General features: G+C 32.8%; 4 protein-coding genes across 6 annotated transcripts; 3 read left to right on the forward strand and 1 right to left on the reverse strand.

Moving 5' to 3' along the window:
- The first annotated feature begins 1,141 nt into the window (after positions 1 to 1,141).
- On the forward strand, positions 1,142 to 11,253 carry LOC127717912 (uncharacterized). The gene is made up of 2 exons (XM_052223780.1): positions 1,142 to 1,497; positions 9,553 to 11,253. The coding sequence occupies exon 2, from the start codon at positions 9,561 to 9,563 to the stop codon at positions 10,398 to 10,400; it is 840 nt and encodes a 279-aa protein (XP_052079740.1). The 5' UTR covers positions 1,142 to 1,497; positions 9,553 to 9,560; the 3' UTR covers positions 10,401 to 11,253.
- Positions 11,254 to 21,912: 10,659 nt separating this feature from the next.
- On the reverse strand, positions 21,913 to 32,583 carry LOC127717913 (transmembrane protein 41A-A-like). The gene is made up of 6 exons (XM_052223781.1): positions 32,483 to 32,583; positions 29,549 to 29,666; positions 28,382 to 28,532; positions 27,220 to 27,381; positions 25,920 to 26,058; positions 21,913 to 24,202 (listed from the first exon to the last, which is right to left on the reverse strand). The coding sequence occupies exons 2-6, from the start codon at positions 29,656 to 29,658 to the stop codon at positions 24,024 to 24,026; spliced, it is 741 nt and encodes a 246-aa protein (XP_052079741.1). The 5' UTR covers positions 29,659 to 29,666; positions 32,483 to 32,583; the 3' UTR covers positions 21,913 to 24,023.
- Positions 32,584 to 37,077: 4,494 nt separating this feature from the next.
- LOC127717911 (uncharacterized) lies at positions 37,078 to 57,139 on the forward strand. Its single transcript, XM_052223779.1, has 6 exons — positions 37,078 to 37,159; positions 43,609 to 44,078; positions 46,233 to 46,370; positions 52,763 to 52,941; positions 54,230 to 54,311; positions 56,225 to 57,139. The coding sequence occupies exons 2-6, from the start codon at positions 43,640 to 43,642 to the stop codon at positions 56,413 to 56,415; spliced, it is 1,029 nt and encodes a 342-aa protein (XP_052079739.1). The 5' UTR covers positions 37,078 to 37,159; positions 43,609 to 43,639; the 3' UTR covers positions 56,416 to 57,139.
- A 17,629-nt stretch (positions 57,140 to 74,768) lies between these two features.
- Positions 74,769 to 118,961, forward strand: LOC127717909 (uncharacterized). Of its 3 annotated transcripts, XM_052223776.1 has the most exons (6): positions 74,769 to 74,849; positions 103,409 to 103,460; positions 111,026 to 112,846; positions 114,070 to 114,254; positions 115,487 to 115,865; positions 118,709 to 118,961. In XM_052223776.1, the coding sequence occupies exons 3-6, from the start codon at positions 111,037 to 111,039 to the stop codon at positions 118,912 to 118,914; spliced, it is 2,580 nt and encodes an 859-aa protein (XP_052079736.1). In that variant the 5' UTR covers positions 74,769 to 74,849; positions 103,409 to 103,460; positions 111,026 to 111,036; the 3' UTR covers positions 118,915 to 118,961. The 3 variants fall into 3 exon arrangements, with proteins under 3 accessions (XP_052079736.1, XP_052079735.1, XP_052079737.1); XM_052223775.1 differs by lacking the exon at positions 74,769 to 74,849 and having other exon boundaries at positions 103,341 to 103,460; XM_052223777.1 differs by lacking the exon at positions 74,769 to 74,849 and having other exon boundaries at positions 103,343 to 103,460; positions 115,786 to 115,865.
- Positions 118,962 to 144,179: the final 25,218 nt, after the last annotated feature.

A 144,179-nucleotide genomic window follows, 5' to 3' on the forward strand; every position in this document is an offset into this window, starting at 1 on the left:
AAAAAACCCGCGCGAGCGCGGCTTGAAGACTACTTGAAATGTTTATGGTAATACACCTCGACTACACCTTTTTCGGATATTTTTTTTTTTTTGTACCCTTTGCGCATGCATAAAACAGATACAAAACCATTTTCGCCTGCTAACAAAACGTAGACGGTAATTAATTAAGCTACGCCAATTAAAGCAATTACTATATGTTATAAAGTACATTACATACCCCCCAATTAAAGCAATTACTATATGTTATAAAGTACATTACATACACTAACTATTTATCATTATATAATATTTCAGACGATCGTCGGCTCGGAGACAAACCGGCTAAAAAATTTAGGTCTACAAATTTAATAGTATAGAAATGAAAAACAATAGATATGTGTAATACTTGTATATGTCAATAAGACAGCAACCCAACATAAATAACTTATAGTCATATGGATATCAACATACAGTCTTCATCAATATAGACCCAGGAGATGTTTGTAATTAAATTATTATTTTTAATGGGTAACAATGTTGTTCATGTCTAAATATTTACGTCAAGACCCCTGTTGAAAATACTTATATGCAACAAGTTTGAAGACATAAGGCAACACTTATAAATACAAGACAAAATTTGAAGAAAAGATTTTTGAGATCTGATGGACTAAGGTGTGAATAATCGGCATGCTAGACGAATACCATTTGATAGATTATAATACTTTTTATTAATTTTTGAATTCGTTGAGGGGGACGTAAGCCCTTAAGGCTCGTCATTCCTCTTTTTATAGGTTTTATAATTTTTACGTTTTTACCATAAAGGTAAAACAAATCAATGGCAATTGGTCGAGATCATCATTTTAAATCGCCAACCCTTCTTTGAAAATAACATTTTGTAATTTCAATCAAGACAATTTATCAAGTCCTTTATTTTCCATTTATTTTAAAAGTCCTTTTGTACCAAACCAAGATCAACTTTCATAATAACAAAAAATGACAAAACTTTAACTATATAACAAATACTTTAATTACATTAAGACTGCAATGATCCTGAAACTCGTTTGGTCATAATTTAACCAAATCAATACGGGCACTTAAAAGTCAATCTCCCATGAACAAACATTTCACTGCTTGACTGGAGCTAGGACTTTAAATATTGAATACACGGAAAGTAAAAATTAGGTTTAAATATACACTGTTTATAATTCTTCCCTTTTGACACGCGTAATGCGATCGCTAGTAGCAACATGCTTAGCAAAACAATTTTGAACTGATTTAAAAAGTTAGTATTTAATATGAAATTGAACCGTATTAGTATAGCTTTCAACGGATTAGACCCGTGATTACGTCTGGTATATTTTAAATCTTAAGTTCATTTTAACGTCAGAGGAATTTGGAGATGGGAAAATTATCGTCGAACCTAAAATCGTGACACAATCTCAGTTATTGATTCAATTGATGTTCTGATAAAGTGTCATTAAAGGATTCATCAGAACAGGTGAAATAGGTGTAAAACAGGTTAGTCTCAAAAATTAATATCATTTTAAGGGTTTTGGGGAAGCTTTCTTATTACGGGGGAGTCGGTGGCAAAGAGGAAGCATTTAAAAAGTTGTGAACTTCACTATGTTTTTGTTCCCAAACTCGTTTACAAAATTATTGAACTATTCATGATAAAAAATGAAAATGAAAGAGGACACTGACTAAATGCCCCCCCCCCCCCCCCTAAAAACAAAAAAACAAACAAACACGCACACTATTTAGCCTACTCCTACACAGAACAGGTTAAAAAAATAGGTATTAAATAGGTAAGTTTTAAGATTTTTTTAACGGAATGGTGGAAATTTTCTTAAGCTTATTTCTTTCATATATGTATATACATTTTAGCCCGCCTCCGGGTGCGGGATTTTCTCGCTGTGTTGAAGACCATTTGGTGGCCTTGGGCTGTGTTCTGCTCTTTGGTCGGGTTGTTGTCTCTTTGACACATTCCCCATTTCCATTCTCAACTTTAGGATAACACAAACAAAAATAAATAAAATCGGACAGGACAACGGACCACCCCAACAACCAGCAACGAACCCCGAGAACATCGTTCCGCAAACAAATCCAAAAGCATATACAAAAGTAAGAAAATGCCAGGGGTGACAATAAAACATAATTTAAGTAAAAGACAGACAACACTATAAAAGATTAAAAATCAAACAGTTGTTCACACAACAATACACAGAAACTCATAACTGACAAATCATACATCCCCTATCTATTTCATCTGTGATGGAAAACGTTTATTTTGTTTTCTGTTTTCTAAATAAGTTTTGGCAGTTTGAAAAAGAATCTTCAAACAAAGAAATGACAAATCACCAAGTATTTGTCCTCTTGTCTGTGAGTTGACCTAACATTCTTATAACACCTTTAGAGATTGAAAGGGTAAATACTCACAGTGATATTTGTCCGTCATAATTCTCGGATGTCAACTGAAGTACCGCAGTGACTAACTTCTTGAAAATTTCAGAAAAATCTTCTACTAAATGAAATAATTTCAATTGCGGCATGATCTCACATTTACCCGATCAAACCCGATGATATGGGAAAATGGATTTTTTTTTATTAATTTTTATGACTGGGTGAGAGGGTGATTACCTTTACGATAATAAGTTACAGTAAGTCTTCAAAAATGTGTCCAGTGTGCACATGCACGTCACACATTTTTTTTTACAGTTGAATATAGAGTAATCTTACATGATTTTTCTATTAGTTGGTATTGGCTTTGAACTAGCTGTCAGTATAAATGCGAGTACTCTCAGATCTGTACTTTGTGTCTTTTATGTTGTTAGGGATGTACAAATACTCTCTCGCGTCCAGTCTGTATTTCTTTTTTAAGATCAACTATATTTGGTGTATGGAAATATTTTATGATGTACATGTCAGTCTGTCAGGTTTTATTTGACATTGACTTCATTTTCATGGTTCATTGCTTATGTTAAGTTTTTGTGTTTTGGTCTGTTTTTCTTAAACTTTAAGCAATAGGTCAACTATATTTGTTGTATGGAATGATTGTAAGGTGTATATGTCTGTCTGGCAGGTATCATCTGACCTTCACCTCATTTTCATGGTTGATTGGTCAATGTTCAGTTTTCTTGGTTAACTTTGGTTTTTAGATACTTTAAGCTATAGGTCAACTATATTTGATGCATGGAATGATTTTAAGGTGTACATGTATGTCTGGCAGGGTTCATCTGAACTTGACTTCATTTTCATGGTTCATTGGTCAGTATAGAATTTCCATGGTTTGGTCTGTTTCTTTTATACTATAAGCAATAGGTCATCTATATTCTGTGTATGGAATGATTGTATTAAAGGTGTACATGTATTTCCGGCTTTGTTTATCTGACCTTGACCTCATTTTCTTGGATCATAAATGTTAATGTGATACTTGTAGTAAAACTTTATATGTAGGACTATCAACATAAAATCAATGGTCAGTATAGTCGGCGAGACATTTTAACGTGTGCACTCTTGTTATAGCTTGTTCTTATATTGTGCTGTAACACCACTGTTCCAGGTTAGGGGAAGGTTGAGCGCTCACAAACATTTTAACCCCGCCACATTCGTTATATGCCTGTCCCAAGCCAGGAGTCGACTATACGTTATGGGGTTTTTCTCATTGTTGAAGGCCGTATGGATTGTCTATAATTGCTCACACCCACTTCATTTTGATAGTTGTCTCATTGGTTACCATACCACATCTCCTTATTTTATATAAACAATGAAATGGAAAGAGAACATGAAGAGACTATACATTATACATTATTGGCATTATTTATGTTTCCAGAATTGTTTGCGTTTTGTTATGATTGTTTAAAATTAGATCTGGTGAATGTTTACTTTACAAATGAATATTAAATACCTACCAACGCATGTGCAAAATATTGCACATAAAACTGATTTATTGTAGTTTTAAATACGTACATGTACACGTAGAGTATAGGAAAATGACATTTTAAATGCACAATTTCATTTCATTACCTATAGCCTACCCCCAGGTGTGTAATTTTTGTTATAAGATTTAAGTATTAATCTTTTCAACAACGACAAAAAAGATTTAACATATTTTAAATGCGGTCGTTTTCTCACCCTGTATAGATCGATCTTCACAAGGTCTCTGCACTGTTTGTAGTATTTCTGTCATGTGTCATATTTGTCATTACTAAATTAATGATCTACCAACGATGTTTCGTGTTTCATTTAAAAGTATGTGACCACCCTCGAACACCAATCTTTATTAGGTTTCTTTATCATTAATTTGTGTGCTGTCGTTTGCTTTTTTAACGTTATTTAGGACATGATGCAGACTCGCCATGCTCTGTCTAAATCCTTTCTTTGTATGCTACTTGTATAAACATTCTACAATTAATTGTAGCAATTCAGCAAGGAGTGTTGATTATCATGTGCGCGTTTTTATTTGCAATTTCCCATTTCTATATTGATTTCGAGAATAAATTATAGTAATAAAATCACAATAAACATTATATGACAAAATAAACGTCCAATGTTCTTATAGATTCGTATATGAACATTAAATTTCTGGATTATACACTATTTCATTGAAAAAACTTAGATCAAACATAGACGTCCATATCGTGTATTTACTGACGCATGCCGGAGGGTCTGGATGGAGATCCTCTATTTTTGTATTCTTTAAAAAAAAAGTCATTTTCCTTTCAATTGTTGCACATCATTCTCTATTCTGTATATTTTTGCACCTCATTATTCTTTTTCACCCTATTTTTCGCTATTCTTTATTGTTTTGAGTTGCTTTTTCTGTACATTTGGCCCTTTTTCTCTATTCTGTAATCCCACCCAGACCCTCATAAGGGTATAATCATAGAACTGCAGAAAACGAAAGGTGCACAACACGTGTAAATAATCTTCATTAACTTGAAGAAGCAACAGATAAAAATATTAAGATGCGAAATAAATAAGACTTTAAGATGCATAAAAACCAAACGGACATAAGAAGGTCAACCAAGAGCGTCTAAGTATGAATAAAAGGTGATGTAGCCTGGTTTACGTCAATGAGACAGCAATCCATCGACACTACAATTCAATAAAAAAACACGAACAAGGCAACATACAGTCTCAAACAACATTCGGGTTTTAACAATAGTCCTAGTTTTAAATCGTCCCGAGTCTACAATACTAGTGAAAAATAATCTAACAAAAAAATCTGCTACAACATATATTCTTTGTTTGAAAGAAGTGCAAACTTAGAATGCTACTCAACAAGATGGTTAGCTGATGTTTGTTACTTTAACTAGTTTTGACATCGCTTATTAGTTTGGGTATTGTCTTGAGAGAGCACTCTGCAATCCCTTGTCAACGTATATTTGTCCCGCCTAACAGAAGTTCCACTGGAAACTTTGTTATAAACAATGGCATAATATCTGTTCCTGTTGGAACATATATTCTATACCATTTATTCCGTTAGGAACATTTACTGTAATATTTATTCCAGTGGAAATAATATTCCAGAATATTGTTTCCATTTGGAACTTATATTATGAAGGAACTTCTATTCCGTGACACCTGCACACGAATACAAAGAAGATATAGGGAAAACTTTATTAAACAGCAGCCCAACACTGAACAGCAAATACATATCCATTTGTCTGGTCGTCATCAACAATAGACAAATGTCTGTATCAATGTTAAGCTCTTAAACCCCAGACAGCATGGGAACATGATTTAAAGGATTAGTGCCATTTTTGTTTTATATATGAGATATGTTTGATCCTTTACAAGTTGGCTCTTTGCAAAACTCAATTACTACATTTTGTTTATTTATAAAAAATGTTAATACTTTTGCTTGTCCTCCTGGCTAGTGACTTCTGTAACCTCTCTCCTTGTTTTGTATATATTGTAAATAGTTATTGTTGTTATCTCTGTACTGATGTAATGCATTGGCTTTATGAGAATAAAAGAGACAGAAAGAGATACTTTTACCCTCAAATATACAGTCTATACTTGTACGTACATGTAGACTAATTAAAAGTTTTTAATTGTTTGATAGTGAGATAGATCTATACAATGTCCTTCACTTTTTATTTGTTATAGATACATAACTAAACAATTTAGTCATTTCTACCTAATTCGATATTGATATCAGAGAATGTGGGGGTAATCAATGTCTTGTGAGATAAAAACTCAATTGATGTTTAAATATAGAACTTTTATGATACAATAAAAGGAGAACGATTTGAAATCAATGATTTCATCGAAACAATACTAATGGCATTATTGTATTACATACAAAAAAGTTCAATTTAGAAACAAACAATCGACAATTTATTCAAACGGTTTTTCAAATCATAAAATTTTTACTGACTTGAACTTAGAAAAAATTGAAACAAACTTCAATAGAGCGATCACACAATGGATACATGAAGATGTTGATAATGTTAGATCAAATGAGGCAGCAACCAAAGAAAAAAACAAAACAAAACAAAACAAAATTGACCCCTAAGGTTCAGAACACTTATAATATTTTCGAAAATTTTACGGACGCCATCACGAGTTGGTTGCCCGCAATGGAATATCTGTTTCACAGATGACGACAGATATGTTTCAATTGTAGTAACCACAATCCCGTCTTCCTTTTTCCCGAATGTGACCTACATAATTAGACTTATCACCAGGTTTGTACTTACATGAGCAACAAGACGGGTGCTGCATGTGGAACACGATCTGCTTACCCTTCTAGAGCATCTGAGATCACCACCGGTTTTTGTTGGGGTTCGTGTTGCTTCGTCTTTAGTTATCTATGCTGTGTTTTGTATACTATTATTTGTCTTTTGGTCTTTTGTTTTGCCATGGTGTTGTCAGTTTATTTCCTACTTATGAGTTTGAATGTCCCTTTGGTATCTTTCGCCTCTCTTATAACAACTGGAAATACAGATCCCGAGTACCCAATACTATATAATCTACCAATATAGCTTCCTGGGCATCCTTTTTTTTTACCGTCCAGTAGTTCGGTTTGGTATCTAGTATGTTTCACTGACAACGAGTTGAACTCCAAAATCAAATATTAATTTAATAAACGTCACATTACAGACATTATAGATATAAGAACATGTGGTACGATTGCTACTGAGACAACTATCCACCGACGGAAGTTCAAATGAAGTGGAAGCAATTATAGGCAACCGTACGGTCTTCAACAATGAGAAAAACCCATACCATATAGTCGTTTTACAAGATATAGAAGTTTACGGTGCATAATTAACTACGACAGTAAACCCATTGACCTTTAAACAATAAAGATATCACTAAAACACAGACACTATTATGTCAGTCATAGACAGGGGGATTATTGATCTATGTCCGTACCGGTACAGATCAACTCTTGTTTGCCTTTAATTAAAAGTTTTACCCTTTAATAGTTTAATAACGGGCCGCCGCCAGGCTTCAATGTTTAATTACAAAACTCACACCAAGACTTCTTACGGACAATCTTTTGATCAATATGTATGTATTACTTTTTAAATACTGGACTTACGCATTAAAAGTAATAATATATTAAACCTTACGATTTGATTTCATAATGATTTACATTTAAAGAATCTAAATAATGACCATATTCTGTACCGGACATATTGGAGCACTCCTACTTGGGATAAGAACATGGTGACAATCATGACGTCGCTAATTACAGTTATAAGGGAAACACAGGTTTGAAAAAGGAAATAAAACATGCTTCGTTACGTTATGGAAGTTACATTAATTGACATTTATAATAACGGCTTATTTACAGGACGTACCAACATATGTATATATCTACATCAAATATGGCATGTAGAGGGGAACTAGGTTCACTCCCTACACTTTTTTTTTATGTAATTATGAATATGATAAAATATTGGATTCATCTTATGAAAGAAATTGAACCTTCAAATATTATCCTATTGGAGGCCATAAATCTATCCCATTCTATGAATAAATCTAACCATGAATCTTGGATAGGAAACATTATAAACTATATTTGAATTCCTATATTTAGACTATTTATTTGTAAACCTGTCAAACTTGAAACAAAACCATATATAAAAAAAGTAAAATATTCTCTTACAAGAAAATTTAAAGAAATTTAGCTAGTTTAGAAAGCAATTCTGGGAAGAGTACCAATATACAGTCAGGCAATATTTTTATGTTTTAACCATATTTAACAATAAATTAAAAAATAAAAGACAACAAAATAATTACAAGATTTAGAACTAGCTGTCATGACCTTGAAATTGAAAGAGGGAGGTATATTTGTATAAAAGCTGAAGACATAAAGTGTAAGCTATGCAAGAACGCAGTTGAAGATGAACTACATTTTCTTTTAAAATGTCCTGTTATAAAAGATACAAGATCTCAACATCTGTCTTAATTAAATTCTAAATTCAAAAAAATTTCAAAGTTATCTGATGAAATGAAATTTGTTTGGATTGTTTCATCTTAAGATTTGTTTGTTACTTCAAAATTATCTTAATTATTGCAATCCTTTTTTGAAGAACGAAAGAAACTTCTAAAAAATGTCAATGTAGTTTGAACAAGAGGCTGTCAGACACATCAAACAAATGGGTAACAACTGTCATATTCGGATTTTTTAACATTTATTTGTGTCCTGGCATTTTTCAATATCACAAGGACCATAACTCCTGAACGGTCAAAGTGACAATCATCAATACTGAACTTGACCTCCATTTTGGCATCAGTAGCAGCATATTAAAATTGAAAAGCTTTGGTTGAACGGTTCATGGGTTTAAGCATGGACACGACTGTAAAGACCATTTTTCAATCTTTCAAGAACCATAACTCCTGAACCGTGAAAGTGAAAACCGTCAATATTGAACTTGACCTCCATTTTGTCATCAGTAACAACATATCAAAATTTGAAAAGCTTTAGTTGACCGTTTCATGAGTAAATGCACGGACACTGTTTGGCAGCCGCCCGGATGCCCGCCCGCCCGCCGTACATCCCAAAATCAATAACCGATTTTTCCTTCGAAAATCCGGTTAAAAATGGAAACATAAAAACGTCTATCAGGATCCGGGGTTGTCTCCCATAGGCCTAGGTCTATAAGTTGATTAAGAAACGTATTTTCTCCAGGTCACATGTACAGTGGCTTCCAGAAATTAATAACCGACTAATGTTTTGTCAGTGACATTGTTTGTAATTATGTTACTTTGTTTAAATGTGTATACATGTTTTTGTTTCAATGTACTGTAATCACTCTAATTATTCTTATCATTTACTGTGCTTTATTTTGTAATTCATTTGTTTGTATATAGCTCAAATTGTGGGCACCATGATTGGTTAATATCTTGTATCTTATATTTACAAGTATTACATTTCACAAAAGCTTGCTTGACCTTGGCATTAAATTTGACAAACCGTTGACCTAAGGAAAGTAATGTAAATGGCCATTGGGAATGTACCATTTTGTCTGATATACCTAATGTTGAAAAATGATATCGAGTCTATAGACTTTTTGTTCGATGATATTACACCCCATTATTATTTTCTATTTTCAGTTTATACAATGAGTGGAATGTACTACAAACGTGAGGTGATGCCGCCACCGCCAATCACTTATGGATACCGAAAAATTGCTTCTAGACAAGAGGAACATGACATCACAAACAGACTGATCAGATCAACTTACGAACGTAAAATATGGTCTGAAGAATCCAAGCAAGTGTCAAATTATCAGTATTTAATTGAAACCGGAAACAGACGGCGTCCTCCTTCGTCGTGTACAAGAACGCCGACGCCTTCAAATACTAAACGATACGACTCGAAACGCCTATCAGAACGGGATATGATTCGAATGCTCCGCAGACTACTTAAGCCGACGGAGAGTATGTATAATGCTCAGATCACTGCAAAGAAGGAGGAGGAACAAGAATTGAAAGAAGGACGAATTTGTCGATCAAAAACTCCGAGTGAAGCCGAAGAGAAGATACTCCGAAGAGTGCAACGTCCTACAACCGCATCTCGTGCGAAAAAGATAAACGACTGTCATCTTTGTTATGAGCATGAAAACAAAAAAGAAAATTCACCTCCCGATGCATTTGATTATGAATATGGTGAGGATGGTAAAAAACTTAAACAAGACGATGTGAATGAACTAGTGAGACGTGTACGCACGCCAACATATTCTTCGGTTGACAAACGGAGATGTGGTGATGAACGAAAATGTCCGAAAACGCCCGTGCAAATAGACGAAGTGAAAATACGAGCGCAGCTACCATTAGTAAGTGGACTTACTCGGACAAAGAATGTGGAGGATATTGTTAATAGATTATATCCTAAACCTAAATATAGAATTGTTCCATCAGCTACCCCATATACAACTTATACTTCGGAACCTATAGAATGATAACGAGACAGTTAGATACTAATCCAATAGAATGTCACCTCAAACGTGCTCATAGACATGGTGCAAATGATGTACTTTAAAAAATATATATTGCCTTTCTGAATAATAGAAGTTTTAATGTTGTTAAACACTAGACGCTAAATGCATTTAATTTTTTAAGACTTTAACATGTTTATGTTATTTCAGGCTTAAGGTTAACTCATAAAGTTCAGAGTCTGTTAAAAGTACCTATCTTAAGGATTAATCGTAGAATTCCGAATATTAGTTATCACTCAAATGTTTGGCTTTTTTTTAATTGTTTTTAAAAATCTAACCAACGCTTGCTTTGTGATCTTAAAGAATTGTGGTTAGTTATGTCATGTGGTTGCTGTCTCATTGAAGTAATCCACAATATCTATCTGTTTTCATATATAGAAGTTTTAACAACGATATTAAACATACATGTATGTTGTATTTAATTATAGAATACGTAGTTAGTATCAATGACACTTCGTATACCATGGAGATTAAAGAATGCAAATTAAACTAAATGGTACAAAGACATTAATATAATTTTGTGCGTCTAGATGTGGTTTACAGAATAGATAATAAAAGGCAAAGTATAAATATAGAAAAATCCCCACCTCTTAAAATAGTGATTGGTTGCTAAAATATAAAAAAATAGAGAATAATGGGCGACAAAAAAAAATGGAAGATTGGGAAATTGCATAGAAAAGTAAAGGTAACTAAAAGAAGACACTCATCCAGACCCTCTGTTTTAACAGTGTTCTTTTTATACTATTAAATTGTTGTCTTCTGATACAGTTGTGTCTGCACCTACTTTAGGATAATTAAAATAAAGGAATGAAAAGATTATTATTATTTTGTTAAGAATTTAGGCTAAAAAATAGAAAGCTATAATTCGTGTAGAAATACTTATCAATTATATAGCATTAACAGGGGGAATAACCCAAAAAAAGGTGAGCTTATCGGTCGAAGAAAGACATTTAAAACCTTGGACCAAAAAAAAAACGATAAAGCTGTCAAAAAAACAGCAAATTAAAGATTGAGGTAAACGAACCATTCCAAAAAATCAGGGATGTTTTTAGAGGCTCCTCCTAAAGAGTCAGCAACTCCTGATAGATTGGTGGCACACGTCGCGCGACGTTACAATCAGGAAAGGGGGCGAAAGATACCAATGGGGCATTCAAACACATAAGTAAAAAATAAACTGACAAAGCCATGGCTGAAAAAGAAAAAGACCAACAGGCAAACAGACAAACAACAGTACACAAAACACAACATAGAAAACTAAAGACTGAGCAACACGAACCCCACCAAAAACTCGGGATTATATCAGGTGCTCCGGAAGGGTAAGCAGATCCTGCTCCACATGTGACACCCATCGTGTTGCTCATGTTAGTACAAACCCGGTAATAGGTCTAATTCGAAAGTGATTGTCTGTATTAAAGCTTCATACCTTATTGGATCGGTTTATGAAACTTCAAGTTGAACATTGCTCTTAAACAACACGCACCTTCCAAATATACATATCTGCAGCATTGTCAGTATATTTTTTATATACATGCAATGCGATAGCCGGTTGAAAATGTGTTCCGATTACTAGTTTTATCGTTTACAATTTTACGTGCCATTTCAGAAACACTATAGTTATAATAACAGCAATGGCTATTTGATCTAGATTTCAATGAAAACACATTTCGTTTTCTAGCTGTTTTAACTTTTGTACTATTACTGTCTCCACCTCCATTCGGTACCGACCAAAAGCACTAGACTTTTCCCGCGTTTGTCAGTAGAACCCAGGTTGAGGTGGTGTCAGTATGGCCGTTCGGAATGTATAAAAACAAGTCAAAATTCGATAGGAATGGAAACACTTAATCAAATCCCACCAATCAATATGACTTTTTCTTTGTATTTCATACAATGCAAGTCAATCAATTCACACTGGAAAAGAAAGAAAGACATTATATTAAAGTCCGTGATCGTTCTGAATGTTCACGAAATATTTACCACTGGACGTTCAGCAAGCAACCACCAATCTATTTATGAGGCGATATTCTTCAGTTCAGCGGTTTCTCTATATAGATTTATCCTTTGTTTGTCTTTTCTTGCTGTACCCTTTTATACCACTGCTCAGTTTGACAAAGGACTGTTCAATAACCATGATAATACTCACAAAACAAACTTTACCCCCTCCACGTGTGAAAGTAAAAATACCAGACCCAGTTCAATAAACCTGCTTCATGCGAAAGTGAAAGTGCTAGACCCAGTTCAGAAACCATTGATACATGTTATGGTGAAATGCCTGAACCAGTAAGGTAACTCCCTTTACATGTGAAAGTGAGTGTCTGACCCAGTTATACAACCGCCGTCACAAGTCAAAGTCAAAGTGCGACTATAAAGTCCAGTAACCGCCGTCACAGGTAAAAGTTCCTGGCCCAGTTCAGTATACCCCGTCATGTGTTAAATTGAAAGTGCAGACTTAGTTTAGTAACCCCTTCCACCAGATGTTTAAATAAAAGTGCCTGATCGAGTTCAGTAAACCCTTTCCACTTGTGAAGATAACACACTGGGCGGGGGGGGGGGGGGGGGGGGGGGGGTCAAGTTTTTTTCTGTAAGTGGAAAAGGGGGGGTTCAAATGTTTTTATAAATTCAAAGTGGGGGGATCAATTTTATCTCTAATGAAACATTTTTGAACTTTTGAATCTTCTAGTATATCCTACATATCATGTGTGTCAAAGATGAATGTTTTGCATGTTAAAATTTTGGCATGTTTAATAGAGGGGGGTCACTTTTTTTATAAATATTTTCAAGAGGGATAAAGTGAAATATTATGGGGGATCAAGAAAATTTTATATGTTTGATTTCAAAATGACCAGCCCCATCCCCCTTCCCAGGTAAAAAATGACAAGTCCCTTTAGTAACCGGTGCCACATGTGAAAGTACTTGACCCAGTCCAGTAACCGACACCTTATGTGAAAGTTAAAATGCCCGACCCAGTCCAGTAACCGAATCCACATATGAATGTGCCTGAGCCAGTTCAGAAATCTCTTCAGTGTTTCCGGACATCTTTGTCTACCTATAACTTGTTAATAACTTGGACGTTATTTGGTAAAACTGATAGAGAGTTATCTTCTAATAAATTTAATTATTTCAAAGAAGATGTTTTGTTAAGTATTAATTGGATCTTGTCTGAATGACTACCATATCTTTTTCTATTGATGAAAAATCGTATGGCTAAATTATGGTATGCCCACCCGTACCAAATCGTTAACCTCATTTGGAGCAGAATCTGCTAACCCTTCCGGGGAAACTGGTATCATCCCTGATTTCGGTGGGATTCGTGTTGACCAGTCTTTATGTATCTATAAAGTGTGTTGTGGATTTATCCGTGTTGTTCAGTTTTTAATTGTCTATAAAGTGTGTTGTGGATTGATCCGTGTTGTTCAGTCTTTAGTTGGCTATAAAGTGTGTGGTGGATTTACCCGTGTTGTTCCATCTTTCGAAATCGCTGTCTATAAAGTGTGTTGTGGATTTACCCGTGTTGTTCAGTCTTTCGTTGTCTATAAAGTGTGTTGTGGATTTATCCGTGTTGTTCAGTTTTTAGTTGTCTATAAAGTGTGTTGTGGATTGATCCGTGTTATTCAGACTTTAGTTGTCTATAAAGTGTGTTGTGGATTTACCCGGTTGTTCAGTCTTTAGTTCTCTATAAAGTGTGTTGTGGATTTATCCGTGTTGTTCAGTCTTTAGGTGTCTATAAAGTGTTGTGTTGATTTACCCGGTTGTTTAGTCTTTAGTTGTTTATAAAGTGTTCCCGTGTTGTTCAGTCTTTATTTGTCTATAAAGTGTGTTGTTGATTTATCCGTGTTGTTCAGTCTTTAGTTGGCTATAAAGTGTGTTGTGGATTTACCCGTGTTGTTCAGTCTTTCGTTGTTTATAAAGTGTGTTGTGGATTTATCCGTGTTGTTCAGATTTTAGTTGTCTATAAAGTGTGTTGTGGATTGATCCGTGTTATTCAGACTTTAGTTGTCTATAAAGTGTGTTGTGGATTTACCCGGTTGTTCAGTCTTTAGTTCTCTATAAAGTGTGTTGTGGATTTATCCGTGTTGTTCAGTCTTTAGTTGTCTATAAAGTGTTGTGTTGATTTACCCGGTTGTTTAGTCTTTAGTTGTTTATAAAGTGTTCCCGTGTTGTTCAGTCTTTATTTGTCTTTAAAGTGTGTTGTGGATTTATCCGTGTTGTTCAGTCTTTAGTTGGCTATAAAGTGTGTTGTGGATTTATCCGTGTTGTTCAGTCTTTAGTTTTCTATAAAGTGTGTTGTGGATTTACCCGGTTGTCTAGTCATCAGTTGTCTATAAAGTGTGTTGTGGATTTATCCGTGTTGTTCAGTCTTTATTTGTCTATAAAGTGTGTTGTGGATTTATCCGTGTTGTTCAGTCTTTAGTTGTCTATAAAGTGTGTTGTGGATTTATCCGTGTTGTTCAGTCATTAGTTGTCTATAAAGTGTGTTGTGGATTTATCCGTGTTGTTCAGTCATTAGTTGTCTATAAAGTGTTGTGTGGATTTACCCGGTTGTTTAGTCTTTAGTTGTTTATAAAGTGTTCCCGTGTTGTTCAGTCTTTAGTTGTCTATAAAGTGTGTTGTGGATTTATCCGTGTTGTTCAGTCATTAGTTGTCTATAAAGTGTGTTGTGGATTTACCTCGTTGTTCAGTCTTTAGTTGTCTATAAAGTGTAATGTGGATTTGTCCGTGTTGTTCAGTCTATAGTTTTCTATAAAGTTTGTTGTGGATTTATCCGTGTTGTTCAGTCATTAGTTGTCTATAAAGTGTAATGTGGATTTGTCCGTGTTGTTCAGTCTATAGTTTTCTATAAAGTTTGTTGTGGATTTATCCGTGTTGTTCAGTCATTAGTTGTCTATAAAGTGTGTTGTGGATTTATCCGTGTTGTTCAGTCTTTAGTTGTCTATAAAGTGTGTTGTGGATTTATCCGTGTTGTTCAGTCTTTAGTTCTTTATAAAGTGTTTTGTGGATTTACCCGGTTGTTCAGTCTTTAGTTGGCTATAAAGTGTGTTGTGGATTTATCCGTGTTGTTCAGTCTTTAGTTGTCTATGCAGTGATTTGTGGATTTATCCGTGTTGTTCAGTCTTTAGTTGTCTATGCAGTGTTTTGTGGATTAATCCGTGTTGCCCAGTCTTTAGTTATCTATGCAGTGTTTTGTTGATTTATCTGTGTTGTTTAGTCTTCAGTTGTCTATGCAGTGTTTTGTTGATTTATCCGTGTTGTTCGGTATTCAGTTGTCTATGCAGTGTTTTGTTGATTTATCCGTGTTGTTCTGTCTTCAGTTGTCTAAGCAGTGTTTTGTGGATTTATCCATGTTGTTCAGTCTTTAGTTGTCTATGCAGTGTTTTGTGGATTTATCTGTGTTGTTCAGTATCTATTGTATATTTATTGTTATGTGGACTTATTCATGTTATTGGTCGTTTAGTTGTCTTAATATCGTTTTTGTCATTGCGTTGTCATTTGCTTTACGACTTATGAATTTGAATGCTACTTGGTATCTTAGGCTTCTTTTTTTTAACAAAAATTCTTAAAATGTTTAATTCTATGTTGTTACTTTTTTCTTGATACATATTTTTTTCGGATGCAGTGTTCAAAAGATACCGGGTTCCTCTTATGTTTTGAGATGACAAAAACATGTTGATTTGACTTTTCATTTAACTTAATAATTGTGAACTATGGACGACCTTCAAATTCGTGCATGTTCCCGTACATTTCCTATGGCATAATACTTATGTTCAATGAAGTCATTTACGCCGCTGATTGTAACTCCGGTCAATCAGTGTAACTCATTCATAAACAAAAATCAACTCGATATTGATGTATTTATTTCGATACAAACAAAAACTAATGAAAAAACAACTAATAGTATGCATGTAAAAATTGTGATGTTGGCTATCACTTAGTCTATATTGTAATATTGTTTTACCAGAAGGCCCTTACACATGTGTTATTGAACAGGCTGTTCTCGATTGTATTTTGCATTTTAACTATTGTATAGTCATGACAGTACTGCTTAAACATGAGGGTCTGGATGAGGTCAACATAATAGAAAATAAAAGGGGGGATAGACAAAAATACAAAAAAAAGAGAATAACGGGGTGATAAAACTTAAGAAAAATAGAAAAATAAACAAAAGAAAAATAGGCCCCTTAAACTGAAAGATTAGAGAATAACGGGTGCTTCAATGTAAGAGGGACGGGATGGGGACGGAGTGTGGGGTTCTTCATTTCTATATATTCTTTAATCTATTAGGCCATTTTTCTCCTTTCTTTATAAATTTGGCCTGTAATTATCTGTTCTTGATATGTTAGCACCCCATTATTTGCTATTTTGTAGGGTTTTTTTTTGCTTACTTTTATATATATATATCTATATATTCTTTGTATTGTTTGCCCTTTATTCTGCACATTTTGTGTATTATTCTCTATTCTGTAATCCCCATCCACACACTTGTGTAAAGAATAGAGAATAATGCGTGCTACAATGTAAAGAATGAGAATGATGGACAAAAAAAATATGAAAATACAGTTAAAAATGACAGAAAAATAAAGACCCCCCCCTCCGCCCCTCCAGACTCTTATACATGTACAACATTTATTATATTGACGTTTAGATTTCGGCAATTCCAATATTTTAATATAGCAGATTGAGCCCCCAGTCATAGTTCTTACATGGTATATCAGACTATATATATTAAACTTATATACTGATATACTTTTGACCTTATATCAGAACGAGTTGAGAAGCCGTTACAACAATAATGTGGAAGTTAATGATAACTGTTGTATTTCTGTTAGTACTCCATGCAGGTATGTGAATACATATATTTTAGACATTTCTGAAGTCAAAATACATGACTATACTAATTATAAAATAAGGAGAGGTGGTATAATTGCTAGTGACACAACTAACCAAAAGAGTCCGAATAACGTGGGTTTAAGCAATCATAGGTCATCGAACGGCCTTCAACAATGAGCAAAACCCATACCGCTATAAAAAGTCTGACATGACAAAGTTGAAACAATTTAAATGAATATATTAAAGACCTGATTTATAACAAAACAATAAAGGAAAAGCAGAATAAACAAACAGCTACCAAAGACAATCATGCACTGATTTACAGGTTTCTAGCTGTTAAGTTAATTATTTCGAGGTTTTGGTCACGGAATCATTTGATTTTTTTCTGTATAAATTGGAATGTGCACATACATGTTTTTGTGCTAAGTTATTTCGAGGTTTTAGTGAATGGTTAGCAGCTTTTTCTGTGTAACAAGTTAACAAAATTTCTTTGCTATTTCGATTTGCTGTACAATATCTGATGTGTACCTTAATCGTAGGCAAGGGGTTAAGACGACTGCCCAATCTGAACACAAAAAGCAAAATAATTGTTGTCATTGTTCTAGCAAGAATTGCATATCATTACATGACAATTCTAATGTCGGCCCTGGTTTCATCCCGAGACTTTAGTAACGGATCCAGGCCTTTTGCCCGAGGTCACGATAAAGGTCTAGAGATGATACCAGGGCAATACAAAACTTCTGTGTAATGATCTATTAAATAATTAATCCTATGACATTAGATATAGGAATGTAGACTAGTGGTGTGATTGCTGATGAGACAACTCACCTCCAGAAACCAAAATGATGTAGAAGTAAGCACCGTACAGCATTCAACAATGAGCAAAACCAATACTGCATAGCAAGCTATAAAAGGGCCCGAAATAACAAATGTAAAACAATTCAAACAAGAAGACTAACTGCTTGATTTATGTACAAAACAATAAACGAAAAACAAATATGATCTAAAGCAACAAACAAAGACCTCTGAATTGCAAAAATCACGACATAAGAACAAACTATCAAATTTAGTTGAAAATGGCTGAACTCTTCAGATCGATACAAATCACAAAAAAAAAAATGAAACACACAAATTTGAATAAGTTTTTTGTCTTTAACTTTGTGTTTTTTCTTCGTTGCTTTTTAGGAAATGCTATGCCCTTTAATTTTTCAGTTGTTCCAATTAATTTCTTGCCTTTAGTTGTTTATTTTTAACTTACATGTTTGTATATTTCTAATTTGTAGAAACCTGTGCATCCCAAGATTGCAGTGACTGTGTCGATAGTATGCAGCATAAGTGTTTTGCTAGTCCTTGTCTTGGAGTCGAATGCCCAAGTGGCAAGAAATGCTGGTTAGTATATATACATATGTCAATATGATGTATACATGTAACAGTTGTTGTAATATGTTTAACCCCTCCGCATGTTTGGCCTGTCCCAAGTCAGGAGCCTCTGGCCTTTTTTAGTCTTGTATGGTTTTTTTTTTAATTTTAATTCATTTATATGTTTCGGAGTTAAGTGTGACGTCCATTTTCACTGTACTAGTACAAATTTGTTTAGGGGCCAGCTGAAGCCCGCCTCCAGGTGCGGGATTTTCTCGCTGTGTTGAAGTCCGAATGGTGGCCTGAGCTGTTTTCTGCTCTTTGGTCGGGTTGTTGTCTCTTTGACACATTCCCCATTTCCATTCTCAGTTTTATGTAACAGTTGTTGTAAAATGCCGAATGACATACGAATCCCCACCAATCAACAGCTAGATTCCGAGCCCACGCTTAACTTAATTATATGGATTTGACGCTCCATTCTACTTTCTGTTCTGGTAATTTTTTATTTACATCAGTCAATGAAATTTCGGCCTTCACATTCTTGAAGATGTGTACCAGAGGATTCCAAAAGTCTTTCAAACAGAAAGTAGAATGGAGCGTTGTCATATCCATATCTTTTTACGTAAGAAAAATTTTCAAAATGTTCAAGAGACAGTATGCTTATTTTAAAATAAGGAGATGTGGCATGATTGCCAATGAGACAACTATCCCCCCAAAGTTATGCTCAGTTTTTGTTTGTAAGGGAGCTATAAATTTGTTTGAGATAAAATTATCGAAATATGCCTTATTAAGCTGAGAACAACCCAAACTTTAAAAATTTTAGGTGGGGGGGGGGGGGGGGACGCCTGTCATGCCCCAGCCTGAATCCGCCCCTGTGAGGTATATACATGTTCTTGATATATGTGAATGAGACAGTAATCCAACAACAGAAATTGAACTTAAAAAAACAAACTGTTTATCTTAATGTGTTTAATGTGTATCATTTCTTCTTTTTTCAGCACAGACTACTGTGGGGGATGTAATTATCACTGTGTATAAATCTATGAGAGCTGGTTGTAGGTTAAGAGTGGCTGTTTGAAAATAAATGGTTATTGAAGGTTTTCATTTATCTCTTATTATTTTTCAATATCCAGTATACTATTAAATTTCAAACATGCAAAAGTTTTAAATGTCGGACCAAATTTGAAAATAAAAATAAAATCTTAACAAGTTTGCACAAGAGGCTATCAAAATAACAACAAACTGTATTGTATAACATCTATTAGTGTCATTGTTAAATCAATGAAATAACTCCTGAAGGGCAAAAGTGAAAATTGTTAAAATCAAACTTGATCTTTATTTTTTGTCACCAGTGACAATATATGAGGGTCTGGATAAGGGTCCTACATTTTAAGAAATCTTAATTTTTTAAGCCATTTTTCTCTATTCTTTATACTTTTTGCCCATAGTTCTCTATTCTTTATATTTTAACACCTCATTATTCTCTATTCTTTATATCTTAACACCTCAATATTCTCTATTCTTTATTTTTTTGGTCCATTTTTCTCCATTCTTTATATTTTTTACCCTTTATTCTCTATTCTTACACTGTCACCTGTCTGCTGTATAACCACAAATCAATAACTATATTCCCATCTGAAAACCAGGCTAAAAATTACAGACGCACCATGGTTGCATAAGCCAAGTTGCAATTTGTATAGATTAACTGATGTATACATCCTTGACCTTTGATCAAAATCAAAAGGTGTGTTTATCATCTCACCTTACATATGCATTACCAACTAAAATTTGATAAAAGTTGAACATATGATTAAAAAAAAAACACCTAGTCACAAACATTATGCCAAATTTTGGTCTAAGAATAACTGCTGTCACCATGACATTTGACCCCTTATTCGAAAGCTCCAAATAAATTTACCCCATTCTGTAGGGCATTATCAAACCAAAATTTGGTAAAAGTTGGACACATGGTCCAAATGTTAACATCAAGAAACCTTATCATTTTTCCAAAATTTCAGTTAATTAATAGCTGTTGTGAAATTGACTTTTGATTTCAAAATACTTAGGGGTCTTCATCTTCCAACTCTTATTTTTAAAGATAATCAAAATCATAATGACTCAAAAGGTTTTATCCAGATATAGCAAGGTTTACACTGGAAGACATTCATTATATTTTGACTTCTTATCAACCCAGATAATATTAAAATAATAATGTTGATGGATCAAGCTTTTTATTTGTTTTTTTTTTTATTTTAGCCATCCATCACAACACATCAAAACAAAACGAAGAGGATGCATCAATTCTATTTTATTTTGAAGAATTTTGATCAGTGCATCTGATAGTTTTCCATTGTACCCCAGTTCACCATTCCTAGATAGATTTCCAAAGTAACTCAGTTCACCTTTCCTCTATAGTTCTCCAAGGTACCCCAGTTACCCTTTCCAATTTGTATCAAAATGGTAGTGGATGGAAACTTCAAAATCATTGCTACAAAAGCCTGAAGTAGTCAAAAGTTGCATTTTGTAACAAAGGAGTAGTGGATAATTTAAGTCTTATCTTTGATATGAAAGCAGAGGCCTGGGGGCCGAATGGTCTAAGTAGTTCAACTACTGAATTACTAGCCTGTCAACACTGAGGTTGTGAGTTCAAACCCTGCATGTGGCAGGTGCGCTCGACTCCCATCTCAATTGACAAGGAATGTCAGTTTGCCTGCCAAAGGTCCATGGTTCTCTTGGGACACTCCTGGCTTCTTCCACCAATAAAAACTGACTGCCAAAAAAAAGCCAATACTGAAAATAGCATAACACACCAATAAATCAATCACTTGATTATATGAAGGCTAGATCTATCTAATACTATTGGAAGCCCCATATTGTTAAACTCAAAATATATAACACATGTAACATGAGGTGAACAATTTCTTATTAAAAATCTTTTGGATAGAACAAGGAATGAACTGTAAAATTGACAGAAAACTGTTTTTTTTTTTGTATTTTGAAAAGTGAAAATTGTCAATATTAAACTTGACCTCCATTTGTTCATCAGTAACAACATATTAAAATTTTTAAAGCATTGGTCAAGTAATTCATAAGAAACTGCATTAAAAAAAAAAATGCCATTTTCCAATAGATCAAGGACCATAACTCCTGAATGGTAAAAGTGAAAATCCTTAATAGTGAACATGACTTCCATTTTGTCATCTGTAACATTTCAAAACCATTGCAATTGGTAGAAGGGTTCATAAGTTATGAACAGAAATGACAAAAAGTGCCATTTTCCTATACATGAAGTCAATGTGATTTTTTGTTTTATTTCAAAAGGAATTCAACATATTAGAAACAATTAACAACCAAATAAAATATATATGGTATTACACTATAATAGTATATTAAAAAAAAAACACACACAGTGTACATGCAAACAGTCATACTTTTGGTAACTGATTGTTGCCTAATGTCTAACTTTCAATGCAGACAAAATTATTTATGAGACTTAAAAACAATTTCTAGACAAGTTGAAGTTGCGTAAAACTATAATGTATTATTTATATTGAAGAGAAACTTCCTAGAAATTTCAATTTATGCAAATTTTGTATCAACTGAAAGCTGAAAATTTACAGATATTCTTAAAGTTGTAATGAATAATTTGCATAATTATGTTACACAGTAAATAAGTAAGTTATCAGTAGAGTGTGAGCATAAGAAATTCCTAAGGGAAGTTCCTGTTTCAACAAGTTTTGACTTCTTGGAACAAGTTTTCTCTTATATGCAATTCAATGCTGATTTCTGTTGAGCATACATTTAGCAAAGATACAGTCGAAAGATCATATAGGAATCAAAGGGGCAATGAATTAGTGTTTTATCCTGCAGTATAAAAACAGTTGTGACACCATGATTTATTCATTAACAATCATAGAATGTTTAATATATTGCTAATAAAGATTACAAATTTTAAAGTATTACAATTTATATTATATGGGTAGATTTAGGTATTAGTGTAAACACCTACATCATTGAACAAAATAATAAATAAAGCAAATTGCTCGTCCACAAATCAACATAGTGTCAAAATATAATGTCAATCCCCCTGAAGTAAATATATGTCATGCCCCTTGAAGTAAATGCAATGTCACACCCTTTGTAGTAAATTTAATAATGTCACGCCCTGAAGTAAATGAAATGTCACGCCCTGAAGTAAATGAAATGTCACGCCCCTTGAAGTAAATGTAATGTCATGCCCCTTGAAGCAAAAATTCTAAATTGGGCCAAAGCCTGAATTAGATCAATGACATTCAATAACATTGGAAAAATTACAAATAAAAAATAAACAAGCAAACAATAGATACTTCAATCTTAAATATTGCACGATAAAAATAACATTGATCACAGGCTGTCAATAGATTGGTTTCTACTGACACAATTTGAACAAGAGTTACTTCCCTTTTATCAACATGTTGGAGGTCTAAATGCGAAAATTTCTTCATAAATTAGCCAAATTTAACTTGTTATACTGATTACTAGACTTTAGAAACAGGTTTTTTTTAACCATTTTGATATAGCTTTGCTTAATTCATCCCTACGATCAAGTTAGGTCTCTTATCAGACTTGTGTGTATTGCATGTTTCAATTTGGTAAGTCAAATCAAATAACTATTGAAATAAGATAATAAACCGTTAATCCCTCCAAAATGACAGCCAAGGGAAATAAAGCAACTCAAATTACGTCATTCGAAACCTATAGCTATATATAATTAAAAATTACCATGAACAAAAACTCTTTTTTATTAAAAAAAACAATACTGTAAATTCAAAAACATATGCCCTGATTTATCATGGCAACAAGTGTGACTATACGTTTAAAAAAAACTTGAATCCTTACTTTTGATAGAATTATTTAAATGCAGCATTTCTTTAATACATTATACCGGTAGTCTAATTAGTAGTTTTTGCCCATTGTTCAAAATCTCACTAATAAGTGCACACAATAATTTCTGAATTTACTTTCTCTTTTTAAACATAATGTTTGTGATGTCTGAAGAATTTTTTCAAAACCTGTCAAAGAAAGTCAGTTATTATTAATGATTATCATAACAACTCATTCTACATGTAAATTATCATAACACAATGTTTCAGTGAAACTCATAACTTTTGTAATGCTTTACCCTCGAGGTACAGCTGTTGAAATTCCAAACCAATTTCCATTTGAAGTCTTCCGGGTTTATTTCAATGAGATCCATGGATAATGAGATGTACCAAGTGTTTATTGAGTTTAGAATGTAACAAAGTACATGAATAATGGAAATAGCCCCCAGTCCATTGTATCATTAACAAAGGCTTAAAACAAATACTGACATAAACATGATCAAATAACAATCAAAATAAAAACGAAATATAATATTTCTATTAATCATACAGATTTAAGTTTCTTGTCTTTCAGTTTCTTCACTATCATACCTGGAACTAACGCCACAACTGCTATAGCACCTAATTTCAATAATGTCCCTGAGGTAAATATATCATTTGTAGATTTGATCTCTGATAACATTCCACCAGTTTGCACACATATAAAGTTAAATGGCATCAAACCTACAAAAAAAGCAAACATATTTGGTATTCACTGGCATATTTACATTGACATGACAGGTGACACATGCAGATTTCACATTGACATGACAGGTGACACTTGCATATTTACACTGACATAACAGATGACACTTGCATATTTCACATTGACATGACAGGTGACACTCATATTTAAATTGCCATGACAGGTGAAACTTGTTGATTTCAGATTGACATGACAGGTGACACATGCAGATTTCACATTGACATGACAGGTGGCATCTGCATATTTACATTGACAAGACAGGTGACACATGCAGATGCCACGTACACGACATGTGGCATCTGCATATTTACATTGACATGACAGTTGACACTTTTATATTTACTGACATGACAGGTGACACTTTCATATTTACATTGACATGACAGGTTACACTTTTATATTTACACTGACATGACAGGTGACACTTTTATATTTACACTGACATGACAGGTGACACTTTTATATTTACACTGACATGACAGTTGACACTTTTATATTTACACTGACATGACAGGTGACACTTTTATATTTACACTGACATGACAGGTGACACTTTCATATTTACATTGACATGACAGGTGATGCATGCATAGCCAGAGACACTTACCCTGTAGAAGCAACCGGTTTGATTAGTACATTTTTTTTTCTTTTTCTTCATGTTTGTATGGAGTCCTATAGTGTATTCAAACAGATAAAAAAGGTCAGCTGAGCTGAAATGGTGAGCACTTGAATAACAATAACTAATTTTGGAATGATCTTAAAAAACATTAATGACATAAGATTAGAATAAAATGTTTAACTTTTTCTTGAGGATCCATTAAGATTTTTCCAGTATTGAAGAATGTGTCTATGGGACACAGTTGCCCCTGCTTGTAAATATGCTAGAGTCAATATACTACTAATTCAACATTTTTTTCATTTATAAAGGGACATAACTCAAGAAAGGTGGAAGTGACACCACCTTAATATGGACTTGATCTGTGTTTGGTGGTAATAAGCATTTTGTATAAGTTTTGTAACATTTGGTTGTGGCAAAGTAAAGTGAGAGTGCATAAACTACAAATTCAGCATTTTTTCCATTTATAAAGGGACATAACTCCAGCATGGTGAAAGTGAAGCCACCCAAATTCAAAATTAGATCCTATTTGGAGGTAATTAAATTGTATATAAGTTTCATAACATTTGGTTGAGGCAAACTGAAGCTTGAGAACGGAAACCAATTGCGGGACAAACGTACAGACAGATGTACTGACTGACAAGGGTAAACCTTAATGTCCAATTGCCTGGCAGCTGGGATGGGGCATAAAAAATATTCTTTGATTCATGATTTTTTTATTAGTTGTTATTGGCTCTTTGGCTCTGCTATTGGATTTTCTCATTTGAATTGTTTTACATTTGTCATTTCAGGGCCATTTATAGCTTGCTGTGCTGTTTGGGTTTTGCTCATTGTTGAAGGCCATTTAGTAACTATAGTTGCTAGCTTTTACATTGTTTGGTCTCTGGTGGAGAGTTGTCTCATTGGCAATCATATCACATCTTCTTTGTTCTATTAAGAGAAAAAAAAGTCTGATGCACTAGAATGAATGCAATTGGTTAGACAAATGACATTGTTCAATACTAATCAACTTCTGAGACTGCTTCCCTACTCTAAATGTTAATAATCAGAAATATGTTTTGTTCTTTTGTTAGACTTACCTATTAATACTGATAGGAAGAACATATGAATTGGTACATTCACTATAGGTGATGCCATATTTAGAAACCAATTAGGTGTCATAGGAAAAAATCGTAAAAATAACAAGAAAAACATTAAACTGTCTCTGTTTTCTTCTACCTGGAAAAAATGTATGACAAAATAAAGTGATAGAACATTATTTCATAGTTGTCATCCTTCAAAACCTCCAAACAGAGAGAACTCACCCTCAACAAAAATGTTTTGGCGGAGATTTACCGTAGCCCCATTTCATATTTCATAAGCTACTTTCTTTTATTTGTAGTAACAACAAAAATGCAAGTAAAATATTTTATTTTGACATTTAATATTTTGTTAGATTTTTTGTTGTTGAGATCAGGTGAATTGACACATATATATGTTGTGGTTACCTATAGTTGCTTACATCAATATTATTTGGTTTCTGGTGGAGAGTTGTCTCAATGGCTATATCATACCACATCTGGCACGTCTTATTTTATATATAAGAGCTGTTCCAAAATGATGGGTGGTTTGGGTTAATTTTCAAACAGCCCTTAGTTGATTTGCCTATAGTCATGAACCAATACAGCTCTAGAAATGTATTACACATATTTGCATATAATCATGATCTGATACCAATTCCATAGGTCATGTAGGTCATAAAGATATGTTGATTTCTGTTTTCAATATGTAATATTTACAGTAGGTGTTCAACTTCTACCTACAACTGCTGATCTTTTATTAGATTAAAGACAAATCATTTGATTCCATCATATTTTTTCAATTTGTATGAAAACCACCCAGGGTTACAGAATTATGACCTCTGACCACATAACAAATCATCACTATCGTTTTGCATTGTTTGTGTACTTCCTGCAAACTGTCAAACTTGAAAAAACAACATAAAAAATATGGAGGAGCTTGTAGTTCAGTGGTTGTCGTTGGTTCATGTCTGTCATATTTGTTTTTTTGTAAACTGTTTTGTTATAAATTAGGCCTTTAGTTTTCTCAATTGAATTGAATTGTTTCATATTTTTCATGTCAGGGCCTTTTATAGCCGACCATACGGTATGGGTTTTTCTCATTGTTGAAGGCCGTATGGTTGCCTATAATTGCTTACATCCACTTCATTTGAACTTTGGTAGATAGTTGTCTCATTGGCAATCATACCACTTCTCCTTATCTTTATTTAATAGATGTAGATACAAATATATAAATTATTTGATGATAGATTGTGTCCTTTTGTCAACAATTTTTGGAATTCTTTAAAACTGCAATTCATAACTGACAAAAAATACAAACCTTTCCTTGTAGAAAGTGAACTTTATCTGGAAAGAATCTTTCAATGTGCTGCTTGCCAAAATATTTAGACAAAAGATAGCAACATGAGGCCCCAGTGGCTGATAAAACACACACTAGAGGAAACGATGTCCATACACCAAATAATGCTCCACCTAATAAATTCTGTAACAAAAAATAACATACAGATCAACAATTGCAGGTGTTAATACAAAAATAAAGTTATTTCGGATAAATTCTGCAATCAATTAATTTAGAAATCATTGTGGTGTTTTTATTGATACATGAAGAAGTGTTTTAAATACTGTAAATTCAGAAATTATTGCGAGGTTTTTATTAATGCGAATAATGCGACTGGGTGAGTATCATAATAATAAGAACTCACATTCTGATAACTGAAATATAGACCTGTATGCACTTTTTTTTTTCGAAATTGCAATAATAATAATTTTTGTCCATTCTTGAAAAATCGCAATAATAAAAGACGCAATTATTTCTGAATTTACTGTACATTGTTCAATGCAATTTAATGAAATGGTCTGCTGTCCCACATAGCATAGGATGCAGGGTTTGTCTAGCAAACTCCTTCTTTAGATTTCAGAATGCTGACTTTTCATTTTCATGGGAAATTAGACATTCATCCAGCTGACACCTCATACAGTTTTCAATCTAAAACATTTAATTATGCAGGATGTCAGTACATTAAAGATACTAAATGTTATAAGAATATGCATATTGTGAGGACTGGGTAGGACAAACATCAATTAAAGTTAAACAATGTTTTAATTTTAAGAATCAATAGACCACTTTCGAGTTTGTTGCATTTCCGTCAAAAACTTTGGTTTTAGTGAACATTATTTGTGCATTTAGAGGCATCGTCACTTCCTTCCTATGTTGAGCAAGCGGTTGAAAAAATATGATGGTATATTGCATGAATTATTCGGCAAATTAAATTTTTATAATTGATAATCAGCACTGCTGTCATTAGGGAATTGTGATTAAGTACCTACAGAACAAACATTATTTCTATTTTATCCTGAATAATGACGATCATGAAGACGCTTGAAGAACTTTAATAGTACAGGGATACAGGCGATCCCCTCTATCTGGTAAATGACGTCAGAAAGGTGCGCATAATATATATACTTACTATATGTGTACTTACCAGGAATACAGAGCCAGGAATAGCAAATGTTTGTTTATATACGTAGGCACTACAGAATAACAGTAAAACATAGAGTGAATGTTCTGTTTTATAAAGCTGCAGTGTGGAGGCTAATGATGTCAACTCTTCTAAATTGGATGGAAATGTTAATCTGGAAAACATCAATATGTTTGCATTGCAATTAAACTTAATAATAAGGTGTTATTAAATTCCAGTATTGTTTATAGGCCCATGTATAAGATTCCAGGTTAGCTGTATTACTCTCCCCAAGAGCCATAATTGATGATACTGGAAAATGGTAGCATCTGTATTAAGGTTTATTATACACATTTTCAGGCCTTTTATAGGTTTCTATATGGTATGGGTTTTGCTCATTGCCGTACAATCACCTTTTGTTGTTTAGATCTACCTCATTTATATGGTGGATAGTTGTCCCATTGACAATTCTTACTTTTATATATGTCACATGTAAGGATTTTGTTGCTGTGTTGAACATGTTGAAGACACATTGGTGTCCTCAGGCCGTTTTCTGCTCTTTGGTCGGTTTGTTGTCTCTTTGACATATTCCCCGTTTCCATTCTCTTTTCTATAAACACACAAATGGTTTGTTCTTTTTCAGTTCAGGTCAAACATAACTTAAATGGCATGTTTATGTTCTTTTAGTTGACCAAGCATAACAAACCTGACATAACAAACCTGACATAACAAACCTGACATAACAAACCAAACATAACAAACCTGACATTTGTTTTATGTTCTCTTCCCTTCAGTTCAGGACAAACATATCTAATTTGTTTTGGTTTTTTGTATATTTTCCGCCTTTTAATTCAGAATTAAGAATGTAGTCATTTCAGGTTTCAGAATTTTTGTTAGATATTTGGACTCCTTGAGTTTTTTCCTACGATACAGAGTAAAATATTCCTTACAATTTGAGACCCAAATTATGCCTGAGCTAAATATAAGGTAAAAGCCCGAGTCAGCCTTTTCCCGCCATCTTTTAAAATCAAATATCTCTAAAAGGAGTTCCATACCCTATCAAATTTTTAGCTTATTTTGTTCCTTAATTAACCAAATTGAATGCTCTTCTGATTTATAGTATCAATTTTAAATTCCAGACTTTTTTAATTTCACCTGACTACATCCTTAATTAACATAAACCATGCTAACCTTGCATTTTTATCTTCTTCACCCTTTAGTTCCGGGACATTTGTGGATAGAATGTATAAATAAGCAGTAAATAGTCCCAGGACAGTTGGTATCCATAAAACAGATCCCATTATGCATACTGCAATAAAAAATAATGTAATTATAATGTACATGATATATACAAAATATTTATAGTCTTTTCAAAGATGAAAGGCAGCAATAATTTAAATTTGGACAACCACTGAATAAAATGTATAAATTTGGATAGGGGCAGAAATTATTTGTTTGTAAATCTCCTTTTTTTCTATTCAACAACAATATTGTTCATGTCGTAACAATTAATCCACTGACACAGCTATCTTAGTGAAGGTTACGTTTCATTAGTACCAGAAGTAGGTAGATAAAATGCATGTTGTTAGTCATTTACACAAATATTATAACATTAATAAATAAACATGATGAATAATATCATTAAGTCATATGTAACTTCAAATTTTAAAAAAAAGTTGAAAATGTTGTATATATTTGAAAGGCTATACTACAATGTACTATAAAATAAGTATGTGTGATCTTTCTTTAAAAAAAAATCCTTTATATGATGAAAATCTTCATAAATGTATACATACTGCTATTGAATTATTGTCTTCCCATATTCTAATTTGCCAATAATTTCCCATATGCAGTGACCTTAACTACAAGACCTCTGATTAAAACTTCGACCACCTCACAGCACAAGTTCGAGGGAAAAACCATGATGAAAGAGAGTAAAGAATAAGCACTGGAAGGTAAATATTAATAACTAATTGGAGTTCTTGCTCTTCGTCTATCATGTCTATTGTTGACATGTTGCAAGTTAAAATTCTGCCTGGGTTTGTTTGGTCATGTTGGTCATAGAGTCTGTTTGCCCTACTTTTATAGAAAAATATGAATATTAATGGTATTACAGTTTTATAAACTTATATAAATGTGTCTATGGTAAATATTAAAGAAAATATATATTTCTCAAAATTCTTGAAAAAACATGAAAATATTAAAAAAATTAATGACTATAGCTAGTTTTTTTGAGTAATTGGCGTCATGGTTACATTTGTTTTTATTTTGAATTACTTTAAATGACTATCATGATGGTTGATTGTAACTTAGAAAGCTGATTTAATAGGTACGAGTGCGAATGGACCAAGATTCGGTTATTATGAGCCATTTGGGTGATTGCCTCAAGCGGAAGCAAGTCAACTTGTACCATTGAAAACTTGTACCAAGTCAACTCGTACCAATTTTAACTCATACCACTGCGAAGTCGTACCATTGCAAACTCGTACCATTAAAAATATATGCAATGTTTTTGAAAATCTTTATAAAATATTAATTGATTTTCCTGAATTTTATACAATATATGTATATACAGATGTTTTATGAATTGTTTTTGCAAATCTTTATAAAACAAAATTTAATTTCTTATTTACCATTCTATCACAGGCACTTGTCTCTGAAAAAAAATTCCTATATACCTTGGTGAGAGTAAATCCAGAAAGCATTTATAAAGGGTTGTTTTCAATTTTTATAAATGTTGCTTGATAGACAGAGAAGCAGCAAATACCAATTTTAAAGCATTTTGTTGCTTTCTTTCATCTTTTTCTCGTGCGGTAACTATATCTTTGCGGCAGAATTTTGAATTTTGTTATATTTTTACGAAGATTTAATATTTGGCACGTGGATGTATGGCCCAATAGGGTCAGAAGTGGTCTATTGCATAGCAACATAAGGATTTCATAAAAAACTCAATAACCATCTCAGATCTCCCCGTTTGTTAGATGTCTAGAAAATGATGAAATTATTAATTTGATTACCCAGTTTAATTGTTGTTTTCATTATTACTATTTACCAGCTCGTATATTGTTGTTGTGAACTCGTATAGTTAAAGCAGATTCCTTACGGCACATTGACAAAATATTTACTGCAGTTAAGAGTTTGATAGTACTCGTTTTTTATTCACGTAGGACATGTAGGACAACGAGGTCCGCATCTCAATCATTCTATATGCTGTATTGGTGAATATATCCCAATATTTTAACAAGTACATGTCTACCAACCTATACCTCGATAACTTGGATCAGTCGATGGACAAGGCGTTCGTATCTAAACACAGTTGTAAAATCAAATAAACATGTCATTAGTCTTTCTAAAATAAAAATATATCAACTATTGTTCAATTATTCGGTGTCAGACTATTGGGGTGTCTGACCAATGGGGTGTCGGACCAATGGGGTGTCGGACCATGGGGTGTCGGACTAATGGGGTGTCGGACATAGGGGGTGTCAGACTAATGGGGGTGTAGGCATATCGGGGCTTCCCCCTTGGGGGAAAAGACAAACCGAAGAGATATTAGAAGGTTGATCTCTATGTCAAAGTAGGCGGCAACTTTCATCTACAGAGACCCCCAAAATACCCATTCGTTGGAAACTCCAGTCTGTGTACCAGAGATGTGTGTGGGCGGGTGAAAATCACCCTTCTGATGTACTGAAATTTCCTGTGCCCCTGATCAGAATCGACCTCAGCACTGTAGCCATTGGTCTTATTAACCACTAGACCATCAGCCCAAATTGTTATACCCTGAGACTACTATAACACATAGTAGTCTCAGTTATACCTTCATTTATTAATTGAGATAGAATACACTATTTGATGGACATTCGCGACAGGTTCTGCCTCAGTACCAACTTCAAGTGTGTATGTCAAAGTGGGCAGTAAGAAACTAAAGAATAAAGTATAAAGATTAATGAGATGAAAACGCAGAATTAGGATACAAGTGGGGGAAAAGCTTACGGGTCCTGTCAGGTTTTTGGGGGGTTTCTTGACAAAATGCGGCATTGATTAAACATCACTAAGTGGTCATCAAAGCTTGGTATGGTATATGTTAAAAGATGGGATAGCTGATTTGGACTAAATGCAAAATACCTATTATTTCGTAAAACAAAATGCAGATGACAAAGTTCTAAATTTGTTATTGTCTGATAAGTACACGTCAAGTTGTTTACATTTCACCGGGTACTTCAAACGCACCAGAGAGTCTGTCGAGGAAGAAAATATCTTATTATCGGCCCATAAAACCTATCGGCCTTCTTTTTTTTTAAATGAACAGAATGAACAGAGAAGCAAAAGTTACAAAAATTCACCTTATTGCAAAAAAAGATTTTTTTTTTATGTTTGCGACAATTTTTATTTTTCTAAATATTTGAATTTCAGGGAAAGGTGAAAATATTGAAATATAAAAAAGAATAATCTAAATAATACCAAAAACTATAAAATTGACAAGCGTCGGCGGTTAATGTACCCGATTCAACTGAGTCTAGTAGATATTTATATTTTTTTGCCATCAAAATTTCAAATAAAATTTGCTAAATAACTTGTTGGTGTAAATAAAGCTGCAGTTAACACAGCAGTTTTAGCAGAAATAGGTCTGTCCCTTTTGCTATTGATGCTTTACATATAGACTTCTGTAGACATTTTGGTGCCATTTGATAAATGCAAAATGAGTAGAAAGTTGTGCTTCAAATGCCTATAAATGTAGTTTATTTGCATAATAGTTTTGTAGCCAAATTGAAAAATGCTCTAGAGTCTTTCAAAAATAGGGTTCTTCTCAGTTCTTCTTCCACATTTGTTCCAAATACTGCCCACATTCAACATGATGAATATTCTGGCAAGTATTGGAAATCGAAATACATTCAGCTAAACAAGATATGCCTGGTTAATGCTATAGGAAAAAAATATTTTAAAGATATATATAGATTTCTGAAAAAAAAACCCAGTCTTTTTAATGACCAAGATAAGTCTAAACAAACTAAGAAAATTACACAGAAAATTAAAAAGTGATAACAAATAAGAATTTTTTTATCAACAGATTTAGACAGTTACATGATATCTAATTTTATTAAGATAAGATTAAGTAATAGTAATCTAGTTATTGAACAGAGAAGACACCGTAAATTACCCCTTGAAAAAAGATCATGTCCCCTCTGTAAAAAAAAGGTTGAAAATGAATATCATGTTGCTTTAAAATGTCAAATTTTCAAGAAAAACGTACGTAGGAAAATATTTTTTCAGGAAGTAGAGATTATAGTCCCATCTTTCGACAAAATGTCTGATGAGGAAAAATTTACATTTATGTTTACATTTAATGAGTACGACAGAACTAGAATTATTATTAAGGGTGTTAATGCATGCATGATTTATATGAGGGTCTGGATGGGGTCCTTCATTTCTGTATTCTGTATTTTTTTTGCCCATTATTCTCTTTATATTTAAGCACCTAATTATTCTCTATCTTGTAAACCCCCATCCACACCCTCTTATATCGGTACTAAGAAATAGCCTAGCTGACCAGAAAAACTAGAGTTATCAAGGTAATACAAATTTGTGAATATTTTCTATTTTCTTTTTCATTACATATATATTTGTTTTGTTATCCTGTCGATATTATGTACTTATATTTTGGTTGTAGAAGATCATGCTTCTCTTAGGTTGTCTATGCCGTCTCTGAATAAATTAGTTGGATTCGTATCTGATTGATACTTTAGTCTGGGAGAACATAGTTTATGCAGAACATGTAAATAAGTGTTTATTTTCTCTATATAAGTATTTCTCATTACGACATACTAGTAGCATAAATACAGACTAAGAAGAAATAGTATTTCTGTGTAGATCACAAGGTTTTTTTGCTAATTGTCTTTTATATAACACTCGGATAAACTCACTATGGACCAATTTTTCATTCAGAAAGACCTAGATGGAGTACCCCATAAGTTTTGAAATTTAAAAGTAATTTTCAACAACCTCAAAATGTTTTACAGGTGTTACAAAAGCAGTGCCTTGCTTTTGGTACATTTTTAAGTCTTGCATAAGAAAGATGCTGCCAATGCATAGATGAACCTTCGGCTGTTCTGTTATTTGGTCGGGTTGTTGTCTCTTTGACACATTCCCCATTTTCTCAATTTTATGAACTACACATAGCACTTGTTTATTATTCGTATGCATCACTTTTGCAAAAAATGTAGATATATACATTACATTCAACTTTGAAAGAATAAATACTGTCAATCGATAGCCATACATGCATCGTCTGTGCAATTTTTTGTTCCCCCGGGGTGGTACCAAGTTTTTCAGGTCTTATCTCTCTCTCGAAACTGTGCAGCACATGAAACAACCATAATCGGAGATTAGCATCAAACATCCATGGCCTTTCCCAATATACATTCCGTTCGGACATTTTCCCCAAGAAGAATTATGTTTTTGAATAGTTCTATATAAAACGTACGACAGCAAATCTTCACCCTCTTCAGTTAACAGAAACAACTTATTAAAGTTTTTGTTTGGTGCTCTAGCTTTCATAAATTTTATAGTCCTTGAATCACGTTTCCACAGTTGAATATAGATGTCCTTCTCAAAGTGCGCCAAATCCTGCTTAAGTTCTTCAAATCAGTCGAACTTAGCGTTTAGTTCACTGAAGTTTTTTTTGACAACGAAGTAATTGTTGTTTCTATTTTCGAATGTCAACGTTCAACAGAAATTTACGTATTCTAATAATGCTGTATGTACATGTAATTTCAAGAATTATGTCCACCAAAAATGAATTAAAACAATCTGAAATAAGACCGACAAAATAGCAAAACTCTATATACCTGATCGGAGTCGACAAAATTGCCACTGCAAAAAAAAAAAAAAAAAAAAAAATTAAAAATACGACTAACGGTTCGTATGAAATGGCTATAGGCCACAGGCACGTGAAAACACATTTACATAGAATAGAATAAAATAGAATAGAAAATTTTGTTTTAAGTCGGGGTTACATGCATGAACATTACAAACATAAGCTCTGTAGAGCTTTTTGTCGACATTAATAACAATAACAACACATACAATATTAAGACATATAGGCCATATAAAACATATATATTAGACATACAAAGTAAGACAGTTGTATTGCATAAGCCAATAATGTTCATCATATAAAAGCAAGCACAAACAAGTAATTAAAGCACTAAACTAGATTATAAGCACATACAAAGCAGACGAAATAAATAAAGCAAAACTAGTTCCAAAAGTTGCATGGAAAACATAAAATCAAAAGCTTGAGTTGTCATTCCAGTTGTTGATCATACTTTTAAACTGGTTCAGATTCGCGTCAGGCAGCTCATTCCAGAGTGTAGTTCCAGCATACCTTAATGAATGAAGTCCAAATTGTGTTGTTCTCATCTGTGGTACTTCAACAATCTGTTGCTTTCTAAAGATAAGGTACCTTTTTAAAAATTAATAATATCAATTCATAGAGATAAACCGGTGACTCTTTGCCCAGTGTAATATTTTAAAAACTTCTATTGCCATCATTCGTAGAAGTCTTATTTTTAAAGAAGAAAACCAGATTTTAACAAAAGAGTTTCATAGTCACTACTAACATGCATCTTCATAGATGAACCTCAAGGCACGTTCTTGTATTTTTTTCCATTTTTTCTAGTGTTAACCTCCCGGCACAAATATGCCAAACTATATATATATAGGACAAATGTTGAAATTAGACAGTAATATATGAGTGATGAATAGTTAACCTTCCCAATTCAGATAGATGTTTCCCAGTTCTTTTTAGTACATTTAACTGCCTTGATGCTTTTTTACAAATTTCAGAAATATGTGTCACGTTTAAACTTAAGTTGACAATCTATTGTCACTCCCAGGAGCTTTACCTCAGTGTCACATAAAATTTCATTCCCATCCAAATTGAATTTAATATCCCCACTTTTAGATTTATTGCATGCCAATGGCAATAGCCTGAAATTTATCCGGATTAGCTTTCATTTTGTTATTAGCGAACCAATCTATTAAAACTGCACTTTCCTTTTCCAAAGATTTAACTAATCCGTTAAGATCTGGTCCTGAGTGTGACAATTTATCTATATGATATGCCTTAACATAACATAAAGCTAGGACTAATATATAACATAGTCCAGCCCTAGCCTCAGTGACTTATTTTCAATTTTTATTTTTTTGTTGTTGTCACCAGAGACATATAATATTATATGTCTCTGTTGTCACTGTGACAAAAAAAAAAAAAATGAAAATAAGTCATGCACTGAGGCCAGGGCTGGACTAATATATAACCGTAATAGTCCCAGCATTAAGACAGGGCTGCCAAGTCTCACGTAGCATGAGACTCGCGCATTTTCATGCTTATTTGGCGGCATTTTCCCTTTGATCTATTGTTTTTTTCTCTTTGATCTTTACGATTTTGGCCGGCAAATCTCACGCATTTGCATCATTAAAAGTTGGCAGAACTGTTAAGATAGAAAGGTTAGTTTTGTCAGAGACAATTAAGTGCTTGTTACTTTCAGGATCAGTTACTATAAGGACACTTATCCTGGAAATTTTTTCAATATCAAGAGTCTTAGATCATTACCAGATACAGAAAGGCGTTATTTTCTTATTTCCGATATTTAGCGCGGGATTGTTATAGGGCGAGTACACCAGTATTATATTTGAACATATTTACCTGGATACGCTCCCCTAGACAATAGCGTCTCTATGTAAAATTGAAAAAAAGAAGGTTCTTCACGAGTTTTTAATTTCAAGACTTCTGGATTTCAAGTATGTCTTCTTTAAATTTTATAACTGCAAAGATCCATCTTCATATATAGATGTTCAGTTTTTAGCTTAATATTCATGATATTTGTGTACTCTCATGTTCCTAGAAAATCTTTTGGCCTTCATAAATTTGTATTTTTTCCTAGCTAGGGGAAAGTTAGTCCAAATAATTATGACGTCTTGCAAGGCTATTTAAATTTTTTTCTGTGACGCCTTCGTACGACAGCGTCACAGAAAAAAATTGAAATAGCCTTGCATGACGTAATATTAATAATTATTTGGACTAGGGGAAGGTCTATTAACCAGTTAGGGGACTTACTTAAATGAGTGATTTTCTAAATCACTGATTCAAGTAACATTTAATAATAATAATGTCCATAAAGGTTGGAAGTAAGAGTTGTCTTTCTTTAATAATCACCTACATGTATTTAAGTAGTACAAATTAATCACTAGACTAAGTGATCTGATTTTATTTTAGCTTTAAATATAGAATACTAATGATCCAGGGACTAATTATGTTGCTCAAATTATCAGAACCAACATCTGTGTTGATAGAATGATCGAGTCATGTCAGGTGATGACCTTGTACTTAATCTAGGATAATGACATAAAATTTTTCAAATTCAAAAATATTATCTGGCACAGAATGAACAAGAATATTTTTTTTATTTAAAGTTTGCAATTTAAGCTTTATCAGTGTTAGAATCATCAAAGTGAATATATTTTAGAAAACATATTTATTTGTGAGTTCATTCAAAATTTTATTTACTTATTTTGTTATGTTGATTAATTTTATCTGTTTTCAGTTCATCAAAATTAGCAGACGGTCATGGAAAGGGCACAGGCTTCTATTTTATTAATCAAAAACATTTCATACACATACATATATTTAAATAATATACAATACAATCATGACAATAAAATAACAAAATGTTAAAAACAACAAAACTAATCTTATTATTATATATAAGAAGCAAAATTTTAACAAATTAAGCCAGGTAAATTATGTTTTGACAGTAATAAAAGCTTCACAGTTAGGGAGCTACCATTTGATTTTTATGGGGGGGCTAGGATGAAAAATTTTGTCCTGCTTTTTTTTTTAGTTGTAATCTCTGTCCTGCCTTTTTACTTTTTACTCTATTCCGTCCTGCCTTTTTTTTTACTAGTTTATCCTGAATTTTTTTACACAAATTGTCATCCTGCCTTTTTTTTTTACCAAGTTGCTCATCCTGCCTTTTTTTTTTCTCAAAACTCCTGTCCTGCCTATTTTTTTCAAATTTCATCCTAGCCCCCCATAAAAATCAAATGGTAGCTCCCTTACTAATTTCCAAATGTTGCATTTCTTACTCCTTTCTGACATTCACACCCTACCATGTCTTCTACTGAATCACATTTGCCACACTCACAATTACATTCCACCACACCAGTTTTATAATATGGTTTACCTTTCATGCTTATTGTTTTCTGTGTTCCGAAAAAATCAGGAGATGTTCTCTCTCAAAAAGTTCAGTGTCAAATTCTATATATATACCCCACCTAAAAAACTTGTAAAACAAAATTCTAAAGCATTAGCATTTGCAAACAACCCACAGTCTATTATGCTGTTTTTTTCAATTTTATTCTGAATAAATAATGAGGAGTTAAAACAATAAATATCTTCTCATTATAAGTATTCATTACCACACACTCCGTTTACGGATGACATAACAGAATACACAAATGCACAGATAAAAAGACTTGCCGTAAAGTTTCGCACGTGCCAACCAAATATTTAGCAATAGGATGACTATTCTGGCAGATTTCTGAGGAATTAATTTATTATCAAATGAAAATTTAAAAATTTTCTTATAATTTATTGTTCAAACTTTACTATTAATACCAATAAACATGATAAAAAATAAAGATAACTTTAAAATCTAAACGTAAATCTACTGTACTGACAGATTTATATAGAAATACATAGACTGATTTTCATATTTCCGAATATACATTTGTAGAACTGAAAACTTTAAAAAGAAATAACAATTTCATTCCAGACAATCATGACAATAATTTTAAATAAGAAACTCAACTTTGTTTTTTGATTCGAAACAAATTTCTTCACGTCAAGACATAATAAGCTACTGCCCTGGCAGATTTGTTCAAGTTTTACTTTAAAAGAGAAAATTATTCAAATTCTTGATTTTTTGTCGAACCTGCGACTTTTGTCGCAGAAAGCTCAACATAGGGATAGTGATCCGGTGGCGGTGTTAGCTAACTTCTTAAAAGCCTAATATTTCAGAAGGTAGAATACCTGGATCCTTCATACTTTGTATACATAGATGCATTATAAGATGAAGTTTCCGTCTGTCATATGTCCATCGACCTTGACCTCATTTTCATGGTTCAGTGACTACTTGAAAAAAAGTTAAGATTTTTAGTATTCTTAATTTCTCTGTTAATAATAGCACAAACATTTTATGCCAGACAGTTGTTTTGGAGAAATTATTTCAAGGGTCCGTTCGCCTTTATACTTGTTTGTACAGGGTCCCTTCCTCCTAATTGTTATTTTGCTTTGTTGTCTACAGTCTTTAATATTGTATAATGGTATAATTAAGAAATAATTCATGGCAGCTGCAAAGACTTCTTTTCATTTAGACATGTTAGACGAAAAATGAAAACAAATCCACCATGTCTACAGCTGCCATGAATTATTTTGATTCTTACATAGGACAAATACGGTAATTTTGTCAACCATGAAAGTATACACATGATCATGATGATACTGTTTGGCTTTTCTGTTTTACCCCATTATACACGATATAAGAATATTAATTTTATTATATATATTATCCAATGTCAAATGATGAATAAAAAACTCTTATTTTTCATTCTTTTTTCTTATCTAATTTTATTACATTATGAGGCGTACAAGAAGCCTGAAAATGACCAGTGTTCACATTTGACGCTGGAAGCAAACATATGATGTCACATTGTTCAGTTACCATTTAGACTATCACATCATTTTGCGGAATTTTCGTTTTATGAATTTTTAGGCCAAAATAATAACTGAAATGGACTGATTTGTTTATTTTGCATTAAAATAGAGATGATTGTATTTTATTTGAAGCTTGGCCTACATAAAATGTGGGTTTTACTGTTGCAGACTCAGTTTACCTGGTCGTTTAAATAAGATGGGCGTAATGCAGAACAGCCAATTTTGTGTATTAAGGCGTTTGCACTAAAAAGTAGAAATACTGTGATTATACTGGTTGACGATGTATAGGTCATCATATTAAAATATATATTATATGAATATGTTCATAAGTGTTTCTCATTTCTCGTTTTTTATATAGATTAGACTGTTGGTTTTCCCGTTTGAATGGTCATGATGGTTTTACACTAGTAATTTTTGGGGCCCTTAATAGCTGGCTGTTCGGTGTGAGCCAAGGCTCTGTGTTGAAGGCTGTACTTTGACCTATAATGGTTTACTTTTATAAATTGTGACTTGGATGGAGAGTTGTCTAATTGGCACTCATACCACATCTTCTTATATCTATACATGCTATATATGATAGAGTATGTTAAAGTGTGATGAAAATTTTGAATATTTATGTTGTATTGCCATCATTGCTGCTACATAAAACAGCTGAAAACCATTTAGTTATATGTACAAAAATGTATGTACATGTATTTATCTTTGAAGAGATTTATTATAAGTCCTTGACCGGTATCACGGGTAATTGTGCCAATTTGTGGACAGGATACACTTTGGGTGCCCTTCAGCATGTTCAGTGAGAGTACCCCACATGACTCCCCATGTTTAATTCTGATTTAATTTTTATTTGATATTTAACATGTTTACTTAAATTGTTTTTATTTGGAATACTGTAAATTCAGAAATTATTGCGTGCATTTATTATCGCGATTTTGTCATTTTAGACTAAAATGAGATTTTAATTTTTGCGATATTCAGAAAAATCCTATTTGGATACATATAACAAATTTCAAAATGCGAGTTTTAATTATTGCGATTATAACCCTGTCGCATTTTTCGCAATAATAAAAACATCGCAATAATTTGTGAATTTATAGTATAATACATTGTAAAAGTCATTCAAAACAATCATAAACAACTATAACAAGACATTACTCTTAACAAAGCCATTTAAGACACATCATGCATAATTTATTTTCCTAACTGTGAACACCATTGAACACTGTTATTTTAAACAGTAATGAAATATTTTTAAAAAAATACTGAAATAAAAAACACAATTATTCAACTTCCACATATATATATATATATATATATATATATATATATATATATATATATATATACAATAAATAACAAATTTGTAAAAACATCAACACAGTTGAGATCAAAGGAGCCAAGCTGTGAAATAAATTCCCTTTCATGTCTTACAATTCATACATGCAATGATTTTATTCATTCCAAGCTGACTAGTTTACTTAAAAAAATAATTTTGAAAGGATCATGTTCACTGATTTGATTCAAATATTTATATTTGACTTATAACAATCTTAAACACATATTCAAATTATAAAAAGTCTAAAAAAAACAATTCACGATGCATAGACTCGATAGTATGTATCAGCATTTCGTGTGTATTTTAGTCTAATTAGATGCCATCTAATTAACCATCCAGGTGACCTCCGAAGACTGCTGACGGTCATATAACCTGATATAAACATAAAAATAGATATAAATAGATTGTGAACTCGTGCAACTGGATTTTTCTAGGTCTGTTTGATTTCATATATAGGTTAAGAAAATATGTTAATAATCGTTTTTACCTGTATACATGTATAAGAATGAGTTTTTCTAGATCGAATCAGTCAACCAAATGGTTTACCCTTGTTTTAACTTCCAATGTTTACATTTTTTTCCATTTGGTAACTGAACACGCCTAGTTCATGAGTAACCCATCTCTAGCTATAGGAACCAATTAAAGTTCACATGAATACGGATTCAATAAGGTCAAATTATTCACTTGCAAATTAAAAGTGAATTATTATTTCACTATTTCACTTAGCTTTCATTAATGATTTAACAAAAAAAATAATCATATTATATTTTTTTTATATCTATAGTAGCTAACAAACTGGCTAATGCCCCTTTAATAATAACAAATGTAACATTGAAGCCAATCATTGTTCAAAAACAAGCAACTTATTATCTTGTTATACAGTACATGCAGTACCAATTACACAGTGTTAAAATAGTTTCAAATTTAAAGGAGACAATCTTAGTTTATAGTTTGATGCCTATGAGACTAAGACCAACATACATGACATAGAAAAAAAGTATCAAGGATTTAATCACTGCCAGAGGTTTTCAAGTTGCATGCGTTTGTGATCATTTCTTAGATACTTCCTCAACAATTATCAATTAATTGACTTTTATTTAACTTTGCAAAGACAGAAATTACAAGATATGTGAAAAAGAAATAAGGAGCCTCCCATTTTGGTAATTGAATACAAGTAATATTATTCATCAGTTAGGTTTTTGTGACATTTAGTTACAGTCTCGTGAAAGTACAATATACATGTATGTCTGAAAGCTTTGTTTATTTGTCCATGATATTAGTGGCTATGGTTCCAATATATGATTATATCAAACACACTTTTCTTAGGACAAAACAAATATTCCTCAATTTGAGCTTATAGATCTAATACCTGTTTATTACCAGCATGACTAGGGGCGGATCCCTGATTTGTGAAAGGGGGGCCTAATTCCTGATAATTAAATAATTTACAATGTATACTGCCAGGCAGAGCTGAGTGAAGTAGAAAATAAATTGATGATTTTAACTAGAAATTTATATATATCGTAAAAAAAATAATTTTGAGATCTACTCCCCCCATCTAGCATGTCTAGATCTTCCACCTTTATATCATGGTCTCATAATCATATAGAAAGAAATAATAAAATGAAATCTTTTTTTCCGCAATCTGTGAAAATGTGTATTGTATGTCAGTAAAAATCATGTTTTCTTTGTAAACTGTATAAACACCTAGTAGTCCATTATGCATTCAACTCATTCACTGAATTGGTTAATGACCCAGGGAAAGATAATGTACCCTACCTATATTGGTTGGGTTCCCTTAAGTAAATGAAGGCCATCTTTTACATAATTTTTGTGAATTAACAATATTATGAATATATCCCTGTTTTATGACATGTATGAGCCACCCTCCACTGATGGGCACATGTTTTTTCTTAAAGTATTACCAGAACGACAAATACCCTTGTGACAACCATGCGTCTTCTTTGTACCAATTTCTTTAAAATCCTACCAAAAATCACATCACAATAATTTTTGAAAAAATCCTGATTTATATGAAATATAGAGCGGAAGACGCAGGTGGTGAACATGGTGAACACTTATTGTATTATTCTGTAGCTGTTTTTTTTGTTATCTAATTGAGTTTTATTATCTTTGTAGGAAACTCTTCATGTAAAGAAGTTAAAGAACAATGGATAAAGTGCTGATTTCATCTTGTAACAGCTATTGTAGATACATGGTTTTTAAGAAACTGTTAAAGCCTTTGAGACAAAGTCAGTACTTTCTGTCTACCTTGACTTGTCAGAAAAATATTTGTTTGTCTTCCCAGCCAAGCAAAATTAGTTCACAAACTGGAGAACAAACTTCAAAACTGTTTCATTGTGGTGGAAGAAACAATTCATTTTGTGTTCAAGTGTGCCATTTTCATGGAAGCAATTATTACAGTTCAAGAAGGAAAATGAATAAAAGGTCTTCAAATGAAGAAGAAAGAATTCTTGAAAATTGGAATTGGAACATTAACTCTGATCCAGGTCTTGGTTCATTGTATGATGAAATGAACAAAGAATTGTCAACCATTGAATGTAAAACTGAGAAGAAGGAGTCACAAGAAAATGATTATGGTATTTCAGGTAAACAACAAATCATATAATGTATACATGTATATAGCACTTTTATTGCTGTTCTTCATCTCAAAGTCACAGTGAGGCCTTCAACACAGAGAATAAAACTCTCACCTCACTGCAAGTTTAAGATTGCCCCTAGCACCAGTTTGTTTTTGTTTTTTTTCCTTGAGCAGCAGAATATATACTTGATATATTCAGTGATTTTTTTCTTATTTCATTCTTGTCCTTTAATGCATGAAATATTTGCCACTGTATGGAAAGAACACAATAATCAAACAATTCAAAAGCTTTATGAAACCCTAATCCGTATACAGTCATGTCACTTAAAAAACATCTTCTTGAGGTATTATTATATATTGTGTATACATGCATGTAGTATGACTTTTTCAATATCACACACCGTACCTTGCCGTATGATAGTTAACCAATAAAGTCCAGGGCTCGACAATAACGCTTGTCCGATTGTCCGGTACCAGAGGAAAAAAACGTCGGACAAGTAAAAGCCATATCAAGCTTGTCCGACGGGACAAGTAAAATCATTCTGTAGAAAATAAATAAAATCCAACTTTGATGATCAAAGTAATAAACAAAAAAAACAAGAAAAGAAGATAAAAACAAATTTTAATTTGACGTGTTTACTTGCGATCGATAATTTAAAACTGGTTCTTTGTCAGATACTTTATAATAGATAAAAGGCATACTATTCTCAGAAACCAGTCTTACCAATCGGAATCAACGGTGCGCTTTGTATATAAGGTAACAAGACAGTTCGGCACCGGCACGGAAACGAATCGGCTCCATGTTTAATAAACAGTTCGGCACTGTTGGAGACATTTCGGGACCAAGACAAACCAGTACATCGTTTCCCTACGTTTTGCTGTTGCTTTATAATAAATATATGAAAATATTTTAAAAATAAAAATGAAGAAATAATTGACCATAAAATTCAGAAAATCATATTTGATCATATTTAAACAAACAATATTTTATTGTGTTTGAATAAACATTTTAATATATTAAGGTTCATGTGGACCCTTTGGCTAAAATGGCTGCGTTTTCACCTCAAAATTTACTCTGAGTACAGACAAACCTGTGCATCTGGAAAAGTTTTAAGGCATAGCATGCCCTAGATAAATAAATTTCAAATGCATTGTATGTTTTAGAAAATTTTATACTTAACTGGATTTTGCAGTGCACTTTTTTTCGTCCCTGCAGAAGATGATAAAATTAACAAACAGATGAGTTTTACTTGATATGGTCCACTCAGGTACACAGTTTAAATCACCAATTATTGTCAGGTATCTATTGTCCATCTATTGTCCATGTCAATCAATACAGTTCACTTCAATTATTACCTGTGGGGAAGTTCTCAAACCTCTTTCACAACTTTGTTTATTTTGGCACCTTCTAGAGAAATGAAAAAAAGTGCACTGCAAAATCCTGTTAAGTTTTTAATTTTCTAAAACATAAAATATATGTGAATTTTATTTATCTAGGGCATGCTATGCCTTAAAACTTTTCCAGATACACAGGTTTGTCTGTACTCAGAGTAAATTTTGAGGTGAAAATGTAGCCATTTTAGCCAAAGGGTCCACATGAACCTTAAAAACAAAGCTGATTGTAGTAAGGCATTAATCATAATAATCAATATTTTATCAACATAAAGGACCAGGATACAAACCAAATGAGTGTAGACTGACAGGCCTACAAGACTGTACCTGATGTGTAGAGTCTGATGAGACTTTGGCATTGATGAAAACTAAAACCTAAGTCCTGTGACAAGACATGACTAGATTCAGTTGTTCTCGGCTCATATTTTTGAAAAGGATATCAAGAGATATAAATCAAATTCTGTTCTATTGTTTTTATTCATGTTGTTCATTGAATCAACCTAAAATGCAAAAAAGGTTAATACAAAGGTTTTTTCTTGGATAAGTTACAATTCCATTCGGACAAGTAAGTTTTGGTATGTACTTGTCCTATTGGGCAAGTTGAAAAAAAAGTTATTGTAGAGGCCTGAAGTCACTCGAGCAGAGTTCTTAATTTGGGATTATATTTAATGTCTCAAGTTGATCATGTTGATATGGTTGTGATATTGAAAGAAACCAATAGCTGCCATACGACATGTATAAATAAATCTTTTTTTTATTTATTTTCTAGGAAATCTGACAGATGAGAGAATAGAAGAATTAACCAAGTCCTTTAATCAGACCAGTACAACTATAGAAGTGGAAGATTTATCTTTGGAAGAAGTCGACGATGTCCAGCCGAAGTGGGTCCCTCCTGTTGAATTGAAAAGTAAGTACATTTTGTACTGTAAAAAGGAATATATTTGGGCTGTTGTAAAATTTTAATTATTTGGCACCTAAGTTGAAGGTGCTAAATCAGTCCATTCTTTTATTTGAAATTAAAAGTTTTTTGGTACAGGGATCAATCCTTTCCAAAAATGTTTGAGCCACAAACTTTCCTTTGCTTTTTATACGACCGCAAAAAAATTTTGTGGTCGTATATTGGTATGACGTTGGCGTCGTCGTCGTCGTCGTCCGGCGTCGTCGTCCGAAGACACATTGGTTTTCGCACTCTAACTTTAGTTTAAGTGAATGGATCTTTTTGAAATTTGACCATAAGGTTAAATACCACAAAAGGAAGGTTGGGATTGATTTTGGGGGTTATGGTACCAACAGTTAAGGAATTAGGGGCCAAAAAGGGGCCAAAAATAAGCATTTTCTAGTTTCCAGACAATAAATGTGGAACGGTGTATGGATCTCTCTGAAATTATACTACAAGTTTCCATACCACAAAGGGATGGTTAGGATTTGCTTTGGGGGGTTATGGCTCAAACCGTTTAGGAATTAGGGGCAAAAAAGGGGGAAAAACAAGGTTGTCCTGGTTAATGGACAAATACTTTAGTACAAAACATAATTTAAAGCAGTGTAAGGGAGATAAATCAAATACATCATTGAAATTATCTCCCTTACACTGCTTTTAAATTATGTATAAAGTAATGGTTAATGAACAATAAAGATAATTTAAAACAGTGTAAGGGAGGTAATCCAAATACAACGTTTTGGTTACTTCCCTTACACTGCTTTTAAATTATGTTTAAAGAAATACATATTTATAAAGGAAGACCAGTAAAAATATCTGCAAATGTTGCATCTTTTTTTTTTACAAAAAAATCCATATGAAAGATTTGACACTATATTTTTAATTCTATTATAAAATAGATTAAGTTAGCACTATGGTAAATTTAAATGGGTAATTATGGTTGCCAACTCCAAGTTAAAAAAACATGGTTCTGATGATTTTTTCACTTCAAACCTCTACCACTACCTTTTTATACGACCACAAAAAATTTTTCCAGTCGTATATTGGTATGATGGTGGCGTCGTCATCGTTATCGTCTTAGTCCGAAGACACATTGGTTTTCGCACAATAACTTTAGTTTAAGTGAATGGATCTCTATGAAATTTTACCATAAGGTTCAATACCATAAAAGAAAGGTTTGGATTGATTTTGGGGGTTATGGTACCAGCAGTTAAGGAATTAGGGGCCAAAAAGGGGCAAACAATAAGCATTTTTCTAGTTTCCAGACAATAACTTGTGGAACGGTGTATGGATCTCTCTGAAATTATACCACAAGTTTCTATACCACAAAGGGATGGTAAGGATTTGATTTTGGGGGTTATGGCTCAAACCGTTTAGGAATTAGGGACAAAAAAGGGGAAAAACAAGGGTGTCCTGGTTAATGGACAAATACTTTAGTACAAAACATCATTTAAAGCAGTGTAAGGGAGGTAACTCAAATACATCATTTGAATTACCTCCCTTGCACTGCTTTTAAATTATGTATAAAGTAATAGGTTAATGAACAATTAAGACAATTTAAAAGCAGTGTAAGGGAGGTAATCCAAATACAACGTTTTGATTACCTCCCTTACACTGCTTTTAAATTATGTTTAAAGAAATGCATATTTATAAAGGAAGACCAGTAAAAATATCTGCAAATGTTGCATCTTTTTTTTTTTACAAAGCAATCCATATGAAAGATTTGACACCATATTTTAAATTCTATTATAAAATAGATTAAGTTAGCACTAAGGTAAATTTAAATGGGTAATTATGGTAGCAAAAACCATTGGAAATTTGAATTGCGATTATGACCATATCTTAAGCATGTTAAGGGAAAGAATTTTTTGGGGAAAAATGGGGGGGGGGGGGGTGAATATAAATTGTGGTGTGACAATATTTTCTCATTTCATTGGGTGGGGGGTTAATACGCTACAGCATAGTGCATTACACAAAAGCAAAAAAAAAAGGGGGGGGGGGGGGGGGGGGGGTAATTTTTTAATTTTTTTTGTGGGTGGAGGAGGGGGGGGATTAGGTTAATTCGCAACAGAAAAGTGTATTGCACAAAAGCAAAAAATTGAATATAAATTCAAATCATATAACCAATTCTAAGTTCTTTGACTACAGTTATTCTGTGTCAGAAACCTTTTATGTGTCAAATTTTTAATTACAATCCAAATTCAGACCTAGCCTGTATCAAGTGTGAATATTGCATCCATTTTTGCCCCAACTGTTCAGGGTTGGACCTCTGTGGTCATATCCAGCTGCGCTAGGCGAAGCAATTTATTGAATTTATCATCAAATCTTCTTCGACTTCGACTTCTACTTTGAATATATTAAACTTACATGTGCAGTGGTACAATCATGGTTTTTCAAATGATTATAACTTGAGAACAGTTAGTGATAGACACATGGGTTCTTCAGTAATGATCATGGGAACATACTGAAAGGTCAATGGTCAATTATGACCTTGACCTTTGATCTTGAACTTTTTTTTCAATTTATTCTATAGGGAGAGGAGTTTATACTTCATGTACTTATGGAGGTTTGTTTGGGAGACTTGGTAACAGCATCCTGTTACAATCATTTCTTGTTTAATAAAATTGAGAATGGAAATGGGGAATGTGTCAAAGAGACAACAACCCGACCATAGAACAGACAACAGCAGAAGGTCACCAACAGGTCTTCAATGCAGCGAGAAATTCCCGCACCCGGAGGCGTCCTTCAGCTGGCCCCTAAACAAATATATATACTAGTTCAGTGATAATGAACGCCATACTAAACTCCAAATTGTACACAAGAAACTAAAATTAAAAATAATACAAGACTAACAAAGGCTAGAGGCTCCTGACTTGGGACAGGCGCAAAAATGCGGCGGGGTTAAACATGTTTATGAGATCTCAACCCTCCCCCTATACCTCTAGCCAATGTAGAAAAGTAAACGCATAACAATACGCACATTAAAATTCAGTTCAAGAGAAGTCCGAGTCTGATGTCAGAAGATGTAACCAAAGAAAATAAACAAAATGACAATAATACATAAATAACAACAGACTACTAGCAGTTAACTGACATGCCAGCTCCAGACTTCAATTAAACTGATTGAAAGATTATGTCTTCATCATATGAATATCAGGCACAATCCTTCCCGTTAGGGGTTTAGTATCATCAGTCAGGGGACTTATTGAAATAAGTGATTTTCAAATCACTTATTTAAGTAGCAAATTCGAAGTTTTGTCACAAATTGTGATTTTGTAGTTTTACCAAAATTTTAAACACATAGCGTTTAGATAATATCTTTTCATTAGTAAAATTGAAAAAAATGAATTTTTTGCTTCTTTTAAGCCGCAAGGTTTATGCCTTTGATGCAATAATTTAGCTGCAAATTCTATTTTAGTTGAACAAATGCTATAAAAATGGCTTTACATAATGAACTGATACTTTCTTAACAGATTTTTCCCAGCAGTGGGAGTATTTTTCCTGTAAAGTTCAAGGTTTCATCTTATAGATTATGTAATAAAATTCTACTGTTCGCGATAAAAATTTCACTGTTCGGGGGGTGTTGAAATTAGTGGGGGTTATTAAAATAATGATACTTAAAGAAGTGATTTTTTGGAAGGAAATTGAGGTATGATACTTAAACAAGTGATTTTTATGTCATTATCCTAGATTTAGTACAAGGTCATCACCTGACATGACCTGGTCATCCTATCAACACAGATGTTGGTTCTGAAAATTTAAGCAACATAATTAGTCCCTGGATCATTAGTATTCTATATTTAAAGCTACAATAAAATTAAATCACTAAGTCTAGTGATTAATTTGTACTACTTAAATAGGTGATTATTAAAGAAAGACAACTCTTACTTCCAACCTTTATGGACATAATGTTACTTGAATCAGTGATTTAGAAAATCACTCATTTAAGTAAGTCCCCTGACTGATCATACCATCATAACATATATGAGAAGAACATAACCCGTGTCATGCCAACAACTGGTTTTAATGCATATTTCTGATAGACTAAATATATTTACTAAATCAATTAGATGCAAACCAGTGAGAAAATAACTTTAATTACACCGATGAATGTCTGGTACAAAATAGTTCACTGTCTGAACATGTAAATGTCATCTGTCAGACATCTAATTAGTATACTAAATAAAACCAGTAGACTTGTATACTATACTACAATTGTTTTCTAATTCATTTGATTTGTTCTAAAGACGTGGACTTTCAGAATTGTCTATTTGCTATACATGTTATAATTGTTTTCCTAAGGGCTTCAATCTGAGGGAAAAAAATTTTGAAAACTCTTGGTTTCCATTTACCTTAGATGACTGTAATTTTTGATACCCCTGCTTTAGAAAAGGTGGGGTATACTGTTTTACCTCTGTCCATCTGTCCATCCAACCGTCCATCTGTCAGTCCGTCCGTCTGTCCCATGAATATTTTTCGTCGCATCTTTCTCAGGAACTACATTACAAGGATTTCTGAAATTTGATTTCAGTGTTTATATGAGTCAGCTATACTGTGTGATGCGTTTTCAGATTCATCACTTAACAACTTCCTGTTTACTGAACACTTATATCATTTTACACATGACATCCAAGTTGAAAATTTTCGTCACATTTTTCTCAGGAACATTACATTTCAAGGATTTCTGAAATTTGGTTTCAGTGTTTATATAAGTCAGCTATACCATGTAATGAGTTTTCAGATTCATCACTCTACAACTTCCTGTTTACCACCAAGTATTTGGGCTGGGGGTATCATCAGTGAGCAGTAGCTCGCAGTTTCACTTGTTTATTCATCCATTCAAACCATGGATAGAATAATAGAAAAATCAAGGAATGTGTGCAACGATCAGAATTCTGTAATATAACAAAATTTGATAAAGGGACAAACAACCAAATGCAATTTAATGACATATATATTTAACATTTCATGCATGGGTAATGGAATTAATTTTTTCCATGATATTGATTTAACAACATCATACATGTATATTTTTGAGGGGAGGGGTAAATTCAACGACTAAACAATCTGTAACTAAGGGAGGCAGCCATTTTGAATTCTGGAATTTATTGGTATGTAGCCATGGTTTCTTCAAGAATAACAAAATAAGCAGATGTCTCACCTTAATTTAGTCTCTGCAACGACGTTTGGAGACTTCTTCTTATTCTTCCACTGCTTTTTTAAATGAACTTGTCCGCAGCAGTTCTTCAAAACTGCTTGTCAGATTTACTTAAGGTTCCATAATATATTAAACTTACATGTGCAGTGGTGCAATCATGGTTTTGTTTGTGCATTGGGGTCTAAAAAGGGGTACTTTGAGGAGCCAAAAGAAGGGAGGGGGCTACTATAGAACCCTATGGGATTTTAAGATTTTTTATTTTCAAATGATTATAACTTGAGAACAATTAGTGATAGACACATGGGGTCTTCAGTAATGACAAGGGGAAGATATGGCCTACTGAAAGGTCAAAAGGTCAATGGTCAATTATGACCTTGACTTTTGACCTTGATCTTCTTTTTTCAATTTATTCAATAGAGAGTCCTTAGGGGTTAATAATTATGGGGATTTGTTTAGAAGACTTTATAACAGCATCCTGTTACAATCATTTTTTGCTTTATCCGTTTTTTGCAAAAAATTTTTTTTGACCTGAAGCTTATACAAAAAGTCTAAAATTGTCTGATGATTACTTTTGATGCCAGAATAGTATCCATGGTGTCATACTGGTAAGGTTTTCAAGACAATAACAGTCATATGACGATGTTGTGTGAGATTTTCGATTTACAGATTTTACACTCAAATTTTTTTTCAAACTGAATACTGTAAACCAACTAATTTTAGCGACTTTCGTGAGAAGAAAAATAACGTGCATTTAAATTAACACAAATATGTAAAACGTAGATCTTTCCTTATTTAACTACATCAAGTAAATTTGAAAATCAGGAAATTAAATTGCTGCGAATTGGGCCAGAAAGGGCTAAACGCGTAATAAAGTATCAGCGAAAATAAGTTGGTTTACAGTTTCTGTTAAGTTTTCACTAGAATAGAGATTTTGAACTCTATTGTATTTTAAGCTTGGCCTAAGTAAAACTTTGTTTTGCTGTCGCACATATCAGTGTACCTAGCCCATTTTGTTTTTACACCTGATAGTTATAGTTTTTTTTTTTTAAATACTGTTCAAATGAAACATTACTGGCAACTTTGAAATTTACATCCAACATTTGCGAGATCATTTCTAATTTGTTTTTGATGTTTCAATTTCAAGCATAAAATATAAGATGTTCCATTTAATAATTTGCTTTTAAACATATTTTTATTATTGCAGGAGGGAGACAGGGAGTATTTGATGTGGAAGAAATTGTAACAGTGCTAAGATCCTCGAATGCCCGAGACATTTGTGTGATTAAGATGCCTGATACTTTACAGATATCTGATTATATGGTGATAGCCACAGGAATATCATATAGACATTGTCGGTCAATGACAAAAGATATCCAATTCATTGTAAGTTGTTGCCATAGTTACGTTTATAGATATAGGAAGATGTGGTATGAGTGCCAATGAGACAACTCTCCATCCAAGTTACAATTTATAAAAGTAAACCCTTATAGGTCAAGGTACAGCCTTCAACACGGAGCATTGGTTTACCAATTAAATTCAGTGTGACTAAGGGCAATGACCAAAGACATTCATTCATTGTAATGTGTTGCCATGGTAATGATTATGATTTAGACATTGTAATGCAATAATGATAAGTGACACACAATTCATCATAAGTTGTTGTCCTAGTTATGAATACAATTGAAACATCAAATGGCAATGACAAAAAAACTTCAAATTATCATTTAGACATTTTTATGAACATGATAAATATAGAAATGATAAATGAACTTAATTTTTGACAGTCAATATTACACTTTACACTGACAGCAGCACTTGTGTGCAAAATACAGTGTTCAGTGGAACCATTTACAATTTTTGTCCTGCTTGTGACAAAGTCACTGAAGGCAAAACAAAGGTGTTGTTTTTACAGCCTCAGGGATGGTGTTGGTGGCGGCAACAATTGACAAGATTTCTGCTTAAGTCAGTTTGATAGGAACTACTTGTCATAGATCAATGATTTTTTTCTGTAAAGTTGCATTACTATCAGTACATTTTGATGCAGTGCCCTCTATGTCATTGTCCAGTAACTTTGAATTAATTAGCAATGTTGCTGCCCATCAGATTGTCTTTTTCTGAACTTTCTGTGGACGGGCGAGACATATCACTACATGTCAATTTTTTTTATACATATATTATAAAAAGAAAGTTGATGGAACATTTAATGAATATGATAGTTATAAAACTTTGATTCAATTCTGTCCATCTATTTTGGGGTTAAAATTTGTAATCAAAGTGCCAGTGTGTCACTTGAAATGATTGGTTGTTTGAAAAGTCGTCTAAAATTATGTGACCTTATGACATCTTTTGTTCTTGCAAATACTGTACACATTATCTTTTTTCTATATAAAAATGTTCGCAGCAAGGATCCATGCTATTTATTATAGGTTAACCAGAACATGGTTTTGGTTCATCATGTTAATCATGTTAATAGTACTTAATTAGAAAAGAAATTAAAATTGACAATCAGACAGTCCAGATGACAAGGAGGTGAATGATCTCAACCATCACCATGATCTCAAGCAAGACTAATGACAGGAACTACTCCAAATTATTCTATTATTGGTAATTCTTTACATTTCTGCACTTTTTCAAATTTTGTTTTACTTTGTCAATATTTTCTATTTTGTAGCACAAGAGGAAAAGATCTAATAAAGATTCTTCTTTGAAAGTTGAAGGTCTAGATTCAGAGAATTGGCTGGCTTTTGATTTAGGTATGCATTTGACTGCTTAAGAAGATATTTCATTTTCTTATTTGTCTGCTGATGTTCTTTACATACAGTATGCAGAACATTTAACCTTTATAATTACCCCCAGTGGTCAAGTGGTCCAAGTAGTTTGTCTACAGTGATTGTTAGCCTGTCAGTGCTAAGATTGTGAGTTCAAATCCCTGCTGGTGGTGAGGTGAGTTCTTTATTACAAGGCTTCTTCGCAGATATCTGAACTGTAAGTTAACAAATTTGTCTTGGTGATGTTTGTGGACCATATTTTGATAAAATTATACAATTAACACTATTATTGGAATTGATAAAAGGAATCTCCCTTTTGATTTTGAAAATTTTCTGGTTGTGGTTCCAGATTTAAGGGACTTTAACCATGTTAACTGTCCAATTGAACTTGTACCATAAGATGAGTATGCTATGATTGATTTAACGGAAACTTTACATAATTGTTGGCATTGGTGAAAGTAAAATAAATTCTAATTTTGAAAATGTTCTGCTTGTCATTCCAGAGAAATTGTACAAATTGTACTTTGATTGTCAGATTAATAAAATACAGTTTATTACATGTCATGCATTAGTCCTAGTATGATTTGATCTATTTACCACAAACTTTACAAATTTGTTGGGATTGGTGAATTTAAACTCACTTTTTATTTAAAAATTTTCTGGTTTGTCTTTCCAGAGTTATGGAACTTTTAACATTCATATTTGACCCAATGTTTATATACCTAAAGATATCTTGGTACATGTTTTCTAGAGTATATTTGGATCAAGTTACTTAATGTTTTCCAATACTTTATACTAGAGTTGTAGGACTTAAACTTACAGATTTGAGGCTGTATTTATTAAATGTTCCTTTATACCTCTGGGATGAGTGCATAGGATTGGTAAAAGTAAGCTGCCTTTTATCCGGTAATTTTGATAATTTTTCGGATTTGTAATATTTTAGTTATCAGACTTTATAAATCATCAGATTTCAGGCATTATGTTCACATGCTGCACACTACCTCAAGTATTCTTGGAACAATTTTCTTTAAACTTTATACTGTTGATTGGGTTAGTGGAAAAAAATCATCAAATTATCTCCCTTTCAATTTTGTATTTTTTTTTTCTATTTGCCTTTCAAGAGTTATATGTGGCTGTTACTGACAAATGTAAGGCGTAAATTATCATTCAGTGGTATTAAAATAATAGATTTTCACTGTTCCCACTCAATTTGCTTTCAGAATTAGATGCATTCTGGGTAATATTTTCAGTGACATAATACAAAACGTGGAGACTGGCATACAATGTCTCAGACATTTAGAAATTCAACCAATGACTTTGGTGTAAAAATATTAAAATTACCTTTAGTCCTTTAGGTTCTGAAAAGGTGAACTGTCAATCTCATTTTATTCATATTCAGACCTAAGGGAGCTACCATTTGATTTTTATGGGGGGGCTAGGATGAAAAATTTTGTCCTGCATTTTTTTTTTAGTTGTAATCTCTGTCCTGCCTTTTTATTTTTCACTTTATTCGGTCCTGCCTTTTTTTTTAAAGTTTATCCTGACTTTTTTTTACCTAAATTGTCATCCTGCCTTTTTTTTTACTCAAAACTCCAGTCCTGCCTATTTTTTTCAAATTTCATCCTAGCCCCCCCATAAAAATCAAATGGTAGCTCCCTAACTTTATTAGATTGACATTTACTGAATACAAATTCAGGAATAGATTACGTCAGCTGTATTTAGAAAAACCTTTCGACATTTTTGGTCCTCAATGCTATTCTTCTTTATCTACCCTTTTTTAACATTTTTGATTCAAGTGTCACTGATTAGTCTTTTGTAGACAAAGCACACTTTTGGCGCACAACATTTGAATCCTGGTATCTATAATGAGTTTATTCACAAATATAATTGTTTTATAGGTAACATAATTCTGCATCTGTTTACACCTGAGACTAGAGAATTATATGATTTAGAGAGTTTATGGACGGTAGGAGAGAAGTATGACGACAAATGTCAGGAAATTGAAGACGAATTCGGTCTACAACAAACAGACTTGGATTGGCTCAAGCAACTGGATTTAGAATTGACATCGGACAGAAACACTTCTTAATACGACAAACAGACTTGGATTGGCTCAAGAAACTAGATTTAGAATTGACATCTGTCAGAAAAACTTCTTAATACAACAAACAGACTTGGATTGGCTCAAGAAACTGGATTTAGAATTGACTACGGACAGAAACACTTCTTAAGACAACAAACAGACTTGCATAATTAAAATCTCTGATTTAAATTTGACATCTTCAGGAAAAACTTAATTTTCAAAACTGAGCTTTTGAGGCAATTATATTCAAATATTTGACATCAGTCAACTTTTGTAAACATGAATTTTGTTAAACAAAAAAGTAGTTAAACGGGGAAAAAATGTATTGTAATCATGGTAATAAAGGCATACTGACAGATTAACTCATTAAGTCTTTTTCGTGGCATTGACAAAGTCACAGAGGAAAGACGGCATGCTTGATAAAGTTTAAGGACTATTAACATATCAGTTTTATTTGGTATGCAGTTGTTAAAAAGGTCTAAATACCCAGCTAATGATTTTGATATTCAATAACCGGCCCTTCTGTCGGTTAAACAGTTAAGCAATTAATCGTTCACAACACTAATTATTAAATAATGCATCAAGCTTTATCTGGTTATTCCTTGTTTTCAGTTCCTGCAATGTCCTACTCTCTGTTTCTGAAAACTTCAAAGGGGTGGAATAATTAACAAGCTTCAGCTCACAGTAAATCTTAGATTTTTTAGATCTCAATGATGATATTATTATGATAAAATTGTATAAATAATAAAATTTTATTGCAAAAATAGGAACAAGTACTGTTGTAAATATAAAATAAGAATATAAATTATTATTGCCGATAGCACAACTATGCAAAGAGACAAAATGAAGCTGATCTTAGCAACTACAGGTAACTGTAACAGAGACCAAAACCAATACTGTATGGTCAGCTGTAAAAGGCCCTAAAATGACAAAATATGAAACAATTCAAATGATAAAAACAAGTCAGTCAGTCTTCTTAGCGCTCTCATGTGTACAATTCTTGCCAGATTTTTATGAAACTTATATTATAGGTTTATATCAGCAATATCTTAGATGAGTTTGAAAATCAGCGTGGATCAATTATTTTTAAGCAAGTAATGCCCTTGGGAACGTTAATTATATGGAAAATTGCATCATTAGTGCTTTCATTTTTGTCGAGCCTCCACAAATATTCACTCTGTGGTTAAAGTTTTTGAAATTTTAATAACTTTCTTAAACTATCCTGGATTTCTACCAAACTTGGACAGAAGCTTGTTTATGATCATAAGATAGTATCCAGAAGTAAATTTTGTAAAAATAAAATTCCATTTTTTCCGTATTTTACTTATAAATGGACTTAGTTTTTCTGCCGGGAAATATTACATTCACTCTGTGGTTAAAGTTTTTAAAATTTAAATAACTTTCTTAAACTATCCTGGGTTTCTACCAAACTTGGACAGAAGCTTGTTTATGATCATAAGATAGTATCCAGAAGTAAATTTTGTAAAAAAAAAAATCCATATTTTCCGTATTTTACTTTTAAATGGACTTAGATTTTCTGCCAGGAAACAACACATTCACTCTGTGGTTTAAGTTTTTAAAATTTTAATAACTTTCTTATACTATTTTGGATTTGTACCAAACTTGGACAGAAGCTTGTTTATGAACAAAAGCTAGTATCTAGAAGGAAATTTTGTAAAAAAATAAATCCATTTTTTCCGTATTTTACTTTTAAATGGACTTAGATTTTCTGCCAGGAAACAAAACATTCACTCTGTCGTTAAAGTTTTAAAAATTTTAATAACTTTCTTATAATATTTTGGATTTGTACCAAACTTGGACAGAAGCTTGTTTATGATCAAATGCTAGTATCTAGAAGGAAATTTTGTTTTCTTCCAGTTAACATTACATTCAGTCTGCAGTTAAAGTTTTTAAACATTTATTAGATTCATAAACTATCCTGGATTTTTACCAAACTAGGACAGAAGCTTCTTACAATCAAAAGATATTATCAAGAGGAATATTTTTATTGATTTACTTCCTCATTTTTGTTGAGCCTGCGATTAACAGAAAAAGTAGGCGAGACACTGGGTTCCGCGGAACCCTTACGAATTTTTACAATTCTTGCCAGATTTTTATGACACTTATATCATAGGTTTATATCAGCAATGTTTTTAACGAGTTGAAAAATCAGTGCCGATCAATTATTTTTAAAAAAGTTATGCCCATTGGAAATTTTAAATATGAATATTGCCTTGTGAGAGCCCTTATGTGTACAATTCTTGCCAGTTTTTTATGAAACTGATATATATATAGAGGTTTATATCAGTAATGTCTTGGACGAATTCGAAAATCAGTGCTGATCAATTATTTTTAAAAGAGTTATGCCCTTGGAAACATTAATTATATGGAAAATTGCATCGTTTGCACTCTCATTTATACAATTCTTTAATTTTTATGAAACTTATATCATAGTCCGTCCGTCCGTCTGTCTGTCCGGCGTAAACATGTCGCACCGTAACTTGAGAATGACTTATCCAAATTTCATGAAACTTAATATAGTTGTTTCTTATGATGGTCAAAGGATCTTTATACTTTTTGGTGAAAATAAAATTAAAACTTTTTGAGTTACGGGACTTAGTAACTAAAACAGGTGTGTGTTTTTTTTCACATGTCGTGCTGTATCTCAAAAACAATTTATGATTATTGCTTAAAACTTTACACACTTCTTAGTTATATTAATCTTAAGATCTGTATACTTTTTGGTGATGATTCAAAATTATTTTAGAGATATTGAGTATTTTGTTAAAAAAGGGGGAGGGGTTTTTCACATGTCGCGCCGTATCTCAAAAACAGTTTTTGATTATTGCTTAAAACTTTACACACTTCTTAGTTATATTAACCTTAAGATCTGTATACTTTTTGGTGATGATTCAAAATTTTATTTTTGAGTTATTGAGTATTTTGTAAAAAAAGGGGGAGGGGTTTTTCACATGTCGCGCCGTATCTCAAAAACGATTTATGATTATTGCTTAAAATTTTACACACTTCTTAGTTACATTAATCTGAAGATCTGTATACTTTTTGGTTTTGATTCAAAATTTTATTTTTGAGATATTGATTTTTTTTTTTAAAAAGGGGGTTTTCATATGTCGCACCGTATCTCAAAAACGATTTATGATTATTGCTTAAAATTTTACACACTTCTTAGTTATATTAATCTAAAGATCTGTATACTTTTTGGTTTTGATTCAAAATTTTATTTTAGAGATATTGAGTTTTTTGTAAAAAAAAAAGGGGGTTTTCGCATGTCACGCTGTATGTCAGAAACTATTTATGCTTATTGCATAAAAATTCACACACAAGACGACGGGCGTATCATGCGCTCATGGCGCAGCTGTTTATTTATGAAACTTATATAGGTTTATATCAGTTATGTCTTGGACAACTTCAAAAATCAGTGCTGATCAATTATTTATAAAAGAGTTATGCCCCTTGGAAACATTAATTATATGGAAAATTGCATCTTTAGTACTCTCATTTGTACAATTCTTTCCAGATTTTTATGGAACTTATATGATAGGTTTATATCAGCAATGTCTTGGACGAGTTCGAAAATCAGTGCAGATTAATTATTTTTAAAAGAGTAATGCCCCTTGGAAATATTAATTATATGGAAAATTGCATCGTCAATGCTCTCATTTGTACAATTCTTGGCAGATTTTTATTAAACTTATATCATAGGTTTATATCAGCAATGTCTTGGACGAGTTTGAAAATGAATGCAGATCAATCATTTTAAAAAGAGTTATGTCCCTTGGAAATTTTAATTATATGGAAAATTGCCTTCTGAGCGCTCTAATTTGTACAATTCTTGCCAGATTTTCTAGAAACTTATATTATAGGTTTATATCAGCAATGATTTGGACAAGTTTGAAAATCAGTACCTATCAATCATTTTTTTCAAGTCTGCGACTTTTGTCGCAAAAGCGAGACATAGTGATCCTACATTCCGTCTTTGGCATCTTCGTTGTCGGCGACGGCGGCGTCCACAAATATTTACTCTGTGGTTAAAGTTTTTGAAATTTTAATAACTTTCTTAAACTATCCTGGATTTCTACCAAACTTGGACAGAAGCTTGTTTATTATCATAAGATAGTATCCAGAAGTAAATTTTGTAAAAAAAAATCCTGTTTATCCGTATTTTACTTATAAATGGACTTAGTTTTTCTGCCAGTTAACATTACATTCACTCTGTGGTTAAAGTTTTTAAAATTCTAATAACTTTCTTAAACTATCCTGGATTTCTACCAAACTTGGACAGAAGCTAGTTTATGATCAAAAGCTAGTATCTAGAAGGAAATTTATATCATAGGTTTATATCAGCAATGTCTTGGATGAGTTTGAAAACTAGAGGCTCTCAAGAGCCTGTGTCGCTCACCTGTATTTACTGATGCTTTGAAAATCATGTAAAATAAGGTTAAAATCATAATTAATAGTATTAGATATTAAATATTATAATGATATCTAAGATAATAACAAAAAACTGCAAAATATTTGTAAAATTACAAACTCAGGGGCAGCAACCCAACAACGGGTTGTCAGATTCGTCTGAAAATTCCAGGGCAGATAAATCTAAATCTGATGAACATTTTTGCCACCTGTCAGATTTCCTCTAAATGCTTGAGTTTCAGAGATATAAACCAAAAACTGCATTTTACCCATATGTTCTATTTTTAACCAAGTCGGCCATGATGGTTGGAAGGCGGGGTCATCGGACAAATTTTTTAAACTAGATACCCTAATAATGATTATGGCCAAGTATGGTTAAATTTGTATCAGTAGTATCAGAGAAGAAGATTTTTGTAAAAGATTACAAAAATTTACGAAAAATTGTTAAAAATTGACTCTTAAGGGCAATAACTCCTAAAGGGGTCAACTGACAATTTTGGTCATGTCAACTTATTTGTAGATCTTACTTTGCTGAACATTATTGCTGTTTACAGTTTATCTCTATCTATAATAATATTCAAGATAATAACCAAAAACTGCAAAATTTCCTTAAAATTACCAATTCAGGGGCAGCAGCCCAACAACAGGTTGTCAGATTTGTCTGAAAACTTCAGGGCAGATAGATCTTGACCTGATAATCAGTTTTACCCTTTGTCAGATTTACTCTAAATGCTTTGGTTTCAGAGATATAAGCCAAAATCTACATTTACCCCTATGTTCTATTTTTAGCCATGACGGCCATCTTGGTTGGTTGGCGGGGTCATCGGACACATTTTTCAAACTAGATACCCTAATGATGATTGTGGCCAAGTTTGGTTAAATTTGGCCCAGTGGTTTCAGAGGAGAAGATTTTTGTAAAAGCTAACGACGACGGACGACGGACACCAAGTGATGAGAAAAGCTCACTTGGCCCTTCGGGCCAGGTGAGCTAATAAGTTCTGATCAAATACTTTTAACGAATTATGCCCCTTGGAAATATTAATTATAGCGGAAATCACATTACATTTGCTCTGAAGCCTTCATTTCTCTAAGATATTTATAAAAAGTGTTTTTTTGTTGTTATTGCCCTTGTACCTGGGAAAGAATATGTGCAACGTTGGGGACATTGGAACTCTTGTTCTTTTATTAATTGTTTTTTTTTTTTCTCCTTAAATGTATTATAATATAATGTTTGCAATATTCCAATCTTTTTTATAATCATGACATATTCGTTCATTTTGATTATAATAATTAGACGAACAATATTATTTCTAAATATTTTTGGGGGTGAAGGTGACATGTCTTCCTGCTGACTGTTACCTTGTGAACTAGCACGTTAAAAATCCGGTTCAGCGTGTTGATCCCCCTAATCACTGAAGCATGACTGGAGCGGGCCCCCTCTTAAGCAGTAAGTGGGCCCCCTCTTATGAAAATTTCTGGATCCATCCGCCACTGGGTTGTAATACTAAGGTACCACTATTAAAAAAAAACAGAATCAGAGACAGATATTGAAATCTGGAAACATTGGTAGCAACGTAGGAAACTATTTGTTTAAATTCTTATATTTCAGAAGGTAGAAGAACTGTATGCCTCATAAGTAGTATACGTCGCTGCCTTATGTTACGAAGTTTCTGTCTGTCATATGTCCTTTATCCTGTACCTCATTTTCATGGTTCAGTGATAGCGATACATGACCGTCAGACAGGGTCCACCCACAGTGGCGTAGCTTGCCTTCTGTTATTACCGAGGCAGGGGTTCGGGGGGGGGGGGGGGGGACCCCCCCCAGAAGCTGTTGAGGTTTTGCAATTTGAACAAAAAGAATCTATTAAAAATAATAGCAGTTATTCTATTTTACTTCATCATAATAATGTTAATATGCCTTACACTAAGTTAAACTTTGGATTTATTAGTTGATTTCTGTTATCTACATCATTTTCAACGTTCAGATGAATACATAAATGTTCTCAAAAACATTTACCACTTTTTCAAATTGAATCCTTTCAATGAACTTCCCAGAGTTTAAATTCTTTACGAATAAAAGGAGATGGGTATGGGGTATACTTTAATGACACAGGAAGTCAACAATAATTATACAGCTGTTATCCACCAAGAAACCATGTCAGCTGACTTACAGAATCAAACACATTCCGCCGGGATCTCAGCTAGCGCTTAACAAGTGGACGCAACAACAAGATTCAAAACTTGAGCTCTACAATGCTGATAATATGCTCTTGGTTTGATTTGCTGTATGCGGGTTTTAATACAGAAACATCAACAGCCATTACGCTAGCACCATTTCTTGATTAACTAGGAAATAAAGACATGCTACATGTAAAGTGCACCAAGGCACTTTTATTGGTTGCGTTTTGTCCTGATATTTCTTTGAGGGTCTTCAAATTCTTACATGGTTTTGAACTTTTTCCCATATTGAAAGTGACAACCGATAACGTACTGACGGAAACATTTACGTTTTTCTGAAGCCTTCATAATAATAAAAACAGTATTTGGTTGAAAATTTTATATAGAAACTGACATATGTATAAACTAACAGACATATATACTATTCTTGTCGCTGGAATAAATGACCCCTTCAATTATCTAAAATTCCTTTCTGTAATTGATATGTTGTCTGTTTGATTTCTGGCACATTTCTCAATTTAAAAACAACATTGAGTTTTATTCCTGAACCCTGTCATTTCTTTATCTACATTGTTTGTTTTATAGTGATTAAGATGATAACCCAATGTTGACTGCTGTACCCCTATTTTTGACATTTTTACCTATTGTGTCTGTTTGTTTTGTTCACGCATCGTTGTCAATATGATGTATGTGAAGTTAGCAGCCGGTTCGTTATTCGATATTCGATATTCAATGTCATACAAGTCAGAGGTCTAGCTAGCTATAAAACCAGGTTCAATCCACCATTTTCTACATAAGAAAATGCTTGTACCAAGTCAGGAATATGACAGTTGTTATCCATTCGTTTGATGTGTTTTTTGATTTTGCCATTTGATTGGGGACTTTCCTTTTTGAATTTTCCTCCTCGTTCAGTATTTTTGTGATTTTACTTTTTACTTATATTATATCTACAAAATATGATCCTTCACTGATATAATCTGATAAAAATACAGAACCTGTATCCAAACTTCGCTTTCAATGATTGGATTTAACCAGATTACCCCCGATTATTGTGTATATAAGACACAGGCGTTTAGGGCATAGACTATGCGAATGTTTTATTAAATTTTCATTATAATAAGATAAATTTAGATAATAAAAAAAGGGAAAGTCTGAAACACAAAAAAGATGGTGGTCCATGGCCCAAGCGCCTGTGTTTTAAAGCAGTTAAAAGTGAATGAACATCGAACATGTTGCGATAGAACGACAATCTTTAAATATATTGAAGTTTTTCAGACCTAAGTATGCTATTGGACTTGCTTGACGAAACAGATAACTCTAACAGTATAAACACACTTGATTTTTCCGTCACACAAGTATACATCAGTCGAAACTTGAAGACATATTAAAAATAATTAGTCGAACATTGTTTCATAAAACATATGGATAATGTAGATACAATTTTGTCACGCCTGCAGGATGTATTACCGTATAATTCGGTTTTGTTCAACTTCAACTGCGAATACCATGACATTTTGACCGAGTGTGGATTCGTATTACGGGTGATGCTTACCCTATCGACGCACACTGTCTCGATCCTTTCGGAGTTCATACAATTCCCCCAGCTTAATGAATGTTACCTTAATTCTATCTCCATAATAGATTTATGAAATTGACACATCGGTAAACCACTAATTTTACTAATTTTACTTAGGACTTGGCAACAATTTCACTGACCCAAACGTATCAAATATGGCCCCAGTTATCTTACAAAACACAGACAATCATCCATGAAATATGTTTTTCAAAGATAAGAATAAAGCAGCTAACAGAACACTCATTGTACTCACTTACCATCCTGATTTTAAAAATGTGTCTTCCATTGTTCAGAAGCATTGGAAAATTATAGAAAATGATTCAAATCTTAAAAAAGTATTTTCCTCACCACCAGTCATGGCCTTCAGAAGACCTAAAAACATCCGTGACAAATTAGTGATATCTGTATTAGCAAAGCAGCCTACTCCATCTCCCGGTTGCTACAAACAATGTGGTCGAAGGAACTGCTTGTGTTGTAAAGCTGCCAATACAAGCAGTTCTTTCATCAGCTCCGTTACTAAACAAAATTATACCATCTACTCAAATTTCAACTGTCAAACGGAGAACTCTTGTGGCATTCAGTATGTGGGAGAAACAATGGACAAATTTAATATTCGGCTCAATAACCATCGTTCATGGTACAAAACCAACAAAAACTGTCCTCTCACAAGACATCTTCGTTCAACGAAACATTCTTTTGATAATGTTACTTTCCAAATCATAGAAGTCAACACCGAGTGGGACACCACGGCGAGAAGGAGAAGGGAAAATTTTTGGATCCACCAACTCCACACTTTAGAACCTGATGGTCTTAACGAAAAAGATGAGAAAAGATACAGGAAAGATAAAGAATAATTTAGTACACAGCATAGTCCTTTTTATCCTGTAATATTGGCCAATGAACGTTGCTAACTTCAACTACCAATTTTGTAAAAATCTTGAACTTCATCCAAATTATGTATTATTTTCAAGGCAGCTAAATTCAAGTGCAACATATACATTGAGCTGCAAAAGTTTCTTATCATCTACATCCGATTTCACCTGGATAGATGCACGCTTGATAAAGCTAGTTAGTCTAGCGAAATATTGCGTTTATTTTCATCATTTTGTAAATATTTTAAACATTCTTATATTTACATACTAAATAGTGTGTTAAAATTACATTGTTAGGCAATCTATATATATATATATATATATATATATATATATATATATATATATATATATATTATATACAAATTAAACACATTATATTCGCTACTAATTAGGAGATAACATTATTGTATTTGAAGATGTGCTGGCATCAATTTGCAATTTAATGGTCGCAAATTAAGTTTAATGGCGGCATGTTAGCAAACTATTAGCAAACATTGATACACGAAAATCTTTAAAATACAACACTGTTATCGCCAATCTTTTGCACCTAAAAGAATACAACGCTAAATCATTTTACAGTCGGTCACACGCGTCTACATTAACTGCCCTCACAATTACAGACCATCAATAGTAGAATTGATGCCCTGAAGGAAACGTTACCCTGTAAAAATAAACGTTGAAATACCTCATATTTGTTTTTTTAATGAATTAAATTAAATACTTTATATATTATATGAGAAAGGTTATTCCATAACACGCAGGTTGACATATCATTCGGTTTTAAGCTACTTCTACATGACGTGTACCTAAGTACTTTACAATCATTATTAATAAAATCTATATTAATGATAATTTATACCAGAGACATATTATATAATGTATAATAAAATCTATATTAATGATAATTTATACCAGACACATATTATATAATGTATCTGTTTATATCAAACAATCTTCGTATTAAGTTTATAAATACTATAAAGGGAATGTACTTTAACCCTTCATGATCGTAGAGCTCCTTTTCATAGCTAAGAAAACGTGACGATTGTTGTATGATTTATGATTTAGTTGTTCCTTGATAAACTTGTCATTTTGTTTAATGAATTTTAAACATAAACGTGAGGTAAAGTAACCTCTCTTTTTAGTTCTGAATTTTTCTTATAAAATGTTGAGAATCAATGTGGTTGTCTCGTCTTAAGATTTATATAAAAACATGAACTAACTCAGGCGCGGATCCAGTCATTTTGAAAGGGGGTCATACCCCCGGAACACCCCATCCCACTGGATCCGACAATGTTAAACTATTTGGACACTAATACTATGAAGACTCCGTATTCATCAGCTTTCTTTGCCAAACTTGTCCTTAGCTAATTTCAAAATATCTGTTTGGATAAGGCTATAATATAAAAGAGGATAAGAGGCAGTGAAATATGATATTACATGTATTAAGATTTTTGCCTTCTTTTGAATTTTACTGTTTAAAAGCAAACATATGACTTTGAGATAATCCAGCAATAGATACGCTGTTCCTTAGCTTTTCGTGCTTTCTGCTGTGCATATACTGATTTTTTGTCATGGATGGATACCTCTTACCTTTTCTTTTCTATTATGTTAGACATTCATTTTTTAACAAGTTTTGCTTTTTTCAAATTTGACCTCTAGCATCACTGAGGAGACATATTTTTTTTGGCGGAAAAGGAGGGGGTTTGCGCGTTCCTGATAACGATAATTTCAGAAAATATCATCGACGAAACGATTTAGGTCAACCTATTAAATCTAGTGATGCATTCGTAATGCACATTTCCAGTTTAGAATTATGTAAATCCTTGTCCTTTGGCCTTTGGTGTATTCTTGGCAATCTTACCTCATCTCCTTATTTCTATAAATGATTGCCTTAATTCTAACAAAAATTAGTTTGTGCTGTTTGATCCTAAAACATGTATAATGTGTTTGTTATTATGTTGTGCTGTTGCAGCACTGTCCCATACTAAAGGGGGAGGGTTGAACGCCCGCTAGAATATTTAACTCCGTCAGATTAAGTGGTTTTCGTTTGGTTTTCGTTTATGGTTTTGTATGTAAATCAGGCCGTTAGTTTTATAACAGGGGTTTCGGGCGACCCTGCTATAACAAATGTTCTGGGGAGTAGCTCACAGTATAAGTAAATAAAACATCAATTCGGATACCAAATATTGTATTAATTCAATTTCAAATACAGCCACAATTAGTGTTAAACACAGTATAAATCATACATGTAAACACACGGCAAAGTCCAGTATAAATGTTTTGTTCACTACGGGTTTCCGTATACGTATATATTCAACGTCCGTGCCTTAGTCTGTCGGGTTCCCAACTAAAGCTCACACTAAATCGTATTTGAAATATCTACTACATGTAATATTACATCATTAGCTATAAACCAACAAAATACAAAAACACCCTAAGTGTTAAGATAGTAGATTGATCGTTAAAATATTTAGACAATGGACAATGACAAACGGATTAAAAGTACATGCATATCAAAACCAGCGTAATTAGCACATACATGTAGTTAAAGTCTTTTAAGATTAAAATGACTAACATGAAAGAAAACAGAAGAATTGTCTGAATGATAAATTAAATGAAATAAATGAATCTAAAAGTTTCTATATTTTCACATTAAAATTAAATGGAAAATATCACTGTCACAGTTTTCTCGTTTTTATTGTTTGACATTTGTCATTTCGAGGCTGTGTGCTATGGGTTTTGCTCATTATTGAGGGCCGTATGGTGAGCTATCATTTGGTCTGTGGTCTCATTGGCAATTATATCACATATTCCTATTTATATACAGACTTAGGAGGTGTAATTGCATAGACGGACATCGATTATCATTATTATCAATAAAACGGTAATTTATGTAGAAAACATACATGACATATAATTTTAAAAAACTTCTATCTAATAGAAAAACAAAGAATATATGGGGTATCCATCTGTGACACAAAATCAGTACATGCATAGCAAAAAAAAAACACACACAAAAAGCAAAGTCACAGCTGTATTGCTGTTCTTCATCTCAAAGTCACAATGAGGCCTTCAACACAGAGCAAAAAAAAAAAAACCCAAACAAACAAATAAAAAAAATAAAAAAAAGCAAAATAAAATCTCCCCTCACTGCAAGTTGAAGACGGCCTCTAGTACCAGCTTGAGCAGAATTCTTTGCAAAAATTAATTGGATGTAACACCACCAAATCGGGCCAGTCGAAAAGAACACATTGGAAAGTTGTACGTATTAAAAACAAAATAGTTTTAGCATAGGTGTAAATATCAAACTATGTAGAATATATTATGGTAATTTAGGTATCTATTGTATATCTATAGCTTATTTCTCTTTAACAAATTATAATTGTAAGTGATATGAAAAAAAAGTAGTTTGAAAAACGGATGCTTAAATTGTAGAATTTGTAATATAAGAAGCATGAGAGTTTTCTGTCAAACAGTCTCGCAGGAGTTCTCAAGGTACATTTTGAAAAACTGACGCACGTACGGACGAACGGGCAAGCTAACTATCTATAGGTAGTCCGCCGACTATCTGCGGGCCCTAACTAATACACTACCAAGAATTTACTCACACTTTTCTTGTACTATTCTACCCTCTTGTAAATCAGTACTGAACGGCTACATGATAAAACTGTTATGTTGTACTTTTGGTAAATTCAGTACTGCTGAATTTTATATATATATTTGTACAGTATCTTATTTCATATTCAGTTCTGATTTTTTTCAGTACTGCAACAGTACTATGTTTTTCAGTACTGTAACAGTACTGTACTTATTTTTGCAGTAGTGTTTTTGTGTGTGTGTTTCATTGACTGATTTATTTTCCTACCGAATCAGTACTTACTTTTTAGTGCTCACCTTGTCTTTATCAATATTTGACTTCTGTGTATGTAAATGATGCAATCCGTCTTTTTCCCATAATAATGAACATTTATATTTAAAAGTACGCTTTGGTTAATTTTTTCACTTTTTTCATAGGTTGGGTGTGGTTTGTATTTTAACTTTAAATACCATAAAAAAATATATATAATTCCTTAATACCACAAGATAAGCGTGCGTGACCGATCCTGATCGACTTTTATGTATAAATATCTATATTCCTGACCACTATATACTGTTCCACTACTTACTGAGAAAAACGTGTTTTAATATGTCAGACATACTAGTTCAAAAGGATGCTCTTACTTCCAAAATGACTTAATCTACACAATCTATTTTTGATGAATATATGTTCATTTTAAAGTATGGGTTGTAAGCATGATCCTAGATCTGGTACAGTACAGGGGCGGATCCAGCCATTTTTAAAAACGGGCGGGGGAGGGGGGGGGGGGGAGGTTCCAACCTTATGCATATGCCCCTATTCAAAAGCATTGATCGTAAAAAAAAGGGGGTTCCAACCCCTGGCAAACCCCAACCCCCCTGGATCCGCCACTGCAGTACCAGATCAGATGTACATTGATGAAATAATATTTATTTTGTGCTTTTTAACCATGCATGAACCATAATATTTAACGCGCTATCTTTATGGTCCATCAACATTCAGAAATTATATAATTGATTTTGTCGCTTGCATAATGCATGATTCATAACTATGAGACATGATTCACATGATTAAATCAATTAATCCCAACTTTAATGTGATGAAGTGATTCTAATGATTTTTTTTAATTGGAATTAAGCAAGCATCATTCTATTATTATTAATTTCTTTTATTATTATAGACTAAAATAATCGTATATTATCATTTATCATGATGCACGTCTTTCAGCAATTTTTAAAATGAACACAGAAGGTTATTTTGTGTCTGTTTTACAAATAAACGAAAGTGAAAAAACGGTTATTTTTAGAAAATTATGATATTGCTTTTTTGGGTAGTTATACACTATAAAGAAGATCTTTATTAAAAGTATTGACAAGAAGAACAGGGATATACGATAATATACAGAATAATATGTGATTCTCACCGGTAGGGGTGTTACTATCTTTTTTTTAAATTGTTTGCCAAAAATTGGATCAAGGTGAGAAGTACACAATTATAGGTCGGTCAATTTAAAACATCTCCAATCGTATCAAATACGTTAATGTATACGTATTTGAAGATAATTATACCAAAAACACTATTTTAACATCAACAGTGACTGAGCAGAAAGTTGATGAACCAGGGTTATGTCAAAGAACGTCTCGATCGTCCCTTTTTAAAAAAAAAGTTCATCGGAAGATACCAAGACCTTGTTGATAAATATATCGTATCAACTTCACAAATAATACATGATGGTCTTGAAGTATAGATTCTAGGTACTGACGTTGTTTATCATCTAATTACATGTTATAGTGTTCTTTTTATTTGTATTTATATATTTTTAACCTTATCTGTTTAGTTCATTTTTGGTAATATCCTTTTGGCGTGGCTCGGTATTTGAACATCCCGCCATTGTGTTATTGTGCCATGGTCATTTTTCATCTTTCATTTTTGCTTATGTGCTTTATCTATAGAGTGTCTATATTTCATTTTGTGTTTCGTTGTTGACATGGTTGTTTGTTTTTATAGTGATTAAGGTTATAACACAATGTTGACTGCTGTACCCCAATTTTTTACATTTTTACCTATTATGTTTGTTTGTTTTGCTCACACATGGTTGTCAATATAATGGAACTCTATGCGACTTTCATACAATTGAGAGGTCTATCTAGCTATAAAACCAAGTTTAATCCACCATTTTCTACGTAAGTAAATGCCTATACCAAGTCAGGAATATGATAGTTGTTTTCCATTCGTCTGATGTGTTTGGGCATTTGATTTTGCCATTTGATAAGGGACTTTCCGTTTTGAATTTTCCTTGGAGTTCGGTATTTTTTGGTTTTTTTTTACTTTTTTGATATGATACCGAGTTTTAAATCTATGTTAAAAAAATCCCCGCCCTCTTCACAGGACCCACCTATTGTATTTATTACAAATTTGTTTTCGTCTTGATTGATATTATAGTCTAAGCTATGTGATTCTTTTTATCAGTTGTTAATAACTTTCAGTAACTGCGAGTACTCTTAGATCTATATTTTGCGTTTTTTGCATTTTTTGTTTGTTGTTTTTGCTTTGTATTCATCTGATGAGTTACTAAGCCCTTTTCAACTATTTTTATAATTTGTTCTTATGTGTGCTGTTCCACAACTGTCCCAGGTTAGGGGAGGGTTGGGCGCCCGCAAACACGTTTTAAAACCCCGCCACATTCTGTATGTGCCTGTCCCAAGTCAGGTGCCTATAATTCAGTGGTTGTCCTTTGTTGCTGTTTGTCAAATTTGTTTTTCATTTATCCTTTTGTACAGTTTGTTCTTGTGTTGTGCTGTTCAACCACTTTTCCTGGTTGAGCGTCGGCTAACATGTTCAACCCTGCCACATTATGTGTGTGCCTGTCCCAAGTTATATATAATTAGAAGCCTGTTATTCAGTGGGTGTCGTTTGTTCTTGTATATGATATTTGTTTTTTGTTTTGTTTATTGTTTTGTACATAAATTAGGTCGTTAGTTTTCTCGTTTGAATTGTTTGACATTCGTCATTTCGGGACATAGCTTGTTATGCGGGTTTGCTCCTTGTTGCAGGCCGCACGGTGACCTATAGTTGTTAACTTCTACGTTATTATGTCTCAGGTGGAGAGTTGTCTCATTGTCTATCATACCACATCTTATTTTTATATTGAATATGCATGAAATATTTGCTACTGGACGTAACAACAATCAGTCTTTGTGTAATAATAACTTAGGCTCTGTTGTAAGAACCGTGACTGATAATTGATGTTTCTTTTTTCGGTTTTGTTAATAATCAGATAACATTTGTGCTCTGCATTTCATTATTTATTTATCATATTAAATCTTCTCGTACACGCCCTTACAATTACGTAACATAAGTACGAATATAATATATTTGCGTGATTATTATAAATGTATAATGTCAATATAAAAATAAGTTGCTAATGAGACAACTACCTACCAAAGTTCAATGGAAATAAGGAGAAGTGGTATGATTGCTAATGAGACAACTATCTACCAAAGTTCAATGCACAGATTGTCTTAAATGAGTAAACATATAAGTACAAAATTAACAAATTACAAGCGTCAGTGTGTCAAAAAGATATTTAGTTCTACAAGCGAGTGCAAATGTTGCTAAATAAAATAACTGAACGATCTTCCATGATTGATCCCTGTCATGTCTGTAAACTGTACCATGATCCGTAGTCTGATTACATCCTAAAAAAAATAGTTAATTCTATTTTTGTTTTGAAATTTTTTATCTGAACTCGACGGGGTCATTTAAATTTAGTATATGCCCTTCGTCCTGAACATGCATGAAATATTTTCCAATGGATAAGCAACCATTAAGTACCGATTATCTGGTTGTCTGCATATTGATATCGTAAAATATCAGCTGCGAGTCATAATATGAAGCTTTTTGTCGAGTGGGGCAGCGAACAAAATCAAAAAGGCTTCATATTGTGTCGAGCAATATGAATATGCATACAATCAGATAATCGATTTATCGGGTTATATTTGCGTATTTTGCATGATAGAAACTAGTGTTTTCTTTGTTTCACCAGCAGACCGGAAGATGACGTGATAATTTCGGGTCAAACTTATCAACGTCGGTTCATATATCATGACGTTGGTGATATGTTCGGGTCAAAGTTATTAAGGCCTGGTCAACGTATTTGACGTCAAAAAGCCGTGACATGCAATTTTATTAAGAGATGAGCAGAGTGATACAGACAGAGGGACGACCGATAATCAATATTAGTTACATAACATAGTGTGTTAGTAACCTAATACGATATTTATGGGGTCAATAAATTTCATATGGGATGAGAGCGAATCTATAATCCCCATATGGAATTTACTGACCCCATATATATCGTATTAGGTCACAAGCACACTATGTAACGACTATGGTACCGTTAGTATTAAGAACCTATACTTCCATTGGTCTATACAAAAACAAATAGTTCATCAATTTCTTCTGTTGAAACCATTAAGATCATATTTCTAGAATTGTATAGGAGGTAAGATAATAGTATATGCCCTTATATAGACAATAACTGTTTAGTGTCTTTAAATACCAGCTGTATGTGTACGAGGCAAAGAAACAGGTGTAATGTGAGCTTCAGCGAGCTATTACTCCTGTTTCGAGTCGAGTACAAATACATCTGATATTTAAAACACTAAACAGTTATTGTTTTTATCCTGCAATTAATTTTGTACATTTGTTTGTATATCGCTTCGTGTTATCTGTACATCTGTATTAGTATAGTAGAAAGGTCGATTGCAGGATAAATATAAGTATTCGCCAACGTATCTGATACGATTGGATATACGTTTAATTGACCGACCTCTAATAATATAGCTATACAAAATATTTGATAGAATGACGATAGTAGAGATATGTGGACCGAATGAGGACAAATCAGCAATATTTTGAAAAACAATTGGTAAACATGTGCTCTTCAGTAATATTTAAGGGTCTAAATGAGGGTCCTTCATGTCTTTATTATCTAATTTTTAGACCATTCTCTCTATTCATTATCTATTTTACCCATTATTTCCTTTCTTTATATCTTAGCACCCCATTATTCACTGTTCTATATTTTTCTGCCTATTTTTCTCTACTCTTTATTTTCCCCTCTTTACTTTGCGCCTATTGTCCATTATTTTCTATTCTGTAAACCCTATCAAGACCTTCATAGTTTGGGTGATTGGAACCTCTTTGTATATTCTTTTCTCTGTTTTAGATTTTTTGTTTGGATTCCATCTGATCGACGTGGTCTAGTGATAACCTATGCCTATTGATGAAAATATTTACGATACAAATAGCTAAATCTGCTATTTATATATGGCAAGCCGTTTTACTAGTTATTCTTACATCAAGATACCTCATGATATATAAGATATTTCATATAATATATAACATATCTCATATAATATATATATAGGATATCTCATATAATATATAATAAATCTTATATAATCTAGTTTTTATAAGATATCTTATAACTTTATAAGATATCTTATAACTTTATAAGATATCTTATAAAGTATGTAAGGTATCTTATAAACTATAAAAGATATCTTATAAACTATATGCGATATCTAATAAACTATATGCGATATCTTTTAAAATTTATTAGATATCTTGAAGTTAGAATGAATAGTAAAAACGGCTTGCCATATAAATCTGCTATTTATATGTTACTTTGAATAATAATGTTACTACAGTTTATGTAACAGGTGTTTTCACATGCTTAAAGGAAGGTTAACATACAAAGGTATATTGTACTACACTGTATGTTATAACTACCTCGGTAAGTACCATTTAAATCACCAGCTTATATAAATGAGGATAACAGAAATATATCATGGTCTTCAAGAATTAAGGGACGACCTTTTGATTTTCTAAGGGTGACAAGGAAGATTTTTGACGACAGAATATTCATTGTCACCCGTTGCTAAGTCAGCAATTTGATTTCGCTTTTTACAAAATTCAAATTTATATACACCTATTTAATTCGTGCAATTAATGGGGCAGAATATTCTTTTTTTCATAATGTCTTAAGGCAAAGATTTTTTTTTAGTTCTTACCAGGTCACAATATTCATTTCAAAATTTCCAAAACCTTCCTGCAACCCCATCCTCCGTTTTCAAATGATCGTCCCGTTAGTTTTCATCAACATATCTTGCTTAAAAAGTAATATAACAAAAATACAGAACTCCAAGGAAAATTCAAAACGGAAAGTGCTTTTATATCAAATGGCAAAATCAAAAGCTCAAACACATCAAACGAATGGAAAACAACTGTCATATTCCTGACTTGGTACAGGCATTTCATATCGGTCCTGTGTCATACAGGTTTAATCTGAATATCTTTGTGTCTGTCTAATGAACAAATACTCAATACCATTCTTTATGCCTGAATGTTAAAAAAAATCCTCTTTGCCCACCTTTTGCTTCAGAATATCAAATGGTCGTCCCCTATCGTAAAAAGAAAAACCCTGATAACCACCACTCATGGTCTTGCCTATACCGAAAAACGATAGAATCCACAAAACTCTTTATACTTGAAAAAAGGGGGGGGGTATTTTTGAGGGGGTATGTTGGTACATATAATTATATATATTTCCACACATAAAACACTCGCTTTGACCTCTGCATCGAGATTGATACGATATCTCTTCTGTCGGAAAGTAATTTTACGTGATTTTAGTTATTTATTCGTCAATGTAGGTAGATTGATAAAGTGAACTGTGAAATAGACATAATCACCAAATAGCCGATGATAATTGACTAAATTAAATCTTCATATATAAATCAAGTGAATAAAAACATGTCCCATTATAATACAGTCGTTGGAGCTGAGGACAAGGGATTCTTAGTTATTTTGGTGTATTCAAATCAATTTATTTTTTGTGGTTGTTTATCATTTGTATTTCTCATAACTTCAAGTTTTATGTTTTACTTAAATAATAATTCATAATCGATAAAAACACGTGACACCGTCTAAGTGAAGGCCACATATAAACTAAGTTATATTTAAATACACCCAATAGAGCAGAATATGAAAATGAAATAAAACATAGCTTTAAAATGTATGAATAAATTAGTTTTAATAAGAAAGGATATGGTATTGGAATATAAAACAAAGTTTTTGATAAAAATAGTACTACACGTAGAGACATGAAAAGGGATGTATTTAGTTGAGTTGTCAAAGCATATCTACTGTTGAAGTTTTCTGTAAATCATATTGACTTATAGTGACTAATCAACATGTTTATTAAATGTTTTATCTAAGTCTAGACTAGTATCAGTTCAAGCAGTTCGTCTACTTTTGAGAACAAGAATAATATAACCGTGGCTGATTAGGGGCAGTTCCAGCCATTTATAAAAAGGGGGGTTCCTAACCCAGGATAAAAAGGGGGGGTTACTACTATATGTCCCCATTCAAATGCATTGAAAAAAGGGGGTTTCCAACCCCCGGACCCCCCCCCCCCCCTTTTCCGCCCCGGATCTGCCACTGGGTGATGATTTAAGACAAAAAAAAAATGCAAACGTTTTATAGGATTCCTTATAAAAACATACAAAACGTATCTTCAGTTTACCGGTAATGCGCACGCATGGAAAAATATTTATAAATGGGACAGCAATATTGCAAATCGAGCAATATTTTAAGAAGAAAAAAATATGATGGATAGAAAACCAACAACAACCTCTAGACTATAGTTTACTGGATCTGGAAAAGCAAAACAGGTGTCGGTGTATGGTAAGTTTTAGCGACCAACCATTCCACAACTCAATACAGTAGTGTAACAGTTGAAAATTGGCTACACTCAGATCTGTGTGTGTAGCACTGAATATTTTACTTCAATCCCATTTGTGGTAATACATTACAATCCAGACACACTTTTTCTACACTCAGATCTGTGTGTGCAGCACTGAATAGTTTACTGCAATCCCATTTGTGGTAATAGATTACAATCCAGACACTAGTTTTCCACACTCATTTTAATCTCTTAGAAACTATGACCTTTCCGTCTGACCCATTTTGGATATATATCATAATGCATTATATATAAAACTTCATTTCAATCCCTAATGAATTTCTAGAACTGTAGTCGGGTAAATCCTTTCCTGAATTAATTTCCGTCTATATAAAGATAAAATTCAGAATAGAAACGGGGAATGTGTCAAAGAGACATCAACACAACCAAAGAGCAGAAAACAGCCCAAGGCCACCAATTGGTCTCTAACACAACGAGAAAATCCCGCACCCGGAGTCGGGCTTCCGCTGGTCTCTAAACAATAACAAATGGAATAAAGAAATAATAAAAAATATTACGTACATATATATGTGAATTTAAGATAGGAATTCTTCACTATTGCAAAATTTAACTTAATATTGTTATCAAGCAGTTTTTTTTTTATTTATCTATATTTTGTTTTTTCGTTGTATTCTTATTTGTTTCAACGTTACGATTTGGAGTCCTTCAAAATGAAGCCTGTAAAATGCATGTGTATGGGTATTTCCACAGGCACTTGTCTCTGAAAAATACCTATTTTGACAGTTTTTTCGCCTCCGTTTATTTTTGATCGAGACAAAAGTTTCCATTCTGTGTTCATTTTGTCGATGTATCCTTATTTGCTATATAGTTCATAGAAAAATGGGTTTGAACCAAATCCAAACGATCCATGATTCTGTAATGAGGAGTACCCAAATTGCATCCATGTTTAAATTCGCATCCGTAAAAATAGAATAACTGATGTTTTGTTTTATTTCTTCAAATATTTAGAACAATTTGACAATATTCCATGCTTAGTATTCATTTTTAAAAAAATTGAATGCCTGTAACATATTTTAATTGCTCATTTTTAAAAGTTGACTTTTTGTGGACGTCACATAGTGACGTTTCCCTAGATTTTACGTTTTCAAGTGAATACTTCATCTTTTGATATATAAATTCTGTGAGCGTTTTGTGTATATTTAAATATATTTAGCTACGTTGAAAGATGTGCAAATAATGTCAAATCATAAAAATACAAATTATTTGGTCTCTAAGAAAACTTGTAACATTGCCGCTGCTATTTTTGCTAAATGGGTGCAATTTGAGTACTGTGACGTTATACACATGCGTATTTTGTCAGAGACGAGTGCCTGTGGGTATGTCTGTTGAATATATGGTACATGTACCTTATGCAATATACGGGAATGACACGACAGTGTATAGTAAAATAGGAAGTTTAATGTCAAATTTATATCCCCAGGTGACGAAATTACCAGTTTGTCGGAACACCGCATACATGTACACCAACACAAGTTGTAATTAATCTATCACATTTCTTGCGAATACTGATCGAATATTTATCTTATTTAGACACTTTCAAATTTAAAATTCCAATAGGTTTAAACAGACCGTCGGTTTCGAGTGATTGATTGTTGATCTCATAACGTCCAGTGGAGAATATTTCATGAATTCTGAATTCATGACAAAAAGAAATCAACAATTTTAAGATATAATTTGTTGATTGTGCAGAGTGGTTGGAATAAAATGAAGGACGACGGGAAATTTGGACTGCCACTTGAAAAATGCTGTTATATTAAAAAAGAGCATACACTTTAAATTCAGTTAAACAGACAACCATGTTAAAGAGAGTCAAAAGATACCAAAAGGGACATTCAAACTCAAAATAAGTCGAAAATAAACTGACAACGCCATGGCTAAAAAAGAAAAAAGACAAACAGACAAACAATAGTACACAAAACACAACATAGAAAACTAAAGACTGAGCAATACGATCCCCTACAAAAACATAGGGTGATCGCATGTGCTCCGGAAGGGTAAGCAGAATGTAAGACAGAAATCCACAGAGCAGTTAGTTTTGAGATAAATTTTCTCTGATAGACAACAGACGTATTTTAAAAAAAATCTTGAAGTATACAAAATACACCTTAGTAAACAAAACTTATTGCCAAAAAAATAATAATGATCAGATTATTTATAGAAAATATACTGTCAAAGTATCCGACGTAACGGTGCCTATCAAAACGTCCATACTATCATGACTATAATTTAAAGTTGATCATAAATAAAGCATCGGATTTAAAATTCCAATTCCGACCGGACGTGGCTGCGTATCTATGCATCCCGTTTAGTCATACGGAAGTCCAACGATAACAAAGGTTCTACTACATGACAGGAGCCTGTATAGGTTCAGACATGACAGGAGCCTGTATAGGTTCAGACATGACAGGAGCCTGTATAGGTTATAGTACATGACAGGAGCCTGTATAGGTTAAACTACATGACAGGAGCCTGTATAGGTTCAGGGAAGACAGGAGCCTATATAGGTTTAGACATGACAGGAGCCTGTATAGATTTGCTACATGACAGGAACCTGTATAGGTTCCGACATGACAGGAACCTGTATAGAATCAGACATGACAGGAGCCTGCATAGGTTCAGACATGACAGGAGTCTGTATAGGTTCAGAGATGACAGGAGCTTGTATAGGTTATACTACATGACAGGAGCCTGTATAGGTTATACTACATGACAGGAGCCTGTATAGGTTCAGACATGACAGGAGCATGTATAGGTTCAGACATGACAGGAGCATGTATAGGTTATACTACATGACAGGAGCCTGTATAGGTTCAGACATGACAGGAGCCTGTATAGGTTATACTACATGACAGGAGCCTGTATAGGTTCAGACATGACAGGAGCATGTATAGGTTTAGACATGACAGGAGCATGTATAGGTTCAGACATGAAAGGAGCCTGTATAGGTTCAGACACGACAGGAGCCTGTATAGGTTATACTACATAACAGGAGCCTGTATAGGTTCAGACACGACAGGAGCATGTATAGGTTCAGACATGACAGGAGCATGTATAGGTTCAGACATGACAGGAGCATGTTTAGGTTCAGACATGACAGGAGCCTGTATAGATTGACATGACAGGAGCCTGTATAGATTGACATGACAGGAGCCTGTATAGGTTCAGACATGACAGGAGCCTGTATAGGTTCAGACATGACAGGAGCTTGTATAGGTTCAGGGATGACAGGAGCCTGTATAGGTTCAGACATAACAGGAACCTGTATAGGTTCAGACATGACAGGAGCCTGTATAGGTTCAGACATGACAGGAGCCTGTTTAGGTTCAGACATGACAGGAGCCTGTATAGGTTCATGGATGACAGGAGCCTGTATAGGTTCAGACATGACAGGAGCCTGTATAGGTTCAGGGATGACCCTTTACTATTCTCAAGTCAATTCTTGGTTAATGATCGACTTGGTCACTGAAGGAAACAAATACAAAGAAATGTTGTCATATCTTTAAAAATTATAAACCGACTTAGTTTTTTTATAGAAATATTTTAATACTAATAAAAAGAGGCGGAAGATACCAAAGGGGACATTTTTAGCTTATGTTTCAAAAAGAATTAACTACAAACGGCAGAAAAAAAACCCAATTCGAAAGGACAAAAGACAAACAATCACAAAACATTTCATAGAAATTTAAAGACAACAAACACAAGAGGTGATCTCTAGTACTCTTTATGGGTAAACATATCTTACTTAACATGCGACACCCGTTGTGTTACTTTTAAAATACGCTGAAGTAGATAAGTTATATCAAGTGGCTAGGCATATACAAATATTAATTGCTATTGTAACCATAAGACAGAATAACAAGGAAGATCAATCAGAAAAATCGTACTTTAATTTGGTTAGAAATTTTTAAAGGGGCATTAGCTGTCAAATAAATGTTCACCAATTTGATTGAAATTCTCATATTTGATTGATAACATACTGAACAGTATATCCAAATTATTAAAAGTCAAAAAAAAACAATTTATGATGCATGAACTCGATCATATGCATCAGCATTTCGTGCGTATTTCATTCTAGACGCCATCTAATTTACCATCGAGGTGATCTCCGAAGATTGCCGATGGTCATATAACCCGATATAAACAATAATATAGATATACATAGATTGCGAACACGTGCAATTGGATTTTTCTATATATGTCTGTTTGATTTCGTGGTATAGGTTAAAAATGTGTTAATCATCGTTTTTGTCGAGCCTTCGACTTTAGTCGAAAAAGCGAGACATAGCGATCCTACATTCCGTCGGCGTCGTCGTCGTCGTCGTCGTCGTCGTTGTCGTCGGCGGCGTCCACAAATATTCACTCTGTGGTTAAAGTTTTTGAAATTTTAATAACTTTCTTAAACTATCCTGGATTTCTACCAAACATGACAGAAGCTTGTTTATGATCATAAGATAGTATCCAGAAGTAAATTTTGTAAAAATAAAATTCCATTTTTTCTGTATTTTACTTATAAATGGACTTAGTTTTTCTGACGGGAAACAACACATTCACTCTGTGGTTAAAGTTTTAAAAAATTTAATAACTTTCTTATACTATTTTGGATTTGTACCAAAATTGGACTGAAGCTTTTTTATGATCAAAAGCTAGTATCTAGAAGGAAATTTTGTAAAAAAATAAATCCATTTTTTCCGTATTTTACTTTTAAATGGACTTAGATTTTCTGCTAGGAAACAACACATTCACTCTGTGGTTAAAGTTTTAAAAAATTCAATAACTTTCTTATACTATTTTGGATTTGTACCAAACTTGGACAGAAGCTTGTTTATGATCAAAAGCTAGTATCTAGAAGGAAATTTTGTAAAAAAATAAATCCATTTTTTCCGTATTTTACTTTTAAATGGACTTAGATTTTCTGCCAGGAAACAACACATTCACTCTGTGGTTAAAGTTTTTTAAATTTTAATAACTTTCTTATACTATTTTGGATTTGTACCAAACTTGGACAGAAGCTTGTTTATAATCAAATGCTAGTATCTAGGAGGAAATTTTGTTTTCTTCCAGTTAACATTACATTCAGTCTGCAGTTAAAGTTTTTAAACATTTATTAGATTCATAAACTATCCTGGATTTTTACCAAACTTGGACAGAAGCTTCTTACAATCAAAAGATAGTATCAAGAGGAATATTTTTATTGATTTACTTCCTCATTTTTGTTGAGCCTGCGATTAACAGAAAAAGTAGGCGAGACACTGGGTTCCGCGGAACCCTTACGAATTATTACCTGTATAAGAATGAGTTTTTGTGGATCAAATCATGCAACTAAATGGTTTTCCCTTGTTTCACTTTCAATAGATATAAGAATACGCGGTATGAGTGCCAATGAGGCAAGTCTCCATCCAAGTCACAATTTGTAAAAGTTAACCATTATAGGTCAAAGTACGGCCTTCAACACGGAGCCTTGGTTCACACCGAACAGCAAGCCATAAAGGGCCCCAAAAATGACCAGTGTAAAACCATTCAAACAGGAAAACCAACGGTGTAATCTATATAAAAAACGAGAGACGAGGAACACTTATGAACCACATCAACAAACGACAACCACTGAACATCAGGTTTCTGACTTAGGACAGGTGCAAACAAATGCAGCGGGTTTAAACGTTTTAATTGGCGCCAACCTTCACGTAGACATTCTTTTCCTTTTAATAGCTGAACACGTCTAGTTAATGCGTACCCATCTCAAGGCGAAGCTAAGGGGTTAAATTGAAGGTCACATGAATACGGATACAATCATGATGAATTATTCACTTACAAGAGAATAATCCATAGGCGATGTTTCTTAGCTTATTTTGACAAAATTGAACCAAAATGGCTGCTAAATTATTATTTCACTATTTCACTTACATCAATGATTGAAGGAAAACAAACATATTTCATTTTTTTTCACATCTCGTAGCTAATGCCCCTTTAAGGGGATTCCTGTTTTGGAGAGGGGAAAATATTGTAGCGGAGTAGAGAGGAAATGAATATTTTATTAACGAATAAAGGGAATATGCCGAGTGTAATGCTCCGAATGAATAAAAAAGACACAAAAAAATGCCTGTTTTTTTCTTCTTCAAATTAATGAAACCGGTCAGAAAAGGTTAAAATGCACACAGAACCAGATAAAAAAATCACGAACCAGTCTGGGAAAAGTGTAAATAGATAAAGAATCACAAAACTCCTTTTTTATGACATACATCTTGCTTTTGAATTTGAAAAAAAACCTTTATTAGAATTGTTGTATCAATGTGCAATAATAATTCACCTATTCAACGATAAAACGGCTCAACGTTACTACAAGTCTACAGTAAGCGGAACCTTACACGGCATCGAAAGCCGCACGTTAAGTACAAGTCTACAGTAAGCGGAACCTTACACGGCATCGAAAGCCACACGTTAAGCACATGTCTACAGTAAGCGTAACCTTACACGGCATCGAAAGCCACACGCTAAGTACAAGTCTACAGTAAGCGTAACCTTACATGGCATCGAAAGCCACACGTTAAGTACAAGTCTACAGTAAGCGGAACCTTACACAGCATCAAAAGCTACACGTTAAGAGTAAATATTAATTTCAAACGTGAATAACAAAAAAAAAAAGAATTTGGAATATTTTGAGTTTTAGTGTAACCTACCGATCTGTATTTGTTACATATGAAGGTGTGTCTCCGATCTTCACTTGTCACTAATGAATATGCATCTTCCACTTTCTGCTCTCTACTTTTCACGTATTGCTTTAAACCGTCTACTAGTTTTGTTATGTCTACGTGTCACACGTGACATTAAATCTCCAAATTTCTGCTCTCTAGTTTTGATGTATTGCTTTAAACCGTCTACTAGTTTTGTTATGTCTACGTGTCACACTTGATATTAAATATCGCACTTTCTGCTTTCTAGTTTTCACGTATTGCTTTAAACCGTCTACTAGTTTTGTTATGTCTACGTGTCACACTTGATATTAAATATCGCATTTTCTGCTCTCTAGTTTTCACGTGTTGCTTTAAATCGTCTACTAGATTTGTTATGTCTACGTGTCACACGTGACATTAAATCTCAGACTTTCTGCTCTCTAGTTTTCACGTATTGCTTTAGACCGTCTACTATTATTTGTTGTCACGTGACATTAAATCTTCCATTTGTTGCTCCCTAGTTTTCACGTTTTGCTTTAAACCGTCTACTAGTATTTGTTATGTGTACGTGTCACAAGTGACATTAAATCTTGCACTTTCTGCTCTCTAGTTTTCACGTATTGCTTTAAATCGTCTACTAGTATTTGTTATGTCTACGTGTCATACGTGACATTAAATCTCCCACTTTCTGTTCTCTAGTTTTCACGTATTGCTTTAAACATTCTATTAGTTTTGTTATATCTACGTGTCACACGTGGCATTAAATCTACAACTTTCTGCTCTCTAGTTTTCATGTATTGCTTCAAACCGTCTATTAGTTTTTTTATGTCTACGTGTCACACTTGATATTAAATATTGCACTTTCTGCTCTCTAGTTTTCACGTATTGCTTTAAAATGTCTACTAGTTTTGTTATGTCTACGTGTCACACGGGACATTAAATCTCGCACTTTCTGCTCTCTAGTTTTCGCGTATTGCTTTAAACCGTCTACTATTATTTGTTGTCACGTGACATTAAATCTCCCATTTTCTGCTCTCTAGTTTTCACGTTTTGCTTTAAATCGCCTACTAGTATTTGTTGTGTCTATGTGTCACACGTGACATTAAATCTCCCACTTTCTGTTCTCTTGTTTTCACGTATTGCTTTTTACCGTCTACTAGTTTTGTTATGTCTACGTGTCACACGTGACATTAAATCTCAAATTTTCTGCTCTCTAGTTTTCATGTATTGCTTCAAACCGTCTACTAGTTTTGTTATGTCTACGTGTCACAAGTGATATTAAATCTCCTACTTTCTGCTCTCTAGTTTTCATGTATTGCTTTAAACCGTCTACTAGTTTTGTTATGTCTACGTGCCACACTTGGTATTAAAAATCGCACTTTCTGCTTTCTAGTTTTCGCATATTGCTTTAAACCGTCTACTAGTTTTGTTATGTCTACGTGTCACACTTGATATTAAATGTCGCACTTTCTGCTCTCTAGTTTTCACGTATTGCTTTAAACCGTCTACTACTTTTTTTATGTTTACGTGTCACACGGGACATTAAATCTCGCAATTTCTGCTCTCTAGTTTTCACGTATTGCTTTAAACCGTCTACTATTATTTGTTGTCATGTGACATTAAATCTCCCATTTTCTGCTCTCTAGTTTTCAAGTTTTGCTTTAAACCGTCTACTAGTATTTGTTATGTGTACGTGTCACACGTGACATTAAATCTCGCACTTTCTTCTCTCTAGTTTTCACGTTTTGCTTTAAACCGTCTACTAGTATTTGTTATGTGTACTTGTCACACGTTACATTAAATCACTTACTAAACTTGATGAAAGAAACAAAAACTGGCAAAATTTTGATTGCTATGCACATCGGTTGCCATAGCAACCTCCGACCTTTTTGAATCCTACTGGATATCCATGATTTTAAGCTGAAAAATGCTATTTTCAACATAATTTTTCATAAAAATAAATAAGAGAAAGGAATATTCTTATGATTTTATTAAGTTTATGCATTTTAATATTGTAATTTAACAACTGATATTTTCATATCAATTTTCAAACATAATCACATATATCCCCCCCCCCCCCTTTTTAGGTGGTTCGCATAAGGTAAAAAATACCCTTTTGACGACATTTTTGAATGCTAACTATAATTGTTTTGCGGACACCTGAATTAAAGTCAACCATGAATTCATAAATACCATAGCCCTATCTTATAAATAACGCGAAAAAATAATCGGGAATTATGTCTTATTATGTTGTAACCATGGATACAAAATGCATAGTTTTCATTTTTTTCTATAAAATTAACTTTTGCAAAATTTTGAAAAAAATGTTTGAAAACCGAATTTTGCAGTCAGAAAAAAAAATAAATATACAATTTGTAGAAATTATTGTTATCATAAAATAATTTAAACATATTTATATATAAGGGTATTATAGTTTTAACTGTGTTGCTATGGAAACAATTTCATGATGATATACACATATAAACAATTTTGAAAAAGTTTCAGTTTGTTTCTTAAATGTGCACAAAAGAAGAAAAACTAAAACAACCTACACTAAATTAAGTTTCACTGTATACACATATATAAATAATTTTGCTAGTATAGTATTTCATAATGGTGTTACCAATTAAGGAAACAAATATACAGTTTCTCTAATCTGGATAAAAGTGCTGATTATGAAGACGTTTCAGTCTGTTTTCATGAACATGAAAAATATACAAAAACAAATACTCAGTACAGGGAAAATTACATCAAAATATTTTAAAAATCATATATTCAAATTGTGCAATATTTTCCATTGAATGTGTTGTCATGGAAACAAGCAGTCCATTTGCATATTTGCTGAAAAGTGCTAATTTTGACAAATTTATTTCAATGAACTTAGATACATATAGAAATATACAATCTTGCTTACATTATGCAGGTTACGTTGTTTTTGAGAAATATCAATAATATTTCAGATAGAATTTGTAATAGTGTTGCCATAGAAACAACAAACAATATACATACACCTAGAAAACGCTCTAAAATTGACTAAATCTCTCATACAAGAACTTGCTTTTGTAAGTTTTCAATTTAATGCACATGCCAAAGAATGATGTTTTTTACCATTCGGCCCATCAACTATTGTTAGAATGATGTAGTGAAGATTAAAGATCAAAGTGCCACTTGGTGTTGACAGTTTGGAATTAGCCACTAGCTCCAAACTATTTATACACAATAAGAAGATACAATTGACAGGTCAGGAAAGGTCAAGCTTGAAAATTTTTGTGTGAGGCACAGAAAGAAATATTTATTACAAATGCAATCAATTATTATCATGGGGAGTAAGTTTTTGTAAATAAAATGATCGATTAATTGGGGTTTGCTTTATGTCCAATGGCAAACATCTCATGCATATTCCGGAAGAGAACACAATCAATTAATAAAATAGGTAGGTCCTGCAATAGTCTACTGATCAAAAAAGAATTAAAGGTAATAATTTGATATAATTCAACAAAACAAATGAATGGAACAAAACGAGTCCGAGGTTGATCCTCTATCTATCAGTCTATGATAAATATAAATAAATGATTGTTTAGTGTATAACCTTTCTTTCTATAAGGATAAACTTACCTATATATTAGCAGCTGTTTTCTTAAACTGAATGTTGAATTGGCAAAGCATGTACAGCTATACATTTTGAATAATATTGTATTAATGGATGATGGGTGTGTATATAAAGATCATTTCTGAGGTGAAATGAAAAAAAAGACAATTTCAAAAAGGTCCTGCGATAGGGTAGGCTGGGATGAAGGCGGACAATTTGAAATATCACTGGAAAATCAGGGTAAATTGGAAAGGGACAGAAATTGCAACAGGCCACCTAGGGACCCCTAAAAGAATTGTTGCAAGGGTTCTTTAATATACAAAGGGCGTGGCACTTTCTTTACATGAGGCATTGGATTATTGAAATCCGAGCATAACAACTATTTTTATGTATTTTTAGAAGCCAATAAAAAAATGTTGCCAGACTGATGATTTTTAACACAGGGTAACTTTAAAAAGATATATATATATACATGTACCTATAAATTAATTTTCACTGAAATCCCAGCACAAAAAGATGTTTCTCAAAATTGGTATTCATTTTAACAAAAACTTTAGATTTTCATGATATTTCTTCAAATTTGAAACAGGACTCACTGTTGATATCATATTATACATGATATATAGCATTTTTACTAAATCCTATCACAAACAGAAATTTCTCAAAAGTTTTGAATTTTGACAGCAACAAAATCATTATTCCATAAAACAACATAATATAATGGATAAAATTGGATAAAGCTCTCATTTTGACTAAATCCTACAGTTTATTACATTGGAACTGTTAATCTACAAAAATGTGCGCAAACGGGGGGTTTTGTTAGGAAATTTCAACAAATGCCATGAGAGACCATTTCAAAATGGTTTACTATTATGTAAGTTGAAAATGCAAAATTGTTGAAAAGATTAATTTGACAAAGAATCAGTTACAAGCATTGCTTAGCCATGTTTATACAATGTTGTACAGTTCTACTGCATGAATCTCTGATGCTAACGTACTCCAGTCTTTCACTGTATGTACTGACACCAGAAAGAGTGAAAAACGTGTTGACTACATAAGACACAAGACACAGAGTCTTTTGATGACTGACTTAGATGACGGTCACTTCCGGCATATCATCCAGCTACATCCAAAGCATATGTTGTTACCTTCAAAACAATTGAAAAATTGAATTTTACATTCCATAGTAGTATTTTTGTCTGAATAAAACCATATTTTTCCATGACCTTACTTGACATATAATTGACGGTACAAGCTTAAAGCATTTTTCATGTCTATGTATTTAAATATTCTATATGATTCTTATCCAAATCAAGCAACAAATGTTAACAATCAAATAACATGTCATCAGAAAACTTGAAACTTATAACAAACATATGAATTATTCGCAAACTTAGAAAGGAGAAATTAAGTGTCCCTATCTATTACCCAACTCTTCATAAGTTTCCAATTTCTCTCACGTTGTTTCCCATCCTACCCTTTTTTCCCATTAAGTTTCTATATGTTAGAATTGTCCTACATAGGCATGATATATTTGCATGATGTTGAGCAACAACCATCTTTCGTTAAAAAGAACAAAATATGAACATTTGGAAGAATGCCAATATATTTCTATTTTATCTTCTGGTCTAAAATTTCAGCAGTGAGCAACAAACCTATAAACAGTGTACTGTTTCACATTTTGTCATGTCAGGACATTTTATAGATTACTTAATCGTATGGGTTTTGCTCATTGTTGAAGGCAGAATGGCGACCTATAGTGACATATATCCACTTTATAGGGACTCCGGTGGATAGCTGTCACATAGGCAATCATACCACATCTCCTTATTTTGTGGATATGCATCATGTTCATGTTCTATGTACATTTACTTAAGTATATAAAATAAATATCAGTGAATTATCTTTTTTCGAAGATATACAACCTCTTATAATGTAAAGCTGTCTCAAAAAGTTATTGTTTTACCTCTTTTGTTGATCTTCTAGTGCTTTTCATTGGAATACCCATCTAATAGGTTTGGTGCTATTGTATCAGCTGTAAATTGCAACTAAAGTATAATCGACAATTTTTCATTCAAATAAGGAATTTATGTCTTTTTAAGACATCTTAAGCAATAAATAAAAAAAAAATGATTGTTTACAGTTTCCCGACCAACCTTTAAAGTTAACAAAATTGGCACTTCCTACAATAAATGAATATGTTATTGGTTTAAACATTTTTTTTTACTCTATCCTCATGTTTTAAATGTAAACGTGTGGAAAAAATGTGTCTTTTAAGGATATTTTAGAAACAGAATTGCATACCTATCTAACCAGTTCATACATTATGGTTCAAGAAACAGCCGATCAACTTTGATTTAATGATGGCCTTTCTAAAGTATATTATATTTAACATATTTTATGCATAAAATCTATTTACAAGCAACTAAGATTGGGCTACACTTAGTTGCAAATAAATAAAATATAACCAGAGCAAGTTAAAACATTTTGCCAGTGTACATATCTTGGAAAGTGTCCTTTCACAGTAAATTTACCCGTACATGTATAGAAATTCCATGATAGGAAATGTTTTCGATTTTCGTTTTTGATATCGTTAATTTTAACATAAAGAAACGAACTTACTAATTTGCGACAAGGAGATAAATTTAGTGTAGAATAAAAAGTTTATTAATTTTATGAAAGATGGATCTACCTCAGTGATACTTATATTTTTAAGATATATATTTTAAGGGGGTACCCAACACTTTGACTAAAATAGAATTAGCTCGTTTAATTTTCATAAAATGTTTACTTTGACCTCTTGTCAAAAATACGAAAATTTCAAGAAATTTGAACCACAAAGTTTACAGGAATAATTTCATTGGATATATAGCAGTATGACAAACACTAATTTTGATCATTGACAAGCTTGATTTCTCTTTACGAATATAGTATGTGATTAAAACGTTAAGCTGATTTTTAAGGAGTTACCTCCTTTAGGTTTTCTGTACCTCCTTAAGTTACACCAAATAACATGTTTTCTCTCTCAATAGAATGGTTGAAATTTATTATAATGTGGTTTTATTGCCTCGTCTGTGGCGAAAGTCATTGAAAGCGAGACACAGGGATTGCCTCTCCGGCGACGATGATGACGGCGTCAACAATTGACAATTGTTTAGTTTTCCGGGAAAGTTAGTTTGATAGGAACTGCTTGTGATAGATCATTGATATTTAATATAAAGTTGCATTACTATCAGTACATATTAGTTTAACGACTATTTTGAGGCCCTGCCCACTAGGTCATAGTCAAGTGACTTTGCTATAATTAGAAATTTTCAATGTTTAGTTTTCTGCTTAAGTTAGTTTGATTGGATCGTCTTGTGATAGATCAAAGATATTTTGTATGAAGTTACATTACTATCAGTACATATCAGTTTGACGACTATTTTGATGCCTTGCCCGGCCCCCCTAGGTCATAGTCCAATGACTTTGAATTAAATAGTAATTTTCAATGTTAAGTTTTCTGATTAAGTTAGATTGATAGGAACTAGTTGTGATAGATCAATGATATTTTGTATGAAGTTGCATTACTATCAGTGCATATCAGTTTGACGACAATTTTGAGGCCCTGCTCCCTAGGCCATGGTCCAGTGACTTTGATTTAATCATCCATTTTCAATGTTAAGTTTTCTGCTTAAGTTAGATTAAAGGAAACACTGGTGATTTATCAATGTTATGTTGTGTGAAGTGGCATTTCTATCAGTACATATCAGTTTGATGACTATTTTGAGACCTTGCCCCCCCCCCCCCCCCCCCCCCCCCAGGCCATGGTTCAGTGACTTTGAATTAATTAGCAATTGTAAATGTTAAGTTTTCTGCTTAAGTTAGATTAAAGGAAACACTGGTGATATATCAATGTTATTTTGTGTGAAGTGGCATTTCTATCAGTACATATCAGTTTGATGACTATTTTGAGACCTTGCCCCCCAGGCCATGGTTCAGTGACTTTCAATAAATTAGCAATTTTCAATGATAAGTTTTCTGATTAAGCTAGTTTGATATGAACTACTTGCGATAGATCAATGATAGTTTCTATAAAGTTGCATTACTATCATTACATATCAGTCATCAGTTTGACGTCTATTTTAAGGCCCTGTCCCCTAGGTCATGGTCCAGTGACTTTCAATCAATTAACAATTTTCAATGTTAAGTTTTATGATTAAGTTAGTTTGATAGGAACTAGTTACAATAGACAATATTTTCTATAAAGTTACATTGCTGTTTGTACATTTCAGTTTATCAACCATTTCGAGGCCCTACCCACTAGTTGGTCCAGCAACTTTGAATTAATTAGCAATGTTGCTGTCCATCAGATTGTCTTTTTCTGTATTTTATGCCGACAGGCGAGACATATCTTTGTGTCATCAGTTTAATTAGAAATTATTTTCACACATTTCTAGGTAGATTCCCCATTTTTTTTTTTTTTTTGATTTTTGATAAAAACAAGACTGAAATTAATTGTTCTTGTGTGTCTTTTTATCTTTCTGACTAGGCTATTAGGATCTACATCTCAGCCCATTTTCAGAAAGATCGGTGACTTTATGTGTGCCAAAAACGTTTAAGTGGTTACAAATAATAGATATTAAATCTCCCATTTTCTACTCTCACGTTTTGCTTTAAGGTAACACGATACCGAATGGCATATCTCCCGATTTCTAAACATTTTGGCACACTTGTACTTTGAATCGAGTCACATCGGAATATGTAATATAAAATGGGGGTCACCATTTTTGTTTTCTTGTAATTTTCATAATTATGAAAACGTCAATTTTGGCGACAAATTTACATAGATATATAGGGAAAATGCCTTTTTTCTACTTTTCTTTTTAGATTTTTCAATGGATGGCTATGTTCTTATATACGAAGAAAAACTAAAAACTAACATTATATCAAGGAGTGTATACTGAATCCATGCATGTATAGAAACTCATATGTCACTATCCTTGTTTTTTAGATAAATGGCTTTAAAGTTGATCGATACTCTTAGAATTTGACCGAAAACGAGTTATGAATACAGAATAACGTTATTCTTACTCAGAGGTATTGAAAAAAATATGTTTCGGGATATGAATGGAGTTTATTTCATTTTCATTTTCCTGTCGGATATCGTAGATTTCCTGGTAATTCAATATAAAATTATACTGATTTAATTTTATTTCGTCCTACACAGTGAAATTTCGCTCTCATGAATTAAAATTCACGCGAATCTCGTGTGATTTTCAACTAAACGAGCTTATACGTGAAACTTTATTTGATAATTTCATGTATAAATAACATAAATTTTATACAAGTTAAATTCACGTGCATTTTCAAAATAATATCTAAATTTTCAAATTATATTAAAGTTATGAAAAATAACTTTTTTTTTGTAAAGTTCACTTGAAAATCAAATGAAAAATTTCACGTGAGATTCATTAGAACAACTGAATCTTCAACTTAACTCTACCATTCTGGACAATGGTGATGCCACCGCGGCAATAATGCTTCAAAAATTTGATTAAGTAAACAGTGATGTTGAAGTACAATTTGAATTGATTGCTATGATTGATGGTTGCTTAACGTTCAGTGGCAAATATTTCATACATGTTCAGGACGATACAATACAATTTGAAATAGTTGTGTCTAAAAGACACATTTGATGCACTGGTCAAAAAAGGTAAATAATTCTGTTAGTTGTGAAAATTATAAAGAAAATAAAGATCCTGATAAAATACACATGTGTTCTAAAAAATAAAGTAACAAAAATACCGAACTCCAAGAAAAATTCAAAACGGAAAGTCCCTTATCAAATGGCGAAATCAAAAGCTCAAACACATCAAACGAATGGATAACAACTGTCATATTCCTGACTTTGTACAGACATTAATATAGTATACTCTGTATGGTGTAAACGTGTGAGTTGTATGTGTAATAAGTCGGACAAACCTTGCAAACTGTATGCAAAATTTCACTTAAAAAGACAAAATTCAACGTTCTGTCATTCGTGGAAAATTATACAAAAAAAAAATTCTGAAAATATATATATATATGCACCCTCTATATAAATTAAACACTCTGCGCAATATAATGGTTCCAGCTTGAAATTGTACATGTAGGAGGAATAAGTCGGAATCCGTACCCTGCGTGCCTTTATAAATTATCAAAATGCCAAATCCAGCAACCTGTCATTTAAAAAAAAAATCTGACGATCTGTGCACCTTTAGTATATATACAATATTAGGTCAATGTCAGCAAAATATAAACTTTTTTGTATGAGGCTGAGAAACTGGGGAAGGGCGAGGTTTTACCGAGCCCATCCACAGTTTTGTGCCGAATACAAAAAAGTTTATAATTTTATGACATTGACCTAATATTGTTTTCATACTGCAACTTAAATTATTACATTGATAGCTATTTAAATTGTAACACAAATGTCAAACTTATTTTCCTCCCTTAATGAACCCCTGTTTGTAGAGAAAGTGTTCCATGATGAAATTGACATTGCACAAAATATAGCTGTGTTACTATATTTAGGAAATAAACACAACTAGTTGCAGTATAAAAGTAGTAACACCAGGTACATGTACACAGTTTTAAAGCTGATTCTAAAAAAACTGTAGTCCTAAGAAATTAGCCGTATAAACCTTATATACCAAGTGCTGGATGGACGGTCGAACGGACACGGGTAAAATAATATGCTCCTGGCATTTTGTCGAGGGAGCAAAATAAATATTAGCGTATATGATGGTGTTCTATTTTATAAGGCATTTGGTGAAAATAGATCTTTTTGAATATGCAGTTCATAGTGGAAATGTGATTTTGGAGATCTAAAATGTAGCAATGTAAGCAAGCTAACATCTGCGTCATTTGGTCTTTGGTGGAAAATTGTCTGATTTGCAACCATACCACATCGGCTTATTTCATATTGGTTTGAGTTTTCTCCTGAAATGCAAGAAGTTTAAAGACTTTAACAAATATGTACTAAGAGACTGAAATATGTTACTGTGATAATCAAAATCTGGCTATTGTTGTGAACATGTGATGTTATAATTTGATAGATTTAATACTTACTATATTAAATATACTAATTAACTTTCCAATTTAAGGGACCGACGATTCTTTACTAAAACTACAAATTAGAAGTAAAAAGATACTCGTCCATCATGCATTAGTCATGATTATTTAGATGTCTTTGGTTTTGTTGTCGTTAATTGTCCAGCTGTTGCTGTCTTATTGTATATCCCACATCTCCATTTATTCACACAAGAAATACCAACACTTCTATTTTACACACATACTTGTATACGTGTTGTAAAAACGCCTTATAAAACTGTGAATACCCTCGGGCTTTTTCCGACGCCTACGTTAGCTATATGTCCCTCCTCAAAAAAGGCAGTTTTGTTAATCGTCTTTCAGTCGTTTTGTCTCCCCACTTTATGAAATGGTGCGTTTTTCAACTTGTACATTATGTCCAACTCAAAACACCAAAAATACACCCATCCCCGAATACCTGAGCGTAAATTAACATGAGTATAAAGTCTAAATGATTTTAAGAACTCGCTGATTTTTTCAGTTTGTTTATGCCGTTTGAGTAATATAGGTCAATGAAACTATCTCTTTATAATTTGTTTGCTTTCGAAGCGCTTTTCTGGATTTACTTTCATCAAAGCATCAATTAATCATTTAATGTGGATCCACGGATTTTTTTTAATGAGTCGTTTTCTTGTAAATTTCGAGAAAATAATTTCAGAATGGAAATTAAAAAAAAAAAAGTAACGTTACTAGTCTGACTAAAGCCAGCCCCAACTATCCACTTGCGTTTGTAGACACAAGTGGATACTGGGGGCTGGCTTTAGTCAGACTGTAACGGGACCTGAATTTTTTAATTTTATTTCGTCCTAACCAATTGCACATTTATTTCTGAGCCTTTGTTAATTTTCTCCTCATTCCGATGTTGTTGTCCTGTGTAGACTGCGCTTATACGATTACACAAAACTAGCATTTTATTTTTAAAATGTTTCCGAAACTATATCGAATTTCTTATGTACAGTCCAATGAATTCCAGAGACTGTTTACACTTAAAACACAGGGTAAGTTGTTCGGCCTAATAACCAAGTTCAACTATTCTTTTGTTCTCATTCCATGCAAACAAATTATTTTCGGTATGAGTTTCAACGTCTGCTTGTATGGTGCTTTTTCGCCTAATTCTATCCGTATTCTTTTCCAAATAAATTTCCTTTTTCTATTTTGCTAGCGGCGATTTGTTTTGGCGACCATTTTAAAACGAATGGGTTTCTTAACGAAATTGCTTTAATAGTGGTACAATTCTCCGTATTTTCACACATCATCCTGCGTTTCTATAAATCGAATTTCTATTTCAAAATATCATCGGGATACGGCGTGCATCATAAATAAGAATTTATTGCAAAAAAAAAAAACAAACAAAAAAACAACAAAGAATAAAAAACTCAGTCTGTTATGCATAAGAACATATATATAGATAAATCGTATAAATGCTTACTTATCAATAGAAACAGAATATTTCAAAAGTATATTTTTAAAGGTAAAGAATGAGCAGAAGAATTGGCGGAAGTCGACGAAGCAATCATTGTCATATAATGTATTGCATTAATTCTCTCGGCACTCTGCATCTAGACAAAGTTACAGTTAAAAATGTTTATCAAAAATAAAAGGATTTTTATTATGCCCCACCTAGGGGCATAATGTTTTTTGGTCTGTGCGTCCGTTCGTCTGTCCGTATGTTAAAGTTTTTCAGGTTAAAGTTTTTGGTCAAGGTAGTTTTTGATGAAGTTGAAGTCCAATCAACACATGTTTCCTATGATACGATCTTTCTAATTTTAATGCCAAATTAGAGTTTTGACCCCAATTTCACGGTCCAGTGAACATAGAAAATGATAGTGCGAGTGAGCCATCCGTGTACCATGGACACATTCTCGTTATTTGACCAGTTCGTGATTAAAGTACAGCGTAGGGCCTACATGTATTGTGTTTTTGTTCTTTCATTTGAATCGCATCTATGTAAAGGTTTTGTTTTGTGATAGAATATTATATGTATATACATAGAAAGCGACGCTAAAATGAAGCCGTTTTCTTAAAATATAATCATATATATTCGCAAATTAGAAATAAAGAAACATTTATCTTTCAATTATTTTATACTACACTGAGGCAGATTGTTTGCATAATTCGTTCTAAGTTATTATAAAACGTGAGGTTTCACGTTTGTCGTCAATTTCATGGATGTCGACAACAACAGGAACGATAACTCGTGGCGTAACGTCATTCGGTATCGTGTAACGTTTACTAGTTTTTGTTATGTCTACGTGTCACACGTGACATTAAATCTCCTACTTTTTTTTATTTATATGTGTCTCAATTGCAACCAAACAATGACCTCTCCTTATCTTTATTAACAAAGCATTCTATTAATAGGAATAAAAGGTGACATTTAAACCAGACGACAATCAACGATTCATTAATTATCAAACTGTAACTGTAAATTAGGAAATGCCATAGTCAAATTTATATAAAGCCAAATATGTCTAATCATACAACCGCAGAAGGACACCAATATAAATAATAATAGAGGTGAATGAACTTGTATTTACGTAGTATAAATATAAGGATGTCATATTTGCACGAGACGGCGTGCACAAAGTTGAAGGCAACTGTAAAATGCGCTTTTAAAAGTAGTTTTATATAACCGTGTTTAAAACATATTTTAAATAGGAAGTTTTTTTTATGATAAAATGGTGAATGCTAGCCATTAAAATCCACATTACTTATAAAGTTATCAAAATTAAATCTATAAAGTATGAAACGAACATAGAGAAAACGGCAAAATTATGTGAAACTTGTAACATAAAATAAGCCTAAAATAGAGTTTTTGACCTAAAATTTATACAAATTCAGCGTAATTTCCCGCATTTTCGTACAATAAAATTTTTCGGATTCGGACTATGACGTCATACGAAATTCACCGCAAAAAAATTGAAAAACGGCCATAGTGGATGCGTTGAAATGTAGTTCGTTATGTGTAAGAAGTAGTAATTTGGAAGGATTAATATTCGAAAATGGAAGAATCGGTAGGAAAAAAAAATTAATTGCTATTTTTTTATTTCAAAATAGCTTGATATTCCAAATGTGCATAACAAGAGGTTTAAAAAAATCTGCAAAATATGAATGATTCGATAGTCCAGGCTGAACACCTGAATTTTCTTAATGTCCAGCTATTATGTTACAATTTAAGAAATAACGTTTTAACGCTATTTTCTGAATAGGGTCCACGACATAGTCGCTTATTATTTCCATTACACTGCTCTTAGCATATATTTATTTATATTTCCAGAATGTGCATATACTGCACTTTGTTGTTAAAAGAAAAAGAAATATGTTGAACGTGTATGTTTAAAGCTATGTTATGAACTAAGTGTCCAGTGTTTTTGTAACGCGTTTGTTTTCTGGGGGAAAATGCCGACGTCGTAAATGATTGAAGTAATTTGAAGACGTTACGTTGGTTTCAGCTTTGTGCACGCCGTCACCGTGAACATTATTCATGCGTCGAAATAATGAAGGCTACTCATCAGTGATGATCGAATTAAAAAAAAGTTACAAGGCAAAATAAAGTTAGAAGTCGAATGACCAAAAATTCCAAAAGGTTTTACCAGCTACGGTAATCTATCCATGGGGTAGAGAATCCCTAGTATCTCGATTTGTAAACAGTTATTTAAGAAAAAAAAGAAAACAAAAGATTAATATTTCCATATATCATCTTTATAAATGTATATTTGTTCTTATATTATGTTGTTGTACCACTGTCCCTGGTTAGGGCAGGGTTGAACGCTCATAAACATGTTTAACCCCGCCACATTCTTATGTGCCTATCCAAAGTCAGGAGATGTCTGTCATATTTGTTTTTCGTAAATTTGTTTGTTATAAATTAGGCCGTTAGTTTTTTCGTTGAACTGTTTTTTCATGTCGGGACCTTTAATAGCCGACTATATGTTATGGGTTTTCCCCATTGTTGAAGGCCGTACGATGGCCTTTAACTGATTACTGCCACTTCATTTGAACTCTGGTGGACAGTTCTCTTTTGGCAATCGTACCACATCTTCTGACTTTGATAAATTTTCTTTATTTTGGAAATATACAAGATAACGATTTTTCTATTTAAACAATCAAATGAAAATTGTATTATGTAAAACAGTTTATGAATTTAAACCAAGGACATTCTTGACAAATGATTGTTTCCGCTCTCTTAACGCGAGGTGAATGTCATATAAACTGATGTCGCACATGCAAGAACATTAGTCATGCGTCGAAATATTGCATTGACATTTTGTACAATATTATGATACTTTTAAATAGTAACATATCATGCATACTAATTATATATAATAGTCAATAAAACTAGTCTAGCCCGCTAAGTGGCAACGTTTTAATTCCAACATACTATTTATATATTAACAACATTCAGATTTATTTAAAAGGGTCGGGAGGAAAAAGTAGTGACAACATCTAAAAATAGACGTCAAGCTTGATAACTTAACCATGTTAGCGTAAACATTTAAAGAGTAGTTCAAACTATATACAACTGTCAAATGGGAGGTTTAGCTAGCTATAAAAGGGTCGGGGATTAAATTAGGAGCATTATCTAAAAATAGTAGTCTAGCTTGATACTTAACCATATTAATGTAGACATTTTAACAGTAGTCCAAACTATATACATTGTAACTGTTTTACAAGTGGGAGGTTTAGCTAGCTATAAAACCATGTTCTTAGGAAATGTCTGAATCATGCTACCAAAATGACAGTTGTTTTCCAGTCGTTGTTTTGGTTGATATAGTCGAGTGTTTGAATTCGACGTGTTTTATTTTCCCTTTCTTTTAATTTACCTTGGAGTTTGATATCTTTGTTACGATATAGTTTTCCTTCAATCAATCAAAACATTCATGGTTAATTAATTGTTGTTTACTTAACGTCAAGTGGCAAGTGGTTCATGCATTTTGAGGAATGATGTCATTGAATGCATACCTTTATATAGTTACAACACCTCGTTGATTACGCAGACTCTGTGATAGGATGATTGATTGATTGATTGATTGGTGTTTTAACGCCACTTTCAGCACTTTTGCGCTATTTCATGGCGGTCAATTTTATTGGTGGAGGAAGCCGGAGTGCCTTGAGAGAACCACCAATATTCAGTAAGAAAACAGAAAATCCTAGTCAATTAAGATTGGAGTCGAAAACACATGCCACGTGCGGGATTCGAACTCACAACCTCAGTGTTGACAGTCTTGTCTATCTTCCCCCTTTTTTGACTGTTTATAACAGTAACAATTTGTTAGCTGATTGTAAAATGAATTAATATAATTATTGATAAATGGTTTGACTACTTAAACCACACGGCAACCGAAGGCCCTCGATAGAATGAAAATGAATAGTTTACCCAATGAAATAACCTGTGCAAATATGCGAGGTGAAATAGATAAGTAAAAATGAAAAATGCCATTAACAAAAAATCATCCTACCTCCAGGTAATGAAATGGTCGTCTAATAATGTCATATTTTACAAAGACATTAAACAAATCATATTTCATGGTAGCCATTACCACGCGACATAGTTAAGTATGAATGAAGAAGAGCATACATTTTAGATCTCACTCAAAATAATTTTGAACATGCACTTAACAAACATTTCTCAATTAGATTACGCCGACGTTGATTTGGCTATTCTCTTAGGTCAAGTTTCATACAGCTACTAGAGTCTTCAATCTTAATTAGATCCTTAGGTTTCATGTTTTGGGGTTGAAGCGTTCATGAATAGCAAATTCACTACAGAAGTCACTAGAAGAAGGGAGGAAATGTGCCAAATCTCGTAGAACTTACAAATCTCGATGGGTTTTGATAGAGTTCAATTTGCACAATGTTTTGGGTTTTTGATGATGGGTTATGGACCATGATATTTACTTTTTCTTTCGGACAGCTTATTTACGGTACTGTATATTTTACTTAGGATTTATTTATGCCTACCTTGTATCTTTTGTCTGATTAATTAATAGATTTATTGTTATAATATCACAGAAGTATTTTTAATCAGAATTAATTCTAAGTTATACTATTAATTCCTTGTTTACTACACTATCTTAAAACGATTTAAAGAATTTTCAAACATTTTTTTTTCTGAAAATGACAAACATGTCAGAGTTTGTAGGATAATGTTTTTTTTTTTTAAATAAGCACACAGTTTACCTGAGATCACCCCCAGTTTCTAGTAATGTTGTGTTTAGTGTACTATTGTTTGTCTGTTTGTCTTTTTCTTTTTTTAGCCATGGCGTTGTCAGTTTATTTTCGACTAATAAGTTTGGATGTCCCTTCCGTATCTTTCGCCTCTCGTTTACGATGATGCCTACGTAATTTATACCTTATGTTTTAGAAATTAGTTTGCTCTCATATTACTGTATAAAAACTCTAACGTTCGTGCTGTCGCCTCTATGTTTACTGTTATAACAATTAAACATGAATTAATATAACTATTGATCAATGATTGTACATTATTAAAAGCCATATACATATATATAGATATCTTATATGTTTTTATGGTAATTTTGTTATTCAGATTGTAGATTATCCTACATATATACAAGATGTTTGATAAACGCGTATTATTTTTATTAAACTTCATGTCATTATGTTTAAAATATTGTAAAACGGGATCGGCATGAACTTGGTGACACCACTGAATGACTGGATTTTATAACATCTGTTGTTTAAAATGCACTTTATTAATTTGTAGTTGTTAGAAAAATTGACAACGATGTTATTTCAAACAAAGTGTTTCTAAGAAAAACTGCATTTAAGGTGTATCACCACTATACCGACCCGATCAGAAAGCACATACCAGAAAGTAGTACATATTTAACACAAAATAGTTCCTACACATGGGTGTAACCTTCAAAATATGTAGAATATTTTGGTAATGTTGGTATTTTCGGTATTTGAAAGCTGAATGACTGGTAATCATTGTAGAACACTGTTTGACTTATAACTTTCAGTAATAAAACAAATGCATGAAATTTAAAAAGGAGGGTACATTTTTCCTGTTTGTCAGATCTAAAGTACCTGTTTCGGTACATCCGAAGTTCGGGGAACACGTTCGTTCTTATATGCAATTAAAGACATGTTGATTTTTTTCAGTACAAGACACCATAAGGTGTTGCTTTCACATGCAATGATTGTCACTTTATTGGAACTCAAGATAAAAGAGCTTCCTTAAGGAAATACTTGCTTTTATAAGATGGCTTAATTTCAGTAAAACAAAATGGAAGAGAGAACGCTGTTTTTAAGAACATTAAATTAAGAATGATTTTCTGTTAATTTGCGAAAGGTTTGGGGATTACGGAATTTGCAGCAAAGTAAACACCTGTGTATCATCCTCGTTAGAGTAATATCTCAAACAGTAATCTTAACTACGGGTGTCATATGTGAAGTATGACCTGCTGACCCTTCCAGAAAACCTGAGATCACGCCCGATTTTGGTGGGGCTCGTGTTGCTCAGTCTTTTGTCGTATTTCGTTTTTTTTGCCATGACGTTGGCCACCAAAATAACGTGAAATTCAACCAATGGCCTGAAGTTATTTTCATTTTGGTGTACGAATCAACCAATGGCCTGAAGTAATTTTCATTTTGGGGTACGAATCAACCAATGGCCTGAAGTTATTTTCGTTTTGGGGTACGAATCAACCAATGGCCTGAAGTTATTTTCATTTGGGGTACGAATCAACCAATGGCCTGAAGTTTTTTTCGTTTTGGGATACGAACCAACCAATGGCCTGAAGTTATTTTCGTTTTGGGGTACGAATCAACCAATGGCCTGAAGTTATTTTCGTTTTGGGGTACAAATCAACCAAAGGCCTGAAGTTATTTTCATTTTGGGGTACGAACAATAAAATTACTCATATTGCATTTGATTCTGAAACGGCAAATTACTGTTACAACTAACAATTCAAATTCTGATTCGATATTTGTTTGACGAAAAAACACATACATGTAGTTGAATGCAAAGAAATCACTTTATTATGAAAATGTATAATAAAATGCAGTGGTTTACGATACTTTCTGTTACTGAATTTAAAATACATATACAGCAACTTTCGAATATTTTTTAACATTTCTAGGATGATGGTCACTAATCTAACCCACAGACCAATTAGGTACAAATTTAATCGCAACCGACAAAAATGTCCGAAAGGTTACGGTATCGCTCCTTTTGGATGCTTTTCAAATTATCAGAGCAGTTGTCTCTAATTTAAAGACAACAATAGACTGACGACAGGAGATAGATATGCCATTACTTGTCTAAAAAAGCTTAGGAGATGACAACGAGAACCATTCATAAAAAGTCTTTTCAAGTTAATATCGCAAAAGTATGACCTATTATGGTATATTTAGTATTCTTAACACTATATCATTTATGTTGAGATAAAGTATAGTGCATTTTTCTGTATGACATATAAGCAAACAAGAAGACTGCGTAAACAGAATTACGCTACGAGTTTTTGTCAAAACAACACTGTTCTGTCTCTACACTCCCATTGGATTGTTATCAAAATAGTAGTACTATGATTAAATAGTTTGCATGGTTTGTACTCAATCTATGAGCAATTCTTCGCAAATCCAGCAGAACAGAATTGGGGATATAACAAAGTTAAAAAAAATCCATGGTCTATCTCCAATGGAAGTATAGGGATGAATTTCTAGTACTACATTGTTTGTAGTTAAATGTTCTTCAAAAAAGGGGATGCTTTATTTATCTAAGTTGCTTGTCTCTTAAAAAAAACAATCGAACGATGAGTTACTCTTCATGTATGTAAATTCATGCCAAATCTTGCAAGGTACAACATATGACACCGGTCTCTTGTGATTAAATAAATGTTGTTATGTATGGCAATTTGATACTATAAAAATGTCAATGAGAATAATGCAATTCCTATCAAAATACGTAATTTTCTCATAAAAAAAATATTATTTAAATCTCATTTAAAACTACTTCATAGCTTGATTGAGGATACAATTGCAAAATGCACTTTTATTTTCACCTTTTTTTTAAACGTAGGTGTATTTCCTCAACTTCTAATTAATGCACGAATAATCACGAGACATGCATGTTAAAAGTTTTGGTATGTATAACAAGGTGTATAATATTTTATAGACAGAATTACATTTGATTTTAGATAAATCCTTCAGACTAATGAGACGTGTTATATAAGGAAGACTAAGTAAAAGGTATGGTTGATATTTATATCATGATCCACTTGTTTTCAATACACTTACTGTAATGTGAAATTAATTTAATATTTTGCTTGTCGGACGTAAATAGAAAACATTTTTTTCAATGTTAAGTTCGAATCATGATTTTTGAAATATGTTAACTAAAAGATTAACAACATCGACAAATAGATTTTTCTTTGTGGCTGACTCTTTGTTTGATTTTGCTGCACAGGTTTTCAATAGAATTGAAAAACATTTCTGAATTATTTTTGTAAATGAATGTTTTTTTTATTATATATTTTTAATACAAAAAAAAATTGAAGGTAAAACGATTGTTATTTCGATGTAAGACTGTTTTCTGATTTTGATAATACATAAAAAGCGTCGTGTGAATCAAATATGGTTATATGTCCACTTTTGATAAAAATGGAGATAGCCATATATTTGAGATCCAAGTGCAATGGTCTATCTCCCCATACAACTATTATACAAGATTTCTACACGCTACGAGTTTTTGTCAAAACTACACTGTTCTATCTCTACACTCCAATTAGATTGTTATCAAAATTATCTTAGTAGTACTATGATAAAATAGTTTGCATGGTTTTTACTCAATCTATGAGCAATTCTTCGCAAATCCAGCAGAACAGAATTGGGGATATAACAAAGTTAAAAAAATCCATGGTCTATCTCCAATGGAAGTATAGGGATAAATTTCTAGTACTACATTGTTTGTAGTTAAATGTTCTTCAAAAAGGGGATGTTTGTCTCTTAAAAAAATCGAACGATGAGTTACTCTTCATGTATGTAAATTCGATTGCCATATAACAGTTTGATTTCTCAGTCAATTATTTAAGATATCGAGCTTTTTAACTTTAATTTTAATTTGTACCACTATTAATGGGAGATACATCATTATAAGATTCACACGACGAAAGATAACAGTATGCTGCCAAACACAGTTGACATACAATGTAAGAACATTATGGACAGTATACTTGTAATTTGGATAGCATATCATCCTTCAGAATATGATATGAAGTATCTTAGTCAATATTTTGCAGTTTAAAAGATCAGGATCAATATAACAAGAAATGCATTTGATTCGAGCGTTGAGTCTTTTGTAGACGAAACGCGCGTCTAGCGTACAAAATTTCAATTCTGGTACAAAATGTATCTATGATGAGTTTAGTTGAAGGAATATGTGCCAAATTTTGCAAAGTACAACATATGACACCGGTCTCTTATTGAAGACCTTATTTTTTGTTATATATCTCATTGGCATATACCTCCGAACACTTTTATTCATTTATTCTGACATAAAACAGTCTATGTTTTATTTATTTCATACACTGACCAACTACTGACGAGACATTTCTAGTAATATATAATGACTACACATCATAATGTCTTTTATGTCGGACATTGATGATTTGGAAGTGTTTGGTCAAGGGTTGTCTGCCAATAATTGGAAATTTCACTGTTAAACATGTTAAACTAACGTCCTGTATCATTAAACAATTCACCAAAGATATCAGACGTATGATTACTAGTACCTTAGCGGTATTTGGCAAAACTTTTAGGAATTTTGGTCCTCAATGCTCTTCAATTTCGTACTTTATTTGGCCTTTATAACTTTTTTGGATTCGAACGTCACTGATGAGTCTTTTGTAGACGAAACGCGCATCTGGCGTAAATACAAAATGTAATGCTGGTATCTATGATGAGTTTATTTAGTACGCTAAAATGCTTGTCTCATCTTTTTAAGACTCGCCAGTGCCGCTCAAATCACAATATTCGGAAGTCTAAATCAAATAGGAAGTTGAAGGGTATTTAATACTACTAACTTTTCCTTAGTAAATAAAGGCAACAGTAGTATACCGCTTTTCAATAGTCATAAATCGATTAACTGAAACCAATCCTGGTCACAAACCAAAACCGAGGGAAACACATCAACTAAAAGAGGAAACAAAACGGAACAACAGAAACACTGAACTGCTACAAAAACAAACGCCAACATACATAAAATCGGACTATTTGATAACAACTGCCATATTCCTGACTTGGTACAGGACATTTTAAGACAAAACGGTGGGTTGAACCTGGTTTTATGGCTAGCCAAACCTCTAGTAAAATGTACTTGAGAATATTATTGGTTCTTGGTATATCTGGGTTTATTAGTAAAATGTACTTGAGAATATTTTGGTTCTTGGTCTATCTGGGTTTATTAGTAAAATGTACTTCAGAATATTCTTGGTTCTTGGTCTATCTGGGTTTATTAGTAAAATGTACTTCAGAATATTCTTGGTTCTTGGTCTATCTGGTTTTATTAGTAAAATGTACTTCAGAATATTCTAGGTTCTTGGTCTATCTGTATTTATTACGATGTCTTTCGTCCTTTGATTTATGGTTTATAATTGTCTCTTTGGTGTCTTTTTGTCATTTGATTGTATGTAAACAACCCTACCATATAATCAAAATCATTAAATAGTATGCCTTATCTTACATAACTTTTAAAACATTTCTTATTGATAAAAGCGGACAAATTTTCGATATGAATTATTTTTAGTAAATAATCTGGACTTAACGTTTAAACCCGCTTTTTTATGTTCTAAGTCAGGAGCCTTTTGTTCAGTGGCTGTCGTTTGTTGGTGTGGTTCATAAGTGTTTCGCGTTTTTTTTTATATATATTAGACCGTTGAATTGTTTTACACTAGTCTTTTGGGGCCCTTTATAGCTTGCTGTTCGGTGTGAGCCAAGGCTCCGTGTTGAAGGCCGTGCTTTGGCCTATAACTGTTTACTTTTTACACATTTTCACATGGATGGATAGTTGTCTCAATGGCACTCATACCACATCTTCTTATTTATATTATAAGAAACCCTCTGCAGTCAAGAAAACAAATGACATAGGGATCCCTTTTTAACTTGTATATCCAATTTACCAAGAGAATTATAAACTGAAAAAAAAAATCACAGTACATTAAATTGTATATATATTTCAATTCAATACTCTACACTCCTTGAACATTGTATTTGATCATACATTTGATTTAGTTCGGTTTTATGGATTTTCCTGTTTTTTTTAATTTACCTTGAAGTTCGGTATTTTTGTTAATAATTTTTTTCTTCGTTATGAAAATAATTTTTTTCTTCGTTATGAAAATAAATATTTTCTTTATTTGAATCATCTCCACTTAACCATGGTTCTAAACGTTCTTTTTGCGTAAGGAAAGAAACTTACCAAGCATGCCCTATTTTATCATTTAAATTACAAATGTATCTTCCCTGTTCGATATAATGATATTGACAGGTCACGTGATAAATACTAAACACACACACTAATCATTGTCCATAAGATACCTTCAATACTACTTGTATATATAATAGACGTGTTAGGAAAGTCAATACGATTTTGACGCTGATGTTAAATACCAATACCCCTACAGGCTATAGTGGGGACCATCTCAAAAAGCACAGATAATCATTCATTATAGTTACCTGTATGGGTTTGGATACTGCGGAGATGATTTTTAAACAATAAAATAATAACAATTTATTCCGCAATACACGGACGAGGATCCAGCAAAACAACACGAACATTATTCTTGTATTGTGTCATAGTAGGGATCGATTAAGTTTAAGATCGTTGTTCCCCCATTTTTTACTATGTTGTTGAACGACCACAAGGAAAATCTACAAAGTGATCAAAATAAACGAATAGAAAAAAACACAGGAATCAAATCACATTCGAATCCGATTTTTTACTCTACATCAATCTTGTTCAAAACGTTTTTTTATTTGAAATTTATTTAAAAAATAATTGTCATGTCGGGGCCTTTCTTAGCTTTTATATGCGGGAATGGTTTTGCCCCGTGTTAGGGGTCTGTCATACGGTGATCTATAGTTGCAAACATTTACGTCATTTGGTCTCTGGTAGATAGTTGTCTATTTTGGCAATCATACCGCATCTCCTTATTTTATATCATTTTCTAGAATAGAGAAATGTGTTACACAGTAGCGTAAAATTCTAAAAATAAACCAAACTAGAAATGTGTGTACTTGACAATTAAAAAAAAAGACTGAAACAAAAGCGTTTTCAATTTGATTATCTTTATATTTTTATTTCATCTAGAAAGGTCACTGACAATTCTATATAATGTTAAATGAATTAATTCTTGTTCACATAACAAATTTTGCCCTGACATTTCCCTTCTATCAACTTTTATCAGTTAGTTTTTCGGAAAAGAGAGGTTATCGAATTAAGTATTAAAAGATTACAACGTTTGGACATTACCAAGCATGTTAAATTTACGTTTCGGTGAAGGGTCGGAAGTTGTTTTTTTTTCTTGTTACCACGGCTTCCTCCACCAACAAAACAGAACACCACGATTGAATTGAGATATTGTTGAAAGTGGCGTTAAACTTGCATATGGAGAAGTTAATGTTAGTATCTTTGGGTCAGGAGGTTATTTTGAAAATGGAATATTCATTTTCACCTCTTTCAAAACAAAGTCTGCTAAACTATATGTCGGGCATTTTTTTTATTTTCGATTTGCTTCATTTTGTTTTGCCTTAGATTCACTATACACTTCGCTTTCTAAATTGGACGGTATATAGTGATGGGTGAATTGGTCCATCCGTCCGTTCTTTCGTCCCTCTGTCCATTCATTGCATTCATACCCAGAAAGTTGTAGACAATACGAGTCACATATAGCTCATGGAAAGTGGTTTTCCTGAACATTAAAACGATGCGCAGCAAGACAACCTTCTACTGTAGCCCCCTGCTTCTTAAAGTTTTATATAGAAATAGCACTGTATCCACTTGTGTCCACTTTTGATTTTATTTTTTATATATAGATATAACGATGAGTTCAGATTAGTACTGATTTGTTTAAACCACACATATATGCGCGTCCCTGTTTCCCTGGCCACAAAATGCATGCTAACTATATTTTGCAACGGAAATAGGACATAATGTGGAGAGACAAACTGAGTTATTTAACTATTAAACATATTCTAATCATATCGCTTAATATATATATTTGGACTTGTGGCCGTAAAATCCGTCATTCCCATTCTTGACTCTTACATATATTTTTGTTAAGTTTTGTTTTGCACTCTTAGATCAAACAAATACAAATTAATGTATGAATGTATGAAGATCTACGTAAGGTCAATGTACGTCTTTAAATTTGGAGTCGACGTTAACTGTTCGCTTCATGGTGTATCAAACACACCACAAAGCTAAACTATACTACGCCGGGATACTTTTCAGTGCAATTGCATTTTGAGAAAGTCAACACTTAAATCTTGTATCGGTATTGGTATTTAACATCAGCGCAGTATTTAAACCCCTTTCCTTACACGTCTAATAAATATATGCATACTTTCCAATGTAATATTTGTTCGTAAATGTACTGATAAAGGAGTAAACGGTCAACTAATTCGAAGGATTGCTTCTTGTTTTCAGTAAATGCATGGTCATAACTACTTAGTAGTAGAAATAAACATATATAACCATTATCAGTAATAACAGTATTTGAGACAAACGATCACTATTATTCAGTACAAATAAGTGCTTTTTGCTTGATTTAGTGGTTATTAAGTCTCCCAAACGAAGTTTGGAAAGACTTATTGTTTTTGCTCAGTTCTTCTTCTTATTATTATTCTTCTTCCTCTTCCACTTCCTCTCATGCCACTTTTAAATTTGAACTTGTCCGCACCCGTTCTCCAAAACCGCTTTTCAGATTAACTTAGGGTTTCACAATATGTTAGAATAACATGTCTAGTGGTGCAATCAGGGTTTTGTTTGTGCAATGGGGTTTATAAAGGGGTACTTTGAGGGACAAAGGGTTAGTCCCTAGGGATCATCCCGACCCCCTGCCATTTGAGAAAGTTCTAATATCTTGTAAATTGTCGAGATCCCCACCCCTAAACCATAAATATTCTGGTTTGTCATGATAAAGCACATAAAATGAAATACAGGGTTAGTCCCAAGGGGTCACCCCCACCCCTTGCCATTTAAGAAAGTTCTAATATCTTGTAAGTGGTAAAGATCCCCACCCCTAAACCATATATATTCTGGTTTGTCATGCGCAGATGGTTTGAATGATATACAGGGTTAGTCCCAAGGGGTCATCCCGACCCCCTGCCATTTGAGAAAGTTATAATATCTTGTAAATGGTTGAGATCCCTACCCCTTAACCATATATATTCCTGTTCGTCATGTCTCGAACATTTGAATGACATAAAGGGTCTGTCCCCAGGGGTTCCCCCACCCCCAATGTTCTTATATCTTGTAAATGGTCGAGATTCCCACCCCTAAACCATATATATTCCTGTTTGTCATGTCTCGAACATTTGAATGATGTATAGGGTCAGTCCCTAGGGGTTCTCCCCACCCCCAATGTTCTAGTATGTTTTAAATGGTCGAGATCCCCACCCCTAAACCATATATATTCTGGTTTGTCATGCCAAGATGATTTGAATGATATACAGGGTTAGTTCCCAGGCATCACTAATGCATATAACTTTACTGGACCAAACCAATTTTCCCTGGACTTTGCCCAATGTCAGGCAACCCTTGGAATTACGAATTATGGGAGCTTCGTTTGGGAGACTTCGTAACGGCATCCTGTTACAATCATTTCTTGTTTTCATTAGATTATTCACATCTGTCTTAAAAATATGTAGGATAGTAAATTCCATGCGAACATAATGAAAATTCTAATAGTTTTATACGGTATTTATCGTGGTTTCGATTATATCCAATTATAATTCTATGGACTTCAAAGTGCATCGTTACATCTAAGCACCTAGAAAGCAAAGTTTTCATTTCTGCAATGACATGTTTAATTTTATATCAATGATACAATCACTCATCAAGGTATACCAGGCTTGTGATTTGGTACATTAGACGTTCCGTCTACTCATTAATGACTCTAGTTGTTCTTTAGCTGAATCATGGAAGTATTATATTGATAATATTGATTGATTGAATGTTGGTTTCTTAACGTCCAGTGGCGAATATTTCATGCATGTTCAGGACGAGAAAAAGTTAACAATAAATACAATAGGTAGTTCTTGTAATAGAGGCCATCCTGGATGATGGTCTGGGAAAAGTGGACTGCCACTGGAAAATGAGGGTATATTGGATAGGGACAGAAGTTGGCCTTGCAAAAGGCCTCCTACAGACCCCTCAAAGAGTTGTTACAAGGGATCTGAACGTGCAAAGAGCGTGGCACTCTCTTTACACGAGGCATCGGATTTAACGTCCTCATTCTGACCGGACGTGGCTGCAAACTTGATACATCCCGCACAGCCAAACGAATGCCCCAATTTGGCAAGCGTTTTACTGCAGGTCGGAAGACGAACAAGTGACCATATTGCTATTCCCCAATAACCCTTGGGGGCTATATTGACAATATAATACTTCCATGGTTGAATATAATGCTACATAAGTAACCAAGGCTATTAAACCTTTTTATGCTATAAAGATTCAATGTTAATTATATTTTGTTACATTTCTATCTTAATAGTATTGGAATTACTCTTGTATGGTGTATACTTTTTTTTGACAGGACAATTAATAATGGAAATCAACGACAAATATGAATACGTCTTTGATGATATCGAGTTTGACCTGTATCAACAATCATATATGAAAGAATGTACCGATGATGGCAAGGAAAACACCCGACATATTCCGAAAAGCATCGATCGCTTTTCTAATGCTAAATCACACAAGTCATATATGCCAAAAAAGGACGAAACTGTTCATGATATGCTTCTAAATTTAGTATCGTCAGCATTTTATGACGAAATGGGAATAGATGTCCCAGAATCGAAAGAAATAACCATCAACCAAACGCCTCTGATCGACGAATGGTCAAGTAATGAGTCAGAATCTGTTCAAATGGTGACCAATCAATCGTCATCTATCAATGAACTATCAAACAATGATTCAAAATCTGATCAACTGGTGCCCAAACCCACGACAATAAACAATAAAATAACAAACTCAGATGAAGAATTTGGTAAAACGTCAATAATGGATAATTTCACACAGAATAATTCAAAACTTAAAGTATTAGCATCAGATCAAAAGTCTGCGACAAGTGAAATGGAAACTTGCCTTCTAAATTCCGACGAACTACTGACATTTCAATCATTATATAACGATTGTTTAATTGATTGTGATGTTACTAAGAGGAACAAATTAGCACACCGACGTCTGTCAGAGGGTTTGAAAAATGATGAGCAATCACAAGATCCAGAGCAAATTCCCAAGTTTAAGGAGAATTTATCTGACCGAAAAGATAGAGGAAACTTTGACAGATCTGTTCTAAAAGGTATATATGGACTTCCTGACTCTGCGTTTAAGGATGAAATGGTTACAAAAAAACTTGACTCTGCGGTTAAGGATAAAATGGTTACAAAAACTGAAGTCAAGTGTGGAATGCATAATGAACACAATATGAATTGTGCTCAAACCTTAGATTCAATTGCCATATCTCGAGAGTCATTCGGAGATCACCAGAATGAGACATCTGAAATAAATAAAGACATAGTTCAGAATACAGATGGGATATACGAAGATATTACAAATGAGAACAGCGGAAATCGTAAAAACGAAATTCATAAAAAGCGGGATATAACAGACACCGTTATCGACCTGGATATATACCAAAAGGGATGTTTTAATTTTATAACTGAAAGGAAGGTAGAACACGATGTTAAGAGAAAAGCTTCTTGTGATGTTATAAGAAACGCTACAACGAGCAAACTCGTTGATACAAAAATTTATATGAAGAAAGATGATGTTATTGTTATCGATGCATGTTGTTCAGATAATAGAGTCGAGAAGGGCGGTTTGCACGAAAGTGTCGAGACAAATGGTTTGCAGGATGATGTCCAGAAAGATTGTGTTGAAAGTAGCGTTGATTACATCTTTGTTAACAATAGCGCACAGAACGGTTGTGTTCATGATCGTGTCGAGAAATGTTGTGTTAACGATAATTTAGTAGCCGATAATTTCAATAACGAGGAAGGGAAAACAAAAGAACATAACAGAAATTCTCTTTTTGCTAAACTCGTAAATGAAACAGATGGGGTACATGTAGAACAATCTAATTTAGTAGAAAAGGATGATCGTAGCGGCAGTAAATGTGACACTGAAACAAAACATGACGCTAATGTTGTTTGCAGAATGAAATTAAATCAAATCTATAACTCAGAAAACCTCGTCAATTCAACAAAGCGAAAATATACAGACAAGACATCGTCATCAACCAGTGAAAATGGAGCGAATCAAAATAAAGCAAATAAGGATTCTTGCAGTTTAGCAAAGCAGAAAAGATCAAATATCAATAAGGTGGTGGGCAATTATTTTGAAATCTTTGGTAAGTCGTCTATATTACATTCTAAAGAAGCAATACTTCATCAATATTTTGTGTTTTCGTTTTCTTTTGTTGTCCTCTGTCTGTCCTCCTCCATTGTGTTGTTGTGCTGGGGTCATTTTTTGGTATTCTTTTCATTCATTTTTGCTTATGTGCTTTGTCTATATGACCTTTTGTTTTTTCTTTGTTGACATATTTGTATGTTTTTATAGTGATTAAGATTATAACACAATGTTGACTGCTATACCCCTATTTTTGACATTTTTTACCTATTATGTCTGTTTGTTTTGTTCACACATTGTTCACGCGACTGCAAGTGAGAGGTTTAGCTAGCTATAAAACCATGTTTAATCCACCATTTTCTACATAAGGAAATGCCTGTACCAAGTCAGGAATATCAAAGTTGTTTTTTCATTCGTATGATGTGTTGAGCTTTTGATTTTGCCATTTGATAAAGGACTTTCCGATTTGAATTTTCCTTGGAGATCGGTTTTTTTTGTTATTTTACTTTTTTCGGTTATTCATATCTGTCTGACATTTAAACTTCACAAGAAACTAAAATATAAAATGCAATCAGGTAATATGAAGAAAATAATTCGAACAATTATTAACGTATAATTCATGTGAATTAGGAATGATGCATCCTGGATGTAGTAAACTATCCCTGTCTCTGAAAAATGATTCCGCAAATAACTTGTTTCGTGTTCTCTTACCGAATGTGTCAGTTTGATTGAAAGTGAATTCCCATGGCGGCTAATGCGATTACACACTCAGTCAATATGTCAAAATCGGGAATAGGACACATTCGGTAAAATTACAGGTCAGACGACTGTACTGGTATCTACAGATTGAAGACCGCGGACAATGTTGCAAATGATTTGGAACACAGACATTTCGGTTAACCAATTCGTGATGATGACTGTTAAACTCATGTGGTGTTTAGTTATTCCTTATAAATCTTTTAGATCAAAGCGACAATAGTTTACCTATTAGGAAGAGACGGACTAAGGGTACAGACAAAAACTGTGGAAATCGCATGAACTCCAAAAGGAACGAACCGGATAGGACGACAGGCACAGCACCTCCTGCAGTTCATGCATCACCTGTCATGCCAATCTACAATTTATTTAAGAACAGTTTATATTTCACTCATTAATCATGTCACTCATGTGTTTAATTGTATTATAGCACTGCATAAATAATTGCAGTTTTCGAAATCATTTCAGATATTTACTTTGTGAAGATATGGAAATGTGACTTATCCGTGAAAACACTCGCTTGTGGGAATTTTACCTGTAAACAAAAGTCAGTCTGCAAAGAATTAAAGATTATATCAAATATCATTTTGGTAGGATTTCAGGAGGCTCACAGGAAATTTGTCGAACGGTCAAATACTATTACTAAATTTGAGGTATGTTTACTTAGTACTTAAATGTCAGTACAAAGATTGTTAAACACATTATAATGTGATGATATATACTTCGACAATCTTATTACATTTAAAAAAAAAATGGAAACAACCCCTTATAAATTTCATGCGTCAAAATCACTTTTTGGGACTAACCTTCATTAAGAACGCTCAACCGAATATTTGAAAGCCAAGGTTTTAAAGAGCGTAAGCAATTGAAGAGCTTAATGGCAAAACAGGACATGAAATGAATAGCCAAATTCATCTAAGGTCGACTTTGCCTTAGGAAGTTGAAAGCTTTGTTTTAAAAGCTCCATTGATTAAAATAGAAATTATTCAGTAAATGAAGTTCCAAACTCGTTAAGGCCAAAATGACAGTAAGTGGATTTGATTATTCATTTAATGTGTCTTTTAGTAATAACGTCTATTCAAACATCCGTGGCTTTCAATTGTTGACTAATCAAAGGATACACGAAAGAGAGCAATTAAGGCACCATTTCTTTACTTCAGGCTTTTGTCAAAAACGTGCAAATTGCATTGTCATAAGTAAGTTTACGTCGATATAGTCACCTTTTAACGAGAATGATAAACCTTAAAAAGCTCTATACTAAACTTGCCTATAAAGATGCAATATAAACTTGTGCAAATTAAATTCTTCGAACTGGAAAGTCGTAGACACAATTTATTAAAAAGATATCCATCATATTAACTCAAATAGCTACTGTCCTTTCGATTCCTTTGATAATGTCTTCATCAAAGTTATTGTCGCGAAAGTCATTACTAGTTACAAGAATTAATGTATGGACCAATGTTTTGTATTAATGGTCTCCCATACAACAAATGTCCAATAATTGTTTATGGCATGCATCGGGTAGATTTACTTGATGCTAAATTACACCCGAAATTTAACACAGAATTTACACTTCAGAGCATATTACCCACTCTAAGTACGAATGATTTATTGATCAATACAAGAACAGCATACACATTCATATAATGCAAAACACTTTCTGCTTTCGTCTCTTTATAAAACAAAGACTGGACAGTCATGAGTGTCCAATTAATTTTGTTAATTTACTTAACATTTGTGTAACAAAGAACGCACATAATTAAAACTACAAGCTCAAATAAAATGAGTGGTCGCAATGTATACAATAATTTGTACTAATATTTTGTTTTATGATCTGTTCTGCTTTTGAGAATAAAAAAAAACAATTCAATTTGTATGATTACAGAATCAAGAGCAAATAACAGATAGTAGCTTACGGAACTTATATTCCCAATTCATAACGAATCTTGTTATCTTCATTGTCGACTTTTCCAATTGCATTCGCACTTTTGGACAACTTCCAGATGATTTTAGAAAAATTCAAATCAGACAATGCTTGTTGGAAATGGCCGTGATTTACTATACATATTGGTATTCTGTACGTAAATCAGACATATTCTGGGAAATATACAAACTTGATACATCTATGAGGAATTTTTCAATTCATGGAGGAGAAATAGGACATCTGATTTCTAATATTTACAGGTCTACTGTTTCCTTTAAATTACTAAATTTAACAGATCAAGAAATAAGTCTTTTAGCAGCAATGGTTTTGCTATCTCCAGGTATGTTTAAATTATTATCCTCTTTTATTATTCTTTATATCAACGTGTACCGTCTAATCGGGTTATCATGAAATCAGTCTGATCATAAAGGCTAATACTATGTGACATCATTCATATATATATCAATGTAACGTGGACCTCATTCCCCGATCAAAAAGAAAACAAAAGGTAAAATGGATGTTAGCACAGCAGTATTAACTCTTTTTGATTCTATAAAATGATTGTAAATGTGCAGATCTCAACATATACCCTAATTGCAATTAGGGTATCAAATTGTGTGATACAAATACAATAAAGGAGGTATTGAGGTATACGTCAGGAGAATTTTAGTTATATGTCAGGAGATATTGAGGTATACGTCAGGAAATATTGAGGTATACGTAAATATATATTGAGGTATACGTCAGTGAAACTGTTAATCATTTAATTTTTAATAAAAAGGAAGATGTAAATGGAATAATAATCATTTTTACCAGAACGAGAAAATCTCTTTATACAAAGCCTTTCTTGGTCTTATGTAGACGAAACGCGCGTCTGGCGTATTAAGTGATAAGCCTGGTACCTTTTGATAGCTATTATGTGTGTGTGTGTCTGTCCTGTATGTTCTCCCATTTATTTGTATTGTAGTCCTGTCATGTTATCTTGTTATTTTAATGTTATATTTAACATTGCCATAAAAGCGGGAGGTTCCGCTAGCCACAAAACCAGGTTCAACCCACCATTTTTTCTTAAAAAGTCCTGTACCAAGTCAGGAAAATGGCCATTGTTATATTATAGTTCGTTTCTGTGTGTGTTGCATTTTAGTGTTGAGTTTCTGTTGTGTCGTTGTTCTCTTACATTTGAAGTGTTTCCCTCAGTTTTAGTTTGTAACCCGGATTTGTTTTTTTCTCAATCGATTTATGAATTTCGAATAGCGGTATACTACTGTTGCCTTTATTTGGCATACAGAGAGGAAGTATGGACACAATAATAAAGGTACACTAAAATGACAACAACACCTTAAGATGAAGCTTGAATGAAGCTGGTCAATATGATAAAAAGAAACACTTACAAGATCCCTAAAACGCAGTCTGTCCGTGTTTATAAGGGACACAACTTATGCAGCTTTTATGAATATCGATAAAAAATAGAGGCAAAAGATACTAAAAGACATTCAAACTCTTAAGTCGAAAATAATCGGACAACGCCATGGCAGAAAAAAAAAGAAAAAGACCAAAAGACAAACAAGAGTATACAAAACACTAAAGATTGAGCAACACGAAACTCATCAAAATACAGGGTTGATCGAAGATGCCCCAGAAGGGTAAGAAGTTACTGCTCCAAATGTGGAATTTGTTGTTGTTGCTCATGCTCAAATAGTTTGTTTCTATGTATGTTGGCGTTTGATTTTGTTGCATTTCAGTGTTTCTGTTGTTCTGTTGTTTTCCTCTTAAAGTTGATGTGTTTCCCTCGGTTTTAGTTTGTAACCCGGATTTGTTTTCTCTCAATCAATTTATAACTTTTGAACAGCGGTATACTCTATTGCCTTTCTTTATTCATGTAAGTACAACCCGATGATAAGTCTAATTTGGTAGGTCACATTTTGGAGAAAGGAGAACGGGATTGTGGTTACGACTATTGGAACATATCCGTCGTCATCGGTGAAACAGATGTTCCATAACGGTCAACCAACTGGTGATGGCGTCCGTAAAATTCACGAAGGGATTATTTCTACTTCACTACTTGGCACTCGTGGTTTAAGAGCTTCTTTGTGAGCAGCAACCTCTATCAAGTAAATCATCATTGGAAACGCAAGCCCTTGAATATCGTACTAATTTGGATATGTACTCCATATGCAGGCGGTGCTGGAATGTTATTACATATAAATAGAAAGTTAACAATTCGGAAGCTGAAATCATCTCTTTTGATATCAACCGACCCTTATTGTCAAGTTATAGATGTAAGATATGAGGTAGACTCAACTGTATTCGTTGTATGCTTTATTTCAAGTTTGATTGGATAAAAACAAACAATAACAAGAGCCACAAAGCGCAGTCTGTCCGTATCTATCGACACGATAGACAACAGTTGCCTTCGTTACCTCATGAAACAAAGTAATGGTGCTTTCAACACAGAGCCATTGTGGCAAAAACATCTATAAATACAAATGACTATTTTTGCCATCAAATATAGAACAGTACTTCCTCCGTTTGATTTGATGAAAATATAACAAACTATTAAGTGATTGAATTGCAAACTATCAGTTATTGTTTAACTGACGAAGATAAGAGTAGAAAACTGCATATAAATAAGTTAATTCAATAATCGACAAAGATTTGTATAATCAAATCGTATTAACTGTTCTCTCGATCCTCATCATGTGACAAAGTTGACCTTAGGTAGATTTGGTAATTTGTTATGTCCTTTTTGGTCCTATAGCTCTTCAACTTCTGACGCATGCAAATTATAAAGTGTTGTTTACAATTTTGATATATCTTCGGTAATAAGTAGGATGTTACATTTCTACATATGCAAAAAGTAATGATAATGATATAGGAAATAATTGATATAAACATTCCGACAACATATAAAAAATACTCATACATTTACGTTACGACAATGCAAGAAAGTATTGTCCTTCAACTAAAACCCATTTTTTAGATAAATGAATTCATAGATACCGGGATTAAATTTTGTACGCTAGACGTACGTTTCGTCTACAAATTAATAGACTCATTAGTGACGTTCGAATAAAATAAAGGTCAAAAAGGCCAAATAAAGTAGTGTAAATTACATCATGTTTAAATTGTTTCTTCGCTGAATTATTACGTAATCTATAAATTTATCTTATGTTCTTTTGACAGATCGACAAGGAATACAAAAGAATCACGTCAATCATCTAGTAAAACTGGAAGAAATCATTTGTGTTGCTTTAAAATGTAACATGGTGTCTCTTCATAAAGAATACTCATCTTGTCTGTTCGAAAGAACAATCAGAAAACTTATCGATCTCAGGCTGTTTAGTGATATTCACCTTAAAGACTTTTTACAGTCACCAATAACTGATTAACAAAGTATTGGAACATATTATGTATAGATATTAAAATATTGTCAACATTTGTTTTATAATTGTCAGGAATAAAAACAATGATAACATACACGGTTTACCACCAAGAGTAGTCTTGTTTCCAAATCCTATATATGAACCCAGTCGTTAGAGTAAAGCGTTCATGGATTCTGCCGAAACATATTTGATTTTAATAAGAACTGAAGTTACAACATATATGAAAATATCAAATTCTTTGTAATATTTTCATATAACTTAAATATGCTTATCCTCATTTAGCATTAATGTTATCTAAGTCAATATGTGCAATTCGTTTCAGGTAGGCGATAATTGAAGCCATTCTTTCGATTCCTATGTTAATAATTTTAACTTGGATATGTTTAATTACTCGTTTGGAAGTTAACTTTTCGGGATTCGAAGTGTGATTTACGTTTTTACAAATTTGATTATACCGACAGTCCCATTATAATTGCATAAAGTTTTATTTAATTCTATTTATAGTTGTGTTCTCAATTTTAGGCGCATTAGGGATATTGACCCATTTGATATTTTACAGGTGCCATCTTTTGTTTGCTAAAAAAATATACAATCATTTTTCCATGCATTGTTGAAGACCGTACGGTGACCCATAGCTGTTAACTTCTATGTCATTTGGTATCTGAGTAGAGATGTCTCAATTGAAAATTATACAACATCTTCTTATTATTTTTCATAGAATATCCAGTAGGTCTTCATTGTTAATTAATAGCAGTTGCATAAAAAGTAACGCTAACGCACTGCCACCCTTATGTTCTGTCCAGAGGTGCATTTGGATATCCCAATATAATATACGTGCAATGCCTACAATTTAAAGCACGCTTGTGTGTAGCTAAAACCACTGTTACATCTGCTGCCAGCGACATGCCAATCGCAAAACATCAGATGTTGCCATATATATTCCCGTTTAAATGTCGTAAAATTATGAAGGAATTACTGTACTCTATTTCGATGCCTATGTATGATTTGAATTGGATTTTATGTGCGATGTGTTTATATCAAAATTACCACTAAACTGTCATACCACAAACCGTAACAAATAATTCTTTTCTTACTTACTGCTATGGGAATACCACAATTGCCAAGTTCTTAAATATCTTAAGACTATCCATGCGTCAGCTTCCCCTAGGTAAAGTTAAAGCTTTTAAATTAATTTGATATTTTTTAAATTTTTTATAACATTTCCTTGTATTGTCAAAACATTGTATATGTTGCTTTCCTCATATTTAGTGTAAAGAGTATTGGTGAAGACTATTCCTAAAAGCTACCTGTCGCTTGGACAAAAATCTCTTTTATCTTTCACTTAACAAACATAATGTTACAAAACTAAGCAAATGATATTCAATAGTGTTATTTGATGTTGGACTGTTACAGTTAAGAGAGGATTTAGTTCAACAAACTCTCTGGGGCTCTCTTTTCTTCGGAAAAGCCTGTACCAAGTCAAAATATTGCAGTTGTTTTTCACTTGTTCCGTTGATTGATAACGTTTGATTTTGTCTGTTTTTACGGACTTCCGGTATTTTGAATTTGCCCTGGAGTTCAGAATTTTCTTAAACGTTTTAAATAAAGAGAGTTTAGTCGCACCAATTCTCTTGGGCTCTCTTGCAAATCATGTCTTTTTTGTTTTATATGACACAATAACAGATCCGTTAGTATAAAACACGCTGATCCATTAAATTGAGTGATTGAATTGATGTTTGATAATTCAGTTATATACTTCTTAGTTGTAAATTGATGCATTTTTACAATAACATGGCCTTCAAAGCACCTGAGACCAGAATTGTGTAAATTGAATTTTTTATACGACAAACAGGACACAAATGGATCGACTTCAAACATGTAAATGCTAACAATTAAATGTAGAGATTATACGCTAGAGAACGGAACACATCAATTACAGATAAATTTCATTCAATGTGACGATTGTTTAGGGACAGGGACCTCAAGGAAAAAATAATATGATCGGCAAACTGTTTTTAAAGTTTTTCCTCATGCCACGATCATTAAATAATTGGCCCACAAATCTTAATAAAAGTATGTGTGAAAGTTTCAACTAAACAGTTGCAGAAATACAAAAAGTATTAATATACCGTTTGAATTGTCATATCTAAAGAAACCTTTGCAAACATTACGAATGTAATATACATAAAAAGAAATTTAATTCAAGATAATATTTCACGCATGATTTGCTACTTTAATTTTGTCAATTTATTTATAAAACACATGTCTAAATTACATATAGTTGACTGATCACACAACAATAAAGCCTAATGATATGTTCGTAAATATTACGTTTTGTGTATAAAAGGAAAAGGATATGAACAAAAGCAAGTCTCTTTTGTCATATGGGATAACAGATTCTCCCAAAAAAAAACTAAATAAGAGTAAGCAAAGGGACAAACTACCGTTATTTATGCTAGAAAAAAGTAATCATTGCAGATGAAACTGAAAGAGGAGGATTTAAGATCATCACTTAAGTTTAAGGATGACTACAACTAACATGAATAATCAAACTGAAATGACAAGACGTAACGATTAAAACATATACCACTCTATTAAGTATTTATTTTAGGAATCTTTTTCAAACAGCAAGACTCTTCGTAGTTTCTTTCGATACAACGAGAACCTGACATTAAAGCTCCCCGACCATTACAGCACTCAGAGTTGCAGCTATTTCATCTGTCATTGTTTTAGTTTAAAGCAAATTAAACCATGCTTGAAAATGATCGTTAAAAGTCTACTAAAATTAAGCTTAACTGCGAGCAATTGATTTAGTCAATTACTAAAATGCTTAGTTTTGTATCTAAATGACGTTTCTGTCATTTCAAAATAACACAGTTTTTTTGTGATTTCAAGTAGGAAAATAAAAGTTTCTAGCATGACAGTAACCATGTGATAATGATTTCTTTTGTTTAAGTATCTGAAATATAATTGAATTGTTGAAGAAAAAAATCAAAAATATTAATCAAGGAAATATTTAAATCGAAATTAGTAGAAATCTTTCAGAGACAAGGGATATCGTCCCTACTCTTTTATATTGTATCGTCTTGTTTTCAACTTTATCGTAAATTTTTATGTCCGGTCAAATAAGTTACTCTCGAGACAAGAATTACTTATCAAAATAATCATCTGACGCTTGTAAGACAGATACAATTGAATTGAGTATTAACGATGGTGAACTATGTCTATACTTATTCATTTCAATATCAATTTACACAGAATAAGATACTTAGATGTTTGTTTGTCGTTCCTTCAAACCTAATAAAGCTTGATAAAAGAGTGTAACTTCACCAATAACAGATGTTCAGATAATTAGATTCCAATCCAATTTATCCTTTCAGCGGTCAATATTGTTTTGGAACGTATGAGAGTCTTAATTGGGATTAACAGAATAGAGAATGATAGCAAGCAAAACATATAAAAAAAATGTAAAATTGACAAAATATCTAAACTAAAGATTATATGGAAAGGGGAGAGGGGGCAAACATTTTAAGCAAATAATTGGCTAAACAAAATTAAGACAGAGGTAAAATTGACAAAACAAAACAAAAAATACAAAAAACTCCTTTCCAGACCCTCTTTTATTTATATGAATAAGTTAGTGGTGCAGACTTATGCAATTCAATGAAATCAATAAGAGGCGCTTAGGTCTTTGTTCTACAAGAGAATATTTAATCTTATAAAATCAGAGGCTTAAGTCTCTAATTTTATGCAATATCCGTCCAAAGAATAATGTTTTTGAGCAGGTGGTTATTCAAACAAAATAATTATTTCAGATATAAATAACTATAAAATCCGGTTATACCCTGCAACCTCAGGAACTTAGCAAAAAGTAAGAACTTGGATAATTAATAATGGATAGCATATGTGGTGCCCTGCTATGCAATGTAAACTAAGTCACTGAAAAAGTTATATTGACGTTTACATATAAGTAAGCCGTCTTTTCTTGCAGAATAACCAGATTACATTTTGGATTTGATCTACTTATAAAGATATATTGTTTGCATTATCATACTGCTACGTGTACAAGCAGAAATCTTATACCAAGTATTTTTGAAATAGTGAAAAGCTGCTAATATACTAGACATATATAAAATAATGAGACACAACTTTATTCATGGTTGTCCATATTTATTGAGGTAACGGAGATCAACTACGAGTAGAATGAAAAAAAAATAAAAGTACACATCTCGAAATTTTAATGAAAAAAAACCTATTTCTCAGGTATTTTATCTAGCAATGTAAACGTTTCATTTAAGATTGACCCTCACCCCTGTCCCTATCATGGGTTTTCTCAAGCCCAAGCATGATAATGATTTATCTTATCTTCATGAAAATTATTCTAGTATTCCAGCAATCAAAGTCTGAACAATATTGATTTCTTATACACAAATAAAAAAATCTCACATCTTCATACTGGAAAACTTAACTTTACAAACATTCTTATACAGACTGATATATAGCCGGGTCGTCCAGATGTTCTACAGAATACATCTTTCTAAAGTTCTAACCATAATTCTTTCTAAAATAAAAGATGACCTTAAGAAATATAGTTATGAGGTATATTCAACCAGCCGTGTCAATCAGATAACAATCTACAAAATCTTTAATTTTTCTACGCTTTACACTCTAATATATCCCATGCTCAGTCAAAAAAACGACGACATCGTCTTAACAAACAAGGCATTTTTATCAAAAATTCGAAAATAAGATGTACATTTCTTGTTTTATGTCATGCAAAATCGTACTTTAAACTCATTTCCGAAAGAAATAAATGCATCGAGGATTACATAATCTTAATGCTGGACTGTTTATCGACAACATGAATTTCTTCGAATGATCATTTAGCAGACATTCAGTATTCCAATGGGTACTGATGGTGCACCACTACTGACTGACTTGTTTTTGTATCCTATTAAGGCTGAATCAATACTGTTCTATAAAACGCATCTCGCAAAGCTTTGCATTTTTAATTTCAGATATATTGATGATTTTTTTTTCTCGCAAAATCATGGCAAAAGAAACCCCAGATAGACAAAAAGTCTACAAACCAGGGGTTGACACTGGTGCTGCTGAAGGGTAAGGATATCATTTTTACATGTAACATCCCTCGTGTTACTCATTTTACATACAAGTGTGGTATGAAGTCTCATTTATCTGGACACAGGGTTTGTCACTGTATCAGTTTGCAATAATAGATCATGCTTTTTTCACTTAAAGATTTTAGTTTTCAGGGTACACCTATCATCGTCCTAGTACGTTTATATTTCAGATTTGGCTTATGTTGTTGAACTTTGTGGAGTTATCTGCTCTTTAACATTGATATTTGTTTGGCTTTGTAACTGTTGGGATTACATTGCCACTGTATAAAATTGAAACAGAGGGAAATTATCCAATTACCTGGAGCTGCAATGCTTACATATATATGATACCAATGTGATTTGTTGGAAACAAACTCTTGTGTATGTCTTTATAGTCATTCCATGAATAGAAACTTTTGCAATGAAAACAGTTAAAATTGAAGCAAGATATACCGGAAGAGATAAAATAAAATCACAAAAATACATCATTGACTTTTGTCTCCTTTTCGCTCCAAGTAACTTATATCGAATGCTTTAATATTCACTTCGCCCATTCTGAATTATATTGACATATTGTCCCCTTCCCCCAGATATGACCTACCCAATTAGAGATATCACCGGATTTGTACTTACATGAGCAACACGACAGGTGCCACATGTGGAGCAGGATATGCTTACCCTTCCGGAGCACCTGAGATCACCCCCCGTTTTTGGTGGGGTTCGTGTTGCCTAGTCTTTGGTTTTCTATGTTGTTTTATGTCCTGTTGTTTGTCTGTTTGTCTTTTTTATTTTTTAATCATGGCGTTGTGAATTTATTTTCGACACATGATAACTGTATTATTTGGGTTATTTAATTGCTGTCCCAACCAAAAAATATAGATAATTTCCACTGCCGTTTGTTGCTTCATCTTTGATACATGTACAATCATCCATAATCTTTTGCATAATACATTAATACTAAAACTGTGCTTTTGTTAAAAGAAAAATCTAACATTTGACATTTCATTTGAAAATAGCTAATTGAGACTTTGATTTGAATACGCAAGTCAATAAAAGGCAAATGAATGTTATTCACCTAAAGTTCTTGTCAATATAGTCTAAAAAAATGTTGGCAATTAAGAAATAAATGTAGCAATTCAGAGGCAAATAAGAGCAAATTTTGATCTTATTAAAAAGTTTTAAAATATGTACTAAAATAATATTTTAAGAATATCTGTACGAAACGGTGGTTCATGGGTAAAATATTATTTTCTAGAGCTGACATTTAATGTCTATCAGAACAAAAAGAAGTTAAAACTGTGATGACAGATTGTAGTTACACGATAAGCTTACCCTTCCGGGCATAAATCTATAATTTTAATTCAGTATTTTGTAGCTTGTTATTTGCCTTTTTGTCGTTTTTCGTTTTTTGTTTATTTGCCATGATTTGTCGGTCTCTCTTCGACTTTCTTTCCTCGTTGGTATCTTACGGTCCATTCTTATTTGTGACGTCGAAGTTATATTACACTGACAAATATTCACTATCTTCCACTTACAATTATATGTTTGAACGTATGATTGCTGTAATGTTTCTTTTACTTACAATCGTTAGAACATACACATTTTTGTGGATTATTCTGGTATATTTATACTCATTAAGAAATGCAGGGATCATGGTTCTTTGTGGAAACATGCAATTAGGCATTTTAAGAATTGTGTTGCCTTTGAAATTTATACGTGAATAATAAGAAATAAAAGATAAAATTGTGATACCACCAAAACATAACACGTTGCATTCGGTTTCATGCGACAAAGTCTCGAAAAAAAATATTCTTTGAATTAGACAGTTGTTGGAAATTTTATCCTGAATTTCACCGCAGAAAAAAAAATGTATAAATCATAAACATATATCTTAGGTGTTTGAACGCACTATACTTTTTTATTTGGTGTTTCTATAAAACAATTTGGCAATTTGATGTGACATGGCTACTTAAACGTGTAAAATGATCTGCATTGTATATTGAAGAAACACCTTCTTTTTATTGTTTAATAAAACAATACAAATTAAGCAGCAAACACCGATTTGGATGTTTATCTCGTTAAATGTCACCATGTTGCTGAAATGAATGAGTCACTGTTCTTGGATAGTGATAATACGTTTTTACTTAAATGAACTTGACAAAAAAGGCATTGTAGTTGATGTGATCAAAGTACAAATAATCAATTTGTTAACTTAATCGAAGAAATGCTCACAAGTTTACACTGTTTTAATACAACAAATTGAAAGAATGTTACAAAATCAATTTCAGATACGGGGAAAAATTCGAAATGACTAATTATTTTCCCTTTTATCAATACCAGGTTGTATGGTAGACGATTTTAAATGGTAACATTTGCAATGGGTTTTATGTAATATGTGTGATAATAATTATATAATTTATAACAATATATTTTCAAAAGAGTAAATTAATTGGATTAAACCAATTTTCTTTCTTTTGGTACAATTTTAAATACATGATATAACATAACAAATAAAACAATACATAAATACACTAACAAACAATCAATTACGTAAACACCAACACACAATGTTAAATCATACATAACATGAGACGCTTGTTTGATCACACACCCGGTCCCTTTTCATTTTTAGTTCATGCGATTCTCTCATTTTGTTTTTTTTTTCAACCTTGATTTGTAACGTCTTAATAGATTTATAAAGTTTCAGCTTTGGCAAACTACTGTTGCTTATAGTTTCAATACATGCAATTATATGACAAAAACAATAGCATACTGTGGTATGAAACCCCCCCCCAAAAAAAAACAACAACAAAACAAAAAGAACAATATAACCCTATGTTATAGATATAACGATTTATAAGAATAATTGAACGTATATGCAGTTTATGACATTTAGAATATCCCATTATAGCGAATTCCACACTTTTACACCACTAAAAGAAAGACTTGATTAGTATAGTTCTGTGTTTTATTTAGGAACAATGCAGTAATACGACGATGTCTAGAATTGTATAATTGTTTGATGTTAGTAGGGACACTTAAAGTTGATAAATATTTCGGTGGCAATTCATATTTTATATGTACCTTAATGATGAATAATGATAGAGTAATCTCTATGTAAACGGTATTTATTCCAGATTTCTGAAATAGTTTAACATTTAGTTCCCTTATATCGTGTTTGTCTGTGTGGTCTAGCTGCCCTTTTTGCTATATGCGAATTGTCACATCACAATTTGCTACATTTCCCGATACTAAATAAAGGCAACAGTAGTATACCGCTGTTCAATAGTCATAATTCGATTAAGCAAAAACAAATCCGGGTAACAAACTAAAATCAGTTATAAAAATATGAAAGAATACATGCATTCTTAAATAAAATTCTTGCATCATGATTAAGTATTTCCTGATGCTCTTCGTTTATGACAATTAAGAATTAACGTTTGATGACACGATTACACATAGGCAGATAGCGTCTACAAGAATACAAAAGAATCAGTTTTAACATTTTGAATATAGTCTAATTGTTGGGTATGATTTCATTTCTATAATAGAATACGGAAATAGGTTGACAAAAAAAGTAGTTTTTATTCTAAAAATTTCATTTGAAGTCTCAAAATTTGAGGAAAAATGAGAAGGAGTGGTTGAGAAAATTGAGTACTTGGAAAGTCTGTTTCTGCTTACCACCAAGACATTTTAAAATTAGTTACAAAAACAAAATATTGCTGTTTATAATCATTCTATGAATTTACAGGAAACATTTACTGATCAAATGTTTTACACGAATGTGTTCTGATTTACACGGATGATACAATCTTGATAAGCCTAGATCTAAAACGGAGTAAAACGAGATAGCTTACTGGTTTAAGGTGGTACCCAACACCTTGACTAATATTAATTTGGCTCGTTTAATTTTCATAAAATTTTGACAAAATGTTTACTTTGACCCTTTGACAAAAATATAAAAATTTCAAAAAATTTGAACCAACCACTTTATCAGAAAAATTTCACTGGTTATATAGCAGTTTGACAAACACTAATTTTGATCATTGAGAAGGTTATTATTTCCTTAACAATACAACGTAATTAAAACGTTTAGCTGATTTTTACATAGTTATCTCTCTGTAGTGTTAGGTACCACCTTAAATGTCTACACATATAACAATAAGATGTAGGATGATTGTTAATGAAACAACTCACCACCAGAAACACAATAACATAGAAGTTAACATGTATGGATCACCGTTTTAAAAAGAGATTATTTGTTAATAGCTACCTTGTTAGCCGACGTTTTCTGCCAAGGACATCATGATAGATAACAGAAGAAGTGAGATATCGTTTCAAACGTGAGATACCACGAGATGATAATTTGTCCTATATGGTATAAAGAACGTTAATACAACAAATTATAACGATGATGGTAAGAACTTATCACAGATAATATAATTTGATTCGCTTAAGGATGTTCGCTACTCTGTTTCAAAATAACAAGCTTTTTAAAAGACTGTTATAAATTGGTAGTATATAAATAAAGAAACTAAAAAAGAAGAAAAAAATGAAGGGTCCGTGTGCTTGTTTTTTAGAGATATAAGCCATTGAAAATTTTGCGTGAAATAATTGTCTCTATATTTTTTATACAGTTAACATTATTGGCAACTATTTTCTTTAAAAAAACGATGAAAAAGAAACAAGGATTTTATAAGACTTTCAAAGATAACATATTAAAGTATATGTAATCAAATTATGGAAAGAAAAGTAGGAGTTAGTGGGCAAAATTTTTAATAACACTATATGGATAAAACAAGAGGAGTCTGAATATCTGGCAAAAATTCAAAAACTAGATGAGCGATCATATGCGTGTTTTGTCTACATAAGACCCACGTTGGAGCTTGAATCAAACAGTTGGAAGGAAAAATCAAATACGAAATTGAAAAGAATTAAAACCGAAGTTGTGTCAACAATTATTTGTATTTATTTCGAGACAACTATCATTTTTTTATAGAAAGAAAACCCTTAATTCTCTCATAAAACAACAGGGAAAACAAATGCATAATACTAATAACTGTTGTCGTTACCAAAATTTAAACTGTATATCAACCAAATTGTTTTTCATCACAATGTGATTCAATTGTGATTCAAAGGACAACTTTTCTGATTGAAATGCCAAGTGTGTAACCTCTATAACGTTCAGCAGATCTCAACACCCCAAAAAGTATCAGAAATTGAATTTGCAATGTGTGTTCAGTATATCTGCATGTGTATCACCTCTATAACTTTCATTTGATCTCAAAACCACACTTAAGTATAAAAAAGTGGATTTGCAATGCGTGTACAATGTATCGAAATGTGTGTCACCTCTATAACTTACATCCGATCTTAAAACCACACAAAAGTATCAGAAATTGAATTTAGAATGCGTGTACAATGTATAGGAATGTGTGTCACCTCTATAACTTACATCCGATCTCAATACCACACAAAAGTATCAGAAATTGAATTTGTAATGTGTGTACAGTGTATCGGAAGATGTGTCACCTCTATAACTTACATCCGATCTCAATACCACTCAAAAGTATCAGAAATTGAATTTGCAATGCGTGTACAATATATCGAAATGTGTATTACCACTATAACTTACATCCGATCTCAATACCACACAAAAGTATCAGAAATTGAACTTGCAATGTGTGTACAGTGTATCGGGATGATAACAATAACGATCAACATGATGAAGGACTACATTATAATAAACAAAGTCTTGAAATTTTGTATGTCATATAGTCTCGGAATATTACGTATGTCATATAGTCTCGGGATATTGCGTATGCTATATAGTCTCGGGATATTTTGTATGTCATATAGTCTCGGGATATTTTGCATGTCATATGGTCTCGGTATATTCGTATGGCATATAGTCTCGGGATATTTCGAACAAAGATAACCTACTTATTGACGGTGTCACGTGGTAAGAATCTGAACCGGTAGTTATATCTAACATACATATGATAAACCCATTAAATGTCAAATCAATCTAAAAAAAACCAAAAAAAACCGTCAAATACCTTTCTTGAAACATTTTAATTTCTAGTGAGTTCTGTGTATGTGGCAATAAATTGCTACTTTGGGCATGCTTAACAAACTTGACTACCCATGTTAGTCTCGGACTGTCAGTTGGGATATAAGATTTTTACAAAGATTTCATCTGTTTGACTTTATGTCAAGAATTAATTGAAGAGATTCCCTAGTCAGTTAATAAATGTAAATATATAGAGCGAATTTTGTAGAAGATTATTCTTCTCAGTTATAAGTTGGTTATTGAAAACCAAACGAAGTGTCATTCAGTCTGTCTTGTTTTTATTGTATGCAATGGTTCTTTGTAGTAAAAATATCTGAATCACATGATCGCAGTTAAATCAAAGAATACACAAAGAGCGCAAGAGGTTAAGCAAATTTTTCAATTTGGAGGTTTTTGGCTTTTCCGTTAATCAGTTTCTCTAATTTGGATATTCTTAAACGTTAGATTGTTATGATTTCCGAAGTCACTGAACTGGGCCGTTCCATAAGAACTATGTTGTTTGTGCTGAAACCGGTATCATGTTAAAAATATTACACTTGAATTGATCTTGAGGGAGATGGCTATTATTTTTAGGGTCATGTCGCCTCATGTACTGGAGTTTTTACACATTTTGGCTTTTATATGTTAAGCTTAGGCTATACTTTTTGTCCTTTTTGGTTCATAAGATCTTCATTAATTTATAAGTTTTTGATTTTCAAATGTTTTGGGCATCATCAAAGATACATTTACTGTTCTAATGCGCAAATGGTGCAGAAAACTGGTATCGTTAATATTATTAAGAGTTAAAGGTAAATCTAAAAACAAATACATTGATATTTCAAAGTGTTATCTTCTTTTTATTGAATAATTTTGGTAATATTCTTTAGGCGTGGTCCGTACTTGTTCATCCCGCCATTGTGTTGGTGTGCTGTGGTCATTTTTTGTATTCTTGTGTTTCAGTTTTGCGTATGTGCTTTGTCTATATGCCATTTTGTTTTTCTTGGTTGACATATTTGTTTGTTTTACCCAACATGATTAAACAAGTAGGAGATTTAAAATTCAGACAGTACTACAAGAAAATATGTCTCGGACATGTCATATTTCAAAAGTTGTCATTGCTTCATTACGCAACCATTCGTCCTTCATGCAATAACATGATCCATGACCAAAGAGAATAAAACAATAAGGAGATGTAAATTCATCGCCAATGACAATCATTCACCAAATTGAATACACTGTCTTGTATTTTCTTGTACAATTTTTGTCTCTCAATATTATTATCCACAATGACTCTTGATTGAATGAATGATTTGTAGCTTTTGGGCATTAATGATCCGTTTAACTTTATTTGGTCATCTATTGACAAACCGTTCACGTATGCATTAATTAATGTTAGTAGTTCTTGAACTGATGGACAATGCCTCGTGTTAGGTCAATCGAAGCTATTGAAAAGTATTTACCAATATTTATAAACGAAGATAGGAAAATCCCATTTATCAGTCGTCATACATTTCCCTGAGGTGAATAATGTAAAGCGTTGTTTTTGTACCAATGAAACTCCTGTAGCACGATTGAAATCATGTATCAAAAGTACCTTACTAATACGTGAATTATAAATGGTACTTTGTAATAATAAATTCAATTATTTTCCTTTTTTTTAGATTGCGTAAAGTATATCATTCACATCCGAAAAACAAAACAAGCAAATATACGAACAAACATATACCTGTTTTGTTTTGACGTATGGGAAACACTAAGGTTTTAGTTTGCACGCAACGAAGATTTTAGCATGCACGTAAAGAAAGTCAGACATAACCTTCAAAAGACAGCTATTAACACTGATGATGTATTATCAAACATGAATCAAACATTCGAAAAGATATATAAACATATAGAATGAGAGTGATGTAGTATGATTGCTAATGTGAAAACTATCAAATAGTGATCGAAGACAAGGATATAATCTTTTATATGTCGCTGCAAAACCGTCAACGATGAACATAACTCTTTACTGGCATACTAAAATGTGAATCAGTGAAAATGAGAACACAAACGGCACAATTTATGATTATCGCAGTGAACAGCTACCAACCGATAATCATTAGATACCAGGTACATAACTGCGGCTTTGTTACACATTTATGTACGTTTTGGAACCGCACTCTAAACCATGATAGAAGTGCGAGAATACAACATAATAACTAACTGTAAACAATTGTTGAATTAGAGATGAATAATCAGATCATCATGAGGCAAACAAAATTCTTAAAAAAAAGACGCATAGAAACCAACATACTAGTGCCAACAGTTATTTCAAGTTAGTTGAGAGTCATTTGCAACTGATAGATAACACACGTTTAACTAGATTTAAATATTTACCACTGCACATTCAACAACTGTTTGTAATGACATCATTCGGGGAAATGCATGACCTTGTTACATGGAAAAATAAAGTATCGGAAGGAAACAGGACTATAAGTTTCCATAACTGTATAAATTAATAACCTTAAAAAATAAGTTTTTTCAAATGGTCAATAATTTTACATGTATGGATCGCATCTACATTTGTGTTAAAAAAAAACATTGCGTTAAAATCATAATACTGAATATCCCATTTGAAATAAACAGATACAACCAAACTTCGAAACCAAATATCTCCATCTATAAAATAATTTAACAAAGGTTGTGAAGAAGATACCAAAGGGATATTCAAGTTAATAAATTGAAGACAAACTGACAACGCCATGGCAAAAGACGGGAACCGACCACAAGACAATCAGAAGTCCCCAAAACACAACAAAGAAAAGAAAAGATTGAGCAACACGAACCAGACTATAAACCTGTGGTGTTCTCAGGTGCTCCGGTAGGGTAAAAGAAGACTGGAATAAGGTTACGACAGTCGTCGTCATATGTGAAACAGATATTCCATAAATGTCAACCTACTCGTGAAGGCGTCCATATAATTATCCAGCATTAAGTTTTATATCTTTCTTCTAATTTGTAAATAGATATTTTTTTATCTAGGCAATCATGGTAGAAAATGACTCTGAAATATGCTTAAGATGAATACTTATCTTACCAGTATTTGGTGGGGTTCGTGTTGCTCAGTCTTTAGTTTTCTATGTTGTGTTGTGTGTACTATTTGTCTGTTGGTCTTTTTCGTTTTTAGTCATGGTGTTGTCTGTTTATTTACGACGTATGTGTTTGAATGTCCCTCTGGTATCTTTCGCCTCTCGTTTACCTCCTATACATTTCTAGGAATATGATTGGTTAAAAGCAACCGCGTGGAGACCGTGAATATTTCATAAGGGGTTAGTAGGCGTGATTTATTTCATTACACGGTTAGTAGTGGTGTTACGTTCATTTGTAAAAACAACACGGTGTTGAGGAAAATTATGAAAGGTTTCAACAGACGAAGGAATTGATGATGAACGCTTGAAATAAATGCAGAAAACACATTAAATGTAACAAGTTTTTATTGTTGGCAATTTTTTTTTTATATAGACCAATGGAAGTAGATTCTTAATATTGAAGACTTGATCACTTTGATGGGTCACTAGTCTAAATGCCACATGTTAAGATAGTCGGTAAGATAAATTCGTTACACATTGTGCTAATGACATTATGAGATATATATGGGGTCACTTATATTGTTTTACTTGCATGGAGTCGTAATTTATATATTTGTATTTAATTTTAGATTTAACATGTATACGTTGTAAACATACACCCTTATACAACGACTTATTGGAGTTTTGGAAATTCTTTCTTCAAACAGTTTTAACTACTTAAAAAAGCTATGCAATTCAAAAGTTACAAGTGATACAGATTCATTTAAAAAAAGGGGGGGGGGGGAAACCAACAGCCTAATTGATGATACAGAATCAAACGTCAATCAAATAAGACATAATACGGAAACTCTTATTGAATAAAATCCAGTTATGTCAAATAATTAAACCATTTTTCCAAGATAAACATCTAAACGAGCACATAGCCAATATATCTATTTTGAAAGCGTTATAAACAGTCAGAGAAAAGAATGACCTTATATACTGCAGTAATATATAACTATCGACAGGAGGAGATGTTTCTAAATATCAAAACAAAATGAATGTAGGTACCAATGACAACGATCTTTGTACAGTGTTAATAAGATTTTAAAATAGTTTTTCTAAATGATCAATACGTAAACATGGGTTGTATCCAAATAACAAGGCTCTTGTAAAAAAGAATGTAATTTCTCGCGATCGCTCAAAATAAGATTTCTAGGTACAGCCATATTTGCCAAAAGGAAATGACAAAATTATCGTCCGACCTCTAAGGTAAATTCAAAAAGGAAAGAAGTCCATAAAAGATGACAAAATCAAACAATCTGCTATATCACACAGCGGAATAGATGGAAGAAAACATATTCTTGACTTGGTATAGACATTTTTCGAAATAAATAGGGTTGTAATCTGATCAACACAAACAGACATAACTTAACATTACAATAATTAAGATCCAGCAGTCAATTTGTGTAATACAGCATAGCTACACTCAATAATCCAAAACAAACATACACATTTAATCTAACAAAGACAACAGCATATATTTAACATGTTGTCGCGGTAACTGATATTCAGTCAATTGTTTAGTCATCTAATCTTAAATTAAGGCAACAGTAGTACATAGAAACGCGATATATCGATTTCACTGAAACAAATCTGGGTCACAAACCTAAACTGAAGGAAACACTTCAACTATTAGAGGAAACAAAACGGAACAACAGAAACACTGAACTGCTTCAAAAACAAACGCCAACAAACATAGAAACGCTTTCTATTTGGCTATATTTTATGAATGTGAAGTTAGCGGTCGTTATTAGATACTCAATATCCAACCGGCTGCTAGCAGTCGGTTCGATATTCAAATTTCTTAGTTGAAAATAATTAAAATCTAAATATTCGATAACTTTTAAAACATGATAGTCATAGATAAAAAGAGAAAAAAGATATGTAGGAAATCGTTTTAAGACCCCTTCAAAATATCTCACATTCCACTTGTCCTCAAATATAAACCCTTATGTAAATCGCACTTTTGTCTTTATGAAATACAGATTTTTATCAATTAAATACAATTAAAGTAGTACTTTTATACATGACATTTTTAGAAACAAAAACAAACGATCACTTTAGTAACATTTAAAAAAATAAATAGAAATAATTATGGAAAACAAAAAAAAAGGAATTGTCACTTTTCAGCTAAAGATCGTCAAAAATTCAGGTAAAAGGGCATATGACGATGGCTAGACCCCCCTGATCTCTCAATCTTCATAAAATTATGCAGATAGTTAGTAAATATAAAGATACAAATGACACCAAAAGCAATTTGGTGAAACTTCTTGTCTTCTATGTTTACGGAGGGCTCAAAGTGCCAGTTTGATATTCAAAATATATAGTGAAAACCTACCGGAGACCACTTAAATCACGATGAGACCCTCCTGGTCCTTCAATGTCCATAAGATTGAACGATCTTTTAGACTATGTATATATACAGATCGTATCAAAAGGATGTTTAAGAATATTGTCATCTTCGATATCTACGGAAGGCTTAAATTGTCACTTTTCAGCTAAAGATCGTCGAAATTTCAGGTAAAAGAGCACAGGACAATGGCTAGACCCCCCTGATCTCTCAATCTTCATAAGATTATGCAGATACTTAGTAAATATAAAGATACAAATGACACTAAAAGCAATTTTGGTAAACTTTATGTCTCCTATGTTTACGGAGGTTTCAAAGTGCCAGTTTGATATTCAAAATATATAGTGAAAACCTACCTGAGACCGCTTAAATGACGATGAGACCCTTTTGGTCTTTCAATGTCCATAAACTTGAATGATCTTTTAGACTATGTGTATATACAGATCGTATTAAAAGGATTTCCCAGACATACATATCGAAAATTATCGTCCGACCTCTAAGGTAAAATCAAGAGGGAGGAAATCCATAAAAGATGACAAAATAAACAATCTGCTATATCAACCAGGTGAATGAATGGAAGACAGCATATTCTTGACTTGGTATAGAAATAAATAGGAGTGTAATTTGATCAACACAAACAGACATAACTTGTTAACATTACAATAATTAAGATCCAGCAGCCAATGTGTGTAATCATACAACATAGCTACATTCAACAATCCAAAACAAACATACACATGTAATCTGACAAAGACAAAATAATATTTTTAACATGTTGTCGCGGTCACTGATATTCAAACAATAGACTAGTAATCTGATCTTCGCATCTATTGATTCTCTGCTTGTGCCATTGTGACTGATTGTGGAATCGCATTGAAGATGAAACATATATAGGAGGAGATGCTAACTATGCCAACGTGCAGAACCTGTTTTCTTTTGGAGGTCATTAGATACAAGCAGGTTTCTTTTTATCTTCATTGTTATATTCTAAATGTATTAGCAAGATTTAAATAATTGGTAATCTACTGTTGCTCCTATTTCAGATCCTTAAACAATCATTAATTAACAAATAGGAAGATGTGTAATGAATTTAAATGTCACTGTATCGGCCTAAGACCACAGGTCAAGGATATGAACGAATCCAGGTTGCCGGACGGTCGTCAGGAATGAGCAAAATCCATACTGTATCATTAGTGTTAAAAGCAAAGGGTGACACAATATTAAACAATTCAAAAGAGAAAACACACGGCCTTATTTATGCAAAACAGATAATAATGAAAAATAGAAACCAACAGGCAATTAAAGAATGTGGTGTAGTTAAAAATCTTTAAGACACATCAATCATTCTCTTTTCTGGACAGTATTGCAACAGCACACCGTGAGAGGAAACGTTAACTGTATAATATATGTTAGTCTTAGATGCCTGATTTCTTTTAAAAGTTGTTTTTGGCTTTGAACTAGCTGTCAGTAACTGCGAGTACTCTCAGAACTGTATTTAGTGTCTTGTTTGTTGTGGTGATGTATACATACCCTGCCACGTCCGGTCTGTGTTTTAGATGTATTTCTGCTTCGTATCGATCTGATGAGTTGAGCCCTGTTCATCTGATTTTAATAGTTTGTTATATGTTGTACTGTTACATCACTGTCCAAGGTTAGGGGAGGGTTGGCGCCTTCAAACTAGTTTAACCCCGCCACATTCTGTATGTGCCTGTTCCAAGTCAGGAGCCTTTAATTTAGTGGTTGTCGTTTGTTGCTGTATATCATATTTGTTGTTCTTTTATTACTTTGTACATACATCAGTCCCATAGTTTTCTCGTTTGAATTGTTTAAAATATGTTTTTTCAGGGCTTTTCATAGCTGACTATGCGGTATGGGTTTTGCGTATTGTTGTAAGTCGTACGGTGACACATAGTGGTTCATTTCTATGTCATTTGGTCTCTTGTGGAGAACTGTCTCATTGGTAATCATACCAAATCTTCTTATGTTGATATATACAATCTATTTGGTAAACATTCTTTATTATAGATTTAAGGTTCATCTATACACTTTAACAAAAATGGCTGTGTTTACACCATAAACTTTTACAGACAAAACTGTGTAATTTTAAAAGTTTTAATGCCTGGCAGCACATAAATAAATTAATGTTACACCCAATTTATGTTCTAAAAAGTTAAAATACTTTATGGATTTTGATGAACATTTTCTTTGCTTGCCACAGAAGATGGTGAAATAAACAAACACCCCAGTTTTCTTTGATACAGTCCACTCATTTACACTATTTAAATCACCTATGTTGTGAGTAGATTTCTATTGTTCCTCTATTGTCCATATCAACCAAAATGATACAATACAATCATTACCTGAGGGGGGCCATCTCAAAGATTTCACATGACTTTGTTTATTTTTACACCACCTGTGGCAAGGAAAGAAAATGTTTAGCAAAATCCACAAAAGTTTTTTTCTTTTTAAAACACAATACGAATACAACTTGTATATATCTAGGTGCTGCCAGGATTTAAAACTATTCGAATTACACAGTTTTGTCTGCATTCGGAGAAAATTTCATGGTGTAAACACAGCCATTTTTGTGATATGTATAGATGAACCTTAAATAGTATTCCAAAATATAGAATTAATTACCACGGCAATGGTCCATTACTTTCAATATATTTGTTATCTTTACTTATTTTCAATATTGTTCGATAGTTGATATGTCGCTGCTGGTACACTTCTGTTGCTCCTAAGTTTTAACAATCTATTCCTACAGACAGGTGCACTCCAGTGTGTGTTTAATATTACAAAAATTTTAGTATACAACTAATTGAATATATCTTAAGTCAAATTGAATACATCATGTAAAAAGTAAAATAAAAAAATTACCGAACTCCAAGAAAAATTCAAAACCGAAAATCCTTTATCAAATGGCAAACTCAAAAGATTAAACACATCAAACGAATGGAAAACAACTGTCATATTCTTGACTTAGTACAGGGATTTCCTTATGTAGAAAATGGTGGATTAAGCCTGGTTTTATAGCTAGCTAAACCTCTCACTTGTATGACAGCCCAATATAATTCCATTATATTGACAACAATGTGTGAGCAAATCTGTATTGGATTAATTTAGCCAGGTTTGATAATATGTCAAAGTTTTATCACTTTTGTCAAAGTATTTTTGCTGAAAAATTATTATAAACAATGCCATAATCTCTTATCCTTTGGAAAACATATTTTTTTATAAAAAAAAAGAAGATATGTAAAATGTCAATGAGACAACTCTCTACCAGAGAACACATGACGTAGAAGTTAACAACTATAGGTCACCGCACGGCCTTCTATAACGAACAAAACCCGCGCCGCATATTAAGCTTCAAATTGCCCCGAATTGCTTAACAATTTAAACGAAAAACGCCTGACTTGATGTAAAAAACGTTAATCGAAAACAAAACAAATGTGATATAATACAGTTATAAACGATAACCACGGAATTAAAAGCTCATGATTTATACCCTTTAATGCTATTGGAACAAATACTGTAATGCGTGTTCAAGCGGAATTGACATTACATAATATATCTGTTACTTATTACTTATATTATGAAGGAATTTTTATTTTATGACAGTTGGCTGTGATACATACTTGGCTTTCTAATATTCGGATGTGAGCGTTCCTGATGAAGGTAAATCCAGAAAAGCGCTTCGGACGCTAGAAATTAATAACGTGTTGTTTTCATTATTTTCAGCGCTGGGTCGATACCTGTGGTGGCGGACTATCAGTCTCCGAGCGTATCATTAGCTCAGTAGTAAGTACTTTGGTACGACATGATTTATAGCGAACCTTTCTAAATTGTCCATTTATAAATTTGAAATTTTAAAGAAACTAAAGTTTCAACTCACTCAGGAAAGTTTACCTTAGATATATTTGGATTTTTTAGATCCTTTTTTTGGTAATATAGCGCTTCAACGGTTTCGGTTCTTATACATGTTATACATCTTTGGCTTTCAATTATTCGGCTGTGAGCATTTCTTTCAGAAAAGCTCTGCGGACGCATGAAATTAATAACGTGTTGTTTTCATTAATTATATTCAATGTCTTTTTGAAGGCTAAGCCCGCCTTCACATTGAGAGAAACTCTGTGTGGTATTGGTGACCTCAACAAAAAACTATAAAACATTCCTTCTTATTTATTAGAATCAATGTTCACATGCATTTTAAATCAGGTTTTGATTAAATGTAGTTGCAATACTTTAATCATAATGTGGCTGAGAGTGTATTTAAGGGGTCCATAAATTGGAACAATATATATCTAGTATGATATATTTTATCAAACTCTAAAAACAAAAGTGTTATAAATTGATTTCAACTACTAAAAAAGACAATTGGAAATCTTCGTTTGTCACAATACAAAATAAGAGCATTGCCAATAAAACAAAATATTCGATTTTACGACATGTACAACTGATAAAGTTTATTTTCCTGTCTACTAAAACAATTTGTCATGTAAAGCATTTAAAACGTCTGCGCAAAGTTAAGTTTTGTACATGATATACATCTTTTGGTATGAAACAGAATGCTTTGTTCACTGTTATCTGACAAATTTAAGTACATTCTCTACAAAAATCGAATCTCAAATGTCTTGATGTTGTCTGAATTGCCATATTTGTTACTTGAGAAAATATGTTAAAGATTTTATTTTATTGAACATTAATCCTACCCACATTGTCATTCATTGTCCAATTTCTTGTGATGAGGCAGCTGTTGATTGTGGCTTCTGAATATAAAAAAGAAGATGTGGTATGATTGCCAATGAGACAACTCTCCACAAGAGATCACATAACACAGAAATTAACAACTATAGGTCACCGTACGGCATTCAACAATGAGCAAAGCCCATACCGCACAGTCAGCTATAAAAGGCCCCGAAATGACAATGTAAAACAATTCAAACGAGAAAACTAACGGCCTAATTTATGTACAAAAAATGAACGAAAAACAAATATGTAACACATAAACAAACGACAACCACTGAAGTTTGCAATTTTGTATAATATGTTTTTAGCGGTGGTGGAAGTTGAGTTTACCTGGGTGCTGTAAAAGAATCAACAGTTTCTAATCCTAGTTTAATAAATCGTGCTACCGTAGCTTCTCGATGTCATAACTTAAGGCTACAGTAGATTTCAGATGTTTAAATCTCATAAATCAATTGAGAAGATTTGATTTTGATTTTTTTTCATTTTAACGCCACTTTTAAGCACGGTTTTTGGGCTATTTCGTTGCGGCCAGTTTTTATTGGTGGAGGAAGCCAGAGTGCCCGGAGACAACCACCGATCTTCGATAGGAAAACTGACAATCCTAGTCAATTAAGATTGGAGTCGAGTGCACCCGCACGAGCGGGGTTCGAACTCACAACCTCAGTGTTGACTGGCTAGTGATTACAGTAGTAACTACTTAGACCACTCGGCCACAGAGGCCACTCAATTGAGAAGACAAACCATAGTTAACAAATTAAAACTAAGTTGTATGAACACTTACAAGAGCGGAACTGGGTGCGTTGGCAGGGTACGTGATTACCGTTAATCAATAAACCATCTGTTATTGTATATTATTTTACCCCAAAACTTGACCGAATATAAAAATCTAATTTTGCATTTGTCCTTTATCATCAGTGAATCATTTTTACAAAGAACAATAACATCACTTATGCTGATATCCATCAATGACCGAAAGAATTAGTTGAAAAAAAAATAAAACGTTAAATACATATATATTTATATGAAAAAACAATTGCACAATCTTTCTTTTATCACATTCATACAGAAAATGTTATGAATTACTGCTATAATAGTATATGAGTATTGAAAAGTTACATTTGTTTACAGCTTACAAGCTAGACAAACCTATAGGTATATGGACATTATAGATATTACTGTGTAAAAAATTGGCATTGCAAAATCGAAAGTAATATCAGCATACACTTTATTTCACGAAAAAAAAGAATATTAGTACTTTAGTCTCACGTTTGATTTATTTAGTTTTAATGAACTCATTCCTTTTTAATTCACCTTATAATTCGGTATATTTGTTACCATACAACCAGGTTCAAACAATCATGTTTGATAAAGTTCGTTGTTTCATTAAACAGTCTGAAAGATTTTAACATTCCAAGTTAGCAGTTTTGTCTTTAATTCCTGTTCTATTAGCTTTTCTATTTTAAAGTTTTTTTCTTTTGCCATACCAATGTGTTACTCCTTCCTTTATTTTCTATAACTGAAGCTATATTATTTATGTGTTTGCTGTCATCATATATGTGTATTGTATATGTAAGAAGAGGACTTAATATAAGTTGTAATAACTTGTGTCCAATCCTGTTGCTTGATTAATGCAATAAAATATTATGACATTAGTTAAATTTGTTCTTGCTTAATCGAATTATGACTATTAACAGCGGTATACTACTGTTGCCTTTATTTACCCTTTTTTAATTAGTTTTTAGAAAAAATGATAAAATTGTTACTATTTGAAAAGTACATCGTGTTATCATTGTTTGATTGTTCCTTCCATTCTTGAATTGTTTTACACTTTTGTCGTTTATAATAGAATAAATTCACATTAACAGGAAACGAACATTATTACGACATTGCTAGAGATGCACAAAACGATAACCAGGCTTCTTCAAATTTAATATAAGAGCTACTGTTGCTAATTAGAATGCTTGATAAACTGATTACCGGAATTACAAGATATTGTTTCCCAGTAGACAGAATAAGAATTTAAAAAAGCATATCAAACAATTACATTGTTATACGTAATATGATTTCCGCTCACATGAAAAGTGCATCAGTTTACAACTAAAGGATACGTAGCTTATCATACATAACCTTGTCAATTAAGCAGTGAACAAGATATCTATGATTTCGTAACAAAATGAAATGTCTTCGCTTAGGTACTTCTTAGGTTTTCAGGTTATCGGAGTCTTTGAGTGTGTCATCAGCTGGGTCGTTCACACGTTCCTGACTTTGTACTTTTTACTCCCAGTTTTTTTTTATATCTGTGATTTATTTTCTCAGATTTCATTCTGGCTAAAACTATGTTAATATATTCAAAGAAAGCAAACAGTATACAAGTATGAAATTGATTTGTCACATTGGCTATCATTATAAAGGAGTTCCCTCCACTTGACAATTCCAAGTAAAATGATGTTGATCAAACTATATTTAGATTTTGAATAATTTAATCAATGTGTTTATTGTCATTATTTTATTAAACAATCATAATTTCGACAACACATAATCACTAAATATGACGGTTACTCTTTACAGAAGTTATGCTGACATTACCGGGGCACCTGTTTTCATTTGGTCTTATTTCTCGATCTTCAAATCTCTTGCAATGTAATGCCAAATATAATTAGTTATAATGATAGATAAATTGAACTGAAGAAAGATTTAGATCAATATGTATAGATCAACCGGAAGGAGATCGTCAGGTGATTTACGGATGTAGTTGGTGACTTTGCCAGTAGAGTTATAGAGCGCGAGCAACATCAACTAAAATTACACACTTGGTTTTTTGATAAACCAAATTTGTTTAGTTTTAAATTCTGAAGCGTAATCAAAATCTACGGCGTACAATAAGAGCACGGGTTTCTAACACTTTCAACAAATATGCGGTTGTGGATGATTTATACTATCTTTACGACACATATGCTGATGTTTCAGTAGACAAAGAAAAAAAACATAAGAATTTAGAATGGCTTACTAAATTCGGAGTTCACTAGAAATCTGACAAACATCAAACATGTACTACCACTTCCTCATTCACGATTGAGATGTTTAGAAAATCACGAATCCGTCCTGTTTTTGTTTGTTTTTAAAATACAAAAGGACGACTTAAATCTTCATTCTTTATGCTGGATACCATACTTTTTAAAAAGATCATAAAAAGAAGGATATATAACCGGCTCTTCATGAAGTTGACTACTTATCTTTCAAAGTTTCTACCACCATTCTTTCTACAGTAAAAACGCTTTACTCTTTTTGTTGAGTTTGGTAGATTGCTTTTTTAACAGACAGTTAGAATTCCATGAACTAATTGTAATCCCTACTAGCCGACTTGTATTTTTACTCATACAAAGCAGAGTTTATACACAATTTGTTTTATAAAAACAAAAAGACAAACAAAAATCTTGTTAAGATCTTAATTTTGGATCCAGATATTTTGATGATAAAGACTCAGATATCCAAGTGGACGTAAGATTCAACTTTTTATTACCAGCAGTTACATACCCTCTGAATATCGTATGGTGTTTACATATAGCAATTGATACCTTAAGCTCTTGTACGATCATCCTATACGGATTTCATGGTGTTGTCATTACACAAAAACTATCCGAAAGAATTATGAGAAAGACCACCGGTAATCAGCACTACAAATGTTTTATTGCAACCATCACGAATTGATTGATCAATAAGTTTTATCGGTGTCTCAACTTCTCAGCGACATGTTTAAATATATATATAGCATGAAACGCTTTACTGGTAGGACTTCTTGCAATTCTCTTAGTTTTTGTCTGTACGCTTGATTTGTTTTTTTTCCCGACTAATGATATTTAAACATCGGTCATTGTTGTTGCTTTACT

This window comes from Mytilus californianus, unplaced genomic scaffold, assembly GCF_021869535.1.
Source record: "Mytilus californianus isolate M0D057914Y unplaced genomic scaffold, xbMytCali1.0.p SCAF_10, whole genome shotgun sequence".
Classification (NCBI taxonomy): domain Eukaryota; kingdom Metazoa; phylum Mollusca; class Bivalvia; order Mytilida; family Mytilidae; genus Mytilus; species Mytilus californianus.

What these genes read in the sequence shown, in the direction of transcription:
- LOC127717912 (XM_052223780.1), top strand. Translation starts at nt 9,561, where the DNA reads ATGAGTGGAATGTACTACAAACGTGAGGTGATGCCGCCACCGCCAATC.
- LOC127717913 (XM_052223781.1), bottom strand. Translation starts at nt 29,658, where the DNA reads ATGGGATCTGTTTTATGGATACCAACTGTCCTGGGACTATTTACTGCT. An exon ending in GAAGAAGATAAAAATGCAAG is followed by an intron (nt 28,533 to 29,548) that starts GTTAGCATGGTT and finishes GATGTTTTCCAG; the next exon opens with ATTAACATTTCCATCCAATT. An exon ending in CTTCCTATCAGTATTAATAG is followed by an intron (nt 24,203 to 25,919) that starts GTAAGTCTAACA and finishes CTTTTTTTGTAG; the next exon opens with GTTTGATGCCATTTAACTTT.
- LOC127717911 (XM_052223779.1), top strand. Translation starts at nt 43,640, where the DNA reads ATGGATAAAGTGCTGATTTCATCTTGTAACAGCTATTGTAGATACATG. An exon ending in CCCTCCTGTTGAATTGAAAA is followed by an intron (nt 46,371 to 52,762) that starts GTAAGTACATTT and finishes TTATTATTGCAG; the next exon opens with GAGGGAGACAGGGAGTATTT. An exon ending in CAAAAGATATCCAATTCATT is followed by an intron (nt 52,942 to 54,229) that starts GTAAGTTGTTGC and finishes TCTATTTTGTAG; the next exon opens with CACAAGAGGAAAAGATCTAA.
- LOC127717909 (XM_052223776.1), top strand. Translation starts at nt 111,037, where the DNA reads ATGGAAATCAACGACAAATATGAATACGTCTTTGATGATATCGAGTTT. An exon ending in CAATTATTTTGAAATCTTTG is followed by an intron (nt 112,847 to 114,069) that starts GTAAGTCGTCTA and finishes AAATCATTTCAG; the next exon opens with ATATTTACTTTGTGAAGATA. An exon ending in AATGGTTTTGCTATCTCCAG is followed by an intron (nt 115,866 to 118,708) that starts GTATGTTTAAAT and finishes TTCTTTTGACAG; the next exon opens with ATCGACAAGGAATACAAAAG.